The sequence below is a fragment of the Carassius carassius genome, chromosome 48 (genome assembly GCF_963082965.1).
Source record: "Carassius carassius chromosome 48, fCarCar2.1, whole genome shotgun sequence".
NCBI classification, from domain to species: domain Eukaryota; kingdom Metazoa; phylum Chordata; class Actinopteri; order Cypriniformes; family Cyprinidae; genus Carassius; species Carassius carassius.
This window is the reverse complement of record NC_081802.1, coordinates 6379427-6523605: the sequence shown is the minus strand read 5'-3', so window position 1 is coordinate 6523605 and position 144179 is coordinate 6379427. Positions and strand designations below refer to the sequence as shown.

The 144179-nt window shown below is 38.5% G+C and overlaps 1 protein-coding gene across 1 annotated transcript; it reads left to right on the top strand.

Annotated features, from left to right (window-relative positions):
- The first annotated feature begins 29321 nt into the window (after window positions 1–29321).
- On the top strand, window positions 29322–110158 carry LOC132131508 (contactin-associated protein-like 5). Its single transcript, XM_059543551.1, has 24 exons — window positions 29322–29844; window positions 51406–51516; window positions 53547–53740; window positions 55573–55720; window positions 60864–61067; window positions 62535–62719; window positions 65194–65337; window positions 70625–70889; window positions 75678–75821; window positions 76438–76609; window positions 94917–95023; window positions 95300–95419; window positions 97939–98139; window positions 99893–100049; window positions 100216–100343; window positions 101539–101709; window positions 103060–103278; window positions 104524–104763; window positions 105729–105953; window positions 106809–106942; window positions 108153–108240; window positions 108450–108653; window positions 108734–108805; window positions 109357–110158. Exons 1-24 carry the CDS (start codon window positions 29760–29762, stop codon window positions 109557–109559), a joined length of 3921 nt encoding a protein of 1306 aa, XP_059399534.1. The 5' UTR covers window positions 29322–29759; the 3' UTR covers window positions 109560–110158.
- Window positions 110159–144179: the final 34021 nt, after the last annotated feature.

Sequence of the window (144179 nt, the reverse complement as noted above, 5' to 3'; positions counted from 1 at the left end):
ATACATATTTGAGTATAAAAAAATTATATTTTATATATAGTATTTTATCATTTCTGTTATATTTGTATATTTAAATACAGTGTAGGCAGGATAAAGGAATATGGTTCCTCCTATTATGACGTTGAAATGTCTGCAGATTTATGTCTGACTTAATTTATGACTTAATACTCTTATGAATTTATTATTCTTATGACTTAAGACTGTTATGATTGATTATAACCTTGGCCGCTTATCTTTATTTTTTACTTGATCTATTATGCCTTATTTTCGACTAACTATATGATTTATTATAATTCATTCAATTAACTATTTCAACTTATAAATTTAAATGTAAATTTAAAAAAATATACATTTTAAATTAAATTTAAATTAAAAAATGTAAATTAAATTCAAATGTATGCATTTAACAGACTCTTTTACCCAAAGTGACTTACAGTGCATTCAGGCTATCAATTTTTACCTATCATGTGTTCCCGGGGAATCGCACCCCCAACATTGCGCTTGATAAGCAATGCTCTACCAATTGACTTGTTATTTTTGTTTGACTTTGACTTATGGCTTATTTAATTATTGATAATAGTTATTTATTTATTTTTATTTATGAGTTAATTATTTATGACTGACATTATACACGTAGAATGACTATTACATTATGATAGTTTACATTTGATTTACTATGACTGACTTTGACAACTTTTTAAGACTTGTTTAAAATTTAATTATGATTGATTATAAATTATTTGTTTTACATTTGAGTTATGTACTACTTTACAGCATATTTACAGCATATATATGTGTGCCATCTATTATTTTATGTTTTAATTCATAAAGTAATCTCCACTAGTTGTCTTGTTTTCAGCGCATGCACATTTGCATGAACAGAGTGGACAATTAGTGATGGTTAAGGATCTTGGCTGCGATGTAAAGGTTGTAGTTTCAGTTCCACACAGCAAGGGACCCTGAAACCCAAGAGTCAGTGGGTTTTGCTCCATCACCACTGGGCTCTTGAGTGAGGCACTTAACCCAAGATTGCTCCTGTGGGACTGATTCTCCTAGCAATTAGTGTACCGCTAATTGCTTCAGATGAAAAGCTTCTGCTAAATGGTGAGCAAATGAACATTGGCACTCCAGTATCCAAGATCTGTGTTGAGACCTTAATAATGTTCCATTAGCTTGTGAAGTTTCTTAGAATACTTTACCTAAAAGTGTTTTATGAAGCTTGAAAGTTCCACTCTCCATACATTGTAACTGCTTGGAAAAAAGCTACCAACACATTCCTCAAAATGCTTATTTTGTGTCCCAGAGAAGAAAGCCATACGGGTTTGGATCGACCTGAGGGTGAGTAAATGATGACAGGATTTTTGACAGCATGAATTCTTTAAGATCCCTTGGGTTCAGCGAACACAGAGTGGCTCTAATACAAAACTGAATGCTGAAAGGTCAGATGCGATAAAAGTAAATCAACTTATAGTAAGTCACCTTTATTCACATCTTTCAGATGATGCCCTTGACTTTGAGAAGAGGTGTGTGTAATTATGCAAGAGTTTGAGAGTGAACGAGAAGAAAAACACTCTTCCCACACACACTGGCCAGTGTTCATTTGTACAGTTTTTGCATTGGTCGTAGTTCTTGTATTTTGTATCTCATGAAGTGTGTTAGCGAAACTCAGAATTAGTCTGGCCTATTGATCCTGAGGTCAGAAATCCTGATTTCCATTTCTTTTACCATTTTCCCACCAAATTATATATATATATTAGTGCTGTCAAAGTTAACGCGTTAACGCATGCGATTAATTTTTGTCTGGTTTAACGTGTCAAAATATTTAACGCAATTAACGCAGCATCGGTATTTTCTGCCATCCGTTGGCTAGCTTTACATTATATGATCACGCTCTTATTCATTTAAATGCTTTTAAACATTTCAAGCGTGGCAAGACAAAAGAGAATGCGCTGTCTGTGAATGCCCTTATGTGACACATACACACGTACACACACAATGCATAGACAGGGCGCCAGAATCCAGTTCTCTTAAGCGCTTGAACTAACAATAAACATCCCAAAGTGCCAGTTTTGTCGATTATCCTCATAAGAGCAATCTTAAATGATTTATATAAAGTCTAAAATGAACAAAAAGAGTTGTGATAGAATGAGGCGAGATCCATAGACAGTATATAAACGGTGAGATCCGCGTGTCTGTCTGCTCTTAAAGGGACAGCAGCTTTCTTTAAGCTTCCTGTCAGTAAAGTTAAAGAACAAAGGGAACAGAGAAAATGACTCGCTGCTCTTGACTAAATAACTTTTGTAGCTTTAATAAGGATTAACTATTTAATTTATAGTTTATGCAGTGCAGACTGCATATAACTTTGATAACTTTATTAAATTTCTGTATATTTCCTAACTGTTAAGACAGAAAGGGCAGGAGTAAACATGACATTTATTATGTTAGCATTGTTTTAAGTTTACTTAAATTAAAAACTGTTATATTTTTGAAGCCTAATAATAAATGTAAAAAATAAAAACAAATCAGTAGCTGTATTAATATCAGTAATACTGGCCTTCATTCATAAAAAGATGCCATTTAAACAAGTATTTAAAATATACTGTCTGTTGTTTCTACATTAATTTGATTAACTGTGAAACTATTACATTAAAAAAATATATTAAAAACTTACAAAAACATTTCTTTTTTTTATTGCGATTAATTGCGATTAATCACAGAAAACATTTGTGATTAATCTAGTTAAAGTTTTTAATCGATTGACAGCACTAATATATATATATTTGTTGTTGTTGGCATCCTTCTGTCGTCGAGAGACAATGGTTTAGAATCTGCACCCAGGTCAGTCTGTGGTTTGGTGGCAGACTCTGCTATGACTGTAGAGTCCGATACGGGAGTGACAGCACCGCTGGCACTTGCTGCAAGTGTAAGCAGTGGGTTGTCAGTGGGGGCAGGCTGAACACTTTGCTGCCGGTGGGTCCTCTTCTCCTCCCACTGCATTGCTCTTTTTTCTTCGGCTTGGAGGACACCAAATCTTAAGGATGGATCGCCGATTTTCAGGAGTCATGAGGCAGTGCATATGAAAGGCATTCAGTCTTTGCTCTTGCGGTTAAGGATGACACTTGCAAAGAATTTCCCCGCAACACTGAGGAGGGAGATCCCACGATAGTTATTGCAGTCACTGCGATCGCCCTTGTTCTTATAGAGCGTGAGGATCTTAGCATCTTGTCTTGGGGTATGATGCCCCCTTCCCAGCATTTGACCAGGAGGTTATGGAGGTGGCCGAGAAGAGAGCTCACTTTTCCTGCCTTGATTATCTCTGGTGGAATTCCATCACTGCCTGGTGCTTTCCCACAGGCTAGTGAATCGATGGCCTTCCCAAGTTCCTCGATGGTGGGTGGTGAGTCAAGCTCCTTCATGATGGGCAAAGGCATGGTATTTCGGATGGCTGTGTCAGTAACGATGTTCTCTCTTGAGTACAGTTCCTTGTAGTGCTCAGCCCATCTCTCCAACTGCTTTCTGCAATCTGTGATAATCTCGCCGGAAGTAGATTTTAGGTGAGCAGTCTTGATGGCGTTGGGACCAAATGCTTTCTTCATGCCCTCATACATGGCTCGGATATTACCACAGTCTGCCGCAGTCTTAATATCGCTACACAACTTCAGCCAGTAGTCATTCGCACACTTTCGGGCAATCCTCTTGGTGTTATTACGTGCCTCCCTGAAGGCAGCCAATGTCCTAGCAGAAGGCTGTCTCTTGTGCTCAAGGAGAGTGGTACGTTTTGCAGTGATGGCAGGCTCCAGTACTTCGATCCCTGCCACAAACCAATCTTCACTCTTTTTCACCTTCTTCCCGAAGGTGTCTGAGGCGACCTTGTACACGGTGTCACGGATATACTCCCATCGCATCATAACACTGTCTACAGGCCAGTCCTCCAGGGCCTCATCAATGGCCCTGGCGAAGCGTTCCCGCAGCTCTGGCACTGATGTTCTTGCCGTGTTGATGCGAGGGCGGACCTTTTTGCTTGCTCCAACCTAGACGAGCAATGGGTTCGTCTAGGTTGGAGGCGCACCTTGCTGCTGACCAGGGAATATTCCTTGTCGCAGTCAGCACTGTGCTTGAGCATGGGTCTCCGAGTAACAATAAGGTCAAGCTGGTGCCAGTGTTTGGATCTGGGGTGTCTCCAAGACACTCTGTGGTGGGGAAGAAGGTGTTGGTAATGCACAAGTTGTGGTAAGAGCATAGCTCAAGTAGTCGCTGTCCGTTCTCATTTAGCTTGCCAATGCCAAAATGTCCAATGCAGTGTGGCCAGGAGATGTAATCAGCGCCCACCTGGGCATTGAAGTCTCCGAGCATGAGCAGGTTGTCTTTCGGTGGAATCTCTGCAATTTTGGCCTCAAGTTCGTAATACAAAGCATCTTTATCCTCAGCTGTGGAGCATAGTGTGGGGGCGTAGACGCTAAAGATGTGCAAGGGTCCCTAGGAGGTTGTGAGACGGAGGGAGAGGATACACTCAATCCCCTGAGAAGGAGGTTCTACTGATGGTAAGAGAAAATTTCGCACTGCAATGCCGACCCCATAAAATCGGCGCTTGTCTTGCTCCAGTCCTTGCCAGAAGAAAGTGTAATCTCTCTCCTTCAGACTTCCACTGGATGGAAGACGTGTCTCTAGAAGGGCAGCAACGTCGATGTTGAGCCTTAACAGCTCGTGATTGATGATAGCGGTTTTTCTAGCATCGTCAACTTGCTGAAGATCGTCACAGAGGCCAGGGCACAATGTTCTGACATTCCAGGTTGCCAGCCGCAGGGTTGGTGACTTTGTGGTCTTTTGATTATTTCTTTTATTTCCTGGTGCTGGGTTTTACAACCTGCCTGTCGATTTTGTCTAAGCTCCATGCACCGATGAAGCAAGCAGGTTGTGGCGGGGTAGTACCTAACTGCCCGGGGGCTGCCCGGGTTAAGGCGGGCGGTAACGACCCAATGCAGCACGATGCATGCAACCCCTAGCGCCCGGCTCGACGCCAAATGAGCCACGACTTAACACTGGTAGACTGCTGCTCCCCATGTTGTTTCTGCACTGAGACAGTGCAGCTGGAGTGACCTCTCCAGGTGCAGGCCTGGGCTAATAATATGGAGATCCTGGGTTGCCCAGACGTCAGGACCCCCCTCTCGGCTTTGCTGGCAGGGTCTGACAGAAAGGCGATCCAATTCGGTCAGTGTCAGCGCAGCTGCAGGAGTTTCCAGATGGTGACATGTTCCTTTCGCCATCCGCCTGAGGGGCTCCACTCCTGATTTTCCGTTGGGGTTTACTCCCTTAGCCTTTGCTTTCCCTGGAGCTAACCACAAGGCAGTGGCTCACGAGGGTTTCTGTACAGAGTTTTCCTCCTCTGTTGAGGTATGATGGTATATCCCTTAGGTCGCTCTTTGTCTGGAACCTCCCCCTCGACCTTACCGCCATGGGTGGCCCTACCAGGAGCTTAAGCTCCAGACGGCATCGCTTTCAGGTTCATCGGAACACGCAAGGCTCTCCACCACGACAAGGTGACAACCAAAAGGAGAGCAATATATATATATATATATATATATATATATATATATATATATATATATATATATATATATATATATATATATTTATTTATTTATTTATATATATATATATACTGTATGTGCATATATATATATATATATATATATATATATATATATATATATATATATCTCACCTTAAGTTTTTCCTTTAATTTGCATGATTTTTATAGTCTAGTGACACACATGATAAAACATAAAGCATGTTTTAAGCATAAAATACAGTTATTTATTTGTTTTTCTATCTATCACAATTTTTATTCCCAACAGACAATTGTATTTAATTTTCATTTAGTTTAACTTGATGTACTAAAATAATTAAAAATGAAAAAGACACACATTTTAACTAAGAGTAAATGAAAACTAATTCAAAATATTAATAAAAACTATAATAGTATCTCAGTGATACTAAATTAACACTGTTGTGTATATACTTATTTATGCATCCATCATTATAATGATGACTGTAGTTACTAGTTAGTATTATTAATTTATGATTTTATATTGACTATATCTAAAAATAGATTTTAACCTTCAAATACCATAACATTTCAGTCAATAATTTTAGTCATCAGTATCAGCAAAGCAACCTTTTTCTTTTTTTTCAATGTACTTTTTCTTTTATTAATAATTTGAATTACAAATTTCATGCACGCCAAACATTTGGATATCTAGAAAGAAGCAGATTCTGCACGCTGTCTCACTTCAATTATCACAATATGGAGAACACTATTTTATCTGTTTGACATGCAGGACTTTCTCTCTCAGATGAACGAGTGATTAAAACCGTGTCGGCAGAAGCCAAACAGGGATCCATAGACAAGACAAATGTATACACAGCTGATCCCTCGACGCTGGGGAAAAACGCAGAACCCCTCTGCATTATGGTAAATAATTGAGCGCTGCATGATTAATTATGCATTATGAAATACACTGTCAAAGCAGAAAGTTTTATTTTGTACCCAAATACACAGAGCCATTTTTTGGATCTGAGTCAAAATGTTTAACAAACGCAGCGTGCGCCACGTCGCCCTGGGTCTGACTGGTGGTCGGCATGTCAATCGGTGACTAATTGTTGCGAACGAATCCGATTTCCCAGGAGCATGGAGCACTTTGAACTCCATTTCTCTGGATTTCTTTATGCCAGGTGCCTCAAGTTTGTTAATTTATTGAAAAGACTCTAATTAACTGGTTCTAGAGGGGGAAGAAACGTTGCAGGAAGATTTATAGGTTGTGCAATACAGCTGGAAGGCGACCCGTCAGAGTCACTCCACATAAAACCGCTCTCGCTCTTTGTTCGTCGCATGTTCACGTCTGCTAAATACGTGGGCAATTACATTATTCTGAGGTAATTACCGTAAATTCAACTGCCTAAGGAAATGTCGCATTTTTAGCACAGGCCTGTAGGAGTATATGAGCTGCTTTCAACTGCGCAAAATAGGTTGCAGATCGTTTACTAATGAAATACCAGTTGAGACTAATTGGTTTCAAAGTACCAAGCCACGAAATTGAAGATTTGAAGAGCTGAGGATCACGAAAACTGTCAACACGTGTGACTCAAAACCATCTTAGCGTGTTTTGGGAGCTTGTTTCCCCACCGTCTCTATTTTAAGCTTGGTTTTAGATCATTACGCAGACTCCACTGAAGTGTCCTCTTTGGGGTAGACATCATTCACGGTGGACCCCGTAGACAGGCTCCAGTTGTACACCCTGCTCGGGGCTACCAGCTTGAAGGATGATGTCATTACAAAAACTGTGTCATCTTCCTTGCATTTTGTAAACAAGCAGCACTATGAACTTGGCGGGCAAGTGTTGCAATCCTCAGATGTTATCTGGGTCTCATTCCTCATGTACACCACATCAAACATCCTGGAATAACCTAAAACGTAACGGCATCAATGGACATGGACATCTGTGACATGTTAAGGTTAGTATAGTTTTGCATTTTTACAAGCAATTTGTATGTTTTCTTTTCAGACATCTTTATTATTGTTTTCTTGGCTTAGAAGTGTCTTGAAATCAAAAATGGTAAAAATTCCAAAATTGATGCTGACGTAAATCCCACATGTTACTCAGGTAAGCATGAATACACATCTGCAGGACTTTTGGTGGTGTTACAATATACTTGACACTGGACGGCCCTCGGCGGACGGCACGACACTCCTCCCCCGCCCGGTGGACGGCGACAGCTCCTCCGATTTTGGGCAGCCGGCAGGAGTCCCCCGTTCCCTGCCCCTCCGGATGCCTTAACGGAGGCAGCAGGCTCCGGCCCCCTGGCGAACTGCGCCGACTCCTCCGCTCCCTCACGGACGGCAGCTGCCCCTCCACATCACGGGCGGCCGGCAGCGAGCTCGCCCGTCTCCGGCAACTCACTCCAGCCCACCGCCTCGAGCGTCCATGGTGGCACATTTCCTCGCCAGCTCGATGGCACCACGGATTCACCACAGCGGCGAGGGATCTTCAGCAGCGTGTCCCTCCTTCTCCCGGGCTTCGGCACCACTGGCGAACAATTAAAACTCCATAATCATCGGGAAGAAGGAAGCAGGAACCGGCGGACAATCAAATAAGGTTTTAATAATCAAAATAAAGACAAAACAGCGCGTCAGCCCCTCACGGACGACTGACGCGCACAAATCAAAACCAAACACAAACTAAAACACAGGCCTGGTCCTCTCTCATCCGTCACTGTCGTCGCTCCGGTTTTATATCCCTCTATCTCCTCCGTGGGACTCGAGACCGGTGGGTCGAGCAGGTGTCGCTCATTTCCAATCACTCCACCGGCTTCGCTCTGTTCCCACGTCTCTCGGCCCCGCCCCACTCGTCACAGTATTATTTTTACATTATGTTTTTTTGTTCAAGTTAACAAAAATGTTTTTGTTGTTGTTTTAGTATATGATAAATCCAAATGGAGCATCTAAAAATGCTTTTCTTTTTTCTTGTTGTACTTGCCAGAAAGGACCACACTGAGATGATCAGGATGGCTTTTGTGGCGCTAAATCGAGAGGAAAAGTGGAACGGCTGGCAACCAAAAAAAAAAAAAGCCTGGTCTGGATTTGTTTGATATTTTGGACTGATATGTATTTTCTCAGCATGAGTATACTCGGGCTCTCATTGTCAGAGGCAGAGCAATCAGAAAAAGACGACAGACCCACTGAGAACCACAGGTAAGCAGGACGCAATAACCCTCAAAATAAAGCTCGATACCCACACGTCTTCTTTGAATATAGAACAGCAACTAGTTCAACTCTGTGGAAATGAAAATGTAACTACAGGAATAAAGACCTTCCCCGTCAGAATGCCCAACAAATTGCGGTATGTCACGTGTCCACCAATCGCCATTCGCTCAGGTAAGGTGTGGAAAACAGAGCTGTCGTTTTCCTTCAAAGAACCCACTGCCGCAGTTACCGCTGCAATTTAGAGAATGAATGGTGACTTCATAAGCAGTGAGGGGCTTTTAAAAGGAGAAAATTATATACTCAGAGCTCATAAGCTATAAATGCATTAAAAATTACTTTCCCATAAATTACTTGTCATCATTACAAATGGTTTAATTCCCAGTCGTAACAATGGAGGCAGTTTAAACTGGAATGCTTTAGCTCCAGACAAGATTCTTGAAAATCTGCTGCGTGGAGTGAAGATTAATAACAGATTCATTAAAGGAAAGGACAATCATTGTCTAATTGTTTAAAAGAAAATGCAGACTGATGTGACTCCATGGGTGCTGGGATTTTGGGGTGCATTGATCAGACACTATAAATAAAACTAAAAACTGTTTGTTTTTAGCATCACAGTGGTGCAAAAACACAAAATAAGCTTCATGCACTTAGCAGGAGGTATATCGGAGGCCATCTGCACCACTCAGCAAGGCGAATAAAGGAAAAAAAATGGACAAAAATTCAAATTCATCCTTTAAACCTGCAGAACGAAGCTGGGGATGCTGTCACGGTGCAGTTCATGCAGTACAAATGAATAACATGGGAATAATTGGGGCAGTTATTCTATGCTTACATGGCTTAAGCTGATAAACTCTTGTGTGCTCAGCATTTTGAAACCCCTGTTAGACATGTCGGTCCACAGATCTGTATTCACTAAAGATAAACTCCCAGACGTGATCCGAAATGCAACCCCCCTTTTTTTAGAGCGGCATTCCAAGAGCTGCTTGTTTTTGTGAAAGGTGTCTGATCGCCCCGGTATGGTGCAGACCTCCTGACAGCTGGCTGTAGAGCAATTTTCAAGTTATTTGAGACTCAAGATTGCTGTAATAAAACTAAATCTAACACTCAACACAAGCACAGAAATCCCATAGACTTACATTGACGAAGAAATATAATCTGTGTCTAGAGACCTGAATATCATAGAGAATTGAAGGTGGCCTTTTATTACAACCACCCAGAGCACCCTAGCAACCACATAGCAACAAGTGCAGAGTTGGAATTTGAAGGAAATTCGTCATGAGTCTCGAAGTTGAAACAGAATTTCAAGACTTTGTTAAGACAATATACAACATTTATCTTGACAAATTAAGCTTGTATAGTTAATCTATATATCCAAAGTATCTTTCCAAGATTTCCAAAGACGAACAATCTTTTACGGTTTTGGAACAACATGGGGGTTAAAGAAAAATATTCATTTTGGGGCGGAGTATCCCTTTAATGGTTGTGACGTCATACAACTTGTGGTTTAGTTCATTTATAGCCTATGTTTACCTTTTTTGATTATACTGATTGTATTTCAGCTTTAGAATTTAGTTCAAGCTTTGTTCATTTATCAAGATTATCATGATGAAAAAAACTTGTAAGTATCAAATATTTGTTGGACACCGCTCGTTTTCTGCCATCCAAAAGCCAATGCTTGGGTTTTTGTCAAGGAAACTATGGTGATTCGAACATACAGTTTGGCCTAAAAATGTGGTATGTCATCACTGCAGCACTCTGTTGAAATGAAATGTAAAAGCCATTCTCAATTCAGTTCTGAACAGCAACACAATACAATAAAAAAGCACCACATCACCAACTGGCAGCCAGCCAATCGTGATGGTGCTTTCTGAACAGCCTAATATCACTCACATTTTCTTCAGGAAAAGTGATTATCATTATTGCATTATTACATAATATGTTTATCAAGTGTACATGTATAATTCTTCTGATTAAGTGTGCAGCCCTTATGAATTTTAGTATTTCTATAGGTTGGGAACTTCAAAGTGAAAAAATATGAGAATTGTGTGTGTGTGTGTGTGTGTGTGCGTGTGTGAGAGAGAGAGGATTGAGAGAGAGAGACAGAGAGAGAGAGAGCGTATTGCATTATAGCATTTTCTACTTTAAAAAAACCTCTGAAAGAGATTTATGCCCTCCTCAAACAGCACAAGGCCCAAACAAACCATACAGTTTGTTATTCTGTATTCAGGCTAGTTCTGCTCTACAATATAAGATCATTTTCTGTCTTCACACACATACACATTTTTATTATTTCTAAGGGTCTATAAGGTTTAGATTTGATTCAAGCTAAAGCCAGATTTGCACGTTGCAGCGGTTACCACTAAACAACGTTTTTAAATGTGCAAAACATTTAGAAGGCATTTACACAATACCGTTTTCAATTAAAAACACAAAACATTTAATGGATTCTGCCTGTTAATTTATACGGTTTTCAGGGCCTGAAAACACCAACTTTTGAAAATGGGTTTCAAGGTACAAGTTTTTAATACAATACTATTATATCATTTTGGTGTGAACTACAAAACTTTCTAAATTTATTTTGCACATGCGTATTACGTGTTCCGTCTATATGGATGTGTGCTGGCCCATAGTGTTTATTTACAAAGAGACATCGCCAACTACACACCTCATTTTCACAGATCCAAATTCAAACACACATTCAAAGCCAGATTGAAATTCAGATTTTCTATATGAGCACTGCAGTTTATTCTGCCATGTGTGCTAAGAATTTTTACACCATTTCCAGTGTATTTTTGGTCTCGAGTTTCAGACTAGTTTATCACAGCAGACGTAATCATAATGTCAATTATTTATTAGACTAATTGCTGGCCTATTGGATGTTCATCTTCAGGTTCTGTGCAGCAGGGTATTGTAATATAATTCAGATGAGGGCTGAGAATGGAAATGTTCCTCGGCCATTATTCCTGGATATCTTCATGCACCGCCCAGAGACATGCAGAAATGTCTCAGAACAAATATTGGCTCTACCGCAGAGGAGGATGCTGCCGAGGTTTCATTTATGAAGCACAAACTCTGTGAAATGCACTGAGATTTCGAGTGAGATGTTGCAGGATAATGTAGACAAACAACAGATATATGGAGGAAAAACAAATATTTCACAAGTGCTGCTTGACGCTACATTCACTTTTGTGATAATGGGATTCTCCTTCTTTGTTTGGTTCTGTGCTGCTTTCGAATGACTCTAAGGAACCTGCATGAGTCTGAAAACAGCCATAGTTCTCTCATACAGAAAACAAATCCTGTGGAGTTCAGACATAGATTGAGGTGATACTGTCCCATATTTCCTTTTCTCTACATTTCGTAAACACCACAACCGAGGAAGCTATCATTTATTTATTTATTTCTTCCAACATTGGTAGCTTGTTTGTTTGTGCTCATATCATGGAAAAAAAATCTTTTTTTTTTTCTTGCTCATTTGAAATATACCAGGATGAACCTTGCTAATGAGATAAGTCAATAATAAGAGGTCATTTTCTTAAAGGTACTGTAGAGTAAACCAAAAAATGAAAGTTACCCTGTGATTTACTTACCCTCAAGATATCCTAAGTGTATATGACTTTCTTCTTTCAGATTAAATACAAACGGAGAACACCACTCTCATTTAATTTGTATGCCCTAAACAAAATTTATGCAATAGTGCCCGAACAAGCATTTTTAGCTACTTTGGTTAAACTGATGGTATGTTTATACCAAATAGTGCATGTTAAACAAAATATTATTTTGTTAATACAATTTGATTTTTACAACGGTAATAAACTTTACGCAAAGGTGTTAATACAATCTTTTAGCTACATAGTGTAAGCTTGATCTCACTTTTTTTTTCAGCTGATAAACGATCAAAACATTGACAGCCAATCAGAATCAACCCTGCTATAAATAGCTTGAGAATATAAAGCGGCTGACGAGCGTGCACTTGGAATAAACTGACAATATCGTCCGCTGGTGTGGCCGCTAATATGTTATCTTTATAGTTATTGTTCTTGGTGTGAAAGGACCTTAATAGTGCATGTTAAGCATGTATAATTGCACACTTTCAGAGCATCAGCCAAAAATTTGCATATTTGCACATGCATTTGCTTACTTAGAGTTCAGTATGAAATATAGCTTGTCTCCCTTCATGAATGCAGCCATGTGTTTCTGTGCTCTTTGGTTGTCTTGCAGTATCTCAATTTTATGGGGCGGCACTCTTGTGGTTTGATTATCAACCACCATCACTGTATGTGTGGATCTTTCCATGCCTATTTCAGATCGATGCAGATGCAACCTAAGCATTCTGGGCTAGTTTTGTCTAGGCACGTCAGCCGTGGCTCTGCCCTGACCGGGACCTTCGATAATGAATCGGCACTGGTGAAATTCAATCCAAGGTGAAGATGAATGTAAGTGGCCAATTCCAGAACACTTCATTCAGAGCGATGCGAGTACGATTGTACATCAGGAAACAGAATTCAAGAAGAGAGTAGACAAGTTAATCATATGACACCTGAAAAACGGTGGTCTGTCTCATTCTTTGTACCAATTTCCTTTCTCATTTTCTGTCTGAGAATAATAGACCAGTGCTTGGCACCTGAAGAGTCCTCTGCGGGGTACTGAGGGTCTTCATTTTCATTAAACACAATAGCCCAGGGACAGCATATCCAGCCGGCCTTATCTATAAAGAGAAACATTTTGGCTGGCAAGGTCAGTTCCATTTCTTATAACAGACAAACAAATAAATAATCTAATGAAACTTCATTAGATTCCTTCACAGGTGGGGGCATTTAAGGATGGTCTGGTTTGAGTCACAAATAAAAATGGAGCAAGGGGAAGGTGCCTTTTGCTTCGGACTGAATGGTAAATTTAATTTAAATTGTATAAATAATATTCTGTTAAATACTTAAGTAAGAAAAATGGTAAGAAAATAAATGTGATTATATTAAATTAATATTTAATTATTTTATAAAACATATAAGTCCTTTTTTTTATTATTGAATTGAAGCCTACATTACAACCAGTACAATAATTTGAAGGCCGTACTGATGTTCGTATCAATGTTATTAACCTCCAGTGGAGTTTCTATGTAAGACATAGTTTTGCAGTACAAGATCTTTCTTTTTTAACCTTTTTAAACATCCCCATAAGCAAGAGTGTGCACCTATTAAGATAAGATTTTCAAACTTTAACTTTCTTTATTTCACGCAGTCTTCCTCAGTTGTGCTTGTTTTCTTAGAGCTTCTACATGGCTGCAGCAATAGGAACGGCAGCACTGAGAATAATTTAAAATACCACACTTGTCACATGCAACAGTTCCCACCTGTGGATTCCTGTGAAAATACATCAAAACCAGCAGTGGGAAAGTAGAACAGTTATTTTTGTTTCGTTCCAGGTGTCTTTACAACTCCACTAATACGTATCTCTCTTTAGCCAGATTGCCCCAGCTGGAAGACTTACTCAAGTATAACCAGATGGGAGGTTTTGAGATCTCTCATATCCGTGCTTTATTTGTTCAGGATTGTCTAAAGAACCAGTCTAATGCAACTCTAACCCTCAGTATTTTGGCATATGGCATCCAAGAGATGTAGAATTCGTTTGGATGGAGGTCATCAGATGAGATGAAGCCCCCCATGAGAATGGAGAAACAAAAGCTCAAGGGTTTGTGTGTTGATGAAGGGAACATTTGGAAGATTTCTAAGTAAAGTTTGAAAGCAAATTCACAAAACAAGTGCATTCAAGTAGGATTTCCTTTGGATATGTATCCCATAATGCCTTGCAGGGTGCACTACTCTAACTTAAAACAGGTCATGTTCATGAAATTTTAACTGACTGGGTCTAAATAAACCCATATATGATGCGATAAAAGATTTCTTCAACATTTAAATCTGTATTTTGACCCATTTTTAATAGGAACGTATGCATTCTTTCCCTCAAATTGTGAATTACTCCTCAACAGTGGTTTGAAACCATTGACTTGGACTTCAAATACACCCACTAGCCCTGTTTAAAATTTATGCGTAGTAGCAAAGTGTTTATCCTAAAATTATAGTCATACCAGGGAAGGAACTGCCATCATCAGCACAAACAATCTAAAGTGCCAAACACAGCAATTACCCATAAACACCTGCTGTGTGGGCCGTTGTGAGGGGGAAGCAGCAGTGTAGTTGATTTGGTGGATTCTGCGTATGGGAGGAATAGACACAGTGTTGACCCTGTTTAGCTAATGAATGACACCGTCCTCCCTTCACAACTGTACTAGCTCTGTGCAGCCCAGAAGGCCAAAGAAAAGTACGATTTGTCTTTAATACTGGACTGTGCAAATGGAATAGTTTTTGCTGTGTAATGGATGTTTTCAAAGCTGTTGAAAGCCATTCCTGTGGTACTAGTAGTGACAAACCGAAATGTGACCCTGAACCACAAACCCAGTCTTATGTCGCTGGGGTATATTGTTAGCAATAGCCAAAAAAAAGGTGATTTTCTCAGTATTTAGATTTTGCACCCTCAGATTCCAGATATTCAAATACAAATCAGATTCCAAAAAAGTTGGGACACTGTACAAATTATAAAAAAGGAATGGAATAATTAACAAATCTCATAAACTTTTATATTTTATTCACAATAGAATATAGATAACATGTCAAATGTTTAAAGTGAGAAATTTTGAAATTTCATGACAAATATTGGCTCATTTTGGATTTCATGAGACCTACACATTCCAAAAAAGTTGGGACAGGTAGCAATAAGAGGCCAGAAAAGTTAAATGTACATATAAGGAACAGCTGGAGGACCGATTTGAAACTTATTAGGTCAACTGACAACATGATTGGGTATAAAAAGAGCCTCTCAGAGTGGCAGTGTCTCTCAGAAATTATTATGGGCAGAGGATCACCAATTCCCCCAATGCTGCCGCGAAAAATAGTGGAGCAATATCAGAAAGGAGTTTCTCAGAGAAAAATTGCAAAGAGTTTGAAGTTATCATCATCTACAGTGCATAATACCATCTAAAGATTCAGAGAATCTGGAACAATCTCTGTGCGTAAGGGTCAAGGCCGGAAAACCATACTGGATGCCTGTGATCTTCAGCCCTTAGACAGCACTGCATCACATACAGGAATGCTACTGTAATGGAAATCACAACATGGGCTCAGGAATACTTCCAGAAAACATTGTCGGTGAACACAATCCACCGTGCCATTCGCCGTTACCGGCTAAAACTCTATAGGTCAAAAAAGAAGCCATATCTAAACATGATCTAATGTATAAATCTACTGAAAAATTTACATTTAGGACTGATTTTGTAGTCCAGGGTCACAAATGGTCTTCCATTATTTGGTCAAACAGATAGTACTGGTCCAAAGTAGTGCAATTGTCAAAGTCATCTCCAAGATTTCTGATTAGCTAAGAAAAATAGTCAAATTTAAAAGGATTCTGTAACCCTGTTGAAAAAAAACTACATATGCTGGTTAGGTCCTGTATGTTTTGAAACATGACCGCTGGTTTAAGCTGGTCATGTGTTGCTACCAAGCTGGTCCTAAGGAGCTAGCTCATGCTCTGAACCAGCTTAAACCGACATATGACCTACGAAGGACCAGCTCAAACCAGCAGCCATGCTTCAAGACATACCTAACCAGCATATGCTGTTTTATTTTTCAACAGGGAAAACCAATCTCAAATCTCTGAACTGATTGATTAGTTTTATCATTTTATATAAGCACAGTATGTTTTCCACGTTACGTTAGTTTGTTCAATTGTTATTAAATTGTCACATCGCAACATTAGCAGTAGCAAGCTAATATGCACAATACATTGTGATGAAAGGCATTAGCATAATTGCTAACTACCAGATAAATTGGCAGTGACATTAAAAGCCAAATTCCTTATGACATGTTTCAACATAATTCCCTTTTTTTCAACATAATTCACATTTGTTTATTGGATTGCTGTTTTATTTCAAATGTAGCCTGTTAACATTTAGAATAATGCAAACATTTGCTGTAAGCAAGCTAACACCATACATGTGATCAGAGCTGTAAAAGGCAAAAAGGTTTCAAAGACATCCAATAATACCACGGCTTTAAGAAAATATCTAAAACAAGCTTAAAAATGGCCATATATTTATAGATGTTATGGCAGTCCACAGGAAAACCGTTAACACTTGCAAGTCGCCATACCTTAAATTAGGCTTTTCTGGAGGGATATCTCTCCTTTTGCTATCATAATAAGAGAAATATCACACCGCTACAAGGTTTAATTCTTGTAGGGAAGTGTGGCATTCTCTTGTGAACTTCTCAATACCCAGACAGTAGATGAGAAAGCCATGGGCCCTTGTTATATTCCTTGACAGGTCGCATAATGGGCCTATTGACAAACTGCCTGAGCGTCCCCTGGGCAGACGACACATGAGTGGTGGTGAGTCTGAAACTCTTTTAGGAAAAGAAGTGACTGATAAACAGTGCTTCGACCTATTGAAGTCCAACATAGACATAAAGGCCATGGTGACAACTGCAGAGAAGGAAGGGGGTGGGGGGGACTCTTTCAATTTAACAAGAAAGGAAATTAAAATGAAGTAGAGTGTGAACATATTAGAGGAAGCTGGTATAAACAACCGTACCTTCTCCGCCCCATTTTGACAGACAGCTACATCGCCAGAGGAAAGTAACTGACACCTGTAGTCCGGTGTGGAATGGTAATATGGACCAGTGGGCATTGCAAAGAATAGCATGCTGAAAAATATGATGTTCCTATTGAAATTCTTAAATTAAGTCTTAAATTGGCACTGTTTGAGATATGAGGCATGTTGATCTCTTTAAAAACTAGATAAGGTTATTGGGAGCATTTGTTAGCTAGAAGAAATTATGAATTGCTAACAACTGAGATATTTAAGAGACTTGGTTTGCTTTAGGGGTGCACTACTGACACCAAATGGGTAAAATTACTGAAAAGGTTGTTCTTTAATAACTCACAACACATAATATTCACAAAATATGGCACCTCAGTGATACTGTTAAACTCATGAATTCGGATGGTGATTTATTCACAGTGGAGAAGCAAGTTCGGTGAACCTACAAACCCGGAAACGCGCTGCTCATGTGGTCAGTCGCATAATTGAGAATAAATTCATGTTTAAAAATATCCTATTTATTATTTGATTATTCTCTTTCTTCTTTTTGTACTTAACAGCTCCCACTTGTTGTGGTGGAGCAGTTATGAAATATTGTTCTTGTACATACTTAACAGAATTTTTTTTTTCAGTAAAAAAAATACAGCAAATTACAACAGTTACGGAACAGTGTGTTCATTTTTTTTTTTTTATCAATTTCTTCTTATAACCTCAGATATGTGGATTCATTTGGCAATTAAATGACAATACAACCTTGGTTTTGTCAAAAAAAAATGTGGATGGTGATTTTTATGTGGGTGGTGGTAGAAAACCACCAGCATTCTGGATTTAGACAGCAATAAAATCAGACAAATCCCTGTAAATGTTGAAAATCGCTTGGGTCCCCATGAGAAACAATTACCATCTGAATCTGGCTTTACACAGTTGTTGAGTTCATTTTGAGAGCTGCCTTTTCATGTTGAGATCTCTGCAAAAACTATGTGAAGTTACTGGGGCTTTTTATTCTTCAAATGTCTCATTTGATCTCCATTTTATTTCATTGCTGTAAAGGAGAAACAACTGAGACATTAAAGAGATCTCTTTTATTTGTTGGTGTGGACAACTGACAGTTCATCCCATAGGACATTTATCCAAAGTTTGTTCTTTTATAACAAATAACACATAACATTCTAAGTTATGTTGCATTTGAGTATCAACTTTGTCTCTGATGTTTCTGAGAACTTTGATATCTTGGTAAATCTAGCACAGTTGCTGAAACTAGCAAAATCGTGTGATTCTCAGAAGTGCAAGCTTTCTTTAAGGAGAAACAACTGAGATGGTAATCATTGTATATTTTCCTTTCCTAAGGTTGCGGTCAAATGTAGAAGTTGAGTTCATACTGAAATATCTGACTTTACTTTAAAAATATTGTGAGCACAGTATGAGACATTATTGAGCTTGCTACTAAAATTCCAGAAAAGGTACAAATCCAGAATCTGTTCAGGTGAGCAACCTAAGTAGCAGTACACTTAACCAGAAAGCTTCCATTTGCCACCAAAGCCACTTGCCATTTTGCTTTTATCATTATTTTGTTTTTCTGTAGAACACACTGTGATTAAACAGAAATTGACCATTCGATTTTATAAATTGCAAAAATTTTATAGACTATGAAGAAGCCAGTTGCAGGCCTGCTCACCTTCTGCAGACACTTATAAATGAAGCCTCACAGCTACTCAATATGAATGAACCGTTAGGTAGTTCCTCCATTATGTCACCAATCTCAGGCATTTACTGAAGCGCTTCATAATGGCTTTATAATGGAAATTATCGTGATAATCGTTGGTAGTAAAAGTGAAAAAATTACAGCATATGCTCAGGGTTAGCTAATGTATGAGGTTAATAGTGTTTCTTTTGGGAATGGGTGGAGCGTTTCCGTAAATTTACCCCACAAAGCCACGATACTGTAAGGTTAGGCTGTCGCACCATAACCAGATCCAGATAATGAGTGTTGATTTCTCGGAAACACAAGCCAGAGGTCTTCGAGCTGAGGAGAATCTCCATTAAGGCTGAAGTGTTTTGTCAGCCGAACTGTATTGCATCTTGCTTAATGAGATTAAGTGAATTTAGATCTATGGGAAGCACATCCAGCTCTTCTTTCTGGGGAAATAAAATCTGTGAAATATTAGTAATACCTTGAGCAATCAAAGGAGCCACACCAAGTTCTCTAGAGTCACAGCCTGTTAGATGTGTAATTCACTTTCACAGTCTGAATTCAGACATCAGAAGCGTAATTAGTCGCTTCTCTGAATGCTTTTTCTCTCTGTAGACACCTTTTACAACACATCTTCCCCTTCCCTTTTTATCTCCCTTTCTTTCCATCTGGCTTCCCGGCGAGGTGGGACAGAATCCATTGAAAACAGATGTTCCCTCACCTAGCCAGCTATTTTCCAGCACAGGCGCGACGGAGTGATTCTTCCACACGACCTGAAGTGCCCTTTCAAAACACTTGCACACCAATGGAGGCAAGCGACGACAATGCTGTGGTGAATTAATTTAAGCATCCGCACGTTTCTGTACATGCCTTATAAGTGTTTATATGATGGGCTGCCATAAAGCCTATTGGGTAGGTTGTCTCTATTAGTGTACTGATGATTCGAAGCCCCCACACGGAGCTTTCCGTGGAAGCCAATGATCCATGACGGCTAGGACGGTTCCTCCGCTATGGTTCCTTGCCATTTTCATCAGCACAGCCCTGATTTCCCTACAGTAAACTCGAGACTTTGGGTCTCATAGGACTAGATCTGTACAGGCTGAAATATCAAAGAGATTGTATTTTGCTTTGGTCTAAATTGAACAAATGCTTGGATATAGAAAATAGATATAATGCTATAATATGCCTAAAATGAGTTACATTCAGTTCCTGTTCTCCTGCCCCATTTAGTTCTGATCAGCTCCTCATTAGTTTCCTTGGTTACCTATTAATCTCAGGTGTTTCTGTTTCATTAGCCTCATTATTTATAATCCATGCTTTGTTCAGTTCCTTTGCTGGTCATTTGTTTTGCTTTAAAGTTGTGTTCTGTTGTGCCTGCTCTTGGGATTTCTAGCATTTTGGGGGGGATTCAAATAAGTAATATGAAAGAGATTCAAATTATGCCACCATCTTTCCAAGAATGGGATACAGATTACTTGGAGAAAAAAAAAAGGATGTTTACGAGATAAGGTGGTGTAAAAAATGGCATTTCTTGAGGGTTCTGAGTAAAGTCCTTGTGGTAAGACAGTGTAAGAATGTAAATAAGCTTTAAGTCGTATTTTGTTATTTTTGTTGTTGTTGTTCTTTACAACAAAGTTTATTTCATTAATTGGGGTTTTTCGGATCCATGATAGCAATCTAAATTATAATTATACCTGACACGTTGTTTGGGTGGGTTAGGTAGGAGGGGTTTACAAAACATTATAACGTTAACATATTGTTTGCCCTTGGAAGAAAATAAGTGTTGTCGTACATTGGCTCTTTCAACTGTGACTATACCACTAATCAAAAGCAAACAGAAGCAATAATAAGTCCAATACTCTTTCTCACTGACGTAAAGAACCCACATGGCCAGAGCCATACAGATAGACAGAAATCTCCAGGAGAGTGAACACACACTGCTCTTTCTGACTGGATGTCATCCAGTTGTTGATACCCAACTGCTGCTGGACTATACAGATGAATTAGAAGTCTATCAGGTTTCTGAGTTAAGGAGCACTTCCAGCTCCTACTTTAAACTGAGATGAATTTGGCTGGCACGGGTTATGTTGCATCCCTGACGACAGCAATTATTGGCATTCATAAGCTAAAATAATAATAAAAAAATGCCTACATTAAATTTAGCAGATGCTCTAATCTAAAGCAACATCACTATCTAAAGCAATTTATCATGTAAGACAACAGTGTCTCTAATTATGGGGTTTAACTAGCAGAACTAAACCTAAAGCTATAGTGAAATGTAGAAAATTGGAGCTACAGAAAAGATTGTGTTATTAATATGGAGTGGAAGTACCTTTATGGTAGTGGTTCAGTTAACACATGTCTTCAGCTGGTTCTTGAAGGTTGTTTCACTATAGAAGAACAGAAAAGGTTCTGGACTTTTTACCTTGTTGTGAAGAAAACTCCTTAAATGACCATCATTTTGATGTTATTAATTTAAACAACATGCATAATTTGTATGTGCAGTGTACTAACATGTATTTTAGTTGTTATGACAACCATATACTCTTAAAAACTAAAGTATCTAAAGGGGATTTTCACAGTGATGCCACAAAACAACCTTTTTTTTCTTAGTTTGAAGACCATTATAAAATCTAAAGAACATTTTTCCAATCTTTAGTGGAATGGAATGGTTTCATTGATATTAAAGTGAAGCAATAGTTTGAAGCTTTTACACTTAATTGATGGACTGGAGTGGTGTGGATAACTTGTGGATTATTGTGATGTTTTTATCAGCTGTTTGGACTCTCATTTTGACGGCACCCATTCACTGCAGAGGATCCACTGGTTAGCGAGTGATGGAATGCTGAATTTCTCCCAATCTGTTCTAATGAAGAAACAAACTCATCTACATCTTGGATGGCCTTGAGAGTGAGTGCATTTTCTATTTTTTGGTTCGAATATTTATTTAATCACCAGACGAAGAAAAAAACACAACAATGACAAATGTTCAATCCTCTGATCCAGGATGCAATGTTCAATTCTCAGCTGATTTCCACATGTATAGATAATTAATTTGATTTCTAATACTGATTTCCACGAAGCTTTTGACATTGGCATTATAAGCCTAGGAACATACATTTTTTAAAAAGTACAGTACATACTATATATTGTTTGACTTTCTGAGAGTAGTAGCTTTTAAAGATACTGCAGAGCAGCCGGGTTCATTTTCTGGGCATGCCAGAGATAAGAATGAGTCAGGAAGACAAGACCTTTATCAGATATAAAATAAGTGTTTCTGAGTCTCTGATGACTTCAAGTGACTATTTAAGTACTCTCTTTTAGATACAGGAGTCAAACAAGCTTGTGTATTAAAATCGATGCATGAACCTTCATCAAGTTCTTGATACTGAAAAGCTGGACATATGTATTGAACCTCTTAATTTTTAATGACGGAGGAAAACCAAGAACACAGTTTAAAACCACACACAAAAAGAAAGAAAGGCTGAGAGAGGTAAAAAAAAAATAAAGAACATAAAAAGAGGAAACATCATCCATATTATGTAATTAATAAATAATGTTGTTATTTATTAATGGTTGTTCTTGCTATACTCTTTTGTCTGCGTGTGGCTTCACCTGTTCTGGAACTGTAGGTGCTTTTTTTACCCCGTCTCTTTTGTGTTTCTCTCATTTCTTTCTCTTCCTATCTTCTTTTTTTTCTCGCCCACCCTTTCTTCCCAAAGCTTTACTCATGGTGATGAACATGGTGTCCTTTTCACAGAAAACTCACTTTCTCTCCTTCTTAGCATGTGTCTCATCCAGCGTTGAGGAGTTAGCAGCACATTTTTCAGTAGCACAGCAATAGATCAGCGGGTTTCAAAATAGTTTTTCAAGAAATAAGATTAATTTTACAAGCACAACCAAATAATATCATATTTCCGTACAGCTCAATGTAACGTATAGCATATGATTTTACAACATGGAAGCGCAAAAATGATTTAATATCATCAGAAAGTCTGGGATATTTTCACTTTTAATTGAAGCTTTGGAAAGTCAGATTTGTTAGCCGATCCTGTCATATGTACCATTTAAACATTTAATTCAATTTAGTAATTCATTGCATCCTAAACGCTTCATTCCCTGCTTTATTTGCTTTATTCTAGTGTATTGATTCAAAATCATTTGAACAGACATGTGAATGAGGAATGTATGATTCATTTTAGTGAACCACTTCATCAAAAAAGCTACATTCTCTGCTTTAATTGCTTTATTCTTGTAAATCACTTATTTCTTATGCCTCATTTAGTGAATTTGCACGTCTTAAACATCCTGTTCATGTGTCCGTTCAAATGTCTGATTCATTTTAGCGAATATCTTTACTCTTAATGCTTCATTCTGTTTTTAATCTCTATTTTATTTTTATTTTTTTTTAGATAAATACCGCTGCTCATTTGTTTTCAATTATATGAATTGAACTGTATTCTTCCTTTTCTTCTTCTCGATTATCTTGAAATCATAAGTAGCTCATATCATAGCAAGCCAGATCTTTGAAATGGCTTTCCCGACCCTCATCTCATCTCACCTTCATGCAACTGGATGACAACCATCCAGTCAGGAATCCAAACGCTCCCAACCGTAGGTGGAAGGCGAGAACTTTGACTGCGGACGGAAGATGTTAGACGTGAGGAGCCAGCGGGAAGGGAGAGCGGGGAGAGTAAATTAAAAGCTGCTAATCTGTAAGTCTAACAGCACGATCAGAGCACAGCATGCTTGGACTTGAAAAAATTAATTAGACAGGAAATGGATCTCCAGCGAGAGAAAACCAGGATGAATTCCCAATGAGGCGACTGAGGAGTAGAATTCCAGAAGGTTAGTTGTCAAATTCTAGATGCACTTTGAAATTATGCGACACAACGTTTTATCATTCTAATATGCATTATATTAATCCATCAAATGTTATTATTTGACATAAAATAGCTGCTATATATATATATATATATATATATATATATATATATATATATATATATATATAAATATATATATATATATATATATATATATATACATCTATATACATGTGTGTGTGTGTTCAGTTGGAGTTTTTGGAAACATAAATGGGGAAAATTTATGACAAGTGAATGACAAAGTTCAAATTAAAATTAAAATTCCTTATGTGAATTTATACATTTATAGATTTAAAACTCAGTCTAAATGAAGTTAATCAATTACCTTTGTACTTTTTAACACTTGCAAATATATTAATGCACTGTGTGTGTGTGTGTGTGTGTGTGATATATATATATATATATATATATATATATACCGTACAGACCAAAAGTTTGGACACAACATGCCTTCAGTGTGAATCTACAATTTTCATAGTCATGAAAATAAAGAAAACTCTTTGAATGAGAAGGTGTGTCCAAACTTTTGGTCTGTACTGTATATATATATATATATATACACACACAAAGTGTGTATATATATATATAATATATATATATATATATATATATATATATATATATATATATATATATATGTGTGTGTGTGTGTGTGTGTGTGTGTGTGTGTGTGTGTGTGTGTGTGTGTGTGTGTGTATGCAATTCCATTGTGGCAACATTCACAGTTTCTGTAGAACAATCTTGGAAGTTAATATATGAACAAAAAAACATATTCATCTTCTCAAAGATGCAGCAGAAAGATACAGATAAACACTGGCTGCATGGCTGACCACTATATAATTGTGCAGACTGTATCAAAGAGGGTCTTTGCTCTTTGAACAGAGGACGGGGTCATTCTCTGCCCTCTGGGATTAATGCTCTAAAACCCTGTAGTCTGGATTCCTATAATCCAGTCTCAAACACATGCCATTGTGCCCTATGACCAGCCCAGAGATTACCACTGCATCTGTAAAATGCATTAACACTAATGTGTGTATATATTTAGTGTTCTTAGCTACGTGGGGTTCAAAGAACAGTCACATTATGATCTCCTCAACTTGTTTTTTCTGCATATTTTCATGATGGATCACCAAGCATTCGTCTTTGTGTTTCAGATGATACAGATAATAATTACCTCGCTTAACCAACTTTAATTCTTCGATTTCAAAGGAAATGCATCACTTCAGCATTCAGGAGAAAATGGATGGTATAGCGATGTTAATCTCAGCGAGTTTGCAGACAACATTTTTCAGGTAGAAATCCTTGGTTTTGTTATTACTTTAATTTAGTAGATAAACCATATCTTTACTTGAGTTTTTGAGTTTCGAATGGTTTTCAGTCTGCAGTGTATTTGGTTACTGAACTTGCCCTTGAAAGGACAAGGAGTAAAAAGAGAGCAAATGGTGACCCTACTGAAGTCTCCTATTGGAAACAACCACTAAACTCACAGTAAACCTTCGTCTTAAACCAGGATATTGAAAGTCAAATATAAACACAAGTCTCAATTTGAAATTTGAAGTTATTCTCATTAAAGACTAAAATATATGCACCATTCTTTCTTAAAGGGGGGGGGGTACAATGGTGTTTCGTGTATTCAGAGTGGTTCACAGTGTTAAAGAGATGGATTCTCATGCTAAACATGGCCAAAGTTGTAAAAAATATTTTAGAAGAATGACTGAGAATTTCTGTGACGAAAATCTTACTTCCGAGTTGTTACAAGTTTCGGCTGTTTTTTTTGACGTAGAAGGGAGCGGAACTCCTTATGCCACACTAAAGGGGGAAACTAACTTGAGTTTGATTCAGTTGAACCAAACAAGACAGGCGTGAATACACCCTACGAGTGGGCGTGGCCATTTATAACTTGAATATGTGAGGCTTCCGGTGTCACTCAGTTCCAGTTATTTTACCCAACAGTCCATTAGCCTGATACTGCAAATCAGTATTTGCTATCATACTATTTTAACCCTCTGGAGTCTACGGGGTATTTTTGGGGCCTGGAGAAGTTTTGTCATGCCCTGACATTTGTGCTTTTTTCAGTTTCTTATAAATATCTAAATGGGTAAAGTCTAATCTCACTGTAATCAGCACAAACAGGGCTGTAATAATATGTGAAATGCATGTATGTACATGATTGTATTTTTGAGAAAAAAAATGTTATGCGTGGTTAGTGAAAAACTAAAAATGTTAAATCACTTGAATAAGGCCATAAAACACATAAAGAACAATGGTTCCCGGGATTTTTGAGAACTGGAGCTTGTAGCCTAGAATTTTTCTTTCTAAATTATGTGAAAATCATCTTGTTTACTCACTCACAGAAAACAATATATTGATTTAAATTTTCTAAGACACTTTTTGTTGGTAAAATTCATATGCGAGTAGGCGTCAACTATCATGAATATCATTGGGATTTACACCTGAGAAGACAAAGGCCTGCATAATGAGCTGCATAATGAGCCGCATAATGAGCTGCATAATGAGCCGCATAATGAGCTGCATAATGAGCTGCATAATGAGCTGCATAATGAGCCTTTCAGTCAGCTGTGCCACTGTGAGTGAGGAGTTACAAGAAAGAATGTGAGAACAAAATAAATCTATATAATTTTATGTTTGTTGTTTATTTAGAATATATTTAATTATCCCACAACATACTTTAATATCCACTTGGGGGAGCAGTTAAACAGTTTATCAGGAACAATCAAAGCTGACTTTCAAACAAATTTTTTGCATCATTACTCCAGTCACACAATCCTTCAGAAATCCTTTTAACAATCTTATTTTCTACAAAAATATGTATTGTTGTTATTATTATCATTGTTATTATTATTATTATTAATGTTGAAAAGAGCTGAGAATATTTTTTAGGGGGAATAAATTGAAAGAACAGCATTGTTTTTACATTTGTTTGTCTACAGTTATTTATTTGTTACATTTATATTATTTACATCAAGCTTTTGAATGGTATAGTATTGTATATAGTTATTGAAACTTCATAATGTTTCACTTGATTATATATTTAGTCAGGAATTATAGTTTGGAAAAAGTCTAACTAGTGGTTTTCTCAGAGCCTATTACTGCATTTGCATTCCCAGCTATGACGGTATATTCAGCATTCAATCCTTGATGGAGCTGAGAAATATCACGTGATTTCCTCATCATTTCCCGCAGTTAGGTCGGTAAAACTGTTTTCGAGTACAAAAAGTAAAAATTATTGAAGCGGTAATTTTTTTAAATTAGTTGTGTTGTTTTTTTGTTTCATGTGTCACAGTAATGAACAATCTATAGGTTATTTAGTGCTTTAACACATCCTAAAGTTTGCATTATCAAAGTTTTTTAGTATAAAATAAATCAGGTTTAAACGTCAGGAGTTCCTGTCGGGACAAAAGTAACTTTTGTCCCGCTACAGTGACAATAAGTATTTATTTTGTTCTGGTACATGCTATTCTGTGAATTTCTGTCTCTTGCATCATTTATTAAAATGTTTATGTCATATTATACCAAAAGAATATGTCTGAGTGAGGGTCAGAAAGACAAACAGTGGTCTGGTTTTATCCAGATGTTTATGAGAGAGCGTTTCTGGACATAGAGGCACATCTGGGCAGCTCCTATACCTTGCATTTACCTTAGTTATATTTAGGTTTTAGCCATACCTTAGCTTTTACACCTCCAGTTATGAATTTGCAGAGTTTCCAGATGTTTTAATGCACATTTTGAATTGATGCATAAAAACAACTGGATGGAAACATGAATAAGCCTACTGTTACATTATGTTTAGAATTTATATTATGCCAATGTAATTTAATTATTATATTGTTCATTCTGTTGAAAAAATGTTTTATAAAAATACACTGAAATAAAAAAATAAAAAAATAAAGTTTGTACAGTCGGGTTTTGAGACATTTGATGAAACTTAAATTTAAAATAAAAATATAAATATAAATATGTAATTTAATAATATTTTTTACAAAAATAAAAGACAGAATATGTTTGCAGTTACATATTTACAAGGTCATAGTCAGGTATACTTAATAAAAATAAGAGTAACAGAAAATAAATCTAGCTTATATTGTTGTGTTACTTTTAGCCCACCTGTGTGTTACTTTCGTCCCAACCGATGGGGTCAAAAGTAACAATGTGCAACTTATGTTCAAATTGAAATTATACTGAAGCCTTTCTACATTTCTACAAAATACCACCTGGTATTGATAGACCACACTTATGAGTTACTGACCACAGCGGAAATATATCTCTGTCTACAACATTATCTTTTAAAATGATGTTTTTCTGAAAAATTGTACTTTTGCTCCTGCTCTCCCCTACTCATGTTTATGATCTCTGTTGAATAAAGTGCTTCATTCTTTTTTTTTTTTGAGGAAATCCATTTATCAAATCCTCAACCACATGACATCTTTTTGGGGTGAATTATGTCTTATTCCTCTCATCTCGAAGCAAACAGTAAAATAAAAACTTGAAGAACAGTCTCGCTGCTTTTTCTTCTGTGTGGGCGTATTCAAGCCGCGCGCTTCAGTTTGAATCTGAATAGTGCGTTCAGCGCGGGGGCATGGTCACATATAATGAAGGGAGACATGAAAAACAGACATCGCGTTGTTTTCATATGGATTACTTTATCACAGAATATCTGTTTTTGGCGGCACTTGTTTAGTTTAAAAGTAGACATGTCAAGCTTTCTATAGATGTCTCTCTCATGTCTCTTGTTGAGTATTCACGGAGTTACAGTTAATTTAAATGACGTGTTTGTAAATGAAGATCAGCGCAGACAAAGGCTGCAGACAGCACACCTTGTTTGTTATCTTTATTTTATAAGTGCACAAAGTTTTGTTGTTATTATGTCTGTATCCAAAAAAGAAGACCCTTTACAGATTCGATTGATGTATTGCTCTTATCTGTACGATTAAAACTGAAAGTGTAATTTAAGTTCTTTTCGGGGTTATCAGGAGAAAATGACTCAAAACGCGTATCCGCGTTAATCGACTCCAGAGGCGTGTTATCATGATCATAAACACACTTGTTTGCCAAATTTAAAGCAAATATTTTTAGTTGCACTTCGAACAGGCAGTCTCGCACATTCAAGTGAAATTTAGAAGGAACATGGCCACCGTCTACTTAATTTACACAGTATTAGATGTCTATTTTCATGTGTATCAGACATATATGTGTGTGTTACAGTAGGCTACGTTTAAACCTAGGTATAGCTATGTGCTTCAGTGCGTCGTGTGTACAACTGGAGCGCGTCAGTGAACGCTGTCCACATATGTGCTGCTGAAATCGTCTCTCTCTCTCTCTCTCTCTCTCTCTCTCTCTCTCTCTCTCTTAAAACTCAACTGCTTTCCACAGATCGTATCATTCGCCTTACGGCGCACCACCTCTCACGCTGTGTCTGTTGGCTCGCGCGCATCAGAACGCACCAAGTCTCGTTCTGACCTGAGTATCTTCTCGACCTCAGCTGGATCTGTACACTTCGGAATATTAAGCAGAACTGAGGACATCCAAGCAAACCCCCGCCAAAAAAACTTAGTATACGTAGAGTCTCGTGGGAAAAGCCTTACGTATGTCCTTAAGGGGAACTATGGGGAGAGTGTTTCATTCGGTTCAGCACTGGACAGACTAGCCGAAGAGCCGCTGGAGCCGAGCCCGAACTGGCTTTTTGGAGCTATTTTACGCTGGCTGGGAATATAGTGCAACTTGGATAAGCGCTGTTGTGCATTTGGAGATCTGATGAAGGTGGTGCTGATGGACGCGCTGATTTTCCACGCGTTCGCGCTCCTGTGCGCGTTACGCACCACACTGGCAGCAAATAACTGTGAGTATATTTGCAAGCATTATCTAAAAAAAAAAAAAAAAAATACAATAATAATAAATTATATAGGCTATTCTAGAATTATTGTCAAATATTCCAAATAGTATATATATATATATATATATATATATATATATATATATATATATATATATATATATATATATATGTATATGTGTGTGTGTGTGTGTGTGTGTGGGTAATATTTATATTTTTACATTTTATGTTTTAGAAAATGTAATTTGATAATTTGAATAAAATATCAGAAACAACGACAACAATATATATATATATATTTTTAGATGCTCAATAGTATATTTTATGTGTATATGTGTTCCTGTGGCTCAGTGATTGCGTTAGCAGCGCAAGGTTGTGGGTTCGATCCCAAGGAACACATGTTGTGTAAAAAAAATGTTAGCCTGAATGCTCTGTAAGTCGCTTTGGATAAAAACGTCTGCTAAATGCAAAACAATTATTTACATTTATTGTTGTTTTCAGGATCTGATGCGTGCGTTCCAGTACTAGCTACTTATTAGTAGGAATACTAAATAATAGCTTTTGAGAGAGGATTTTTCGAGTCACATACTAGCTAAAGCTTCACGTTCCTGGGACAAAATTCATCCGGTTCTAATTTTGGAAGGTTTTTTTTTAATTATTTTTATTATTGTCAGAATGATGGTAATATACATGCACTGTTTTTTATGCTTTCCTACACTGTGAATTTGTTATTCGTGCATCTTTGTAGGCAATGCGTTTAATTAAATGCATATTTAAGATACTGCCATCGAATTAATGAGACGAAAAACAGCAACAGTCACAGGTCTCTTTTTTCTTTACTTTGTGAAGTCCAGGAAGCAAAAACATGACACATGTTTCCGATAATTAAAGACTTGGGAGCTATAAATAAGTTATTCAATAATCAATTTCTATATTGATCAGTAAAAAAAAAAAAGAAAGACTTCTGTAGTCCACTTCAGAGTGGTTTTCTGACCGCTAGGAGGCGCTGTTTCCCCGTCTAGATCAAGCTAATGCCATTGACATATAATTGAGTCAGCGCGTATTCAAGGGCCTTACACACACCATCAGTGGCACTTAGGAGGATTTATGTAATTCGTAGGAGGACATTACTTGAAAGAAAATTTAGCAGTGGGACTCAATGGCATGGGAATAATTGTAATCAGGATTTAAAAGCCTATAATACCACAAATTTGCACTCTTGTGGTAAATCACAGGTTAGTCAAGACCCACATTCTCTTTTTGATTGATTCATACTTCATGGGTTGATTTCAAATGGCTTGATTTAAGAAAATCTGGCAACCAACCATTCAAAGAAATAAACACAGAGCAGGTAGAGTGACACTTGGCAAAGCTTATTTCCACACTTGTAATTATGACTCATATATCTGTTGAATTGTGATTTACGTTACTCTCTGAGGAAGATTTGTAGCCTCAGAATCTGTGTAGGCACTAGAGGTTGTCCAACATGAATATGCAAATCCCTTATGGTTAATTTGCATATGCACCATCTAAACATAACAAAAAATATTTTATACTTTGATAGACAAATACATAGATGGAAAGATCTCAAATAATTTAACTCTTTTTTTACTTGTATAATTTATAAAAAGGTTAGATAATTTTTTTTTTATTTGATAAAATGTTTTATAGATAAACATAATTTCATTTCATTTCATTTATATATATATATATATATACGATACATGGATAATCAGTGGATAATGTTTCATAGATAGATTGGTAAATAGAAGATGGATTGATAGATATATATATATTTTTTTTTTTAACTTAAAGTGTAACTTTATATTTGTAACATATAGATAGGCCTAAATAGGTAACCATTTTTATTGAGTTATTTGAGTGTGTCTGTGTATACACACACATACCTACTGTATTGAATGCACCCCCCCCCCCACACACACACACACACTGCACACACACACTGCATATGAGTTGTATGATTTGAGAATTGCATTTCACAATACAAAGCCTGAATCGGCCAATCAAATAGCTATTTATTGTTTATTATAAGATTTGATTGGCCTGTCGCGTTCTGTCTGATCCATATCAATGATGTAAACACAAAAGCACCTCATCCATGACTGGAAATGGCTTCATGTTTGCGGCATAATTAGTAGTGCCTTTCTGGCCAAATAAATATTAGTGTTAGATAATAATTATAGATTAGAGATATAACAGAAGGCTGCAGGACGTTGCAGGCACGAAACCATCTGTGGATAAGCGCGAACAGTTTGCTGATATTAATAACCACACTAACCTTGCCGTTCTCATAACCCATTAGGTTGCACAAATTATAATTAACAAACTCTTCATATGACAGATTTTAAAGAGATAGAAGTGAGTCTAGTAATGAGATGCAGAACTGGAGTTAAGCCTAGAAACAGTGCTGAATATAACAATGCCTCCATATACTTTATTTAGTGTTGTTTGTGAGCGATTTGGAGATATGTATTCTTGTGAGGTGGAAACATTGCAGTCTATTAAATCTAATGAGGGGAGCGTGTCTTTGAGAGAGTATGTAGATGGTGGCCTAGATTTCCCCTCTGTTTTTGATCGAACATGCCTGACAGCATTTAGTCAAAAAAGTCAATTACTGCTTTTAATTACCTGATCTGGAAAGTCCAGATGAAAAATCTGCCGGGACCTGAACATTTTTACTCGTTTAACCCTTCAAACCCTTCATTGGTCGTGAGATAGCGTTGGATTGGTTCTTCAGAACTCAAATAGAAACTGAAATCAAATGCTTATGCTTCAGAATAAAAAATGTGCATTAACTATTTTTACTCTTATTTTAACACTGTGAACCCAAGCACTGCGAGCTGTTGATGAATATGTATAAAAAATCATATAAATTTTTTGATTCACAATATATGAAAGCTTTTAGCCAATTCTTAAATAGTTAAAATAAAGATTGTATATTGTAGAATAAAGATCGTAAAATAAAGGTCATAGAGCCATGGTTGGTGCTTCAGGACACAAATGCTACATTTGTCAAATAGTGACAGTTGAAATCAAATATTCACCTTTTTGAAAGAAAAAAAAAAAAAATATTTTTGCTTTTATTTAACCCTTCAAACTAGATCAGTCCTTAAAGGGATAGTTCACTTTCAAATAAAATTTTGGTATGTTTTAGCTTACCTCCAGGGCATCCAAGATGTAGGTGTCTTTGTTTCCGCAGTATTTCCCATTTTGATATTTTTAGGTCAAACCGTTCTCGTCTGTGACTCATACAATGGAGGTCTATGGTCACCACCTCAAAGAGCATGCACAGAGAAGTCCAAATTAAACAATTCCCCATCGCAAGTACACATTGATGGTCTAAGACGAAACGAGCTGTTTGTGTGAGGAAACGAACAGTATTTATATCGTTTTTACCTCTTATTCACAACCACTTCCAAGTGATCTGAGGGCGCGTGCTTCCTGTTGTCGTGTGACGTTTGCGCGTGCACTGGCTTAGTCTGCGCAAGTGCGGAAAGCACCAGAAGTGATCTCTCAAGTGTGTACGTCATAAATGATAAAAATTGCGTTTTTGATTTGCATTATTTGACATCGCTCATCAAAACAGTTAATTTCTAAGAACCAAATGTTGAATTCATATAGAATTGGACGAAAAAAAAAAACAAAAACAAAAAAAAACATTGTGCATACACTGTTTTACTCTTCTTTAGCCCTTCAAACCCAGTCAGTCCTTGATGAATTTGTGTGAAAATCATATTCAGTTTTTGTTTCGCAATATTTGATGTCAATAACAATACATGGTACAAGTCTTATCTTTTATTCTTTACAATGCAACATATTTTTTGGTTAGTGACCCCCCAGTTAAGAACAGCTTTGATTCAGTTATGCTGTTTATTCTCTTTAGATGGTTTAAAGTATGACAGAGAACATAATCTAGCTTGTTTACGAACAGTTAGGGCGTCTCGTCTGGCCTTGTAACTCTTAAACGTCTCTCTCTCTCCTTGTCTAGGAAAGAAAAAGTGCAGTGTTTGCATTGTACAGTAGATCATTGTCTAACTCAATAATTGCCTCTATCTTGTCAGCACTTGTGTCAGCTGTAATTTTGGCCCTAAACAATAGGCAGATCCATAGTCGCTGTAAAAGCGTGACCTTAGAATGTAAAGACAAACACACACCCCCACCCCCACCCCACCCAACCCAACTACAAACTCCAGTCCTGTTCGTGAATGGCCTTAAGTCCACATACCTCCATGTAATTTTCACTGTCGATGAGTGTTTTATCACGACAGCGCCATTGGTTATTTTAAGACATTTTATAAATGCCAGAAAAACTATTCTGAAAGATGTGTGGGTTGGGTGAAAAAAAAAAAAACATAGAAGATGATGATGAAAAAAGCCAAAGATTCATAGTTGTTCTGAGAGATCCGAGGAACATCTCGGTTTTAGGAAATTCTGAACCAGTAATCAAAAGATAAGTAATCAAGTTTGAATATCTCTTCAGGGCCCCCCGAAGGTTTGGCGCAGTACATGAAGGCTGCTGGTTCTAGTGAAATAGCATATACAGTATATTAACAAGTTCTGTTTAATATCCTGGTGGTATAGACTTAAAATTAACAAACAGCTGCTATAAAATGTAAGCTGCTTTATTTAAAATTGTGTAAATTGTTTACATATAATCAGACTGTTTAGGCGTTAATGATCTAAGGTGTGTAGAACACACTGAAACAAAAACAAGAGAAATTGCTAGTAAATTTCACAAATAATTACGAGTAATTTCAAGTAACACATTCAATTAAAGGTGAAATTTTGAAGTTGTATTTTCTTGTAAAATATATTGAATGAATCGTTTTTCTCTCACTTTGTGTTATGTTCATGTGACATCCTTCTCAAGAACCACCTACCATCATATTGCAAACAAAAATGCAAATTTTGCCTGAAATTGCTGAAATGTGAAATTGCAATCAGATGTTTTTGGCGTGGCGTGTGCAAAATTTTGATCACAGTGAATTATAATTATGGAGCCCCGCACATGACATGCAGGAAAAAATTGTAGGCTAAATTGTGTGCATGATTTACTAATTCGTTCCCTCACTGTTCTAAAATGTGCACACAATTACTATTGCATTCCCTCGATTTACTATTTCGTTCACTTGATTTATAAATTGTGCGCACGATTTGCTAATTCAAACGCAATAGTAAATCGAGGGAATGCAATAGTAATCGTGTGCACGTTTTAGTAAAGTGAGGGAACGAATTAGCAAATTGTGCGCATAATTTATTTATTTTTTTCTTGCATGTCATGTGCAGGGCTCCGTAGTTAATCGTCCATTTGCACAAATTTTTGCTCAATTGTGCATGAGTTTTGATGTGAAGTAGATGCGATTTTGAACATAAACCGACTGAAAATTTTGAGAAAATTTGAAGTGGATATTTAGCATGAGAACATTTTCTCTCCAAATAAATTCATGACTTAATGTAATGCATTAATTAGTTCATGAATATCAAAGTTTCTATGTTTTTCTGTATATTGTTGCATTTTTCTTTATAATCGTTCATAAAGTCTGCGCAAATATTTGAATGAACATCTTCCATGCCAAAATATTTATGTGGTACAATCAACACTTGTATCAAGTGTGATTATTCGGGAATTAGTCGTAAGATTTACTAACAATTTCTGAGTGACAATTGTTTCAAAATAAATCAGTGTACTTTGGAAAATCGAGTTCAGATAAGCTAGAGGGTGCCTACAAACAAAATGAACTGTGATTAGTCACTTTACATTTCAATCTCACTGTATTTCGTAACTAAGTGGGCGGTTCTTAAGCTGCGGGGAGGACTAAACTTTATGCCATTCGTGAAATGTTGTCATCTTGGAATATACATAAACACAATAACCTTTTGAATGAGTAGACAGACATACAGTATACAAACTCCAAAAACTCACATTCAAAGAAAATCTCCCGAGTTTATCATAGATATTTAACATATTCTCACGAAATGCACATCACAACCAGGACCCTCCAGCCGTCACCCCTCAGAGAACCGTGAGAAAATGATCGACAGATCTAATCCATCAAAGTAAAAGCCTGTGATGATAAAGCTAACCCCGGCTGATGTTCACTACCGACAGTACTTTGAAAAACAGACTCCTTTAATGCATTTTCCTTTAATGAGATGGTGTTCAGTCTGTGTTAGTGGGCGCTTAGTCTGCCAAGCATATGCTCTGCAGCCTCGTCATTCAAAATATCATCCAAAGCACAACAAGCCACTAATGGCGTTTCACGAAGATACCCAAGTTTCTGCTGGCTTCCCACACTCGTCACTGAACAGCGCCTGAGATGTTCCCGACCTGATCAGTGGAAAGAAAGGTTGTGTAAACACATCTCCATATCTTTGATGGTATCCCGGTTGTGTGGTGTTGTTTATTTAAGCCAATGACCATTCAGAGGCCTTGATAAGTTTGTTTTTCCAGGACTGCTGTGTAAACCAAAAGGGAAGAAAAGCAAAAGTGAAAAACACTGAGCTATATCCGGCCACATATGTACTAAGCAGCTTCAGCTGTTACATTATTAATGCTTAAGCCTTGTCATTCTTCCAGATTCTTGTGTAAACTAGTCAATGAAGTTCTTCTTATATCTAGGGCATTAAATCTTTCTAAAAAAAGGAAAACAATATATACAATGATATAAAAACTTGTTATACTACTTTGTTTTTTAAGAGAAAGAAATATAAATTTTAAACTGAATACTGCATAACTGTCATTGTATAACTTTATTTTTTGTATTTTTTTTTTTTTGAATATGTGTTTTGGTTATTATTATTATTTTGATTATTGTTATTATTATTCAAAATTAATTTTAGCTTTTTTTTTAATTATTTTAGATAATATTGGGGGGAGTATTGTATTAATTTTGTTTATAGATTGCAATTTATTTTAGTTTATTTTAGTTATTTTTATGTATACAACTTCTATTATTATTTGTATTATTACAAATAAATAAAATAATAAATTTTACAGTTAATATGAAAATATAAATTACATTATATTTTAATTTATAACTGTTGATTTTTTCCATTTGAACGCGTTTTGTGTGGGTGTCTTGTATTAATTTTGTGTGCATATATAGATTTATAGATATGTGTATTTTATATAATTTGTGTTGCTTATGTGTGTTTTATTATTATTTATTTATTTTATTGCTCAGATAACACGATTTCTTGATAAAATATGATATGATCAAATATGACCAAGACCCCGAACCAAAGATATTTTTTTGAATTTCAACTACATTGTCAACTAATCTCAATGAAAAATATTCAGATTCACTAAGTCATATTTAAAAAAATAAATAAATCAATAAAAAAAAATATTAATGTGGAAACAAATTTGATCATTCCCACAGTGCAGATCATCTACCTATCCGACACACTGCAGGATGGTGAAATAGAGAACAGAGAGAGTAGATTATATCTTTCTATCTGTGTTTTACTAGTTACTGACATGGGGCTGCTGCAGGGAACGTGGTGTTAGTGTTGTTGTGACTCCAAATAATTGTTATTGAGCTCTATGTGAAGAAATAGTTCAAATGGGTCTAAAACATTGTTTTCCAATGAAACAAAAAAGAGCTCTTTAGCTAAATGTTCAGGCTGCTCTACCACAAAAGAGACATAAAGCTGCAAAAAGCAACATAAAAGCACCCTCTATGACTCATGCACACATTTCCTGAGATCACAAAACAGGTTTGCATGATATAAACATCAAACGTAAATTGTTATTCAAAGAAAGTACTGCTTTTTCTTCCACTGAATCCCAAAAGTGTCAATCGATACATATACATGCTCTCAGCATGAACTGCATTCAAACGCCTCTGAACTGACTCCAAATCAATCAAGATCTGATTGAGTTTCTCAACATAAAGTCTTCAAAACAGTGTATGTGTGATGAGTGAAGAGGTTCTTTGTGCATTAGGGTTGTTTTACGAGAAGAAAGTTGCTATAAACGGTGCAATTCTGTCATTGTCTACTCTGAAATGACATACAGTATAGATTTGCATAGAAGTTTAGAACAACTAGAGGATATCTACATAATGACAGAATTTGTTTTTGTTCCTTTGAAGCAGGGGTGTCAAACTCAATTCCTGGTGGGCCGGAGCACCACTGAGTTTCGTTCCAACCCTGCTCCACACATACCATGTAGATTTCAAATAAGCCTGAAGGACTTGATTAGTTGGATCAGGTGTGTTTAATTAGGGTTGAATCTAAACTCTGCAGGGCTCCGGCCCTCCAGGAATTGAATTTGAAACCTCTGCTTTAAACCAAACAAAAATGTCAATCATCACGGCTGAATTGACTTTTATGTTTACATCTCCTAATATTCCATGATGTAATGGCCTAATCTTGCTATAGAATCCTCAGTTAAATAGGAGACTGTAAATTACCCGGGCTTTGTTAGGCTCTTCTGGCTGTGCTCTACCTGCTGAGGAGAGCGTAGTGTGTCACAATGGAAGTGAAGAGTCTCTCTGTGTCGCTGTCAGGCTTAAGTAATAGCCTCTCCTTCATTTTCCTCTATTACATCAGCCCTCGCTGCCATAGGCAACCGCTAGTAAAATCAGGTCCGCGCTAAATGCCAAGCTTGAAGAGGGGAGCAGAAACGTGGCCAGAGTCATTTTAATTATCCAAAATGCTGTGAGATAGGGCGCAGGGGTCTGAGGTGTTACTGTAAATGGGACGTGACTGAATATGAAGTGCTGTTGTGGGGGGGTAAAAGATGCTCTCGTTTTACTTTATTTACATTTATTTTGTTTTATTGTTGCATAAGGTACTATGTTTTATTTAAAATGAGTATATCATTTAAATAATAATATATTAAAAATTGTAAATTATATACTTTTACAATATTATTATTGTAATGGATTAAAGTCATTATGAAGGAGTGTTTTTATTTTTATATTTAAATATGTATTTCAAAAATGCGAAGTTGTTGTTGTTATTAAAAAAACGCTAATGCTATAGGGGTAACCGATAAATATCGGCCGAGAATTAATGCACTGATTAGAGAACCAGCTTTACTGATGAGATGCGCATTAATTATCGGCCGATATTTATCGTGCACCCCTAAAGCTAAACTATTTAGACATTTTCAAATAATGTCGTTTTAGTATTATTACTAACAATTAATCGATTATATATTTCCTGGTTTCTTTGGAGCCATTAAAATGGCACAAACAAGGCAGAATCCTCTCACTGTTTAATCTACACAGATGTTGGTCTTGGCTTTCTGTTCACATGCAAGATTAAACCCCTCTCACAAGGCTCAGGAAAGATCCACAATTGTGAAACTACTGAAACGTGTTGAGAATGATAATTCAAGATCAGATAGCAAGAAGAGGGGTATTAAAATGATAATTTTAGAGACATTTTTATCACTGGATGTGGATTTTGTGTTGGTTATATGGTGCTTTGGAGATAAATTAAACTATTGTTGTAGATGCTTCTCAAATTGTGGCTTTTTCGGGTTTCTTGAGGTTATGCAGTTTCTCAGTGTATGAATTGGTGACATTGAATTTTGCTATATTAAGGTTTACGTACTTAAAATTTTTATATTTATCTATTTATTTATTAATATTTAATATAAGTATATACTGTAGCTGATTGGAAAGGGTGATATTCTGTTTGCATATACTATAGAGCTGTATTTATTTATTTATTTATTTTTGTATTTGTGCATTGTTTATTTAGTTATTAGTTTTAATTTAGTTTTAATCTAATTACAAAGAGTATAGCTAATTTAAAAGGGGAATATTTTACATGAATATGGAATTTGATTAACTGTTTATTTTATTTTTAAGTAACCTTTATTAGTTTTCTTTTTGTTGTAATAAAATTTTAACAAAAGTATAGATAATTTGATAAGAATTCTACTTGAATATCGAGTTAAATTAAATGTCTTTGTGGTTTAATTATTTTATTTATTTATTAGTTCAGCAACATTTTTTCAGAACTCATTTGCTGTCTGACACCTGGCCTAGACCACAAGCCCTTATTGTTCAGGTTGTACTTCTAAAATATCAGATGCCATTGTTTGAAAACATAAAATTCACCTCACTTTGCACAGTTGTCGTCTTTTGAATGTTGAAGACTTCGTCTTACTAACTAGTGTCTGAATACAAGATTTGGTGTTTGGAATAGAAAGCTTTAATCCACAGAGGACGGATTGTGTTTGGTGTACAAAGAGACCTGGGATACTTCGGGACCGTGCAAACTCTGCAACAGGATTTAAATGAGTGTTTCACAGTTTCTACAGGATGTAGGTGTCCATTCACAGATGTCTAGGCATTCTGCATTTTCTGGTTCCATCTAACCACCCCATCCGCCTCTCTTTCTTTATGCCTCCTTTGGAAAAGTTTGTTGGAGGCACCGGACTCAATTCAATGTGGGAAAAGCTTCTTTAAAACTGCATTAGAAATCACATGTTCTGTCACAGCGCAGATGCACTGGAACATCCAGGGATTCCATTAAAGGTGCGGACTCTTAAAAGCACAGCTGGGGGCAGGAAAAATGGACTGTCGTGCCGGGTTTGCACCAGGCTGCTTTTACGTCTAATAAAGCATAAGAATAATGCTCAGGAGGAGGGAAAAAAAACATTGGCTCAGAAATGCTATTTCTTGCATCCTTGTGTCCGCTAATAGCCTCATACATGTTTTTTCAAACCACATTTGCTTAAAAGCTTTGAGTCTTAAACACTCCAAGGAGTAGCGAACAGTAGAGAATTGAGTTAGTAATGTCAAAAGGATGTTTTATATGATCCTGAGAGCTTGCTTCTGTAAACGTTTCTAAATAACAACCAACTCTTTGTTACAATGTTAACATTTAACGCCGTCCGACTGTCTAGCAAGCAAAACGGCGAATTAGGCGACCTATCCTCAAGCTAATACCAGTGCTGCTGAGTTGTTTTCCTCCCATAAACATTCATTTCGCAGCATGCATTTGTCAGTAGATCTGGGAGGGCTGACTAGGCGAATTTCCAAGGTAAACATAAAAATTTAATCTCCCCCACCCTTCCAACCCATCTTCGCATTCGTGCCGAGCATCCATCTGATCCCGGTAGAAACAATTATGCGTGGTGTTTCAAATAGAGGGAAAACTTTTTTTTTTTTTTTTAATGTTCAACAGACAGCACCGTGTGTACACTAACTTCCCATGGCTTTTGCTCATGATTTAGTTTTATTCTTTTTATTAAGTGAGCACTGTTCTTGATTCATTAAACAGTGTTATTAATTACATGCATACATGAGTACACTTCATTTCCACTAATTAATAGGCTAAGCTGGGTTTACTATTAGCATGATTAACCAATTATGTATGCAGCAATCAGGTCATTGTATTTGATTAGAATAAATTATTTTTGGCATTCTGGTGACTGGCAGAAGTTAAAACATTACATTCTTGACTTAACTGTTTGAGCCTGATAGAAAAGGAAAAAACTCTCTTAGTTAACTTCTCAATTGTTTCTCCTGAACAGAAACTAAATTAAATGAAGAGACTTTTAAATCTCCCCCCAGATTTGCTCTCAAGAAAAATAATTAATCAGTGTCTCAAACTATGCTAAGGTTTGTCTTGATAAATCCAAGCTTAGTTTAAGCAACCAAAATTTGGGGATCTCAATATGACCTCAAGCATTTCAAATTTTGGAAGGTCTGTTTGCAATGTTTCCCCCCTCTGGGGAACTTCAGAAGCATAAAAAAGTAGGTGATATGAAACTACTCATTATATGGACTTTAAAAGTATTCTGTGAAAACTTGGGGCCATGGCCTAGTGGTTAGCATACATGCAAAAACATTGAATGGTGTTCATATGAGAGATCTTGGTTCCTGTCTTTCCATTGTAGTGTGTCTTATGTAGTCATGGATATATTGTAGGAAAATTCTGCATTTCCAACCCAAGATAGATAGATAGATTAGATAGATTCAACTTTATTGTCACTGCACATGTAAGTTACAAGGCAACGAAATGCAGTTAGCATCTAACCAGAAGTGCAATAAGCAGTAAGTACAGAATATACAAGGTCTATAATATGTACATTAACTATACAGATAAGTATTATGGACATAATTTACAGATTTTAAATACTATAAGCATGATATACAGGTAGGTGTACTATGAACATACTATACAGATGGATTATGTAAAAGTGTATGTACACTATAGGCAGAACTATGAACATATGAACATAATTTACACTAGTGCAATGGACAGTACAGTGCATAGAAAATATTTCAGTGTGCAAATGGATTACTCAGTGTTTCTGGATGAACAGACAGTAGTGCAAGTAATAACAAGTTTACTGTTTTTTTCTTGTTGTAAATAAATCAGTCAGATGCAGTGGTGAAGAGGGGGAGGAGTCTGTGTGTGTGGTGAGGGGTGGTGTCAGAGGGCCGAGTTCAGCAAGGAGACAGCTGTAGGGAAAAGCTGTTCCTGAATCTTGTGGTCCTTGTCCGGAGGCTCCTGAAGTGCCTCCCGGAGGACAGGAGGTTAAACAGTCTATGGTCAGGGTGAAACGAGTCCTTAAAGCAGTTCAGTCAGTGTACTGTTTGAGTGCATGCATTACTCCGGGATATTGGTTTGTTTGAACTCAAAGGGAGTGTCAGCCACATTAAAAAAGTTAACAGCTTAAGTCATTTGTGGATAAATGCGTATTAGAGATGCGAACCTTTTAAAACGATTCAGTTCGATTTGGTGAACTGAATGATTCGTTCGCGAACCGGATATCCAGACTGCTTTGTTTTGAACTCTCTCACACAACAGACACGGAAGAGAATGCTGAATAAAGTCGTCGTTTTTGCTATTTTTGGACCAAAATGTATTTTCGATGCTTTAAAAAATTCTAACTGACCCTCTGATGTCACATGGACTACTTTGATTATGTTTTTCTTACCTTTCTGGACATGGACAGTATACCGTACACACAGCTTCAATGGAGGGACTGAGAGCTGTCGGACTAAATCTAAAATATCTTAAACTGTGTTCCAAAGATAAACGGAGGTCTTACGGGTTTGAAACAACATGAGGGTAAGCTATTAATTGCATAATTTTGCTATCTGGGTGAACTAACCCTTTAAGAATGCTGCGAGCTCGACGTAGACAGTGTTTCCTCTGGATGTCCTCAATAGCAGGAAGTGGTGTCCCTGTGATGCGCTGGGCAGTTTTCACCACCCTCTGCAGTGCTTTGCAGTCAGCCACTGAGCAGTTTCCATACCAGACTGTGATGCAACTGGTCAGGATGCTCTCGATCGCACACCGGTAGAAGTTCACCAGGATGGCTGAAGACAGCTGGTTCTTCTTCAGTGTCCTGAGGAAGAAGAGACGCTGGTGAGCCTTCTTGACCAGCCTGGAGGTGTGTGTAGTCCAGGACAGTTCCTCCGATATGGTGGTTCCCAGGAACGTGAAACTGAACATTCAACAACCATACCGTTAATGTGGATGGGGTCATGCGTGCCTCCTTTTTTCTTCCTGAATTCCACAATGAACTCCTTTGTCTTAGTGGTGTTAAGGAGCAGGTTACTGTCAGCGCACCATGTGGCCAGGTGCTGTACCTCTTCCCTGTAGGCAGTTTCATCGTTGTTACTGATGAGGCCAATCACCGTGGTGTCGTCTGCAAACTTAATGATGGAGTTGGATCCGTGCACAGGCTTGCAGTCATGGGTGTAGAGGGAGTAAAGGAATGGGCTCAGCACACAGCCCTGTGGTACGCCGGTGTTGAGTGTGATGGTAGTGGAGTGGTTGTGGCCTGACCTAACATGCTGAGGTCTGTTGGTCAGAAAGTCCATAATCCAGTTGCAGAGGGAGGTGTTAATGTCTAGGTCTCCAAGTTTTGTTGTCAGCTTGGAGGGAATGACGGTGTTAAATGCTGAACTGAAGTCAACAAACAACATCCGTACATATGTGTTGTTATTGTCCAAGTGTGTGAGCGCAGAGTCCAGCACTGTGCATACTGCATCCTCTGTTCTCCTATTTTTACGGTAGGCAAATTGGTGTGGGTCCAGTGTGGGTGGGAGGCAGTCTTTGAGGTCCAGGACCAGCCACTCAAAGCACTTCATGATGATGGGTGTGAGTGCTACGGGGCGATAGTCATTCAGGCACATTGGGGAGGAGTTTTTTGGTACTGGCACAATGGATGTGGACTTAAAACATGTTGGTGTAGCGGGAATTTTTGTATTGACCCTTGAGGTACAACAACAAAAGACAAAGGCGTATAGGCTCAATTTTTTTTTTTTTCAGTTATTCAATACATAAAACACATACTATATAGATGTATACACACTAAAAAGGAAGATTAATAACGTCTACATACGTGTTCCATGACCACGCTAGAGATCACAGATGAAGTACAAATAAACATTAAACAAGTAGCACTACTGCTATAAAACCAGTGGTAAAAATATGGCGCCCTCTAGGAGAAAGTAAAGTCTCAATTTCACAGTTATCTCAACGTTGGTAGACACACCCTTAATAAATCTACACTCGTGTACAAATCACATCACACACATAATCACTTTCGTGAAAACAAGAGTTAAATAACCATAATGTGACAAAAAAATACACATCTCACAACAAACTACTACCACGTAAAAAAACACTGTTTACCCAAGAAATACCCTTTCACCATATTCACGGTTCAGGAAAGTATAGCGAGCAGCCAGACCTTACAACCTAACCATTAATTGTCTGCCTATTAAAACCCCCCGTTTCTATGCAAGAATGGATTAACAGCCCCGCAACCACTCACGGCCGGTCCACAGTTCAAAATCACAGTATGAGGGAATCGCCGCCGTCTCAGTCTCTTCGTTCCTTATGACGATGCAGGGTTTCTCGCGCCTCCCGTCGACAGCGTTCCTCCGCGGATGGTAACCATGGAGACTCCACCTGGAACTGCGAGGAGGGGAAAGTGGATCAATCAACTCTTCACAACAATATCGCGGGGTAAAGCCCACTCATTCGTAAGACAGTCGCAAAACCACTTCCCTTTAATATGAGGAATAGAGTGCGTTGGGAGGATTCTTTCGCCATCTTCACTGCATCCAAACAAGTAGTGGTCAGCTCGCGGCTATCTGGGGAATCAGAGGCGGAGTAATACCAGTCTTTCCGCTCTCGTGAGTTGCGGTGCGTGAAGTTGTGTTCGGGCTCCGGCTCCCCACCCAGGTTATCAGAATCCATCAGCTTTTATCCTCTCCAGCCACTAATCATGAAGGCTGCTGATCGTTCCCCATTACCAGCCGCACCTGTGCATAATCGGCTCACATACAGACATGTGCACAACCCCGCTACATTTTTACCCCCCCCCCCTTTAATAGGGCTCGTCCCGAGCACTAAAAGGTCAGTCATAGGGCATAATGTCCCATAGTTCAGTTTATGGTCCAGTCTGTTGCGACCTTCAAGGTCGGTAGCGCACAGGAAGGCTCCCCCGGTTATCACGGACTGGGTATCGACTAGGAGCACATGGCTCCAAATTTTGGTAATGTTCTGGGGCTGTGCAGGGGTCTATCATTGGCCGTGGTGGGACTATTGTGTCCTGAGCCGTCCCTACCAGTCGCAACTCTGGGCCAGGGGCTTCATGAGAGGGAGCAACTGAGGCAGAAGAACGAGGTGGAGTCACTATAGGGTTGGGTGGTACGTCGGCTGGCTCTGGCAATGAGGTCAAAACAGGGTTGAGCCGATATGGTGGAGCTGGCTGAATTAATACCACAGGAGCAGGAGGCCAAAAGGGTTCTGGGCGATTGGCTATCCCGTATTCGTATACCCCATTCTGCTGACTTTCCGCGGTGTCATTATTGATCGGAGGGTCGCCAGGGCATGGCCGCAAATTGTTACAAAGGAGGGTCCGATTGTAATGCCTCTGGTTCCAGTGGTTGCGACGCTCCGCATTGTTACGGACAGAAGCATAGGCTTGCAGAAGAGTCTGGTGGTGGCTTTGGACCCAACCCTCTAAACTATCTCTACACTGGGGTGGTGCAACCTCGTACAACATATCTACGGGTAGCCTAGCGTGGCGGCAAAAAACAACGTAATGTGGAGTCATCCCGGTGCTTGCGTGCGTGGTGTTATTATAGGCCTGTAAAAGTGCAGGTAGCCGGCTAGGCCACTGGGCCTGGGACTGGGTTTCGATAGTACACAACAGAGCTAGGAGAGTCCGATTAAACCTTTCGCATGCACCGTTCCCCTGTGGATGGTAAGGAGTGGTACGCATCTTCCTACAGCCATACATCATGCATAGTTGCTGCACCAGAGTTGACTCAAACGCTGCTCCCTGGTCTGTGAGAATCCGCTCTGGGCAGCCAAAAGGGAGGATAAGTGCCGTCCACAGGGCCTTTACTGTGGTAAGAGCAGTCTGATCCTTGGTAGGTACAGCCAGTGCGTATCTAGAGAACAGATCCGTAATAATCAGGATGTACTGGTACGTGTCAGAAGGTCTCCTAAGGGACAGATAGTCTAAGGCTACGGTCTCAAAGGGGTAACTAGAGACAATTGGGGACAGGGGGGCTTTTGTCTGAGCTCCTGATTTCCCAACTACACAAGTGGTACACTCCGTTGCCCATTTCCGGGCATTTGCACTCATCCCTACCCAGTAGAACCTCCTTCTCAACAATGAGACCATTTTGTCCCCACTCGCATGGGCTACTGCCTTATGATATTCTTCCCAAAGTGGTCGGGCCTGCGCTACTGGGATGATAATTTGCTTCACCGATGCGCCTGTATCTGGTTCTGCAACGCACCTCACCAGTGTCCCATCACACAGCTCCAAATGTCGCCACTCTCGTAGCAAGCAGCAAAGCTGGGGAGACAGGATCGCCAGGTTATGGACTACCGGGGGCTCGTTGCTCCCCTTCCAAACATGTAGGAGTTGCAAATCAGGATCATCCCTCTGCCGCTCCCCCCATTGTTTTTGCAGGGTAGGTGGTTCTAATGATGAAATGCCTGCCGCGCCATACACCGTGTGCTCCGCTGCCTCTCCTGGCAGCCGTGATAGGACATCAGCATTTCGATTGACAGCCCCTGGTCGGTAACGTAGATTATATGAATAGTTTGCAAGTTGGGCCACCCATCTTTGCTCCGTTGCACCCAGTTTCGCCGTTTCAAGATGGACCAGAGGATTATTATCGGTAAAAACGGTAACCTCAGCTCCCCACAGATAATCCTTGAATTTTTCTGTAATGGCCCACTTTAAAGCCAGTAGCTCCAGTTTAAAGGAGCTATAATTTTGGTCATTATGCTCGGTGGAATGGAGGCTGCGGCTGGCATATGCAATGACCCTCTCTCTTCCGCCTTGGACCTGAGCTAACACAGCCCCGAGACCATCCAGGCTAGCGTCAGTGTACAATCTGAATGGAAGCTGGAAGTCTGCATAGGCCAAGATGGGGGCACTAAGGAGGGCCTGTTTCAGATTATCAAAGGCCACTTGGCAACCGGGTGTCCACTGGATAGGGGCAGAGGGTCTATTGGCTTGTCCTTGTAGGAGTTGGTGAAGGGGGGCTGCTACCTTAGAGAAAGCTGGGATGAAGCGCCGATAGTAGCCGGCAAAGCCCAAAAATGATCTCAGTTGCTTCACCGTCGTAGGCATGGCCCAATCACGGACAACCGCCACCTTGTCTGGAGCCGTCGCTACCCCTTGGCTACTGACGATATGTCCCAGATATGTCACTTTCCTTTGAAACAGACGACACTTCCGTGGCTGTAACTTCAGGCCATGTTCTTGCAGACGGGCAAAAACCTTCTCTAGGTGCTGCAAATGGGCTGTAAAGTTAGGTGAATAGACAATGACATCATCAAGATAGATAAGGAGATGATCATACACCTGTGCTCCCAGACAGCGTTGCATCAGCCTCTGGAAGGTGGCTGGAGCATTGCAGAGGCCAAAGGGCATACGTTCAAAGTGATACAGGCCAAAAGGGGTGGTGAAAGCGGTCTTCTCTTGGTCTTCCGGCGCAACCTCCACTTACCAGTACCCGCTTGCGAGATCTAGGGTGGAATACCACTCACACTTGGTTAGGCTAGTGAGGGATTCCTCAATGCGAGGTAGAGGGAAGGAGTCTTTGTGGGTTACTGCATTCAGTTTGCGGTAATCAACGCAAAATCTCCATGAGCCATCCTTTTTCTTGGCAAGAACCACTGGGGCAGCCCATGGGCTCGAGCTCTCCTTCACCACCCCGCTGTCCAGCATGCCCTGTAACAAAGTCCTCAGTTCTGGATAGCGGTTTGGGGGAACCGGGCGGTAGCGCTCCCGGATTGGGGGTGCCGTGCCAGTGGGGATTTGATGGGTGACAACGGCTGTTCTGCCAAAATCCTCTTCATGGGCTGCAAACACATGAGACCACTTCTTTAAGAGGGCCTTCAATTGGGCCTGTTGGTCATTGGCAAGTCCTTCACCATACAGAGCTAGGTTTGGGTGATCATCACTTAGGGTCTGTCCCACTTGTGTACATCCACCTCGATGACTTGGGGGCCAGTATTCCGTAACACTAGTCTCGTCCGTCCCCACACGTCCTTTTGGTCGATTTGGGTGACTATGGCCAGGGGGCATCGCTGAGGCAGCTCCATGGGAAATGGGTTTGGATTACAGATACGCAGGGGAACCTTACCTCCCCTGGTCCAGCTCAACGATCGAGCCACTCGCCATTCGTACCCTGATTTTCCATATCTTCAATCAGGACCGGGCAATCAGGCAGGCCAGCGGATTGCGGTACATGGGCCCAGACAATCATTTCCGTGGAGGGAGGCAATACCACGGGGGGCTGTCGTTGGAGTCTAGCCACACCTTGAAGCTCCACTCGAGTCACAGAAGCTTCAGCCCTCCGGCAGGCAGCAAAGGCTGTATCCCATATCCTTTCTGCAGAAGGGGGGAACACAGATTTAAATGCAGCAACTCCAGGATGGCCACCTTTAAAAACCCCGGTCCAGCAATCTGCCACAACATTCATCCCCAAGAGTCCATACTCAGTGTTAATGCAGTTATCGCGGACAATAACTACCCCCTTCCCCTTTACCTCTACTCCCCCAATGCAAAAGTCTAAGACGGCATAGCCTACATAGGGAATATAGAGGCCATTAGCTGCTTTTAAAGCTAGCCATGATATATGGCTAGGGTCTTGTATACATTCATCACCGAAGTGGCACTGGAATAGTGTTTGGCTAAACATGGTGACTTGAGAGCCAGTGTCTAGTATAATTATAATTATAATTAATAATTCATTACATTTATATAGCGCTTTTCTAGGCACTCAAAGCGGTTACATTTGGCAGGGGGTATCTCCTCATCCACCACCAGTGTGCAGCATCCACCTGGATGATGCGACGGCAGCCATAGTGCGCCAGAACGCCCACCACACACCAGCTTACTGGTGGAGAGGAGACAGAGTGATGAAGCCAATCATTGGATATGGGGATTGTTAGGAGGCCATGATGGTCCGAGGCCAATGGGCGAATTTAGCCAGGATGCCGAGGTCACACCTCTACTCTTTTCGAAAGACATCCTGGGATTTTTACTGACCACAGAGAGTCAGGACCTCGGTTTAACGTCTCATCCGAAGGACGGTGCTTGTTGACAGTATAGTGTCCCCATCACTACACTGGGGCACTAGGACCCACACAGACCACAGGGTGAGCACCCCCTGCTGGCCTCACTAGCACCTCTTCCAGCAGCAACCTAGTTTTCTCAGGAGGTCTCCCATCCAGGTACTGACCATGCTCAACCCTGCTTAGCTTCAGTGGGAAACCGGTCTTGGGCTCCAGGGTGATATGGCTGCTGACTAGTATGCATGGAATTCGTTGCCCCTGAACAATTACCTCGATTTCAGGGCATCTACCAACCATGGAGGGCCTTTGTTGGGGGAAGCTCTTTCAAGCTTTAAAATTTGCAGTGAATGGTGGTCGAGATTTTCAAAAAACGCGAGTACGACAGTTATTGTAGCGGATGCTAGAGATTCAATTTTAAATGTGGATATTTTTCTTGCACAAACGCATAGATTCATTACAGAAGGCCTTTATTAAAATTGCTGTAGGGTACTTTTTATGATGGATGGATGGATGCAATTTATTGGACTTCAAATTCAAATTCAAATTCACCTCAACAGTCATTTACTGCCATTATAAAGCTTGGAAGAGCCAGGAAATTTTTTAATATAGCTCTGATTGTATATGTCTGAAAAAAAAGTCATATACACCTAGGATGGCTTGAGGGTGATTAACTAATGGGGTAATTAAAATTTTGGGTGAACTATGCCTTTAACAATCAAATTTGTAGTTTCATAAAAGCAATTAAAAGGGGATGGTATATCACAAGGTTGTACAAGGAAAAACTTTTTTTAAATGACAATCTAGCATCCGACAGAAAGTTAAGAACATACCTTAGTTTGCTGCAACATTGACCAGAGTAGGATCCTGTAGTGTTTTCAGAAATCCTGTGTGATTTCAAATGTTCACGGCTTTTTCCACCCCCTCAAAAGAGTTGTACACATTCCTGTTCATTAAACACTCCATCAGAGTTTTTCCTCAAATGCAAGTGCCCTCAAGAAATTAAGCTGCTGGTTTATTGTCGTGCTGTATCGATTCCCATCTCTTGTGCCATCAGAGCACCAGGTGCTTTGCAGCCACAAGGTCATTTTCACATCCATTCTGCTCAAGGAAAAATTTAATCTGGTCCCTTTCCACTGTTGGACGCAATGCTGCTGATTACCTCCACACGACCGTCACCGCGAGCAGAAGCGGAAGCCCATGTCAGTCATTCCCATCATTCATATTTATGAGTTTCAGAAACATCACTTACTCAATTTGCCCACTTTACACGCTTGCAGAGGAAAAGATAGAGAGATAGTCAGCGAGAGAGACTCCCTGTTGAAAAATGCATCATGGGGCGGGTTTTTAAATGGCTTCATCTGGAGGTTGCCTGTTTATTAGGGATTTTTCCCAGAGTAAATATACCCTTGAACCAGCAGAGGAGATTTCATTTAGGCTCAGGTATCCATGATGTCTCTGAAAGCCTTTGTAAGAGAGATGTGGCCACATCTAGCTGCCGGCCTCTATCCTTCCTACAACCTTACCCATCTCTTTGTCTCTCCTTTTCTCCCCATCATCTTCGTCTCACCTTTTTGCCTGGTGTGGAATAAATTTGCAATTCTGTGAGTGAAGCTATTTGTTGTCATGCTCATTTAGAAAGTGTTTGAAAGGTTAATTAGATGAGAAATCAGTGCGGATTTCTCAAACATTGAAATGAGAGCTGTTGTCAGCTGTCTCTCTCTCCTTTCTGCTCATTTCCTTTCTCTGGTTTAGCACGTTAACTTGAGGAGTGCATGACGAATGTCTCACAGTAACTAATTTTGCGACATTTACTGTACAAGCCATTTTATGTCTGTAGGGGTAAAGGGGAAAATGGGAAAAGTACAAGGGAGAGGATTTGATCCATCATCCATTGGGAGCTGAATGGTTTATGAATAGTGGCCATTCTAAACCAGATTGGGGTCATTCACTAAACTTGAATGTCAAATCTGATTGGCTAATCTGTTTTTCCTGCTGTTCTAGATCACTGCAATGGGCCACTGGTTTCTCCTCTTCCTCCCACATCATTCCAGAGCTCCTCATCTTCCTCTGACAGTCAGTCGCCATATTTTGCCAAGCTCAACAGAAGAGATGGTGAGTAATCCCAGTATAAAATGTTGAAAATACTTTATCAACATTAATTGAATTACTTTCATTAGTATAGATGTTACGATTCACTCAACACATGATGCGATATGATTCACAATACTGATTTCACGATACGATTTTCTCATAAAATGTTTAACCAAATGAGATTTAAGTTAATTTTGTAATCAATTTTTTTATTTATCTATTTTAAATCAAACTGTGTTCTTTTATTATTTCTCAAGCAAAATGCTGCACATTTCTTTGTGAAATTGAATATTAACAACACTTTTAATTTTCGATTTTAAAACAAATCCCAAGTCAAAGAAATAAATAATACAAATAAAATAAATACCTTGATGTAAACATACTAAGGTATAATTTATAATTTATATAATTCTATAATTTCTATAATTATCTGACTTTAGCTTTGTAAGATTATACTACATAAAACATCTGAACGAAACAAAAACAGCAGATGGATTGCCTACTTTCATATGCAAAATACTGAGGCAAGATGAAAAGTTCCTCTCAGAGATACATTCACATAAACCATCACCCCCAGCTGAATCGTGATTCGTTTAACATCTCATCCAACTTGAATCGTCACATATTTTTACTGATTTTCAACCGACTCGTTGTGAATCATTACATCCCTATTCATTAGCTAAACTGTACAGTGATGGTATTTGATGCTAATATTTTGGTAATTTTGATGTAACTTATGGCACTGATATATAACATGGTATTTAAGGAATTGGACACTATATCCAAAAACATGACAAGACCATGAAAATACATTTTACTAGCTCATGCTGGAGTCGGTTCAGTAATCCAGTGCATTAAAAAATACAATTCTGTCATTTGATATGGCACAGCATGGATAAATACCCAGTTTTACTTGTGATAGAATATCAGCAAACATTGCTGAAATTTAATTGACTTACAGGTCAAAAGCAGACCAATCAGTGAATTACTGCCTGACAGCTACAGTACAGGGGCACCAATCTGAAATTCACCTCTTTGGCTCAGTCTGATTTTGTTTGTAGAGCAGATCCTTGTGCTACGACTAGCACTGGGTTTGCTGTCTATTTGCTCAGCTTTTTAATAGATACAGTGCCAATGTAAGTCTGAGCATATTAGTGTTAACAGACAGGCTTAAAAGAAGCTCACTTGGCAGGCTCTGAAGATAAGGCTTTGCTGGCTGCTAAGTGTTTCAAATACCTTTTCTGCCTTTAATTAAAAGTTTATCTTTTGTTAATGAAGGAATGTTTCTTAATCAACTACAGTGTTGTGCAGAAGCTAGCCAAAAGTAACAATGCTAACAATATAGCATTTTTCACTAGCATAACTGTCTGTTTCCAAAATAGTTGTTTTATCATTAGCATGCTAGATTTTCTTATAAATAGCATTATACAGTAGCTTGATAGAATGTTACATTGCTTTGTTGCAGTGAGCTGGTGCAAGAATAAAATATTTTAGGTTTCTTTTTCTCAAGATACTTTGGTAATTCAGAGACATTTTGGCAAATTATCTAATTAGAATATAGGGAATCATTGTTGAATCATTGGGAATCAGTTATCACATAATTTCCTCTTCCTGTGTTCATGGTGTGGTCTGAAAGAATTCCCGCACAAGTCTGCTGTAAAGTGAACCAATTCAAATATATTATATATATCATATATAAATTATGTTCAAAAGCCATTGTGTATCATTTTACTTTTTTTGTGTAGTAAAATAAATATTTAGTTAAAAGTGCGGTCACAATTACCATTGTACAGTTAATTTTTGTGAGCAATATCCCGAATTTTCGATCAAAACATGTTCAAATTTGTCTGTATTTTTCACATTAAGCATGCAAAGTTAACTGATTTGAAAGTGACTTCTTTGTGAGCGGTGCTTCTTTTTTTTGCTAATGTGACAAAACCTAATTTGCTTGTTGCCTGGCAAACTCAACACAGGATGATAGCTTAAATTATTGATGTTGTATCTCTTTGTATCTTGTACCTGGACTTCACCCTTTTCTGTTCTTGTGTTAGGAGGTGGCGGCTGGGCTCCAGAACGAACAGACAGGCTACGATGGCTTCAGGTGGATCTGCGTGAACGGGTCGAGGTCACAGCTGTGGCGACCCAGGGTCGTTTTGGGAGCCCTGATTGGGTTACGAGTTACATGTTGATTTGCAGTGATACAGGAAGAGATTGGAAGCAGTTCAGACAAGAGGACAGCATAGGGGTAAGTTTTCCAAGTACTCTTATAAATAATCCATCCTTTATTATATTTATAATGCATTAGTGCTTTGCAATAAGTACTGTAAAAGCTTTCCGGATAGTGTGTATCGGGGGGCTTTTATGACTGGAATAAAATGCATGCACACCCATAATCATTAAGCGTCTGTGGCTTTAACTAAAACATAATAATTTACTAGAATAAATTAATGCATCCTCCCATAAACTATCGGCACACACTTACCATCGAAAACCAGCCACCCACAAAATGTTCACACTTTAATTACCAACTTGAATTTCACTTAATCGCCTAAAATAAGATTAAATACACCCTCTATCTTGAGTGACGTGGCTTTATATCCCTGCTAAAACTTATTTCATGGTCTCCTGACCTCATTGGTCACTGGCAGTGCAACTGAAATCCTTGTCTACCCAACTTGAATTAAGTTTTCTTTTTTTTGATGGTTGTATTTTGACAACTTTGGAATCGATTGGCACGGCCCTTGCGCCACAAGAGACAGCAGTTACATTGCCTCCACACTTACAGGCAAACAAATGGGCTTCACCCCCCTCTTCTGAATCAATACTAGTCATTTCAAAGCACCATCATTCCCCGGCGTTCTTATTTATCCCGGCTCGAAGAGATCTTGTGCGAAATATTACAGAGATCTTACTTGCCATCTCCGTCGTCACTCATTATGAAAGCTTGGATTCCTGCTAATGTAATCATCGAAGCTAAACAAACATAGAGAGCCATTAGAGGAGGTGGAGGTGGTGTATACATATACGCTAATTCATCTAATTACAACTTTATTTTTATTAATTATTTTTTTATTTGATGATGGTTTAATGTTTGGTTCTTTTATCTTCCAACCAGTAGGAGGATAAAAAGGTGCTGATTAGTTTGAGAACAGAGTTTAATGGAAGTCTTTGAAGGTATGAAGCATTTTAATGAGTAGAAGATTAAAAGACGTGGAACATTTTTGAAGAGCAGTATGTGCCTCCTGGTCATGCCATTTTTCTGGTAGGCTCTACAGCTGGAGGTAAGACCCCCAGCTATTCTAAAACTGGAGGTTTAGATTAGCAGCAACGCTTTGAGTGCAGCTTAAAGAAACTAACGTTGCCAGCAGCGCCCCGCTAACGTTTTGTGTTTGTTTTTTTAAATCTTTGGTAAATGCAGCTTTGCAAAAGTTCAGCTCTATGTATAGATAATAAACTCTCTGACTTTGGAAGAGTTTCTTTGAGATAAACCTATATGCTAATTCGGACTATGTAGGCTAAAGTACCTGCAGAAAGCTAACCGTTAACATTCCCTGTAACTTTAATGTCAGTTTTTCGACTTCTGTAAGTGACCTTCATTAGCAGCCAATGAAGAAACAAAATGATGAAGTAATTGTCTGCAAGTACATGCTATCAAGACAGAATTTAACACAGGAGTGCTAACAATGTACAGAGCTAACACCTGTACCTTAGACACTAAATAAACCTGGAAATATCGCAAAGTTCATAAAAACCTCACTGACAAGAAGTTAATAGATGCGAGAGAGCTTTTAGACCCATTCGGATGTGGTCACATTAGCAAAAATTTGGGGTGATTGACTTTAACCCCTCATGCGAAATCCCCCATCTCATAAATTCCCTTTTGAAATGAGTATTTTTTTGTCCATGAAAATTCGCCAAATAGCAGGAAATGTGGCTGCATCTCTACAAAGGCCTTCCATCCAGCAGAAAAAAACTTGTTTGACAATATATTGACTCGTTAACACATGAAGTGCACATACTAAGGTCAGATCTTGGAAAGTTACTGTTGTGCAAGCTAACATTTAATTTCTCCTGTAGACTTTCAGTGGAAATACAAATTCAGATGGTATTGTTCACCACAAGCTCTCACACTCCATAAGAACACGATTTCTGCGGTTCTTGCCAGTGGACTGGAGTCCCGGGGGATGGATGGGGCTCAGAGTGGAGGTCTACGGCTGTGCATACAGTGAGTACTGAATGTACATTTGTTGTGTAATTGGTACTTTATGCATTCACAATGAAAGCTGTATTGAAATGGATATTTGACCTATCTATTTTCTAAATCCATCGTATTGATTTTATTGTGAATAGAATGATGTAACTGCGTCTATCAGCACATGCTAACTAACAAACCTGCCAACAAAAAAATCTAAATATATCAGTGTTTACAAACTGCAAGCTCATATTCAGTTATGTAGCACTTTGGAAAACCAGGGTATTTCTGCTTTCATTTTATTGTACAAGCCAACCAGCTAACCAGAGTGCGGCAATATATTTCCAGTGCAGGACATGCAGATTATCTTCAAATCTTTAGGAGTTGGAAGTTGTTGTTTCAGAAGTTCAGCTAGTTCGTTTGTAGCTGTAGCTAGTTCACTGTCATGTTGTTTTACTGCAGTCTGGTTGAGTTGGTTTAAACCTGCCTTTCCTGGGTATCAAAGTGTAGAGTAACAATCAATCGGTTACTTCAAGGGTTGCCAGAGCCACATGCTTTGCGCTTGAAATATTTATAACGTAACCTTGCAAATGTCTCTCTTTTTTTGCTTCCCCTACTCTCTCATTGTTCCTTTCTCTCCGTCTCTCCTCAGGTGCTTTGTATTTGTAGTCTGCGCACTAGCAGCGCCGATTGTCAATTCAAAGCTTGACTCGGCGACCTATCACCGCCATGTTTATTTTCTAAGCGTTAATTTCGTGAGATAGGGCGGAATGTGACACCGCTGGGGGCAACTCGGTTTACTGTGTTGATCAAACATGATAAGTGAGTGCTGACCACACAGTATTTCAGTAATAGGGTTTGATAACGGAGACACTAGTGCTTTGTCAAAGTCAGACCACTGGCAGGTTAGCATTAGCATTGGTGCAGATTGCATTCCAAAGAAGCCGTGAATGAATCAGGCAGTGAATTAGTGCTTGGTAATTACATTTATAATTAGCCTTGCACTAGTATGCGCTGAACATACAATGGCTTCACAGTGCGGTGTTCAATGTTAGCACAAAGGGCATATGAAAATGTCTGCTAACCTGAATTACAGAGGACAAATATGAAAGGAAAAAAAAAACAGAAAATGTTGCATCAAATGAAGGTAAAATGAATTCAGACCTTTCTGAGATTTAATAAATAGAGAGACAGGAAGTAAATGCACATGTACAGGATAGTGCATGGTTTCCCTACATTCATATTTGTCTTCTGTGGGATAAACTGGATATCCTGTGTTTTGGCCTTATTCATGCACTGCTCAAATGCTCCTCATGTCAATTAGTTTTAAATCTGTCAAGCGTTTCTGCTACTAACTGTAATTTAAGGCCGTGATCTCGTGGTGTAAACTGTTTGTGTCTGAAATGTGAAGTGTGTAGCAAGAGCATAAGTGTGTGTGTGTGTGTGTGTTAGGGCTGTCAAAATTGCTCAAAAATGACGTTCGAATATTCCCTCAAAAAATACACGAATATTCAAACTATTCGAACATCTGGTTGCGCATGTTGTCAATGACGCACATTACGTCCATAACAGGCAAAAATAATACAAAGAGACATAACTACTTGTATAGATAGTCTATTTAAGTTTAAACATATATGACAACGTATTACCTACACAAAAACAAGGAAATCAACAAATGGCCAAGACTGCAGACCTCACGCTCTCTCACCCTCACGTTCTCTGTGCATAATGGTTTAAATGAACAAACAAATTTTTACAAACTGCAATTTAAGGTCGCGACTGTTGTCCCAAATATAGCAGGCTTCATTCAGTGATTGAAACAAATATTATTAATATTAATTGAAGTTTTACAGCATATAGAACTGACATTGAATGCTCCGAGCGAGCTGTGCTGTGCTAAACATGGAACTTTTCCTTGACATGAAACGATAAATAATCAAACCTCGGATCCATTGCTTGACAGAACTCCCCGAAGCGTGCCCCATCCGCGATACTGATCGGTCTCATGTCCTTAAAAATGAACGAAATTATTTTATCCGTTATGGCTTCTTGTCATGTTGCAGACAAAGTGCTTGCGGCGGGCGATGCAAAGTAACGTTAAGTGTCAAGACGTGACTGTTTAGCTGGAGTTCCACACATTATGCCATGCTCATTTGGGTGCACATTTTTGAGATGTGACCTCATGTTGCTAGTGGTCAAATGGTATGCTAACTGTATCTTAAATAGCTTGCATACAACAATCTCGCGGGTCAACAATTTTACCTCATTTTCTCTGCTGCGGTCGAGTTGGGCTCTCTTCCATGAAGACGCGTCAACTTTCAGCAGTGATGCTGTGCCAGACAGTGCGACTCCTGTGAGGCTGTGACCTGTCCCTGAACCCTCAGGCGCGCTAGCACGCCCACTCGCAAAGCAGACAACCACGCCTCTACTACCGCGGGCCTTTTTTTCCACATTTTTTTTTATTCAAATATTAATTTTCACATTCGAAATTCGTTTTTTTTAAAACTATTCGAATACATATTCGAATTTAGAATATTCGTTGACAGCCCTAGTGTGTGTGTGTGTGTGTGTGTGAAGTGAAGTGACATTCAGCCAAGTATGGTGACCCATACTCAGAATTTGTGCTCTGCATTTAACCCATCCGAAATGCACACACACAGAGCAGTGAACACACACACACTGTGAGCGCACACACCCGGAGCAGTGGGCAGCCATTTATGCTGCGGCGCCCGGGGAGCAGTTGGGGGTTCGATGCCTTGCTCAAGGGCACCTAAGTCATGGTATTGAAGGTGGAGAGAGAACTGTACATGCACTCCCCCCACCCACAATTCCTGCCGGCCCGGGACTCGAACTCACAACCTTTCGATTGGGAGTCCGACTCTCTAACCATTAGGCCACGACTTCCCCTAAAGGTGTGTGTGTGTGTGTTTGTGTGTGTGTGTGTGTGTGTGTACAGTCATTAATTCACATTGGAGCACTGCTTTGTTGATGCCACCAAGAGACCCACAGATAAACTGAGGTCTAAATCTGAGCTTGTGGGCAACTTTGTGTATGTCTTAAGCAATTGGGAAAATTCACAGAATTTTGTAAAAAAAAAAAAAATTTAATTATATATATATATATATATACATATATATATATATATATATATACATATATATATATATATATATATATATATATATATATATATATATATATATATATATATAATTTTTAATCTGATAACATCATTTTATTATTATTATTATTGTGTGTTCCTATTTTTATTTTATTTTATTAATTGCGATGTATATAATTTTAACCTTTTAACATTAACAATAAATAAACAGCAATAAGTTGTCAACAAAATACAAACCATTTTTCTAATATATTTGGGGTCAGTATGAAGTGGGGATCTCAGACCAGTTTTTTTTAAGTGAAATAAGATATAGTGGGGAAAATATATATTCATCTTATATTTATATTTTATTTCAGCATTATTTCAGTTCACAAATTGTTTTAATGAACGTGATTAGATCATAAAACCCATTATCAAAATATAAAATAATTTGGATTCAGAAAAATGGTGCCAGCGTTGAATGACTTTGCAGACAATTTAGTCTTTATTCTCATCTCTGTTGGCCCAGATTTCATGCGGGTACTAAGATATACAGAGACAATATATGTTTATTTTACCATCTACAATCCTAAATAATAAATTATTCAATCGGGATGTGAATCCACCGTGTGTTGTGTTTAGCGAGCCGTCTGGCTGAGTTTAGATGCAGTCACGAGTTTGAACTTCATTGTTTTTGTTCTTTCCCCTCAGGAAGGATACAATATGCATTAGTTTAAACCTGGCAGTATTTTCAAATTCTCTTCTTTCTATCCTTTCAGTTCTCAAGGTCTCCATTTATGCAACTTCTATGTTTTTTGGTGATTGTTGTTGTGCCTCTTACATTGAAAGACTTTGAGATAAAGATACATTTATTTATCATTAAATCTTGACATGCATTGCACTTCCATCAAGACAGCAACAAAATATGAAAACCAAACACATTCTCGTCTGATCTCCCCACTTTTATCTAACTCAGTCTCATTGCGCTTGCTGATGTTCCTGGACCCTCTGTGTTAGTTCTTTATTCAGCAGACGGCTCAGAGCTCTTTGCTAGGCTTTGCTTGTCAAGGCTAGTTAGCTTCAGTCTCTCTCACTCCAGCATCCAGCGAGGAGAGAGATGGAGAAAGAGAGCAAAAATGTAATGTCTGAACTCTAAACCTGGGTCAAAATCCACATTTCTCCCTTTTACTGCCTAGGGTAGAATTAGTTCTGAAGGGTTGCTTCGAAACAGGCTTCATATTTCTTGAAATTCTGGCCAAAGATAAAATAATCTGAGCCTAACTGTTAAGACGGGTATTTCTTTATCATTGCAGTTCTTCTTTTGTCTCGTTGTAAATGGTCTTGCACCTAACAAATGAGCTTATAATCCATCTTCCTTAGGTGACATTTAGGAAACTTTAAAACGACAAGCACATTTAGTTTCTGTGATTTGGCATACAGTAGTTCTTGGTAAAATAAAATATTCAGTTAGAAAAATACTATGTTTTCTTAATGAAAGATGTTAGTAATAATAATAATGTTAACAATTTAGTATTTCAATATTGCTTTACCAGAGCTGTAGAACTTTATTTTATTTTATTTTATTTTTTATTGGGTTGTTATGTTTTTTATGATTTGCATTTTGCTGTATTATATCGTTGTACTTTATTTTGATTTTCTTTTCTTTTCTTAGTTTTTTTTTTTTTTTTTTGTTGGTTTTTGTTTTTCTTTGCTTTTGTGTTGTTGTTTTTTGTGGCTGTTTTGTTTCTTGTTTAGTTGTGGGGGTTTTGTTTTTGCTTTGTTTTATTTTTGCTTTTTGTTGTGCTTTGTGGGTTTTTGTCATTGTTTGGATTCTTTTTGTCATGTTATGTTATGTTTTGCTTTTCTCTTTTTTGTTGTGTCGTGTTTTGTTTGGCTTTGTTTTTGCTTTTTTTTGTATGTTATAAAAGATCGTGAAAACAAACACTTTTTATTTTAGAAATACATTTACTGGAAAATTGTACAAGATATGAAAGTTTTTAAGAATAAGTAGATATGTTTTTTCTTGTTTAATATTTATGACCACCGTGGATTCTTTTTTTCCCTTCCACTTTGTAGAGTCAGATGTTGCAGATTTCAACGGCAGGAGCTCTTTGCTGTACCGGTTTAATCAGAAGTCCACCAGCACTGTGAAAGACGTCATCTCTCTACGGTTTAAGAGCCAGCGCGGGGATGGGGTCCTTGTGCATGGAGAGGGACAAAGAGGTGATTACATCACCCTAGAGCTGCATAAGGGCAGACTGGCCCTGCATATCAACCTGGGTGAGTATAGACTTTTAAACTCAAATCCAAAGGCCGGAAACGTACTCCATGGCCACATATGCTTTGAAATATCTTGATTTGATGCATTTGCATGTTCAGAATCATGGCAGATATTTGTAACCCAGTGTACTATTGCATTCTTAGTGTTTCCACAGCAGGGTGCTAATGCTGGCATTTGCATTTTTTATGTTTTACTTTGAATTATTTTATTTTAATTACTTTATTGCTCTGTATGATGACATGATCTTTAGTAATGCATCTCACTTTTGCAAAAATAACTCACTGTTTAGGTTATTCCACATCTTTTGGTTTTGTAGAGCTCTTCTATCACTGCAGCAAGAGGAAGTATTCATAGACATTATCGTGGCATCTTACTGTAATCGCATGAGAGGCAGTTGTGAAACAAAGATTTGATTAAGAGGCCAAATCTGCGCCGTAATCACATTTAAGTGTATCGAGCTGTCACAAAGAATGGTCTAATGTAGGGTTCCAGCACTTTCCGAGGCTCGTGTTCAATTAGCACCAGCAGTCAAATGGAGTAAGTTGTGCGTTAAACCAAGAGTGACAACGAGCTCTGATTGCTAAGTATACCGAGCCAAGATTGTGTTGATGCTGTTTATCAGGACAGTGTTTTCATTTACATTTGCCTTCGCCTTCTATCTGAAAGCCTCCAAAAGCTCTCAAAGCTAATTTCAGATGCTGTATGTTGTCTCCTTCTTGGGGAAAATCTCGCTATAATGTGTCTGCTTTACATTTCTCTCCAAAACTGGAAAAGGATTATATTACTTAAAGAAAATTAGGCATATTTTTGATACATTAATTCACCGTCACTTTTGGTGAAATATTTGGTTAATTGTTATGCAAGTAATGCAACAAATATTAACGGTGCTAAAAATAAACGTACTTTTCTTTATGCAAAATAGATTTTCTTACATCTTTCTTTTGATTTTGTGGTGAAATATGAGCTGAACATGTTCCTGACAGGCTTCTCTCACTTTGTCAAGATACGCTCTTCTTTCTGTTCTTTCATCATCAATACAGCAGGTTTCTTTCCAGGAAGTTAAGAAGGATCAAACAGAGGAGACGGCACATTGCATACCTTTCCTAAGCTATTTATGGCTTGTTTTGAGAATATGCACAGAAAACGAGAGCGTTTGATAATCTTCTTTCTAAGGTTGCCCATTATAAAGATGCAATAAAATTAGCAACTGATAAAAAGTTTGCTTCCGACAACATTTACATTTTTGTTTAATTTGCCAGCATAATATAAATGGGATTTGATTTTTATTCACATTTGTACATTTTGTTTAACTTAAACAGGTGCAAATTAAAACTTAAAACCAAAAAATGTGAAATAAATAGTGAGTTGAAGTGCTGAAATTACTAAAAATGAAACTCAATTAAAAAATAAATGAAAGCTAAGTAGTATCTAAATGTGTATATTTCTTTCTCTCTTTTTCTCTCAAGACGATGTCAAGATGCATCCTAGCAGTGGCCATCTCTCTGTGTTTCTGGGTAGTCTTCTGGATGACCAGCACTGGCACTCCGTCCTGATCGAGCGATTCAACAAACAGATCAACTTCACTGTGGACAGACTAACCAAACACGTGAGGACTGGTGGGCTGGATGATTCACTGGAAGTTGATTATGAGGTGAGAATGTTTTTGGTTACTTAAATTTTGTACAGTCTATTAGCAGATCCATATAGAGATCTTTAACAGTAGTTTTTATTAAAGAGCCCAAATTTCACGGCTTGTTACATTTGAGCACAACTCACATTCAGCAGATATTTGCATCTTTAAATTTACAGTCTTTTCCGGAAAAATAAATAAATAAATCAAAATAAAATAGTCTGATGAAACATCCTAGACTACAGATTTTTATCCAATGAAATATTACCTTGAATCAATTTATAATAAATAGGATATATTTAATGTATTACTTTAGATTTATTTAATATTTAGTACTTTAAGGGATCTTGAATACATGTAATATTTATTATTAATTCAAATGAAATTATTTGAGACTATTAACAGTTCAATCAGTTGTGTTCTTCTTTTGCTCTTTTTTAACTTAATTGTATTTACATTGTCTATTTATGTTGCTTATATTATTTCTGTGTTGTGTTTTGAAGTGCATTTTATGAAATATGCAAGTAAAATAAATGTTAAATATAATAATAATTTATTAATGAAGTACACAAACATTGTTTAAGCTAAACTTTGAAGTGCATTGAAGCGAATTACTATTTGTATTAATAATATAATTTTATATTTAAATGAAGTGCAAATTGTTGGTTCAGAGGATATTTTGAAGCTGGTCATGTCTAATAATCTATCTACGTGCCTTCTTGATCCTATGCCTATTGAGGTATTGAAACATGTGCATGTGCAACATTCCTAGGTCCCTCTATTACTGCAATAATTAACAACTCTCTATCTACTGGAAAGGTTTCTTCAGTCCTCAAGCTAGCTGCCAGTACATCAGTTTTTTAAAATACTGGTTCTAATTTGAAGGATTTGTCAAGCTACAGGCCTATTGCCCATCTTCCATTTTTGGCTAAGTTTCTTGAACGAGTTGTTGCCGTCCAGTTACAACAATACCTGTCCATTAACAATATCTAAGAACTCTTTCAATCCGGATTTAGATCAGGTCATAGCACTGTGACTGCTCTAGTCCAGGTTATGAACAATATTCTCATTTCTGCTGACATTGGGGCTTGTAGTATTTTACTCCTGTTAGATATTCATTACTCACGCTGTCTTTCTTGAAAGATTGCATAGATGTTCCGGCGTCTCTGGTATTGCACTTGAATGGTTTAAATCTTATTTTACAAATCACTTTCAGTTTATTGGTTTGGGTAACTGTCAATCTGAACCAACATTAGTACAGCAGGATGTTCCGCAGGGGTCTGTACCTGGGCCTATCCTATTTGGTATTTATATGTTGCCTCTGGGTCAGATAATTTGTAAGTTTTGGTTAGAGTTTCATTTTTTGCCGATAACACTCAGATCTATCTCAGTACGCACCCTAATCCTACTCTTGCACATTAATTTTCTCGAGCTCAATGAGACAAAAACAGAACTTTTATGTATTGGTGTGCCAGCGGCTTTACATAAATTAAATAGTTTAATGTGATTACTGATTGTGGCTTCACTACTCCATCCACCCAAGTACGAAATCTTGGCATTATTTTTGACCCTCAACAATAGTTGATGCCTATATCAAAATGGTTTAAAAAAACTGCATTTTTCCACTCTGTCCTTCTCTATCATTGTCTGATGCAGAAAGGCTAACCCATGCCTTTATCAAGTCGAGGCTTGATTACTGCAATGCACTTTATGTTGGTCTCCCTAAAAAGACTATTAAGAAATTACAATATATTCAGAACGTATACAACTGCCTGTCAACATATTACTCTTGATACTGCATAACTTGCATTGGCTTCCTCATCAAGCACGTGTTTATTTTAAAATTCTGATCTTAATTTATAAAGCTATTCTTTGGACTGCCACTGCCTATATATCCAGTTTAGTTGCTCCTTATACTCCCATTCGCTCTTTGCACTCAGCTGAGTTGTGTATCCTCCAGCAGCATGCATATAAATTAAAAACTATGGGTTGTAGAGCATTCCACAATCGTGGAGCTGAGACAGAGAATGCTCTACCACAACCCATAGTTTTTAATTTATATGCATGCTGCTGGAGGATACACAACTCAGCCGAGTTCCCACCAGCCGGAATTAGAGATTCTCCAGCTTTGAATTGCTTTAAGAAATCTTTAAAGACTTTTTGTATGTTGCTTACTGTATGTTGAGTATGTTTATACTATTTTTTTTTATTATCGTGTGTTTATCACTGTTATTTTATTATCCTTGTTGTTGCGCTATGGGTTAAAAAACCCATGCTTGTTGTTGTTACCCATGCTCACAGTTGTAGCGATTTGGGTTAAGAAAAGCGAATGATAAATAAAATGCATTATTATTTTTATTATTATTACTATTAATTTTGATTAGTTAAGAGCATAAAACCTGAAGCGCCAAATCACTTGGCCAATGATTGGACATATTTCTCGCTATGTTGTAAAACCTCTCCATTGCTGTTGTTTTCCCATTCATTTCACAAAGCTCAGCTTTGGAGGAATCCCTCTTCCCGGAAAACCAGGCACATTCCTGCGGAAAAACTTCCATGGATGTATGGAGAACCTCTACTACAATGGGGTTAACATCATTGACTTAGCCAAACGACGCAAACCTCAGATCTACAGTGTGGTGAGGATGTTTATCTTGTACATTTATTATTGATCATCTCATACATTTGTTATTGTTGTTGTCAGAGCCATGAAAAAGCTATCAAATAAGAAAAATCACGACAGGTCTTGATGAATTATCAATCCCATCAGATCCTATCCATAATGGATGGTTCTTGACCTGAGAATTCAGTGATTTTTCCCTAATAGCACCAACATGGAAAGGTGCCAGAACTTTCTGCAGCCAAGTTTGTGGATTGTGATGAATTTTGGTAGTTGGAGCACAAACAGTGTTTGCAGAGAGATTGATTTAAATTTTCATTCACATTAGTTTTCACCTGAATCTTTCCAGAAATGCATTGTAACGCTGGTGTAGTTCTCTGTGGAACTGGTCAGCAGGGAGCGAAATCGAGCCATTCTGATTTTTTTGAGTCGTCGCCAGTATACTATGGCACCACAAGGGAGCTTTTTAAGAGAATGAATTGTGGTTTTGTCCACATTATTCCCACAGCGCTGAGAGCCGTGTCATTAAAATATCTTTTACAAGGTGCGCAATCACTCTACAAGAGCTGTTCGGGCCTTAGATTACGCCCCATAAATGATCCGCTGATGAATACCTCATAACCTCTTTCTTTTACTGTGCAGCAGGTGCATGGAGCTCTTAAAGCGTTAGATCACAGAAAACCTCCAGGACCAGATTTAATAGAGCCTTACTTTTTGAAAAAGGCGGCTGATTTTGTTGCAGAGCCCCTTACAATTCTTTTTAATCTGTCAATTCAAAACAATGAAATACCTTCAGTTTGGAAATCAGCTTTTGTTACTCCCTTGTTTAAAGGAGGTGATCCAGCAGTTTGAACTAACTATCGGCCTATATCTAATTTGTGTGTTTTGTCAAAAATTTTAGAATCCCTTGTTTCAGACCAAATAAAATAGTTTTTATACTCAAATGAACTCCTGTCTAAACTGCAGTCAGGTTTCAGGAAAAAGCACAGTACCATCACTGCTGTTACAAAGGTAATTAATGACATACTTGTCGCTCTTGATAGAAAGCAATTCTGTGCATCACTTTTTCTTGATCTGTCGAAAGCTTTTGACACAGTGGACCATGCTGTTTTAAAGCAAAGGCTTCTTTGTCTGGGATTGTCTGATTGTGTAGTTTCCTGGATCATGAATTATCTGAGTGACAGGACTCAGTGCATTAAATGTGATGGTATATGTTCTGCATTAGTGAAGGTCCACAAGGGGGTGCCACAAGGCTCAATATTAGGTCCTCTCTTGTTTATTATGTATATAAATGAACTAGGCCACAATGTGTCGGATGCTAATATGCATTTTTATGCTGATGACACGATTATTTATTGTTTTGGATCGTCCCCAGCTAAAGCGGTTGAGTCTTTGCAGAAAGCTTTTGATGTGGTTCAACGTACACTTATGCAGCTTAAACTGGTTCTAAATGCTGATAAGACCAAACTGATGCTGTTTAGTAATACTAAGAAGGTTTCTCAAGCTCCTCCTCCTGTGTTCACTTTGACTGGAAGTGTCATAGAGGTGGTTCATTCTTATAAGTACCTTGGTATCTGGCTTGATGATGCTCTCACTTTTAAGCCTCATATAGACAACCTTGTGAAGAAACTCAAACTTAAACTGTCCTTTTTCTTTAGAAATAAATTTTGTTTTTCTTTAAACAGGAGATCAGGGCACTGGCATACTTTTATCTACAAGGCCAGGCTTGGTCTTTTGCCATCCTACATCTGTAGTTTAATCACATGGAGAAGTGTTGGTTCTTATTCATTGCGATCAAATGATCACTTGCTGCTCTTTGTTCCATTTGCCCGTACAGAACTGGGAAAAAGGGCTTTTGTCTACTCCCCTCCTTCTTCATGGAACTTTTTGCAAAAAGACTTGAAATTATCTGAACTTATTCCTTAAAGTCCAGATTGAGAGAACCTGAAATGACCTGTTTAAATTGTAAATGTTTTTAATTATTTGTATTGTATAACTTTTATAAATGTGATTGTGTTTTTGCTGCCTCTTGGCCAGGACTCCCTTGAAAACGAGGTTTTTAACCTCAATGGGTCTTTCCTGGTTAAATAAAGGTTAACTAAAAATAAAATCCAACTCGCCAAAGGTCTGGACTGCATTACAGTCATTTTAAAATGAAGGAAGGGTTTTAATAAGAGGGATGGCTTTGTGTAATGAGACGTTTCTGCTTATCTGACTGCTCCATACATGTAATTTTCACATGCCTGATTTATTTCATATTGTTTTGGTTTTATTGAGATATTATCCATAAATATAAAACATGCCTCTTATTACAATTATTTAATTGCTTTGATCTTCAATTATAAACTGTATAGTTAAGTTATTTGAAATCTGAATGTTAATGGCCTTGTAGACTGAGAGATAATGGATGGATAGATACATATATGGACATGTATGAATGGATTGATGGATGGATGGAGAACTAGATGGGTATGGAATAAGGGATGGATGGATAGATAGATGGATAAAACATTATAGATATAGAACTATAGAACTTTCTGCATATAAATGACTATATATATATATATATAGAATATATATGGAATAGGTTACAAAACCATCTCTTAAGAGTTTGGACTACACAAATCTACAGTCAGACAAAATGGAGGAAATTCAAGACCACTGTTACCCTACACAGGCAACTAAAGGCCTTCTCACATTGGCTGATGTTAATGTTCATGAGTCCACCATCAGGATAACACTGAACCACAATAATGTGCATTAGAGATTTGCAAGGAGAAAGCCACTGCTCTCCAAAGTGAACATTGCTGCCCATCTGCAGTTAGATGAAGATCATGTGGACAAAACAGAGGACTGTTGGAGAAAGGTATAATCGATAGATGAGACCAAAATGGAAATTTTTTGTTTAAATGAGAAGTGTCATGTTTGGGCAAAGAAAAACACTGCGTTCCAGCATAAGAACCCTTTCCCATCTGTGAAACAGGACGACTTGCCATCATATTGTTTGAACAATGAATTCTGAATTATACCAGAAGATTTTAGAGGAAAATTTCAATACATCTGTCTGATAACTGACTCTCAGTAGAATGTGGTTCATGTAGCAAGACAATGACCCCAAGCACACAAGTCGTTCTACCAAAGAATGGTTAAAGAAGAACAAAGTTAATGTTTTGGAATGGCTGAGTCAAAGTTTGGACTTTAATCCAATTGGAATGTTGTGGAAGGACCTGAAGCAAGCAGTTCATAGGAGGAAACCCACCAACATCACAGAGTTGAAGTGGTTCTGTACTGAGGAATGGGTTTCAATTCCTACAAGTAATTGTGCAGGACTGATCAGCAGTTACAACAAACATTTAGCTGCAGTTATTGCTGCAAAAGCAGGTCAAACTACAGTAGATACTGAAAGCAAAGATTCACATGCTTTTGCCACTCAAAGATATACAACACTGGATATATTTTTCTCAATTAGTAAATGACAAAGTATGTATTTTTGTGTCCTTTGTTTGATTGGATTATCTTTGTCTACTTTCAATCTGATGATGTTTTGGGTTATATTTAGTAGGAATATTTGGGCGTAATTCCCTGATAATGATACAAAATGCATGATACAAGATGGAAAATACATCCACAGTCTTACTTTATTGTTCTACATTTTCCCAGTTCCGAGGTTCAAGGAATCTCAGTCCTCTGAATCAAGCAACTTTTGCCAGTTTCCATTCTCATAGTCTCATATTGTTAGCACCAGTTTCCCCACTGTGATTATGTGGAATGGCTTGTCATCGGCTGTTATATCGTGTCACATCAGTGCAGTGGACTATACCAGAGCACAACTAATCACTGCAGCCATTAATCTGGCCCACATGCTGGATATTGCATCCTTTAATGGACAGGGAGGGAGTTCAGTGGGACTCTGGTACTAATGACAGAGAGGACCGAATCCCACTTAGTCCATGCCACCCTATGAGATTTTCACAGCAGACACCTTCACCCGCTCTCAATTAAGTTTTCAGCAAGGCAAATATACAGGCTCCTAAAGGGCCTTTGGAGCCCAATAAGAGCCAGGCAATGAGGTATGAGCGACTACGAGCGACTAGCGTGTCGTAGTGTGACTTTAAAGCGTATGTGGGATACACTGTGCCTGGGATTAATAGGGTCAAAAGGTCTAGGACTTTTTTTGATGTCTGTAATATTGCATTTGAATGTATCCTAACCGGTTTGATTCGGGGCAGAGTTGACAATGCAAAAAAAATAAAAAAAAATAAGATCAATCAGGAATAAACAAGACTTTATTATGGTTTCTGCTTTAAAACAAGAAGAAAAGAGTTATTTTAAAATGTCTGAAAACTGTTATTTATTTATTTATTTATTTATTTTTGGAAGTAAAATAAGAATGCAAATGCTCTTTGCTGCTGACTTTAATTTAAAATATATGATCTATTATAAAATGATAATATAATATGTATTTACTTATTTATTTGAGTATTGCTTTTACTTAGAAATGCTTCATTCTGAAACTAAAATTATTGTGAAGGTGATGTGTGTTGATTTTAAATAGACATATTATAAAGCAAATATTTATTTATTTATTTATTTGAAATGCGAATGTTGTTTCCTGTTGGCTTTACTAAAAAAATTTATTATTATTATATTTATTTTAAATACATTTCAGAGTAGTGTTTTTACTCAGAAACACTTCATTACGGAAGTAAATTGGTAATGCGAATGTTGTTTCCTGTTGGGTTTAATTAGTTGTATTCTCTTCTAGATGAAGTAAAGTGCGTCTTCACAGGCTTCAGGTATTTCTGTGGTGTTTGGGGTTTTAATGGATTGTGTTTAGCTAGCGCTTCGTCAACTCCTTACTTAAAGAATCCAGACACATTCTTTTTCCTCTAGCGGTTCACCTTGCGATAGGCCCAGGGTCTGGAGCCGATCCTGTTTTGGCTCGCTGTCTGAGACCACACAGAAAGACGGATCAATAGACTGTCCACTATATAGTCCAGTGCCATTGGACTGTTTGTCTAAAAACAGACCGCTATTATGTTTCCGTGGAGACCTGCAGTCTCCTATGTCTTGACATTTGACTTACTGTTTATTCCCCTGTCACTCAGTCTGCCCGCCTCCAGGCAAAACCTGTCAAAGAAGGAAACGAACATATTTCTGCATGGATTTGTGTTTAGATTCAGGGGAAATTGTTTGTTATTGTGCAAACACTGAAATATTTACTACACCAAAAATACATTTACACACATATATCCTGATATTTTTTTTGTAGTTTATTTTAACCCTCTCATAACATGTCATTTCAGGGGAATGTGACTTTTACCTGCTCAGAGCCTCAACTGGTATCTGCCACCTTCTTGAGCTCCAGCAGCAGTTTCCTGTCACTTCCATTGGATGCTGTCACGGAAACGCTGTCAGTGACGTTCCAGTTCCGGACATGGAACCAGGAAGGGACGCTACTTTCAGTCTGGCTGAGGAGGGAGTCAGAGAGACTGCTTTTGCTTCTCGTTCATGGGCAGCTTAGGCTCACACACCACAGATCAGCATTGCAAAGCTCTGATATAGTCATCGGTGAGTCGTCTACTTGTCTACGTGTGTGTCTTTCTGGAGCTCACCTTTTGGGGTTTGAACATATAACATTAACACAAAATAATGCAATTTGTATCATAATATTTCAAAAACAAAAATAACAAAAACAATAATAATAATAATAGCTGTCAGCCAAAATCTTTATCCAATGTTTCAAAAAACAAAATAATGTAATTTGAATCATATTGATAATAGTAATAACAATAGCTAATAACACCATATAACCACATTTGTTTATTATTTTTATTATTACATGATAATAATAATAATAATAATTATTATTATTATTATTATTATTATTATAATATGATATTAACAATGATATATTTTTGTTATAATTATGACAACAGCTATTAACGTCAACATCTAAAATTTGTTTTATTATTATAATTACAACAGCTGCTATTATAAACATTCTTTAAAAAATATATTTTATTAATGTATTTATATATTCTTATTCTTAATTCAATTCAAGTTTATTTTTTATAGCACTTTTGTATAGGATCCAGACTGGATAATAATAATATTAATAATATAATTTTGTTATCAACAACGATTTATAATAATAATTATTATTATTCTATTATTATTATTATTATTATTATTATTATTATTATTATTATTATTATTATATAACAATAACAATTCTAACAATAGCTAATAACACTATCTGTTATTATTATTATTTGTTATTTTGTTGTTAATATTATAATTTCAACAACATCTATTATAAAAATTATTTTAAAATGTCTCAGTTACTTATGTAATCCTCATTCCCAGAAGGAAGGAACTGAGATGTTACATCGATACTGACATATGGGGTTTCCCTTGGGAGCCCCAATAACCTCTGAGTAGTAGAAAAAAGGGCAATCAGCGTTGGCAAGTAGAATTTGCATGCCCAGCCACTACCCCATTCACACAGGTATATAATAGGAAAGCTTGCATCCACCATGTTTGTGCTGAGGAACAAGCCATTCAGTGATGTAGCCCAAGGGGGTGTAACATTTCCGTTCCCTCCTTTAAGGAACGAGGATTACATAAGTAGCCAAGACGTTCCCCTTCAGTCAGCCACTTTCAGCGTTATGTCGATACTGACGAATGGGTTACCTATGGAAAGTGCCACAACCACAGCCACTGAACTATGTCATGAGTTTTGGTGATGTAGATGCTGGCAGGCTCAAGCGTGACAAGTAACAACTTGCACCCCACATCGTAACCTACCCAGCACCTCGTTGCTAGCCAGAAGTCTTTTATACCATATAGGGACAGAAAGAGCAGTGATCACAGTAAGGAGGGTCGCAGGTTGTTCCTTAACCTTGCGTTCATTGTTGTACAAAAGAAAAGAGTGCTTTGTGGTCTTTCTTATTTGACAATAGTACAGCAGCGACCAGTTTATTTACACTAGGGAAGCCTGCCTTAGTCCAAGTGGAGAAGGACGTTACGGAGACCACATTGGGTTATGTTGCGGGTTTACCAACAGGGAAACGATACTGTGAAAGAATACACACATGGGATCGACAGAACGGAATCACTACCTTTGGGGCACCAAGATCAGTACAGTGGCAGTGCAGACAATGCAAGTACTGATCCTGGTCTCAGGCTCCTCCGCCGAGCCTGACAGCTGGAGTGTGCTAGGAGGATGCACAATCCAGGGTTCGTCTGATGAGGAACACTCCTGGAGATGGTGGGAAAAATGCGGGAAAAAAACTGCTCAACCCAGAGGCTGTAAAACACTGGGAAGGTCTAAGGTGTTACCCAGCCTGTGGCTCTATAGATGTCTGCTAGAGAGGTGCCATGTGGCAGTGCCCAGGAGGAGGCCACACTCCGAACTGAGTGAGCCCTACTCCTAGGGGCACAACTTACCTTGTGTTTAGTATGCCAAGGTGATGGCATCTGCTAGCCAGTGGGACAACCTCTGTATGAAGACAGGCTTCCACTTCTGCTGCCCTCTGAAGCAGACAAAGATTCTAAAGATCACAGTGCGGTCCACGCAAACATGCAGTGCATGATCAGGACACAGCAGTGCAAGCGTTCTGGCAGGTGGCTCAACATTGCAGCTGAGGGGTCGTGACAGCCAGCACTGGTGCAGATATAGATGCCACAGGGGGATGCCCTCAACAACGAGCAGACTGGAGGCCAGTCCGTGGCAGTAGTATATCACGCCAGGGCAAGATGTGATAGATGACCTCAGTCTGCTTCTGGATTGGCGAGAACTGCTGGTCAAATATCTCGACAGCGTCTCCGAAGAGGCCAGCCTGTGGTATGGGGGCATCAAGAATGCGAGCCTTGTCGGCGTCCCTCATCTCAGCAAGGCTGAACCAGATATGTGACCACTAAGGTGGCCATTGTCTGGCCGAGGGCCTGCGCCTTGACCTTAGTCACTCATAGAGTGAAGTTGGTCACCTTGTGCAGTTCCTGCATTAACCCCCTGCTCAGAACTATCAACGTGCAACTGCTTTAGTGCTTTGGCCTGATGGACTTGCAGGATGGCCATCGCTTGCAAGACTGAGGCTGCCTGTCCAGCGTCACTGTTAAGGTGGTCGCACACCGAATGAGAAGAGCAGCATTGTGCCACATCCAGAACAATTCGTACATAGAACAGTGTGCATACAGTCATAAAATACTATCCCCCGGTTTCACAGACAAGGCTCAAGCCTAGTCCTAGACTAAATGCAAATCTGAGTTGTTTCAACTGAAAGAAACTTGCACTAACTGATCTTAAACAGGTCAGTGCCTTTGCTTTGTCTTAAGATGAACACTAGTAATGCTTATTTCTAAGGCATGTTTATAAAAATTGCTTAAATGTCCTAATTGAACTATGGCTTAATCCTAGGCTTAGGCTAAGCCCTGTCTATGAAACCGGGCCTAGGTGTCAGAATTTTAAAGACGGGCCCACCATCGCTGGTAGTGAGGGAGGGGGAGGCAGCAAAGCAGCTTCAGGCAGAGAAAGGTGACTTTGTGACTTCATGACCACCTCATGCACTTCCAGGAAAAATAGCACTGAGGTGGGTTGCAGCGGCGAGTCACGTCCCGGGCCTTGGAACCAGTCATCCAGCTAAGAATGCACTGGGTTGGGTGAAGGCTTCCATTTAAGCCCAATGTTCTCGAATGTCCAGGAAAGCATAGCAGGCAGTTCAGAGTCAAACTCTGACTTTGCAGTCCTCCCAGAATGAGGAAGCTCAGGAGAGTCCTCATCCTCTGAAGCGCCTGATGCTTCCAATGCCGTGATCGATATATATTCTTCGTCTGGAGTCCCCGACGAAACTGTCGGACAGCTGCAAGATGGCCCAGCAATCTTCTTCGGAAGCTCAACGGCACGTAATGTCGTGAAGGAGTGTGAGGTCCGTGTGGACTGGCCCGGTGGAAGAGCTCCCACTGTAACCCTTTAGATCTCCCTGAGTGCTAACCAGCGAGGACATCTGCTTCCAAGAAGTCCCAGGCCGGGGAGCAGCTGAGGGGACTTCAACCCTCACGAGAAGGCAGAGTCGCCATGGACATGTGTTCACAACGAGGACATAAACCATCCTCAAACTAAGTCTCAGAATGCTTATGGCCCAGACACGTGAGACATGGCCGAGGCCGTCAGAGTGTGTCAGGAAATAACCACATCCAGAAAAGCACAGACGAAGAGACATTTTTAAAAAGATGCTCTCGTCTGTGTAGCTCTTTAAGAGAAACTGCTCAGGGGTTATCACAGCACTTAACCATGCTATTACTGGCAAAACACAGCTGAATTTGCCATAAACAGAAGTGTCAAGTGAAGAGAATTTCTCGCACGTGATTGTAGAAAATGAGAAGCACATATTGCAGCAACCTCTTGGCTCTGAAGCAAAAAACTGAATGAACGGATACATGTCACCCTCTTATATACCTGTGTGTGCAGGGGAGTGGCTGGGCATGCAAATTCCACTTATCAATGTTTATTGGCCTGTTTTTTACTGCACAGAGATGATTGGGACTCCCAAAGGAAACCCCATACATCAGTTTCAATGTAACTTTGAAAGTGACTCACTGAAGGGAAATATATTTTATTAATTTATTTATACGTTCTTCTTGTTCTTAATAATAAAAATAATAATATGTTGTTACTTACAATGAGATTTTATTATTGTATTTATAACAACAGCTATTAAAAATATAACATTTGGTTTTATTAATTCATATTTTTTTTTTAAATAGTTTTATTAACAATAATATAATTATTGCTACAAATATTATAATAATAACAACAGCTATTATTATGATTTAATCTCAAATATGCCAACTCTTAATAAACTGGTTGTTTTGTTGCTGCAAACCTCTGTTGATATGAACGCTCCTTTAGTCTAATTATAATTAGCTTAAATTAAGAACAACAGATGTGAAAAGGAAGATGCTCCAAGGGATAAATATACAAGGTTATGCTCTTGTCTTCACATTTTACTTCTCTGCCACACAACAACATGAACATAGTCCAATCCCACATGCACATGTTCACCCTAAAAGCGTTTACCAAGAATTCAAACAGGATTTTTAGTTGTAAAGTCTTTGGCAGGCACACCTGTATGTCGACTGAATTTTGGATATGGATGCCTGGAAGGCTGCCATCACCGACGGCAAACCGAATCTCTGCACGTCCCTCTCAAGGGGAATAGTGGATTCTCTGCCGGGCTGACATATGCAGATCAACTCGTTGAGCTCCAGCGCACAAACCCCAGATCTGTCAATCATTCACCCTGATTAATGCGCAGCATTTGAGGCGTAACATTGCTCCATGTTTTCCTGTGCCAGGTCAGGCTCTGAGTGACGGCCAGTGGCATACGGTGTCCATTAGTGTGGGAGGTTTCCAGGTTTCCCTCTCAGTGGATGATGAGCCACCGTCCACCATGCAGCTCAAGGACATAGCACAGCTTGAGAGGAGTGTGCTAATTGGAGGTAGGGTGCTAGTGGATTTAAACAAATTCCAATTAAATATGCAGAACAGAATCATGTGGGCTGTAATTACAAAATCTCCTTCTTTTGGTTCTGTAACATGCAAGCTTTATCATGGATTACTGGATGCTTAATTTGAAGAATATACACATTTCAAAATGTAAATGAAAGAAATGTGAAATGGTATGCAAAAACATTAAGGCTACGTCTATGGTGATTTAGGACCAGTAAGCTATTTTACACTGAGAGATCATTTTCAAGCAAATAAATAAATAAATAGATCGATCAAATTTAAAAAATCAGCGACAAATGACTCCTAAATAATAACATTAATTTACTGTATAACAATAAAGAGAATCAAACTTTTACAAAATAATTTTTTTTGATGGTTTTGGTTTGTGCCGCGTCATGTTTAGGGGCATGGAAATATCCCCACAATAACGGTAATAAAAAAAAAAAAACATAATTTCTGTCTTACATTTTACATATTTCAAATACTTTTGAAAGTGGTTGTCTGAAATATTGATAAAATATAATCATTGAAAAGTTTAGTTTAAATTATTGCTTTTAACAAACAAAAGAGTGCTTTTTCATTTATATGATTATATGATTTTAACAGGTTGCCCATCAGTGTTAACCAATCAGGGTTGTCGGAATCCGACACTGGCATATCAAGGCTGCATGCGCTCTGTTATAATTAACAACCAGCCAATCAACTTCTACCTGGTGCAGCAAGGCCTGCTGGGAAACTTCAGCAAGCTCCAGTTTGACATCTGTGGCATTCGTGACAGGTATATCTATTAATCATTCTGTTTGATATGCTAATGACGAGTATCTTTTAAAATAAATTATTGTGATTCACTCATTATAAAATAATGAGCGACACAAACAAGCACAGTTTGAAAACAACATAGCATAGTGGTAAAATCCATGCCAGTGATTTTGCAAGCTATCTGGGATTCATCTTTTTTGCCTGAAACTTCAAATGTTAAAATTAGTTTCACACCTCACCCAAGAGGACTGATGGTTAATGGGATGTTTATGTGAATAGAAATCTAACAGCTGAAGTTTGTTTAACATACTGTATTCAGCGTGAGTGCAAAAGCCGTGGGCAAAGTTTAAAACTGCATCATCAAAGACACAACCTTTTTAGCAAGTCCATCATTTAAAAAAGAGTGCATTAAATTAGAAGTAATTAGCAAGCTGGGAGACCCAAGATCAGAGTTTAAAAGGAAAACTACTTTGAAAAGTACTATTTGAAGATGTTTTGGGGCAATGCATCACTTCTCTTCATGCATGTGTTCTCATTGTGCAAATGACACCAAAGTGTCTACACTGTTGCTGGCACTGTGAACAATATAATGACAGATTTAAATGAATAGAGGAAATGAGCAGATGAGACAGTTCCTCCATTATCCCCCGTCCTTTAGAATCCTGGCCTGTTTTCCATGGTCTACTTTATGGCACACACAAGCAGGAGATAAACAGGGAGGAATAAAAATTAGGCAGAATGACAGAGAAAGAGAGAGAGAATGCAAGGCAGGTGAAGATAAGAGCGTTTGCATGGTGGGGGAAGCAATTCAGGTTTGGCTAAGAGCTTTAGACAAAGAGGAAGAAAGAGAGACCATTAGAAAGGCTAATGTACTGAAGGATGGAGGGATGAAACAAAGAAAGAAGAAAGAAAAAGATGTGGCAATGGATAATTTGATGAAGGAAGGATGAAATGATAGAAGAAAGAAAAATAACTGATTGATGGATTGTTTAAAAGGATTTCTTAAATAGAAGGAAATAAAGATTAATGTAATGTAAAGAAAGAAAGAAAAAGATAAACAACATATATAGAAAAGAACCAGTCAGACTAAAAATGGAGGGATAAAAAAAATAGGCAAGGAAAGATAAATGGATCAATTGATGGAAGGAAAAATATGGAGGAATGGAAGAAAGAAGGATTGATGGGTGTACAAATGGATGAAAAAGAGACAGATGGAGATAAAGAAAAAAGAAAGATACTTTAAATAGAAAGAATAGATGGTCGAACTAATTTAAAAGGATGACTACAAATTAGGGGTGTAACGGTACGTGTATTCGTACCGGACCGTTTCGGTACAGGGCTTTCGGTACGGTGCACGTGTGTACCGAATGACTGAATGCAATATTTTGTGCTCGCAACATAAGTACATTTTCGTGTTTACAAACGAACATATTAAGTGGCGGAAGTCTCCGCGTTCAGTGCAAATCCCGCCCTGCAGCTGATTCTAAGGTCGGTGACACACTGGATGCGTGGCGCAAGCGTCTCAGCTGCGTGGCATGTCCATTTTTAATTCGGCTCCCATGTTGACAGGTTAGAGCTTGCAGACTGCCTGCGTTATTAGACGCGCATCTGGAAAATGCGTGCATGCTAGAAATAGAACCGACGCCTATTTTTCACGCAACACGCAAGCGTGTTGGAAGCGTTTCCAGGCAAAATAGAATAGGAAAACATGGTTATGTCATTTTGTACACAAATACATATTAATTCATGACAATTTGATGTTTGAAAGTCTATAGGTTGACATAAATTCTGATGTAATTTAAAAAATAAATTAATAATTATCGATTTTCAAATATTGCACCTGTCAAATATAGTCTATTTTGCCGTCAATACTGTTGATGGTGTCCTTTATCAGTAGGCTTTATATTTATGCTCAACATGAAGTATAGATTTTGTTGTCATGAAGACAAGAGCCTGGTCTGTCGGCGGTCTCCCTGTCACCTACAGCAGCAGGCACGGCACGGTTCTGGTGAAGCAGGTCTACAAGCTTGGATTGGTAATGATGCACTGTAATCATAGTTATTTATTTATATTTTTCATTATATTTTATTACATGATATTGGTTTGAGACTGAGAGTATTTTATTTAGTGGAGAACTTTGCAGCAGTATTTTATTTCTTATTCTATTTTTATTTTATATATATTTTATTAAAAAGTATTTTTTTAAAAAGTGTATAGTAATAAACAACCTGCAGTTTGCATTTCTTTCCCTTACTGTACCGAAAATGAACCGAACCGGGACATTAAAACCGAGGTACGTACCGAACCGTGATTTTTGTGTACCGTTACATCCCTACTACAAATAGATTAACTGATGTAGAAGAAAGAAAGATAAATGGATGAAGGTCAAGGTAAACTTTATTATCCACAAGTAGGAAATTCATGTGGTCACCATTACACGCTCCATTGTTAAATAGCCTGCTACATAACAATAAAAACATAAATTCAAAACATTAAATACAAAAGCATTAAAAGCATTTAAACATTTAAAACCTAAGAAAAACAAATACACAACAGACAAAACAATAAACATTGAAAAGAAAACATTATAAGCATGTCTGGATAAATAAACTAGCTGAGTGCTAGCTGCTTGTTGTACAGTCTAATTGCTGTAGGCACAAAAGAATTGCTGTACCTTGTGGTCCTAATTTTCCTTTGCAGTAGTCTACCACTTGACCTATTGCTTCTTAAGAAATTCTGATGAAGAGGGTGGGTAGAATCAGAGATGTATAAAGTACTAGAGACCCAGACTTGAGTAAAAGTACAAGTGCTCTATCAAAAAAATGACTTGAGTAGAAGTTGAAGTGCTCTTTAAGCACCACACTTAAGTAGAAGTACTAAAGTATTCAACATTTTTTGTACTTAAGTATTGCAAGTAGTCTATTTGAAAATTTACTACTCAAGTACTGAAAGTAAAAGTACAAGTATTGTGTTATGTAGTTAGTGTTATGTAAAGAAAGTAGTCAAAAGTTTGAACATATTGTTTTTACTATTTCAAATGATTAACCTAAAGGACAATCACAATTCCTTTGACTGTAAGTTTTTGTAAACAAAAAACAGTTTAAAGGGTTAGTTCGCCCAATTTGCTAAATTATGTCATTAAAAACTTACCCTCATGTTGTTTCAAACCCGTGAGACCTCCGTTTATTTTTGGAACACGGTTTAAGATATTTTAGATTTAGTCCGAGAGCTCTCAGTCCCTCCATTGAAGCTGTGTGTACGGTAACGTTATACTGTCCATGTCCAGAAAGGTAAGAAAAACATTATCAAAGTAGTCCATGTGACATCAGAGGGTCAGTTAGAATATTTTGAAGCATCGAAAATACATTTTGGTCCAAAAATTGCAAAAACTACGACTTTATTCAGCATTGTCTTCTCTTCCGTGTCTGTTGTAAGACAATTCAAAACAAAGCAGTTTGTGATATCCGGTTCGCGAACTAATCATTCGCTGTAACCGGATCTTTTTGAAACAGTTCACCAAATCGAATTGAATCGTTTAAACAAACCAATATCCCGGAGTAATTAATTTACTCAAACAGTACACTGACTGAACTGATGTGAAGAGAGAACTGAAGATGAACACCGAGCCGAGCCAGATAACGAACAACAGACTGACTCGTTCACGAGTCAAGAACACTGATCTATATATATAACATATTATAGATCAGTGGTCAAGAACCGTTTCTGTCAGACGTGTCCGATTCGAGAACCGAGGAGCTGATGATACTGCGCATGTGTGATTCAGCGTGAAAGCAAACCGACACACAGAGCGTCTAAACCGAACTGATTCTTTTGGTGATTGATTCTGAACTGATTCTGTGCTAGTGTTATGAGCGTGGGTAAACCGAAGGTTTGCAGTCAACGCCAATGACGCCATTACGTCGAGCGCAAAAGAACCGGTGAACTGTTTTCTTCAACTGGTTTATTGAATCGAACTGTCAAAAAGAACTACTGGTGATTCGAAAACTGATGCAACCGGTTCTTGACTCGTGAACGAGTCATTATCTGGCTCGGCTCGGTGTTCATCTCTCTCTTCACAGCAGTTCAGTCAGCACGCGCAGTCTTCTTAATCGCTTTATTCGCTCAATGATGTGCCAGCTTCATCAAACCTGCCATCTACAGTTCTGTTTGTAATGGAATGATTCGTAACATTTTTATAATTGTAACGAGTAACGATGCAGCACATAAAAAAAATATCGGAGTAAAAGTATTAAACTCATCGAAAATATGTACTGAAGTAAAAGTGGAAGTAGGAGAAAAAAATAATACTCTAGTAAAGAACAGATACCGCCTTTTAGTACTTAAGTACAGTAGTGAAGTAGTTCTACTTCGTTACTATACATCTCTGGGTAGAATCATAATCTTTTTAAGACTAAGGTCATTGTACAATTGGGCTACAGTTAGCTGATCAACTCCAATGATCTTACTGGCTGTTTTGATTATTCATTGCAGTTTATTCTGGTCCTTAATATACATGTTACCAAAGGCACAAATAAGGCCAAATGATAAGACACTCTGCAAGAGAGCTTTGTAAAACATCTGAAGAATACAGCTGTCTCTTCCAAAATGGTTAAGTTTCCTTAGAAAAAACATCCTCTTCTGTAATGTTTTGGACTTATTTTGTGCACATTCATTAAAAGTCAATTTATTATTGTTACGGCCCTTTATCTAATTTGGCTCGTTAAAACACATGTAAGGCAAGGACCGTACATATTAAGAATCACAGACGATTGGGTGAGGTTTCAAGGTGTATCGTTTCTTTTAATGAAACAAATGAGAGAGCGCACCAACAATAAACAATAAATCAAACTAATAGTACAGGTAGGGCAGCAAAAGGAAAACAGAAAACCTGACTATCTAACTCTGTAGGCGAGATCTTATCTGCTCCCGAAGAAAACAACAAACAGAGTGAGTCTTCCGGGCCACTGCTTTCCTACGCTGTGTTAAATAAATAATAAAAGTGATCAAAGAAAATACCCACTACCTGACTTGAAAATAACAAATAACAACTCAGTCCATGATCTGGAACAGTCGAGGCGAAGATCGTGGACCACTCGCCATGAGGCAAGAAACCCCAGCTGTCACTGATCAAAAGGGTTGAGACAGCTAGAGCAGCGAGCGCCACGAGAGCAGAGAGAACCGAGAGAGACCTGCCTCAATTCCGGACCGGCTTAAATACGGGGTTTCCCATGATGTCATTCATGACTGCACCTGCGATCTCAGATAGAACAATTAACATTCAGTAATTTAAAGCACCACCAAATAACACCCTCACCCTTAAATAATTAATTGTAGGGTGAAAATATATATCTTACCTCAGAGACTGCAATTAATTTAGATGCGAGATAAAGCATCCGCAACCACGTTATCCTTACCCCGAATGTGACGAATGTCAAGCTCAAAAGGCTGTAGGAATAAACTCCAACACATCAAACGTTGATTGTTATTTTTCATCCGATCAATAAAAATCAAGGGATTGTGATCCGTGTAAACAGTCAAGGGGTACGAAACAGAACCAACGTAAACGTCAAAATGTTGAATAGCAAGAACAAGGGCGAGCGCCTCCTTCTCAATAGTCGAGTAACGTCGTTGATGTTTATTAAATTTATGTGAAAAATAGCAAACAGGATGCTCGACGCCAATGTGATCTGATTGAAGGAGAACAGCTCCAGCACCAGTGTTACTTGCATCAACAGCAAGAGAAAACGGAGTAGTAAAATCAGGAGCAGACAAAACAGGAGAATTAACTAAAAGGGCTTTAATTCTCTCAAAACTCAATTGACAAATCTCAGACCATTTAAATGGAACCTTAGGACTAAGAAGGTCGGTTAAGGGCGAAGCAACTACAGAAAAATTCTTACAAAAATTTCTGTAGTACCCAACCATACCCAAAAATCGACGAAGCTCACGACGTGTATTGGGCACGGGAAAATGAGTGATGGACTCTACCTTAGACTCAACGGGTCGAACCTGACCGCCACCAACAATCTTTCCCAAATAAGTGACCGTAGCTCGGCCGAATTCGCACTTCGCTAAATTAACCGTAAGGTTAGCTTGAGACAAACGACTGAAAAGCGCGTCGAGTTGCTCCACATGTTCTGACCAAGACGCGCTGTAAAGGACCAAGTCATCCAAATATGCTTCAACGTTATGCATGCCTTCGAGGACGCGATTGACCAGTCTCTGAAAGGTTGCCGGTGCGTTTCGTAAACCGAAAGCCATTACGGTATAATGGAGAAAATTATCTGGTGTTACGAATGCACTGATTTCTTTCGCACGATCTGACAACGGCACCTGCCAGTATCCTTTAAGCAGATCGATCTTCGTAACGAACACAGCATTACCTACATGATCCATGCAATCTTCCATACGAGGCAATGGATAACTATCTGGTTTGGTCACAGCATTAACGCGTCTAAAATCAGTACAAAAACGAAATGTACTGTCAGGTTTTTTTACGAGCAAACAGGGTGAGCTCCAAGGACTAAAACTTTGCTCTGCGATGTCATTCTCAAGCATGAAGGTCACCTCATTTTTCAACAACATTCTCTTTTCAGGACTTACCCGATATGCATGCTGTTTAATAGGCAACGAGTCACCAATATCGATGTCATGCTCTATTAATGAAGTACAAGATGGAATATCAGAGAACAAATTACTGTACGTCTGAATAATATTAGTCACATCAGCTCGTTCGGCAACGGTCAAATGAGAAAGGTGTGAGTCTAAGGTTCGAATGATCTCAGAATTTTTCAATCTTCCCACAACCAGTTCGGTAGAAGGAAACTCTACATCCTCCTCGAAAGAAGAATCATCACCGCTGTCCGATACAGCAGAACACAATGGGTGAATCGAAGATTCAGGACTGGACAGCGCCTCGGTGTCAGGTATATCAGCACTGGACAGCGCCTGTCCTCCGGCCACCGGAAAGTCTGTGGGTGAGACAGTTAACACAGCCCACTTTCTTCCAGACAAATCTGGCGATCTCTCAAAGTACGGCTTGAGCATGTTAATGTGACAGAGACGAGTTTTCTTTCTTCTGTCTGTCGTCGAGATAAAATAATCAAGCTCACTCACCTTTTCTTTCACTCTATAGGGACCATAATAACGAGCCTGCAAGGCAGACCCAGGCACTGGCATCAGCACAAGCACCTTGTCACCAGGAGTAAAACTACGAAGTTTAGCACGACGATCAAAATGCTTCTTCATTCGTTGCTGTGCAATCTCTAAATTCTCTTTGGCCAATTCGCATGCACGATGCAACTTAAAACGAAAACCTGAGACATAGTCAAGTATGTTATTTTGAGTTATATCACTAGTCCAATGATCCCGAATCAGCTTCAGTGGGCCACGAACAGTATGCCCGAACACTAACTCGGCCGGACTAAAACCTAACGACTCCTGCACTACTTCTCTCACTGCGAACATGACCATAGGCACTCCTTCGTCCCAATCTTTTTGAAACTCAAGGCAAAACGCACGCAGCATTGATTTTAAAGTCTGGTGGAACCTCTCAAGTACTCCCTGACTTTCTGGATGGTAACAACTTGAGGTGCAATGTTGGAAATGCAGCTGAGCTAAAGCTTGCCTGAACACACGGGACATAAAATTCGTGCCTTGGTCCGACTGAATAGTACGTGGAAGTCCAAACAGTGAAAAGAACTTTATAAGTGATTTTACAATCACTGGTGCAGTGATTTTACGCAGAGGAATAGCCTCTGGAAAACGCGTTGACGTGCACATTATAGTGAGCAGATATTGGTTTCCCGACTTCGTGTGAGGCAAAGGACCGACACAATCGATCATCACACGCTCAAATGGTTCACCGATAGCTGGAATAGGATACAACGGAGCAGGTGAAACATTCTGGTTCGGTTTTCCCGTCATTTGGCACACATGACAGCTTCTGCAATAACTTGCTACATCAGTTTTCAGGCCAGGCCAGAAAAAATTTCGGAGTATTCGATCGTACGTCTTATTTACTCCTAAGTGACCGGCAAACGGGCTATCATGCGCAAGACTCAAAATTTCAGAGCGGTACGAGGAGGGAACTATTATCTGTTTGACGATTTGCCACTCATCATCAGCAGATACAGTAGGTGGTCTCCACTTCCTCATCAACACTCCATCTTCTACAAAGTATCCTTGCGATACGTGTTCGAGTTGCTCAGCAGGAACAACGTTGCTGCAAGCTTCAAAAAGGGATGACAATTTCTCATCTTTCCTCTGTTCAACCATAAGCTGCTCGCGAGACAGAGACAATTTAGTAGGCCCCATAAAATGTTCATCTAATTTTTTAACGGCACTATCTGAACAGTCAATAAAATTTGAACATTTCCCTTCACAAAAATCAGAATTAGAAAAGAATGTATCACTCAAATCAAAATTACAGTCACTTTCTGATTCAATAAGGTTTTTATCTTTTAGTCTCTGAGTCATAGCGCGAGTAATAGCACATGAGGGAAAAACCTCAGGATATTCCTGAGCTAAGGCATCAGCAACAGTAAGATACAAAAAAGGATCATCAGTTACCTCAGGGCTAGCAAAAACTTTTCCTCCCGCTAAGTCATTCCCTAAGATAAACGTGACATCTCGAACGGGAAGACATGGTCGCACTCCAACAACAACGCGGCCAGACACAAGGGAAGATTCAATTTCGATCTCGTGCAAAGGTACCTTAACGAAGCCCATCTCAAATCCTTGTACTAAGACACTTGAACCAACAGAGCTCTCATCAGACAACGGCAATATTCCTTCCAGAATAAAACTCTGCGCAGCGCCTGTATCACGAAGTATCTTGACTGGTTTGCGCGAAGCACTACCTGACAAAGATACAAATCCGTCCATCAAAAACGGCACATATCCCTCATTTTCACACCTGTCAGCTTCCGAAGCCAACAACTCAAGTCCTTCCACTTGTGGCATGGACGTCATCAATAAACCTACCGGTTTAGGAACACGGTTTTTCTTTTTGAGCACACTGCACTCAGAAATAATGTGTCCGCTTTCTTACAATAGAAACAAACGGGTGAGAACACAGACTTATCAGAACTTAGCGCCGCTTTATCAACAGGCAGGGGGCGTTCAAAATTACGCTGAGAAGACCGAGTGCTGTTGGCTGAAGGAAACTTCGGTGCAACACTAAACACGTTCCTATGTGTGAGCACATATTCGTCAGCCAATGTCGCAGCAACAGAACATTTAGAAGCTTTTTGCTCATTAAGATAGATTACAACGCGTTCTGGTAAGCAGTTTTTAAATTCCTCTAAAATAATCAGTTCACGAAGCTCTTCAAAAGTAGTCACTTTCATGGAAGCACACCAACGATCAAACAGTGATTCTTTCTCCCGAACGAACTCAACATAAGCCTCATCAGTTTTCCGTAAATTACGAAATTTCTGACAATAAGCCTCGGGGACTAGCTCATACACTTTGAGAATGGATGTCTTCACTTGCTCATAATTAAGAGAGTCTTCGAATGATAAAGAGGAAAAAACTTCCTGGGCTTTACCCACAAAAACACACTGTAACAACATGGGCCAAAAAGTCTTCGGCCATTTCATATTGACAGCGACGCGTTCAAAAAGAGCAAAATATTTAGCAACTTCTTGTTCTCGAAAAGGAGGAACAATACGAATATTACGACTCACGTCAAAATCAGAAGTGTCAGATAAACCCCTCTCACGAGCGTTTAACTCAATCTCTTTTAGACGGCACGCTTGCTCCATTTCGAGCTTTTTCAGTTCAAGTTCATGTCTCTCACGATCTCTAGTTCTCTCTCTCTCCACTCCCACTCTTCTCTCTCTCTCAACAAAACTGTATCGTGCTCTTTAGCTTGTAACTGCAATTTTTTAACCTGCATCGCAAGATCTTCAGAACTACCTTCAAATTCAACATCAGGATAATCCGTCATCTTTTCCTCATCACCAAAAACGCCTTGTTCATGCAATGAATCAACAAGCAAAATCTGAAGCTCCTGTTTAGTTGAAGTCTTACGAAAATTGACCTTAAAATAAGCAGCAATCTTCGTAAGATCTACTCTATTAATTTGAAACAGCTCAGCTTGCGTCGGTTTCGCAATGAAGTTCGCTAATTCAAACATGATTAAAAATAACGTCTGGTTATTAGAAGGAAAAAATTTAACGAGCACTACACGAGAAAGTATACACACACCAATCGACTGTGATTCAACAAAGTTACTGAAGTTACTCAAGTAACAAATACAAAGTGTGAGCAGATCAAAAGATCAAACAAAGCCACACAAAATTCAATCCCGGACGAGTCCCCAAATATGTTACGGCCCTTTATCTAATTTGGCTCGTTAAAACACATGTAAGACAAGGACCGTACATATTAAGAATCACAGACGATTGGGTGAGGTTTCAAGGTGTATCGTTTCTTTTAATGAAACAAATGAGAGAGCGCACCAACAATAAACAATAAATCAAACTAATAGTACATGTAGGGCAGCAAAAGGAAAACAGAAAACCTGACTATCTAACTCTGTAGGCGAGATCTTATCTGCTCCCGAAGAAAACAACAAACAGAGTGAGTCTTCCGGGCCACTGCTTTCCTACGCTGTGACCTGCCTCAATTCCGGACCGGCTTAAATACGGGGTTTCCCATGATGTCATTCATGACTGCACCTGCGATCTCAGATAGAACAATTAACATTCAGTAATTTAAAGCACCACCACATAACAATTATCTATTTCAACACCCAAATATGTGTATGTTGTGACCTGCTCTACCACTACACCATTTATATTTGAGGATGGAACTATAATTCCCTTTTTATTAAAATCTACGGTCATCTCCTTTGTTTTCTTCACATTAACCACAAGGAAATTATCTGTACACCAATTAATAAAACCCTGCACCTCCCTCTCAAAGCTCTCTAAGGATGCAGTATTGGACCGTACAAAACCCACTAATGCTGTATCATCAGCATATTTAAAAAATGTGTGGTTTGAGATGGCTGCTTGGCAGCTGTTGGTGTATAAGGTGTACAGAATAGGGGACAGAACGCACCCTTGTGGTGCCCCTGTAATTATGGCTTTTAACGATGAGACACATGAGTTGAATTTGACTTGTTGACTACGGTTCGTCAAAAAGTCAAAAATCCACAAAACTAATCTTGGGTTAACCCCAAGGTGAACCAATTTTTTTACCATCAGGTGAGGTTGGATTGTGTTGAAGGCACTGCTGAAATCTATGAACACAATCTTGACAAGACTCTTTGGCTGTTCAAGGTGCTCATATATGTTATTTGTCAGAGTCAGCAGTGCATCTTCAACCCCTCTCCCCACACGATATGCAAATTGGTTTGGGTCTAAGGATGGTGTGACCTCACATAAAAGCTGTTTCAAAATATTTTTTTCAAAACATTTCATTGTCGTAAATGTTAGGGCAACAGGGCGCAGGTCATTAAGTTCCCTAGGTTTATTATGTTTGGGTAGGGGCACGATCAAAGATTTTTTTCCATAGAGAAGGAACTACACCAGTGTCTATTGACAGCTGGAACAGCCTTTGAAAGGGCTGTGCCAGCTGATCTGTGCACACCATTAAAGTCCTGCTGCTAATACCATCAGGCCCACTAGCTTTACGGGGATTCACATGTCTAAAATAAGACTTAACATCGTCTATAGAAATATCTATATCCACACACTTCATGCTACTAATTTCTTTATAAACAAGTTCCTGTTCAGCTGTAAAATCATGAATATCAAATCTGCAATAAAAATCATTCAAGTCATTTGCCATTTCAAGTTCATTTTCCACTGCCATGAGATGCCTCTTAGGCTTGTATCCTGTGATTGCCTGTACCCCCTGCCAAGCTCTCCTAGTATCATTTCTAAAAAAGTTCTCTAATTTACGTTCATATGCTACTTTACATTCCCTGATCATACCTTTTATGTTTTTTCTGCACAGTCCTTTTCTCTTCTCTATTTCCTCCCAATTTAAACAGTCGCTTTTTTTTTGGTTAAGAAGTTGTTTTAATTCCGGAGTTACCCAGGGCTTGTTGTTAGGAAACATCTTAACAGTCTTTTTGGGAATGATTGCATCCTCGCAGAATGTTATGTACCCCGAGATAGCAAGCGGCACGTCATTGACGTTTTCGGTCCATTCAATCCCTGCGCTCTAAGCAATCTTGCAGTGCCTTGGATGCGTCAGCGGTCCAGCTCTTAACCTCCACCTTTCTGACTTTCTCACGCCGCAGCCTAGACACATAGGCGGGAATCAGTTTAACCATGTTGTGATCGGAGTTCCCTAAGCCGGGAATGCTTTAGAGTAAAAGGCGTCCTGGATATTTCCATAGCATTGATCGAGGCAGGCTGTGTCGCGGGTGAGACAAGTGACATATTGCTGGTATGCAGGTAAGTGCTCCTTTAGGCTACATGAATTAAAATCTCCCATAACAAGAAGCAACAACTTGTGTATCGGCAGAGGGTGCGATATACACAACAAAAAGTCTGATTTGATGTATCTCTCTAGGCAAGTGATAGGGCCTTAAGCTGAGCGCTAGTAGTTCAATGTTCTTCATACAAACTTTGTGTATTATTGTAATATGAGCAGGGTAACAGTACTTACTATTAATATATACACATACACCTCCACCCTTGCTTTTTCCAGAATTTTGGTTGCGGTCCATCCTCACCAGCGTGAAACCCTCCAGGTCAGCTGCAGAATCAGGGTCCGCCCCCGTAAACCAACTCTCTGTCAGGCAGATAAGGCAAGAATGCCGGTAGTCCGAGAGGTACTGAGTGCAGGCCCGCAACTCATCCACTTTGTGCCGTAGGCTCTGGACATTACCAAGCATGACAGTTGGAAGAGATTGTCTATAGGGTTGCCTTTTAATCCGCTCTCGTATTCCTCCTTTCCTCCCGCGTTTCCTTGTTTTGGCGTTGTTGCCTCTGACACATTCGGGTGGTTACAGCCCCTTCATACATCCATCCTTCATAGACGATGTGTGAAGCAAAGACGGGTTGAAGGGAGTCCCATATTTAACAGAAAGTCCCGGGAGTAGGTGATACGAGCCGTCTGGCCAGTGTGTATCTTAATGTTGTGGCCGACAACATGTTGGATAAGGTCGGCCAACAAAGTGAGGATCAGAAGAAAAATGACTTGGTTCGGCTTCATAGTGTGAGCCAACACGTATTGGTCTAGGGCTTAATTAATTCGCAAAGTTATGGCGTCTAAAAACATACATTAAAACAAAACAAACAAATACAGGTATAGGAGACGTGCAGGGACCGTGTCGCCGCTCGCGCATGCGCCACACATCGTCTATGAAGGATGGATGTATGAAGGGGTAGAAAAGGATTGAAGGAAAGATGAACAAAAGATGCAAGAAAGACTGATAGGTGGATGGGTGGAATAAAGAAGTAAAGAAAAAATGAGCTAGTTAACTTAGGATAAGAGCACACAGTGACAGTCAAAAAAAAAAAAGATAGCCATCTAGCAAGTCAGGTTAGATTAAGCATTGGGCAAAGAGAAAGATAGTTGGGGGAGAAAAAAGAGATAGCCGGGTTTGGAAAAGAGTATTACTAAAAGGGAAAGCTAGCCAGGGAAAAGGAGAGGGGGTAAGATCGTAAATTCTCTGCTGTCAATCTCGTCTCTGCCGGTCTTTCTGGCAATGTACAGTATGTCACATTCTTCACCGAGCAAATGCTCAGACCTGGCACCTGGGCAAATAACTGTTGGCAGGGCCAGTGTGGGGACGAATTGTGATTTTAGCTCTGCCAACATGCTGTGAATGTTCCAGGGGGGGAAGGCAGTTCCAGGCATGCATCCACAACCCACTCAGACTGATGTGCCCTTGTCAAACAAAATTTGAAATGGTCTTTTGACCAACCATCACCTCAGAACTAAAACAGGCCAAAATTGTGTTGTGATGAGTTTAATTGCTCACAAGAAACCAACTTGGCCTTCATGGTAGAAGCTGTTGAATTCTAACATATGTTGTAAAACTTTAGATTTAAGGTTTCTTCCCTTTGGCTTCATTTAGTTAAGCAGTTGTACACAATCTTAGCTACTTTGGGACCTTGATTTAATACTAAATTTGGACCTTTTAAATGATGAAATCATTATTATACTGTTTGACAGAAAAGTGTGCTGCATGTTCAGAATTTAGCCTAGGCCTAGCTAGCTAATCCTAGTTGTTCTATATGCTGATATCTTTTTGACACGTAAAAGTGAAAAAGATTTTGACGGGTTGTTGAGAAGCGCCCAGAGTAAGGACACATTAGGGTAATGGTTAGTTCTGACGGGTTGATGACCGGCATTCAGAGTAGAGGCATGTTAGAAAGATGGTTATTTTTGATGAGGTGCATGTCAGAGTGAAGATTAATTGTAATTGGTTGGTAAGCAGCTCTTTGTGTAAGAGGCATGGTCATTTCTGGTTAAGTAATCAGCAGCATCCAAAGTATAGGCATCTCAGAGTAATGGAAAGTTCTGGTGAGCTGGTAAGCAGCAACCAAAGTAGGGGCATGTTAAAATGAAAGTCAGTTCTGATGGGTTAATGAGCAGCATCCAGAGGTAGGGATTCATCTTAGTGATGGTAATTTCAAAAGGGTTTCTGAAGATCCATGGATGATCCAGGGTGGTAGTTAATTATTATGGGTAGGTGAGCAGCATATACAGTTGAAATAGGTGTAATATAACACTTGTGATTTCTGACTGGTCAGTAAACAGAATCCAGAGTGGGGGCACGTCTTTAGAGCACTTCCCGCAGGAAAAAACTTGATGGTCAGCTCAGACTGGTTTAGAATCCTGAAAGGCAGAAAATAGGTAATTCTGACTGAATGAAAGTCATTGGAGGAGTTCCCTCAGTATGCTGAATATACTGCAGTAGAAAATTCTGATGGGTATGTGAGCAGAATCCAGAGTAGGTGCACGTCGTGGTGATTGGTATTTCTAAATGGTTGGAGAACATCCAGAGTAGGGGCATGTCAGTGTGGTAGTTAATTCTGATGGTTGGGTGAGCAGCATACACAATAGGTGCATATTGTATTGATGGTGATTTCTGCTCAGTCAGCCAAAAGCATCCAGTGTAGGAGCACATCATCCAAGCTTTTCCTGTTGGGGAAGCTTTCAAGATTAACTCAAAAAGGTGTAACGTGATAGATGAGGTAGTTCTGTTTGAATGAAAGTCACTGGAAAAGATGCTTCAACTACTGTAGTGTTGAAACAGCTCATCGTTTTGTAAATTTGCCTCGACAGTCATTTTTGTGAAAGTTATGTTTAGACCTTGGTACAGATAAAGGGTTGTTCTGTAAGAGAAATCACGTGAATATAGGAATCATGGGACTTCCCACTGATTTTTACAGTCTCCGCAAATGCTGGCTGACTGTAGCCACATTAGAGACCTTTTGTCAAAAATTACGTGGGCAAAAATGTAGTAGTATTAGTAGTAGTAGTAGAAGTAGCTTTCTGCTGGTCATCACGTGACCAATTTAAACTAGAATTCACTTGACCAACTTAAACATGAGGTAATGTTGGGAAATGTTTTATGCTCAGAGAAAATACCTAATTGTGCAGATCGCAATTGGATTTCTCCCATGAAAATTTGCCCAACAACACTACCACACATGACCACACCATAAAACTGATGTCATGTGTGCAAGTTATTATGACTCTTATTGACCGCTATTCTTTTTTCAATGATATAGTTTGCCATTTCCTCTTACGTCCTAGTGATGGATGTTGCTAATTCTTAAAGGTTAGACCCAAAGTATTATTGTCATAGTGTGGTTAATTTTGATTGGTTTGTAAGCAGCACCCAGAGTAGGGCACGTCATCTAGCAACGATCCTAAACTCTGTTGACTTATGACTGTCTAGCCAAGCCAAGGACAAAAACATAAAGAATAATTTGAGGGATAAATGAGCCTTCGAGATGCAACATCATTAAGAGCCACATGAAGCAGGCTGAGTACGAAGGCTGTAGAAGATGTGCCTGTTTTCGCTTCAATAAAGCCTATCAGCCAGAGTAAATGAAGATAAGCGAGGCCAGTTGTCGGTTTTGGCTGCCCTCTAGAATAAGTTTCGAAAAGGTGTACTCCTCTCTGACAGCCTTTGATCACCATCCTTAATCATTTGTATAGACCTAGACTAGTGTGCTTCAGACACTTTCCCCTGTCTCTAGCTGCATTCCTTTCACGCTCTGTATCTAGCTATTGCTTGTTTTTTCCACTACTTTCAATGTCTCTTTATCACTCCGTCTAACCTATGCCTAGGCCCGAAGTCTCTTTTCTCACCAGCTGACTGCAGTTTGATAGTCAAGACAGATCAATAGAGATTTGGACAGCAGTCACTGGGCCAAGACACCTCAGATTCTGCCAACAAACCCCAACCCATTTCTCTGAATAGCACCTATGGGGAGGAACTGGTTTGTGGGGGAATATATGTAGATATCCTTTGTGATGCTACCCACGTTTGCCCTGCTGTTCATGAGATGCATAGCAGAATTAAGCAGAGAATAAAATGAGAATGAGGGAGTAATGGTAATCTTTAATCACACTCGCTCTGGCTGAATGAAGAGTCGCACCACAGCACTTATCTGATATCCTTCAGTTACCATCCGTAACCCTTTAGATTTTGCTCCTTTAATTAACCTTTCTGTACCAAGCACTTTCCCCCCTTAAAAGATTGGCCATTATACTTTTGTGCTTAAGCTTGCAAAAAAGACACAATTAAGATGTATTCAAATGTATTTCAAGGTTTAACAGTCAGGTTTCATCCCATTTTGTTCGCCGGTTAGCGCTGAGATCAGCCGGCACCGGTGTAGATCGACCTCCACTGAGTTTCAGAAACGTCCGCAATCTTGCAGCCAGTGTGGCGAGATGGTTGTTATTCCTGTCCTCCCTTCCCTCATCACACTTATTGTGCACGGTTCATTGTTTAGTTTTTTTTACAAAATGGTTGTATGTCTTTGTAATGTTACACCTCTAAAACAATGTGTTTCAGGGATGATATTGTTTTGAGCTATTGTTAAATCCCGCTGATAGTTAACGCAGTAATATAATGGAGTTTAATGTTAATAAGGTTACTTCAATTATGAGTTAAAAATTCAGCTTTACCATTGGGATACGTCAAAATGTTCTCAAGGATGACTTGCAATGTTCACAACCCGAACTGCCAAAAGATACAGTTTAATATAAAAAATACCAGCCTATTTTGGGGTTCAACTTCAGTCCGGTTTCATACTCCACTGTTCATCTGTTAGTGCTGAGATCCGTTCACGCTGGTTTAGAATTGACCTCTTCTGAGTTTCAGACACGGCCGCAATCTTGTGGCCTATGAGGCGAGACAGTTGTCATTTCTCTCCTCCCTTCCCTCATCACACGCTACATGGATATGAGTTATTTCTGCCACAATGGAGTCTGACAGCTGCGTTTTCTTCTTCTTCTCATTATCCTAGTCTTTTGTGCCCTCTCTCTATTCTAAATTAATCAAAGTAGTAATCAAGCATTGGAAGATTCTTTAAAGTTATTTTTTCCACACCTCTGTTTTTGTATAGCATTTGATTAGTGGATTCAATTATTACATTTTCTTCTAGTGACATAAACTATTACAGCATTAAAATCGTTCAAATTCAACAGTTGACAAAGAGGCGCTTCAGAAGAGATTGTATTTTTAGAGCTAAATACATAACCAGATGGTTTTGTTGAATTATATTTTAACAAGGGAGTTCAGTCATGTCAGTTTTAATTAGCATTTTTACATGCAGGTATTTAGCAGATGCTTTGCATTAAATGGCTTGTGTATTATCATCTTTCAGAATTTAATTTCCTTTCTGAAATTATTCGTTTGTCATTTAGGATCCATTAAAGGATTTTTATGTGTAATGCATCGTATGAAAATAGATTGTTTATCTGCTGATGAGAGAGGGATAAAACAGTAGATAAACTGCATCTCATATGCAGTTACAATGCAGGATTTTGCATGTACTTTAAGATCTTGATCATTTCAAGAGTCGCTAATAGTTGATATATGGCTCACAATCTTTTATCACTTGTCCAGCATCCTTATCCCTGAGTGCGTGTTCAGTCTGTTGCAAAATTGATGCCTCCTTCATGAGCTTTCAGCCTCACTCATCTATTTCCTAATAGTCACTTGTGGTTATTGATTGATGTCACTTCCTGTAATCCATGATGCATCACCGTTCGGTATTGTACCATATGTCACAGTGTGTCGTTTGTATAATTTATGTAATTCTATAATGTATCTTCCACCCTGCTGTAAGTACCATCAAAGTTTGATCAGAAATCGTATTTTTTTCCTGAAGATGTCTTCCTAACTACTGCGAGCATGATGGGGAATGTTCTCAGTCCTGGAACACATTTTTCTGTGACTGTTCGGGAACTGGATACACGGGAGCAACCTGTCATAACTGTAGGTTGACAAGAACAATTACAAAAACATGACTGTTTGTTTGGTTTTTTTGATAAAGTAGCTACAAACTCTTTCAAAGCTTTCAAGTTTTGGCCTTGATTAATAATATGTTTAAACTTTGTTTTAAACTTTGTTTACTTTTTCAGTTCTTTTGAAGTTAGTAATACTGATTAATGCAAATGCAAAACAACAAAACATGTATTCTCTACAAAGCCAAATAAACAGGTTTCCTCCTTTGATGACACTTGTGGTTTTTGTTTCTGTTTTTCTGGTTAGCCATCTTTGAACTCTCCTGCGAGGCCCACCGGCTCACAGGAAGTGCCTCCGGCTTTTTCTCAATCGATCCTGATGGAAGCGGGCCGCTCAAATCCACCATCGTCTACTGCAACATAACCGGTGAGACCTCTGTGGGATGAAAAAACATAAGTGTTAACATGAATACTGCAAGTCTGGGATAAAAATAGACATGCTGCATACATACTGTACATGCAGTTTTCTCAAACTGCATGTGTTAAGAAAACATAAACCCAAAGTGAATGCAGTTTCACGTTAACAGCTTAGTTTGAGCCTGCCACCTTTTTTAACATCTAAGATTAGTATTTTTGTGTTTTTTGTTTGTTTTAAACTTATTTTAATATATTACAGTAAAATTCAATTTGCTAATGTTCGTTAATACTTTATTTATTATTAATCAACAATGAACACTATTGTAATTTTAAGGCATTTTACAATAGGTAAATGCTAATTTACAAATGTATTGTTGTTTACTGCTAAATTCATGTTTGTTTAGAATTCATTAATTCCTATTATGCTCTTTTACAAATTCTTGATTTTGTTTTGGGGGTGTACTAGAACAGGCTTTTGTACTAGGTTGTTTGAAAAACACATTATTTTTCACATATTTTACATTATTACATCACTTCTCTTCCCACTTTGGCATGAACAGCTCAAATAGTTCCTGTATCAAATGAAGACCCGCCTTCTGAAATATGAAATGTGCTTTGATTGGTTAGCTTTGGCTGTGTGTGTTGTGATTAGCATCACTCGGCGCCTGGTCAGGAAATGTCATGCCTCTTGTCAAGCCGCCTGCGAGCTTCAGTGTAAATATTGCAGCAAAAACCCGTATGATTTTGACCACTTTAAGTTTGTCCCCCTTGTGATAGCTAGCGTGTCCCCGATATAGTGATAACAGTCGTTGCCTTCTCTAGTGCAGCTTCACTAGGTCTCGTGACATTCGTCAGTATTTGTGATATCACAAATCCCGGAAAATATGTGTTGTAGTCCAAAAGAGTCATTCGTTGTGGTATTTGAAAAGTGATTTCTGTTAAATAAAATATCTCCTTTTGAAGTGGACTTTGAACTTTGTAACTTTGTAGATCTTTTTTATGCTCAAACAGCAACATTACAGACTAAATAAATTTGAAAACGTGAAAAAGCACTGGAACTGGTAAACATTTAAACAAAACTTTAATAAATAAATGAATGAACAACACAAAGCTAAAATAGCGCAACAGCCCCTCACGGGGAAGCACTTTGTTGGGAGCGTGCTCACGCTCTCGTTCTATTTGCTGTGTGCACGTGCTCTTCCAGGAGAAGTGCCCATACAAGCAATTCTGCTCGAAAAAAGCCATGCTCGAAAAAAAAAAACTTTCCACAACTTATTAGAACCCAGAAACAGTCTACTTGGCACAGGAATACTCAGTCAGTGAATCCAACTCTTTAACAGTGTAAATAATTCTGAATGCATGAAATAGCATTAGACCCCTCCTTTAATGTTAATTTATACAGCTTGAAATGTTAAAGTCTCTTATGTTCACCAAGACCAAGTTCACCATGTGTCCATATATAAAACTTGAAATGTTTAAAAAAGTAAAATTTTAAAGCACAAGTTGAAGTATTGTTGATTTCCATTTCATGTTAAATGTAGCATTAACTACATACAGAAACTTATTGTGGAGTTTTACCAAATTATTAATAATAATTAATAATAAGTTTGATTACATAATATGAAACTACAACTGACCAATATAGGCTACATAAAAAATAGCAAATAACTCTCAGGGGTGAATCTGACCTTCAGCGTCTGTGTTCTGGTGAAAAAGCTTGTCAGAATAATTTTTTCAGATTCACTTTTTTTTCTGGAGTTTTTCGAGATACAGAGCTGACGAATTGTTCAAGGCAGTTTTCGGCCAGGGGAAATCTGTTTGAATCCACACCAATACGAAGTCATTAATCAGGGCTTGAACTTGTCCGATCGCTGATGGATGTTGCACTGTCTGCCAGGGCTGTCGGGGTCTCAGGTTGCAGAACGATGGGTCTGTCCAGGGGGGAACCGTTTTGCTGGACTGTTATACACACTGCTTATTTTGTGAAATATTCCTCATCTCCTGCAGAATAGTGATAAAGCGTCACTCTCTTACACACTTATCCACTGGCTCGGGATCCACTAGGATAAAATGCCATTGACTTAGGCCAACCTCAATTAGAAATGCTGCATGAAATGTAAATTACTGTATGCTTGGCACACGCCGATTTAAGTGCCTGCTGGCTGAGAAAACACAATCATCCCCCCGTTGAGGTGTTTACTGGATAAATGAAAGCTGACGTCAGAGGTGTAGCAAAGATTGGACTTAAGTCTTGGTTGGAGGAGACTTGCAGCGCTGCTTTATTTTTAAATCTAATTGAAGTCACGCTCTTTTCTCGTTAAGGTTTGTGTACGTTATTATCTGGATTACAGCTTGCTTTTGTGATTGAATGACATTGAATGAACATTCAGTTTGTTAAAGGATTGACTTTGACAGCACAGAAAAGATGGGTGATGCTGTGTGTTGTATGCTACAGTGTGCTGACTGTAAAAATTGTATTTTCAGTTAGTGGTGAATACATATGTATTATTTAGTTTTTTTTTTTTTCAGATGATAAGGTTTGGACTGTAGTGAATCACAATAGCACAGACATGTTGAGGGTTCAAGGGTCTTCACTTCAGAAGCCCCACGTGATGAAGTTCAACTACAGCACGTCTCTGGAACAGCTGCGGACACTTGTGGGCAGGTCTGAACAGTGCCAGCAGGAAGTGGTTTATCTCTGCAGGAAGTCCCGCCTCTTCAACACATGGGGTTGGTATTGAAAAACATCTGCCATGTTAATTCTAGCATTCTATAATATATATTAATATATAAATAATATATTCATTTACATTTATTATATACATTTTATGTAATTATTTTATTTGGATATTTTAATTAAAGTATCAGATTTGTATCTATCTATCTATCTATCTATCTATCTATCTATCTATCTATCTATCTATCTATCTATTCTTGAGCTTTTGCTGTCTCTCCATTTAAATCACTATATAAAGTATATTGGGACTATTTTATTTTTACAGTATTTTTTGATATACAGTTATTTAATTTATATATACTGTTTATTAATATTTTGAATTGTTAATATTGTCCTTTTATATATTTTAATTTTGGTATTGTATGTGCTTTTGTCTTTATTTTGCTATTTAAATGTAATTTATTTTTTATTTTAGTTTTAATTCAGTTCTTTTTTTTCAGTTAGTAATTTTAGTGGTTAACCTATTTCCAATTTTCTAATTTTATACATAATTTTTACTCTTTAAGTTTCATTCATTTTAGTTTAGTTTTAGTTTACGTTTTTATTCCCAGTTAATAATTTTAGTGCTTCAACCTATTTAGGTTAGTTGCCAAAACAACATTTCTGATTTTCATTTAACATTCAAGTTTTTCATCTAGTATTTATATATAATTGTATTTATTTATTTCATACAGCAAATATGTGTTAGTTAACAACGATAACCCTGAGAATATATAACTGATCATTGGGTAATGTCATAATGTTTAATGACTTATTAATGCAAGGGTGGACGTTATAGTGTTATAGTGATACGTGTTGATCATTCTTACTTATTAAAAGCAGTCACTGATCAGCATTCACTCTCCGAACATCTCATCTGCCTTCTTTCCAAGTCCTTATTCTTGATTAAAACGTCTCAGCTCATTGGATCATTTACCCAAAGTGGAATTTGTTCAGATCTCTAATCTGACTTGACCCCCAATCTAATTACAATATTAATTGATGGGAAATGGTGACATTTATAAACTAGCCAGTCCTTGAAATTGTTCATCAGTTTGTGCCGGGCACAGAGATATTTACATAATGAGATCTACAGTTGGGTCCCGTTCTTTTGCTCCGGTGGCAGCAGAGCAAGGGAACAACGATTGGCCTGATTTTTCCTGGGGGGGGATATTGAGTAGAAAGGCTAAACGTGTGGAATAACGGTGGCTGGATCTTGTGGGAATATCTTCATGGACTGTACTCTTTTCAGATCTGTTAACTACAGAAATATAATGTATAATGGCAATTCTGACCACGTTTTACAGGCAGGTAGAGTTTTACAGTGACAAAAACATCCAGCTCTTATCTGCAATCGTCAACTGTATTTTTGAGATTATCATTATTGTTATTCAGGGCATTTTTTCTATTATTAAAATCCTTTTGTTTAAAAATGTAAATGTTTGTTTGTTTGTTTATTTTATTTTATTTATTTTGGTATTTAGTATACAGAATAAACACCTTTACGTATTTTTTCCCCTCAATTTAAAAAAAAGTAAATATATCATTTAAAATGGTATAATAGTTTAAACATGTAAACATTATATATGTCATGTAATATTTATTTTAATGTTTTCATGCCTGATTTAATCCGCCATACCGCAAAAATCGTAAACTACAGTACTGTCAGTATTAACCTTTTATATTGGCTTAAAGTCGTTTTTTGTTACACGTCACAGTCACTGGCAAAAATAAAGAAACGTTTTGGCTGAAATGTGTTTGCTCCAGATGGAACGCCCTTGTCCTGGTGGCTGGACCGGGCGGGAGAGAAGAGGACGTACTGGGGTGGATTTCTCCCCGGGGTGCAGCAGTGCGCCTGCAGTCTGGATGAGAACTGCATTGATATGAATCACTTCTGCAACTGTGACGCTGACCGCAGCTCATGGTACGAGCCATCGTTGTTTGCCTGCTTCTACACTGGTGCTCTTTCATATTAGATTTTGCATTGTTTTGCTTGTAATCTGTTGAATATCGTCTCATGTTTACAGTATCAATAGCTGCGGATAGTGAGAGCAGTCGTGTAAAAACAGCTATTGTTTGCTTGTGAACAGGGAGAATGACACAGGAGTGCTGTCCTACAAAGAGCACTTACCAGTGACCGAGATCTTGGTAGGAGACACAAACCGAAGTGGGTCTGAAGCTATTTACAGAGTGGGATCTCTGCACTGCTACGGCGACAGTACGTAAGCATGCATATCTCATTTTAGCATACTTTAGAAACTTTTTCAACTACAGATGTGAAACTGAATTGTAACACGATGGACTGGAATTTTTTTTGGGGGGGGGGGGGGTAAAACACTTAAAGTTATAACTAACTAAATATTTTCTGCTTTTCTAGACCTTTTGTAATTAACACATTTAGAAACTTTTGGGTACCCCCTTTTTTTTTTTGCATTAGAACCTGCTGTCAGTTTTTTTAAATAATACATTTTAATTATTTTTATTAAAATTTATTTTATGTTTTATATAATAATAATAATAAAAATAAGTAAAAAAAAATATATGCGAGAACTTGTTTAGACTTCAAACATGTGGTTTATTAATAAAAGTAATGTCTATTTCAAAATCTTCTTGGACGTTTTCGGAGATGTGAGCTCCAGGGCCAAGAGGAGCCTCACCTCGGCCAGATCTTCTGGAATTTACCGCTGGCTCTGATGTCTCTAAAATGGTTAAACATGAGATATAATTTGTTTTGGGTAAATCTTACGGGCAATCTTTGATCTTAATATACTTGTTCCAGAACAAATAGTTTTGTCTGAGAGTAAATTCTCATTTATGTAATAAAAATGTAACATGAAGAGCGCTGCCTTTGTACTTTTGACTGAATTGCCTAGCAACTTTTATGATGGATGCTGTTGTTGTTGTTTATTAAGTAAGGGATAAAGTATGGCTATCTGTGCATTTGAACAATTTTAATGCATGACGTGGATGCCAAGGACATTTACATTCATGCGTCTGATTGCATGGGAAGTTATGATTTTATCCATGCCTATCCTGGGAACCAAATTTGTGATCTTCTGGCTGTCAGCGCTGCCTTCTACTGTTTGAGGGACAGTTGTTGCTGTCAGTTTAATAAATTTATCAATCATGCTTTACTTTTTAAATCTTAAATTTTTGTAGTTAGTGCATTAACACATTAATTAATCCCATGTGTTAATGCATTCATTTGAACAACCTTAAAAATCGGTTATATCTAGAACTTGCAGTCAGATTTTGTCTTCACCTACACAGTCTATCACATCTTAGCTATAAAAGAGGGATATATACAGTAGTTTAGCAAAATTTCTGACAAGACCCCTTAAACTACAGGTTATAATTAAGTCTTAGCATAAGAATATTTTAATAAAACCATAATCGGTCTCCTCTTACCTCAGGGTTTTTGTGGAACGCCGCTTCCTTCTACCAGGAGTCGTCCTACCTGCACTTCCCAATGCTTCAGGCCGAGCTCAGCGTCGACATCTCACTCTATTTCAAAACCACGGCTCCCTCTGGAGTCTTCCTGGAAAATCTGGGTGCAAAAGACTTCATTAGAGTGGAACTCAGCGGTGAGTCCCTTATACTGAGAGCGAGGCTTTCAAAAAAAGAGAATTAATTAAATTTTCAAATGAAGATGGGTTAAGAAAACTTTTTTTGTTACTATTATGTTACTATTAACACAAATGGCAAAATAAAATGGTAAAAGCCACTCATATTAATGCCGTGTCATTAGTATTTGCAGCAAAGAGGAGAGGACACAGCCAGTTTGAGTGGAAAGAGTAGTTTTAGTGAACTATGCCGTTGAAACCATCAGCTGTGTAATTATTGTACACAGTTCACTGAGGCTGTTCATCTTCATCATACTGCCTGCCATCAACTTTTTTATATATATTTTCCCCCAAGTATTAGGACTTTTTTATTTTCACCCAAAATTGCCAGAGTATATTGCTGAGGTTGTTGCATTTATATAAATGTGAAAGTTAAGAGGTTGGCTTCCTGTTTCTGGGTGTTGTTCCATGTCACACTGCACCCTGACTTCCTTTAACGACGAGTCGATACGTACCGCACCCGTCTCAGTGCGTGCACTTAATCACTGTAGCTAGTGGCGCCACTATGTTAGCATTTAGCTTAGCACCATTCTTTCCTTAGGATCCAAACAGGGATGAATCTAGAAGCCACCAAACACTTCCATGTTTTCCCTATTTGAAGACGGTTACATGAATAGTTAAATGAGTAAGTATGGCGGCACAAAATAAAACATGGCAATTTTCTAAGCTGATAGAAAATAACTATAATGTATTGCGGAAAAGCACTTCGCAGCACTTCAACCTCAGCGCAGTAATATCATCACTCCTAAGAACTCCACCCAAACTACTACCAATACCAATATTACTGTGCTGTGGTCGAAGTGCTGCGAAGTCCTCTTCCGCCATACATTATAGTTATCATTTTTTATCCACTTAGAAAATCGCCAGATTTTATTTTGTGCCGCCATACTTGCTCATGTAACTACTCATGTAACCGTCTTTAAATAGGGAAAACATGGAAGTGTTTGGTTTTTTCATTTTTATATTATTTGCACATTTTTATTTTTCAGCCCTTTGGTGGTACTTCAATTTCTTGATATTTATGTATTATTGTTTTAGAACCATACTTATAACCAAACAGCTAAATAGATTATTTTAATATAAGAGCTAAAATGTTTTTACCTAAATACTTTTAATAAAGAATCTAAATAGTTCAGACAAGTCATTAAATTGGACAGTAGAACTGTTTAACAATAACTAAACTGTAGCGTAATTTCTGCTACTTAAGATTAAATATGAAATTTAAATATATCAAATCACCCAACCCTACAATTACAGCCACAAATTCCTGTTGCATATGAAGTGATTGGTGTTGTCTTCTCATTCCTGCAGGACCTTCTGTTGTGACCTTCACATTTGATGTGGGTAATGGCCCGGTGGTCCTGACGGTGAAGTCCCATGTGCCGCTGAATGACAAGCAGTGGCACTATCTCCGAGTTGAGAGGAATATGAAGGAGGCGTCGCTGCAGGTGGACCAGCTGCCCTTGCGCTTCCTGGAGGCCCCGTCTGAAGGCCACACCCACCTTCAGCTCAACAGCCAGCTGTTCATTGGTAATCCACCGCCTTGAGTGACAGCTTTGTGCCAGCGGGGCGTAAAAGAATAATATCCCTGTACCTCCACAGAGATGCTGCTAATAGAGTTTACATGCTTATTATTTCAATCTGAATTCCTAACGCTCCCCCAAACCGACCCTTTTAATTCTGCATTACTTTTTTCTATATTATTGTTTGTTGACAGGCCTTTCTATTTTTTGCACTTAAATTAGTTTTACTCACACTAACAAAGCTTTCTGCCTTATTTGCTTTTACTTTTGTTGTACCAGTGCTAACAAACCTCTGTGTTTTTTGCAATTAATTTTGTTGCACTAACTTTAACAAAACTAACAATTTGTGTGCTTAATTATGTTGTACTAGCTCAAACAAAGCTTTGTCTTAATTACTCTTAATTTTGCTGCATAGTGCTATTACGATTCTTTTTGTACTTAATTTTATTTTACTTATGCCTACAACTCTTTCTTATTTGCGCTTAATTTTGTTGTATTCGCACTAACAAAGCTTTGTCTTTTTGCTATTAATTTTGTTGCACTAGATCTAACAAAACTTTAAATGTTTTTGCACTTGATTTTGTTGTACTAGTGTTAATAAAGTTAGTTTTGATTACACTTAATTTTGTTGTACTAGGGTTAACAAAGCTGTCTTTTTTTGCGCTTAATTTTGTTTAAGTAGCTCTAACAAAACTACTTTTTTGCACTTGATTTTGTTGTACTAGTGTTAATAAAGCTTGTTTTGATTACACTTAATTTTCTTGTACTAGTGCTAACAAATTTTTGTGCTGAATTTTGTTGTAAAAGTGCTAACAAAGCTTGTTGATTACACTTAGTTTTGTTGTACTAGCGCTAACAACACTTTACAGTTTTTCTGCTTAATTTAGTTGTACCAGTGCTAACATATTTTTGTTTATTTTGTGCTTAATTTTGTTGTAAAAGTGCTAACAAAGCTTGTTTGTTAACACTTAGTTTTGTCGTACTAGCGCTAACAAAGCTTTGTCTTTTATGCACTTAATTTTGTTGTAGTAGCGCTAACAATGCTTGTTTTAATTACACTTCATTTTGTTGTGCTAGCACCAATAAAGCTTTTTTTACGCTTAATTTTGTTGTACTACCACTAATGAAGATTCTGTCATAAATACACTTAATTCTGTTGTACAAGAGCTAACAAAGCTTTCCATTTGGTGGTAAATTTTGATGTACTAACGCTAAGATAGCTTTTTAAAGTTACTGCTTTTTGTCTGTGCAGGAGGCACAGCATCGAGACAGAGAGGATATCTAGGGTGCATCAGGTCATTAAGCATCAACGGGATGACACTTGACCTTGAGGAGCGGGCTAAAATGACCCCTGGGGTTAGTTCGGGGTGCCCAGGTCACTGCAGCAGCCAAAACAGCTTGTGTCACAACAGGGGGAAATGTATCGAGAAGAGCAGTGGCTACGTTTGTGACTGCACACACTCAGCCTATGGAGGACCCAACTGCAAGAAAGGTACGTCATTATTGCTGATAAATCGCTAATATTGAGTTTGGTTGCACACTTGGTTTCTGCAAGTTACAATATCTTAAAAGCAGGTTGCCCAATGGTGAAACTCATACCAATATATACACAATAAAATGTGTAATTAGATCTTAAACAGTTGAGATATTCATAATTAAAGTAAGGTGCTAACTGGCCAAATGTTGACCAGCATATCTCTCTGTGGCTGTTTATAACACAGAATGTTTTAGATTTTTTTGCAGTTCAAGGGAGCAATTCATCATTAAAAAAACAGTTGGTTTCAACTTCGTTATCCTCCTTACTCAACTAAGGTATTTCAAAGAGCTTTCAAGAAGGAGGACACTTAAGAACTTGATAACCTTGATTTCTGAAGACGCTGTTGTGCCCGCAGATTGCACCTGATCAAAGCTGAGCAGGATAAAACATGAGATATTCAGTGCAGTTCTCCTATTCTCTGTCTGTCTCGATGTCTCAGAGTCCATGACCGTGAACCACAGTTGTTTGGATGGATTTTGCTCAAAGGGTTGTAACCTGACCAATCCCAGTGGAACCTCCCTGCCCATCACGCTCAATGCTAAACCGCTCTGTTGTCAATACAGCCTTTATCACATTTGATCATCTGATATGCCAGACAGCCAAGCCATTCAATGCTCTGTGAATGAGACTGCATTCTTGGCTTTGCGTTTTATTTATTGGACTCTAGAGGGCTTGTGTTTCTATTCAGATAATATTATGAGTAAATGAACACCATGAGATGACCAGGGGTCGTTTTCAGTCCAGGCATAATTTTGCATTCATTTAAAGTTTAAATGATTTCCTCTGCATCATGTCCTTGGTGTTCGACAGTGCATTAATATGCTGATAGGGAAACAAAAACACGACCAATCAGTGTCTATGATCTGCCCACAAGCGTTTGCACCAACATTTTCATGCTTTCGTGTTTTCTTCCTTTCTAGAAGTGTCTGTGTCCTTTGAAAGCGGGTCCTCTGTGACCTATACCTTCCAGGAACCATTTTCTGTGATGCGCAACCAAAGCCGTCAGTCCTCGGCTATCTTTGCCCAAGGCAGCAATTCACGAGAGAGCATCGCCTTCAGTTTCCTCACAACTCAAACTCCTGCCATGCTTCTGACAGTCAACACCTATCATCGACAGTACATGGCCATTATTCTGGCTCACAACGGTAATAACATCATTTTACTGTTTCTTTCTTGCTTTCTTTCTTGTTTTAATGTAATAAGGGTGAATCTCACAAAACATGTTAAGAACAGGTTCAGGACATACTGTATTTTTTCCCAAAATAATAATAATAATGATAAAAGCAAATAAAGCAATTTTTTACTACTCATTATTTTACGAAAAGTATTAAGTCTTGCATAATGGTAGTGTTTGTTATTACATTTAGGCTAACTGAAATGTTAATATTTAATATACAATAATAATATAAAACAATAATTTTCCTTACTGTACAACAAATGTATTAATGCAAAAAAACTCTCTCATTACTCTCATGCATGTTGTATAGTATAATGTTAATTATATAGTTTGCATGCATCATAGTAGTGTTTTTGTGCTGCTTTAAATATATTCTAATTAAAACTGAAATATAATATATTTAATATATATGAAAATAAGAACCACCTTGAGATTTAGAGGAGTATTATGGTAAGGATAATTTTTTTAATAGGTACTGGCTAAATTTAGTTCAAATAAAGTCTAGAAATGTATATTATCAGAGAATAACAATGTTCTATTTCCATTTCTTTTTTGTCCTGTAACAGCATGTGGCAAATCCTAGTGTTGTATTGGCCAATCAGAGCTGTTTTTTGATTACCTTCAAACTGTCAGTTGATGATTACTACAATGGAGGTGATGGTGATGATTGGAGAGGAGCATCCTTTTCTGTGTTTCTCATATTTCAAAACAGCGGTCAAGCTAGCAATTACCCTCATCAGTGGGGAAGGAAATGTTGACTTGATTCAGTCTCACTTGTGTCTCAAATTGCATGGCTTTCTCGCATCTTGTTGGTGTCCTGCAGGGAGTTTGCAGATTTGGTATCGGCTGAACAGAGACAAAGAGTCTGACATCTTTACACCAACATCTCTTAATTTGGCCAATGGAGAGCTCCACAGAGTCCAGATACATAGAGAGGGAAGGGACATGTACGTCCAGGTGAGTTTTGAAAAAGCGAAAAAAAATAAAAAAACAATTGGGGTAAGTTCTGTGGTAGCTATTAACCAGTTATGGCAGCTACTGCACAATTATATGTTAACAGCGTTATTATAAATCATTGTTCTTTATTCATGAAACGAGCAGAACAATCATTTATTGAACCTAACCAAGACAATCTACATTAAAATAGTTTTACAAAAAATTTTAAGGATTGAAGTTGCAGTCATGCAACAATTCATGCAACAATTTACGTACAAATTGTTTTATGAACAAATTACAATGAAATTCAATTCAACAATTCATCAACAAATGATGTTGGTCACATTCATGCAACAGTTTATTTATGAATTGTTTTACAAACAAATTAGACAGAAATTTAAGATGTGAGACACATTAACACAACAATTTACGTACAAATTGTTTTACGAACAAATTACAATGAAATTCCATTGAAGATGTTGGTCACATCCATGCAACAATTTATGTACAAATTGTTTTACGAACAAACATAATATTTTAGGCATAAAACGTATTGTATATTAAATACATTTAATAGATTAAAATTATTCTATGAACAATTTATTCATACATTTAATTGAAGGTGCAAGTCAAATTTTGCAACACTGCATAGTTTTTATTTAAGGTTTATATTGTCTAGGTTACATTTTTCTACAAATTATGTAAAATTGTTTATATGAATCATTTGCATTATTTGTGTTGCACATTACATAAGAATAGTATAAATAAAAACACATTCTTGTTTCAATTTACATATGAATGTTTTCCTAAAAATATATTACTCAAAAAAAAATGTTATGCTTCTGTTTTCATTAGAATGCTTTTACAAATAATTCACAAAGGAGTTGAGTTCCACTCATGTTTCATGAGTTAGTCCTGATGCTGCTGAGGGAAAGTTATAGCATCATTAATAGCATTCCTTTCAATTGATTAAGATCAGATTGGTTTTCAGTCGGAGTTAAATAAAGTAGCCTGATGTGCATGGCTGATGATACATTTCAGTTTTGTTCACCAGTAGCACAGACTTTATGAGCAGAGCTTAAACTCAAGGATGTCATCGGTATTCTACACACAGTCTTGCAGATTAACACGTGGTGGCTTTTGTCTCACACCAATAAAATATTTGTGGAATCTTGCAAATGTCACGCTAGATCTCTCTCTCTCTTTCTCTCTGTATCCTTCTCCTTCTTAGATTGATAAAGATACCAATCTGAAATACAGCCTGTCCACGGACAAAGAGTTGATCACGATAAGGTCTTTGACATTGGGGAAAGTCACAGGTAGGCGGTTTAATTAAACTTCAAGATTAAAGCTGTGGATGTATGAGCCTGTGCTTTACGGACTAATTCACCACACCATGCCACCTTGAGATGGTCTTATCGGGCAGAATCCTTCATTAAGCACTACATACACTAGTTTGGTTTAGTTTAGCACTAGTTGTTGGGACAAATAAGAACCTACTGAGGTACAGTATTCTTGCCTCTCTCAGGTCGAGCTGGTGTAGACGAGGAGGTTCTCCAGGCCGGCTCCAGAGGTTTCATCGGCTGTCTGTCTTCAGTTCAGTTTAACAATTTGGCTCCTCTCAAGGCGGCCATATTGAATCGAGGCAGCTCATTGGTTAATGTTCTTGGTAACCTGGTAGAGTCAAATTGCGGAGAGCTGGCGGATAAGTCTTCATCCAGATCTTTGTCAGGTTAGTAAAAGGACCAAGAAGTTTTTAAGAAATGGTGAAATGAATGGAATCACTGTACAAACAACAAACTTTATTGACAGATCATGCAGACACAGGAAGTAGAGGGAAGAAACTTACGAATGCTGCCCAAAGTGGATCTGCTGTAATTGGAGGTATGTGCTGCTTTCCTGCTCAATTTTTTAAGGCAAACGTGCTGTAAAATCAAACCTTTTATGAATATTCTGTCAATAATCTGTGAACTTTCGGTAAGGTATTTTGAAGGTGCAAAAGATGAAACGGCCAAAAAAAGTCCATCCTAAATTGTCAATAGGCAATAATGTAGCTATAAAGCATAACTCATGATTTACTTTCAAACCAAGCAGCTTTTGATCGGTCAACATGGCAAATCCTCGTGTCCAGCTTGAATTTGGTGCAAAATCTGGGTGAATCTCCTAATTGTGTGGATTCCTACTGAAATTACTGCATTTAGCCAGTGAAAATTTGTCAAACAGTGTTAAATATGACTGCACCTGTGACCATCGGACACAGAAAGTGGTGGTTTCAGAACCATTGGTCATAAGATGCTTTCAAACCAAACAGCTCTCTGCTGGTCAACGTTGGAAATCTTTGTGACCAACTTGAACCAGTTGCGAAAACTGCATGAGGAAACCTTACGCCCTTGTGCATTGGCACAAGTGCCACTCACTTATTCTGTCTCTCGTAGGTTTGATAGCAGCAGTGGTGCTCATTACCCTCTGTGCTGTGGCCGTGATGACCCGCTTCCTGTACCGCAATCGAAACGAGCGTATCCGGCAGATGGCCTCCGTCAAGGAGAAAGATCACCACCCCAGGCCAGAACACCGATACCGGGCCGAGTTGGACTTACACAGTGCCATGAGAGACAGCAGGAAAGAGTACTTCATCTGACCTGTGGTGTACAAACCTCATGATCCCCACTGAGTCGCTGCGACCCTATGTTCGATGCCAACTCAGTGGACAGGGATTAGGGACAGGAAGTGAGCTGAGCTTTGTGGACACAGCCAGTGACCTTCACCCTCCCAACCACTGTCCTTTAGCATCCAGGATTCAGGGAACAGAAAGTACACAACACAGATATGTTGAACTATAGTGGTATCCAGGCAGCATGGTGGATTTTAATATATCGGTGGTTCTTTGCTGCAGTTTTAGAAAAATGTTCCCAAGAGTTAGAAGATCAGGTGGCTTCAAAACTCAGAAGCTGTACCCAAACATGGTCTTCAGCCCTTCGCAGAGGATTGAGAATAAGACGTTTGAAGCTACTCTTTTGCTTTCAGGGCTAATTGTTTAACCAGACAACAAAGAGATTACAGAATCGTTCGTGTGTGCACATGCGAATCACTCTGGCAGACAAACAAACACTCGTCGGTCTCCAGTCTGTGGACCGTGACCAATCAAACGGCTCTGGTGCAGTACTAATCCAGCACGAATGGTCTTGTTCAGCCACAGGCGAGCACGATGTAGTGATGCAAATAAAGTGGTTGATGTTACCAGTGGGGCTCTTTCACTTCCTCCTTCCTTTGTTCTGTTTCTCCTTCATACATTAACTCTGTTTCCTTTACTATGGACTACTTGAAACAGCATTCGCAATGTGTTTAGCTTAACAGTTATGTGATGAATCGTAGGGTGAAAGAACAGGAAATAAGGACTTGATTATGTCCAAAATTGGGTCATGAAAAGCAGGCGTTGTGTTTCAGAACAGTGGCTTCCAGTTGGAGAATATTAAAAAAAAAAATCAGTAGCCATTTAATTATGGTTATGCCATATATTTTATGGTGAAAGTGAAATAATGGGTGGGGATTTTATGCAGTGTGATTTGATTGGACCCTTCAAAGTAGGATTGATATTGATCAGTATCATATCAGTGCCAACATGTTTTTGGTTAACGTCAGAAAAGCTGTGGATTAAGTTTTTTGAAAAACATTGATGTGTGCACAAGAAAACCTGTAACATTTATTAAGAAATTGGAAACTGGACATTTTGAGTATTTCCTGATGGTATTTCTTAAATAGCCGAAAGCCTTTACTGCATACTTTGCAGGTTAAATGATATTGCTAATCAGTTGTAGTTTGTATCCAGGGAAGGGAAATTCTCATTCTAGTGGATTTGGACACAAATCTGTGTAGCTCTCAAGGCAAGTATTCAGTTTTCTTAATCTGTTTTGTTAGAAGATCACGATTGTAAATTTGGAACGTGTAAACGTTTATTTAGCCAACTTTAAAAGTCATTTGTTCTACCATATAAATGGCCTCAAAGCTAATAGATGAGTTCTTACAACCCACTAAACTCATTTTTATTTCATAGGATCTTTAAGTAAAGTTATACGGTCAATTTTGATTTTATGTCATCTTTAAAGTCTAAAACTCACTCAGTGCATCTATTTCTGATGCACTCTATAAGGATTTTCCAGGCCCTCATGTGAACCCTAAAATATGAGGTCAGTGATTGGTTCCAAGAAATGTTGTTCTAGAACCAAAGAAATGATGTTGAAAGGATGTTCTACTTGCATAAATCACGGATAAGTGAGTCACAACAGGAAAACCACACATGGTTCTTATCTGCTGACAAAACAAAATAGTATTTTTTTTCTTGTTTTACATAAAAACAACAACATTAAAAAGATAGAATATATACCGTGTATATATATATATATATATACAAGTGAGAACAGACCTTTTCTTTCACTTTACCTTCATAAAGTCTCATATGCTGGTCAGAAGCGGCCATGATGTGTTTTCTGGGAACATGAAGTTCCCTGTAATTCACAGATTCGATGAAGGGGAGGTTTCATATTGAGTGCATCAAACCAGTCCACAATAAACTCTTAGACTGGGAATATGAGAATTCATTCTGTACTGGTGGGACCTGATTCTATTGCATTATATTCCAGAGGAACAGAGTAATGGAGTCAAAATATGATTCACATCCTTTTAAAGGTTGCCAGGTCTTTCCCGTATAAGCTTCAAAAATGGTCTTAGATCATATTATGATTGCTTCCTCACCGCGATGAGATATAATCAAAATATAATTGGTTCCCGGACTCAACATGATAAAAAAAACTCTTCTGAACAGAATAGCATAGGAAAGGGTCAAGATGTGCAGATTCCTCTGATAATACCCACAATTCACCAGAGCAAAGCTTCGAGGCGGTATCTAATCATCGCCCCACCCAACCCCCTCATTTGTCATTTTCAGTGGCGTAAGGACAAAGAATCAGTAATGCTAGATATTTATCTAGCCGTGATCTATGTAAATGTCAGTCCCGCGATGGAACAGAGATGATGGATCCTCTCTCAAACAGCCCTGGGCTCAGAACTGAGTCCGATTTACAGCGAAATCCATCTCAGCATGGATAAACACCAGCCAGAATGTTGAACCACGATTGGCTCATTCCTTTCATTAGATTTCATTTCGTCTCACGGAGGTAATGAATCCTCAATCTCAGATATTCATGCTACCGAAACTGAAATGAAGCGGGACGGCTTACCGAGCAATTTCTGCAACTCACAGGAAGTTTAAGATGTGATGTGGGCTTTTTAAATTAAGCTACAAATCACTAGAAAAATAAAAATGGGATTTTTTTTTATGGGTGCAATACTTTCACACTGAAATTTTTTTAATAATTTAATAATAATTTTCAAAAATTGCCATTAAGTTTTAGAAGTGATTACAAATAAACTGCAAGTAACACATTAAACTAAACATGAATTTTTTAAATAGAAAAACAAAATAGTAGTGCAGGTGTGCAGCAAACATTAAAAATGCAAATCATTTTGGGAAATTATTAAAAATGTTTAAAATTAAAATGTAATAAAAATGTAAACACACACAGACGTGTTTTTAATACTGCATATTGTTTTCTTTTTTATGCTATTAAATAGTATTTATTCATATTCAGAATTAACTTTTATTGTATTTTCAGTTTTCATTTTAGTTTAAGTTTTAGTAATTTTGTTATTTGCTTTTCTATTTATAAACATTTTTTAATATGTCTTTACAGCTTTTAATTTTATTTCAGTATTAGTATTACAACTTAAACTTGCTTAAAACTTAAAACTTGGCGGGGCAACTTATTTATTTATTTGTTTATTTGTTTTTATTCTGATATTTATATTTTATTTCAGCTTCATTTCATTTATCAAAAAATATATATATTTATAAGCATTTTAAATAACAATACTGACTGGACATTGACTAAATTAAGTCAATATATGCATATATACACATTTAAAAATGACATGCGAGCACTAATACTAGTCTAGCTAGCCCATTTGCCTATCTTTGAAAAAAAATCTGTTTGTACAGTTAGGTGAACATTAACATTAAATTGATATATATCATTATGGTTTATCAGTTTGTTCCTATACCCTGGGTACATCAATCTAAAAAAAGAAATGGTGTGGGCTGGTAGTATAGGTTAACCTTTGTGAATGTTCACCGTATTCAGGAATATGAAGTATTAGCTCCTATTTTGGAAGGACTTGAGTATTGTACTTGTAGAATTCGCCAAGCTGAGTTCGCAGAATTCACCAAGTTGCCGTCACGTAAGGCACATCATGCCACGGGTCTGCTTGGATTCTTATGTTTGCAAAAATATAAAATAAAACAATAAAAAATACTGTGGTCCGTTGCCTAAACACATTTTTTAAGTGCATTTAAATATTAAATTAACATGGCAAATCACTGACAATGTTATGGACTAGAATATACACACTAATGACTGATTTATTTTGAGCTAGAATTATAAAGTTGTAATGTAAATAAATGTATAATTAATGATAAAAAAACAGACATTTTTGGTAGCTTTATGTGCTACATTCCTGTGTCTTCTTTTTCCGAACTACTTATTAGAAACGATTTTGACATGCATTGAGAATTTGTCTTGGTTTGGACAAGAACAGACAATGAGTTTTGTTCTCGTAGGTTTGCGTTCATTAAGCAACTGTCAAGTGTTCGAAATGTCTGCTTTGGAACTACATAAAGACAAACGTGGGAAACACTGGCTTTATTTTTGCACCGAGTTATATTTTTGTCCTAACATTTATCCTGCTTTTTTTGTAGCTCAACAGCCACTGGAAAACTGTTTGCAGTGTGAATATTCTTATATCTTCCTTTGTGCTCCATGGGTGAAAGTAAGTCATGCAGGTTTGGAACCACATAAGGGTGTGTAAGTATTGACGCAATTTTCTGTCCTTGGTAAACAAGAAATGCTATAAGTGACCACAAAAGAAAAAAACATCACAGCCAATTAGAACATATTTGATGTTTAAAATACAGCTAGGAGCAGGCTTTTGGACCAATAGGATTTCACTGCGGGCGGGGCTATATGCATGACATGGCAGAAATAGAGACCAAACGACTGCTAGAATTTTGACAGTCACGTGGCTGGGACAAAAAAATCTAATTAAAATGTACAATAAATTAACGATTTCATCATACATGATTATGATACTGTTTATTTCTGCCTCAACATTTCATAAAATAATCCATTTTGAGCTTCATAACATCAAATTAAGAGTTAAAGAGAGATACAACTTGTGTCAAGTAGTCACATAATGTATTTTTTGTTGTTGTTTTTTTGTCACTGAAAGTGAAATATTGTACAATGTGAAAAAATCACTGCGACGCAATTATATTATACACAATAACATTATACGCAATAATATTGTAGGTCAATGAGATTTTACAGTGGGAGGGGCTTCATGAATGACATGGTAAAAATAGAATTAACGAGAGACACTATGGATGAAAGTAAGTCATGCATTGTGTGCAGGGCTGCCTAGTACAACCAAAATAGTAACTGTCAATATGTTTTAATGTGTGACGCGATTGACTAGTTCGAACAATAATAATGGCGTCATGTTAGCGTATGATTTAAGATGGCTAAATGGGACCCAAGTTTTGATGTTAAAGTCAACTCTCGTTTTAAGAGAAAGCTTTATGTATCAGTTTTCTCGAAATGGAAGAGCTGATCTAGAGTCTACTACTATCCCATTGAACATGATCTCTTGTAGTTGAACCTGGGGTGACAGTCATATTTGAGTTTCTTCATACCAATGCAACAAAGCTTCAGATGATCATGTTAAAAAAATAATAATAATTAAATCAAGATTGGATAAAAGTTTCTGGAGGAGAATTCCGCATCCTATGGAGCACTTTAGGGACTGGATCAGGTATCTAAGTGCCATATATATATAATTGGATAGTTTAGTGTCTTTACATGACAGGAAGATTGAGGGGAGGGGTTGAAAAATAAAAGGCCTTGATGATGTCATCAGAAATAAAACTTGGTTATCATAGGCGTCGATTTCGGGGGGGACGGGGGGGAGATTTCGTCATGAGTCATTTTGTACCCACCACTTTTTTTTTTTTTTTTTTAAAACCTCGAGTTCAATTTAGCCGTTCTGCTGCTGCGCTGGCTACACGCTTTTCTGTTCATTAAAACTGCAACAACTGTAACATTAATTTCTCTATATGACTATCGCGCTTCTTTTTTTTAAAGAATGTTTTTCAAATGAGTTGACAGTTTGGAATGGACAGTGAACGAGCGGGAACAGGGCTACCTAGTCTTTGCTGGGATTGGCCAGAATTTCTGGCGAATGTATCATAGACGAGCAAGTCATTTAGCCTTCATACAATATCACAAGGTTGCATCCTAGTGCCATGGACTATAACATATCAAAGTGATAACCTGTAGAACAAATGGATGTTGTTGTACACACAGCATGGGTGTGCAGACCATTGACACAAAGGTAAGACGCGATAACTTATGTTTATTAAGATTTGCTGGTATTATGGCTAGGTCTTGTGCATTTGCACACAAGGGATCGGCTGTTTTAATTCTTCTCTTGCAATTAATGTTACGTTAGACTTCCTTAGCCACCAACTTAATTAGCTAGTTACGGTTTGCGTTCATACAGCAAGTATTGGGGGAGATGATTGTTGAGTAGTCAGTATCTTGTTTAATTATTGCTTGAATCTATTGCTGAATTCTGGAATAGTTGTGATGATGATGATGATGATGAGGAATGGATCAAGTTTTAGTCAAAATGCCTGATGTAGATTGGATGGATGCATGTTGTTGTGAATTGAGAGCAGTCAGATCATGGTGTGATAGTCAATAGTGTTCATCTGTGCTACACGTATTTTTGCTTTTTCAATCTTGATAAAATTTGTAGTGCTTAAGTTGTGTTGTGTGTAGATATGGTAAATTGTACTGGGAATTAAATCAAATTATTACATGGCTTGGTTGAATTCTACTGTAGAATGAAGTCTGTTATTTCTTGATAATAACACCGTTGCCATGAAAAACAGAGCGTTGCAATGGACGCGGCAGGATTCTAATCGTAGAGACGGAACTATTTTCTTTAGCGGAAGCAATACAATCGTGTTTAAATCAATAAACTCTTTTTTAAATCAATATTTTGTGTCAAATTATTGATTTATTTGGTGGGTAGCCATGTAATAAGCGGGATAATGTAGAGCGAGGCCCGATTTTGGGTTAGATTTTTTCCCCGTTTTCAGCACTTCTGAAAATGCACTTCTGAATGCGTCTCTGTCCCCACCACATTTCAAACCAAACTGACGCCCATGGTGGTTATAATAATTTGATGGAAGATTAAAAATAAAATAAAAATAAAAAACAAAATATTAATAATGAGTGTAAATATTGTCTATTTTAATTTTTTTTTTTGTGATTTAAAACACAATCTTGTTGTATTGTCTTTATTGCTCTGATGTTCTCATTTTAGATACTATTAGATTTTAACTACAGGTTAATGACATATTATCAGGGGAGCCCACAATTAGCTGCCAAAAGAGTTTCAGTTAACAGATTCTCAATTTATTTCCTGTTTTTTTTTCTGACACCTATGAACACTCATTCAATGCAGTTATGTTCAATATAGGATTATTAAGTATAGGGCAAAATAACATTGATTAAATATTATGGTTTATTGATTTGGTAAACGATTAGTTCTAAGATCCAGTGTGGGACTTTTACCTGAAAACATGCCCTTTATTATTTTCTCCACTCCTGAAACATGAAAAAGGTTCCCAATTACCTGTATGTCATTTATGCAGAAACCGATGAGAGCTCAATACATTTGCTAGAAGGTGTTTATTTTATCATTAATGCCATGCTACTGTTAATAATATAGAGTAAGAGTTTTCAAATTATTTTAAAATGCCATTTGGTAAATTTTACTTATCATTATGTTACAAAAATAGGTATAAAAATAGTGGTGTTTGCAGTAAGGGACTGCTGGGTTATATAATCACAGTTTAGCATTACATATATACTAATGTGTTTCGGTTTGGAATGTGTTCATATGCAAAACTTGCCGTAATTTCAGCTAGATTCCGAAGCATGATTTTTGTTTGTCATTTTCAAGCTTTATTACATGTAGGGGCATGGCAGGTCTTGAGCCTGATAACCCAGGACAATAGCATCCACTATCCAGTGGGATAACCTCTGCTTGGAGACAGCCTTTCCCTTCTGCTGGCCTCCGTAACAGACAAAGAGCTGGTCTGAGGTCCTAAGGCAACGAGTTCTGTCCACGTAGGTGCGGAGCGCACGTACTGGACAGAGCAGCGCCAGGGCTGGGTCTGCCTCCTCCAGGGGCAGCGCTTGCAAGTTCACCACCTGATCCCTAAAAGGAGTGGTGGGAACTTTGGGCACGTACCCAGGCCGGGGTCTCAAGATAACGTGAGAGTTAGCCGGCCCGAATTCCACGCACGCTTCGTCAACTGAAAATGCCTGCAGGTCCCCGACCCTCTTCACCGAAGAGGGTGAAGAGGGTCGAAAGCCTCTTTGCCAAAGCCGTCAGGAGCGCAGTTTTCAAAGATAGAAATTTTAGCTCTACTGAGAGCAAGGGTTCGAAGGGAGCTCTCTGCAGTGCTGATAGAACCACTGCGAGGTCCCAAGAGGGGACTTGCTGAGGGCGAGGCGGATTGAGCCTCCTTGCTCCTCTCAGGAACCTGATGATCAGATCGTGCCTCCCAAGAGACTTACCTTCAACAGGGTCATGGTGAGCCGAAATGGCGGCCACATAGACCTTGAGGGTGGAAGGAGACAGCCTTCGTTCCAATCCCTCCTGAAGAAAGGAAAGCACTGACCCAATCGGACATTTCCAGGGGTCCTCATGCCGTGAAGAACACCAAGTGACGAAGAGGTTCCACTTCAAAGCACAGGCATATCTGGTGGACATGGCTCTAGCTGAAGTGATGGTAGCTACCACCTGAGGTGGCAAGGTACCTAAACCTTCCGTGACCCGTCCAGAACCCACACATGTAGGTTCCACAGATCGGGACGTGGGTGCCAGAGGGTGCCCCGTCTCTGAGAAAGAAGGTCCTTCCACAGAGGAATTGGCCAGGGAGGGGCTGTCGCGAGGAGTACAAGTTCGGGGAACCAGGTCCGGCCGGGCCAAAAAGGCGCAACCATGAGGACCTGCTCCTCGTCCTCCCTGATCTTGCACAATGTCTGTGCAAGAAGCCTCACTGGGGGAAACGCATACTTGCGCAGGCCCAGCGGCCAGCTGTGTGCCAGGGCGTCCGTGCTGATGGTGCCCTCGGTCAGGGAGTAAAACAACTGGCAGTGGGAATTTTCTGGAGAGGCAAACAGGTCTACCTGAGCGTCTCCGAAGTGTTCCCAAATCAGCTGAACCGACTGGGGGTGGAGTCTCCATTCCCCGGGGCGAGACTGCTGCCGTGAGAGCTCATCGGGCTGCACGATTGAGCCTGCCCGGAATGTGAATGGCACGAAGCGAACTCAGATGCTTGTGACTCAACAGGAGGAGATGGCGAGCGAGTTGCGACATGCGGCGGGAGCGTAGACCACCCTGACGGTTGATGTACGCTGCGGTCGCACTGTTGTCCGTACGGACCAGAACGTGCTTGTCCTTCAGCAGGGCCCTGAAGCGGTGCAGAGCAAGACGTACTGCTAGCAACTCGAGGCAATTGGCATGCCACTGAAGTCGGGGTCCTGTCCAGGAGCCTGACGCAGCATGCCCGTTGCACATGGCACCCCAGCCCGTGGCAGAGGCATCTGTTGATACAACAACATGTCTGAACACTGGTTCTAGGGGTATGCCGGCCCGTAGAAACGAGGGGTCCAACCACGGGGTGAAGTTTCGGCGGCAGGCCGGAGTGATGGTCACTCGGAGCGTGCCCTGTTGCCATGCCCATCTCGGGACTCGGTCGTGAAGCCAGTGCTGAAGCGGTCTCATATGGAGTAACCCAAGCGGTATGACCGCCGCTGCAGACGCCATATGCCCCAGGAGCCTCTGAAACAATTTCAGTGGAACCGCTCTCTTGCCCTCGAATTGTCTCAGGCAATTCAGCAGTGACTGCGCGCGCTCGTTCGTAAGCCGCGCGAACATGGCGACCGAGTCTATTTCCATACCGAGAAAAGAGATCCTCTGCACAGGGGAGAGCTTGCTCTTTTCCCAGTTGACCTGAAGACCCAGTCGGGCGAGGTGTCTGAGCACCAGATCCTTGTACTCGCACAACTGCTCTCGAGAGTGAGCTAGGATCAGCCAGTCGTCGAGGTAGTTGAGGAAATGAACACCTTGTTCCCTGAGAGGAGCCAGGGCTCCCTCCGCGACCTTCGTAAAGACGCGGGGAGACAGGGCCAGCCCGAATGGGAGAACCTTGTACTGATATGCCTGCCCCTCGAAAGCAAACCGAAGAAACGGTCTGTGTCGAGGAAGAATGGAGACATGAAAGTACGCGTCCTTCAGGTTGATCGCTGCAAACCAATCCATCGGACGAATGCATTCGAAAATGCGCTTGGGCGTTAGCATCTTGAGTCTGTGCAGAGCTCGGTTCAAGGCACGCAAGTCCAGGATTGGCCGTAACCCACCTATCTTCTTGGGTACTATGAAGTAAGGGCTGTAAAAGCCGGACTTCATGTCGACTGGAAGGACCGGTTGTATCGCGCCCTTTGCCAGCAGGGTCGCGACCTCCGCGCGCATGACAGGGGCATCTTTGCCCACCATCGTTGCGTGGCCCCCCCGAAACCTGGGGGGAGGCCGGGAGAACTGAATCGCGTAGCCAAGCCTGAGCGTCCGGATGAGCCAGCGGGAAGGCCTGGGGAGCTCTAGCCAGGCTCCCAGGAAACGAACCAGCGGAGTCAAGGGGACTACAGGCGTACCCACAGTGGGGCAGCGTGGTGAAGCAGACAGCCCCGGCATGGGAGGCATAGCGTTTCTTAGCGGGGGTGGAGTGCGGGCACTCATCTGACTCCAAGTAGCAAAGAGGGCATGAGAAGGCGGAGCGTTCTCGGGCCGGCTTTGCCTGGAAACTGGCAAGGGGAGAGGGGAACGAGAGCGGCGAGGAAGCACGTCGCCAACTGTCATTCGTGGCCTCTTGGGACCCGGAGGTAGAGGAAACAGCTCTTTTAGTGAAGGTTTGGGTACCACCGGCCGCAGGGCCAGTGGCGGAACAAAAAGAAAACGAGAACAAAGGATTCTCCCCCGGCCCTCCTCCGGGGGAAGGAGTGGTCCTGCTACCATCTCCTGACGAGCTGACGTCTCCAACTCCGTGTCGCCCGTCTCAGGAACGCCGCTTGGCCTGGCGTTTGGCAGGCTTAGGGGCAGAGACGGGTTGCGCCGCCCTTCTGCGGCCATCTCCTCGCTGCGGCCGGGGTGAAGGCTGCTGCTGTGGCCGAGCAGGAGTGGAGGAGGCCGCAGGGGGGCGCCCTCGGCAACGAGCAGGCTGAGGTGGCTGCGCCGGCAGCAGGGTGGAGGCAGCAGAGGGCAGGGTGTGCTTGATGGCCTCTGACTGCTTCTGGGCGGCAGAGAACTGCTGGGCAAAGCTCTCTACCGCGTCGCCGAAGAGGCCATCCTGGGAGACCGGGGAGTTGAGGAGCTGAGCCCGGTCAGGCTCCCTCATGTCTGCCAGGTTCAGCCATAGGTGGCGCTCCTGGACCACCAAAGCGCCTCCTGCAAAACCCCCGGGTCAGCACTGCCCTCGTGCAGCTGCTGAAGCAGCTTGGCCTGATAGACCTGAAGTGAGCTCGAGCGCTCAGGACAGGGTGGAGGGTTCCACTCAAGCCCGATGCTCTCCGCTGCCCGGGAAAGCACGGCCATCAGCTCGGGATCGGACTCGGACAACGCTGGCACTCCCGAAGGAGGCAACGCAGCCGAATCCTCATCTCCCGAGGACTCAAGCCCGCCTTGTGATGCGGCAATCGACATACGTCCTCTTCGCGAGCCCCGAATGAGATGTCAGGAGCCTGAAAGGGTCCAGCAAACTCATCCGGAAACTCGACCGGCTGCGGCGTATGTGAGGGGGGTGTGGCCCGAGGAGGTTCGCTCGTCGGGGAAGCCCACACAGTAACCCTCAGATCACCCTGGCCACCAGCCGAAGTAGCCCTCTTATGAGAAGAAGAGCTAGAACGGGGTGTGGCAGAGGGGACTCTATACCTTTTAAGGTAATCGAGTCTCGATCTCAACGCCGAGATGGTCATGTCCCCGCAATGAGAACATGAGCCATCCACGAACGCAGTCTCAGCGTGCTGGAAGCCCAAACATGTGACACAGCGATCGTGACCGTCACGAGGAGCGATATATCGACCGCACCCAGAAACACACGGGCGAAATGACATCTTTAAAAAGACGCAAATCGGCCCGTATCTCTTTTGTGAGAGAAATTGCTCTTTTAGCGGTGTTGAAGCGCTCAGGGGAACGCGGGAGCTGTCTCAGGAAACCCAGACGAACCGCTGAATCGCGCCGTCACACCAACACCAGTGGCTCTTGCAGCACTCCGGTGAAAGCAGCAAGCGATGTGCTCGGCTCCGAAGCGAAAGCTTGAATGCGAGTTACTCGCGTTGCTCCTTATATACCCGCTCTGCGGGGCGGAGCTCGCGATGCAGATTCCGCAGACCAAGGTACTTTGTGTACCATTGGCTCGTTTTGTACCACTCGAAGGTGATTGGGCGCTCGGGCGAGATCCCATTCGTAACGTCGAACGTGACCGACTGAAAGGGAACTGCAACTAGCCACAGTTCCAGTCAAAGAAACTAATGATAATCCATTTATTTGTCAGATAAAGAATTCACCTTACGAATTGCATCAAACATTTTCTTAAGATTAAAAATGAATGACTCCCGCTGTGTAATAGAACTTGAAAATGGCTATTAGCGTGATGCTATAAACTTAAAATGTATACGTACCCTATTTTCTTGTGCAACAAGTCAATCTGCTCAGGAAACAGTAAATGCTATAGCTTAGTTAGAGTCACTGCTAGCAGGGTCACGCAGCAATAAACCATGTGCAACTAGCCCGCAGTTCCAATCACAAAAACTCATGATAATCCATTTATTTGTCAGATAAAGAATTGAATTTGCCTGACGAATTTGCATTGAACGCTTGCTAAAATTAAAAAGTAGTGACTCCTGCTGTGTAATAGAGTTTGAAAAATGGATGGGGAAAAAAAATGGCCGTCTGAGAGGGCGAAGGTGAAGTGTTACAAAGCATCAAACTCCCACTCTCCACATATAGATGGGATTTAATCAGAGCAGAAGTGATGGCAGCCGTTGTGGCCACATATCAGCTTTTAATTTAAAGCTGCGCTTTCCACCAGTAATTTCATTAAAATGAGTCCAAGAGCAGAGTTGAACTTAGCCGTATCTATCTCACATCATCACTCAAACCTGCAGAAACTCTCTTTCCTCTGTGATGTACAACCTCTCTCGTCAGATCGATCATCTCTCTGGTTTTCTGTCTCTTGCCTAAAACCTCTGCCTCTCAGCTCAGATCAAATCCAACTAATGGCTTCACGCCGCCATCATTTATAAATGCACACCTCTGGCATTCCTTCCACCTTTTTTTCCCTTCTATGCTCCCTTCCTCCTCTTAAGGTGAAGGGCATATCATTCATGAATCACAGTGTCACACGTCGGTGACAGATGTGGATCAGGAAGGCTTGATTTATAGCTAAATTGCACAAGTGTTCAGGATTAGCTGAGTAAATGTTGACAAGACTGAATCATACGGCTCCAAAAGATGTGATGGATGTAGAGGATTATCGGTAAATGTATGACGTCCGTATCTAAATGCATTTTAAAAAGGAATACAGCAGTTCAACTAAAACGAAAATTGTCATTCTTGCTCAAGAAGAAGTCTGAAGGTTTGATTTGTAAGTATAATCTAGTTAGGTGTTGGTATTACATCACAAAAATAGTTGTATAATCCCCTTATTTGTTGTATTAGGCTTGTCAAGATTTATTTGGATTATACAACTATTTTAGGGATGCAACAATACAGTTAGCCCACGGTTCGATACAAACCTCGTTTTTTTTAAACCACAGTTTTCCGTTTGGTTCAGTTCGTTTTTGATGGCTTGGCACATAATAGTGTTTTTTGCGATTTGTGATTTTTAACACAAATGAACAACAAAAACTGTACACTTATGTACACTGGAGAGAAACATGGATTATCAAATGGCTACTTTGCACTTTTTCTACATTTTTCTACTTCAGACATTTCTTTATACTAGAGCTTTAGAAGTATCACCATTCACAAAATGTGCTCAGATTTGCATAGAAAAAAAATCTAAATTGTCTCTTGAGTTTCAGAAGAAATCTCAACATTGTCTCAAAATTTGCTCAGACTTGCCAAGAAACCAAAGAAACAAATGCCACAATAAACTCAAATTTGTTGATGTTTCTTGTGAAGCTCCAGTAGAGACTGTGTCTAAAAATGTTTTGAGGTTTGACACAAATTGGACCCAATAATCTCACATTAGTCTTAGAGCTCCAGAAGAAATCTCAACATAGTCTGAAAAATGTTCTCGGATTTGCCAAGAGACAAAAGTCTACAATGAAAATGTCCAATCTCAATTTGAACTCAGAGACAATTCTCATCAAAGATTTGCTATGTATATTCATTTGACCTCTTTATATTCTTACAGTACGTCAACAGTTGTCTCGTTTCTTCCTCATAAGGAACTTTACGAGCAATATCTGAGGCAAAGTTGAGAGGGTAATAATCACAATGCTCTTTTACAAGTTTTCAGTGCTGAGAAGTTGTTACATAGTTAACTTATGTGGCAAAAAGAATCGAAGCTATTTATCACAAAACACGAAAATGCAGTTTATGTAGTTGTTCTTATCAACGAAGGTGTTGATGGTCTTTCACCCTTTAAAACAGATTCTGTAGGTTCGGTGCCTCGACATATGCTGACTCGTTCAAACCGAGAGATGTTACAGCAGAGCAGGTGGAAGAGAGTTAGAACATATCCCAATGTTTCATTGAAAAAAGAGACAAACATCTGTCACAGTGCTATCTCAGCTCTAAAACGCCTTGCCATCTCTGCCTCTCACACACACATAAAACGGAGCAGCGATAGGGTGCACTAAACTACTTTATAAACACCTGAAAACAAACCTGTCAGGTTCCTCTCGGAAAGATGTACATCTAAAAAGAGACGAGTACGAAAGAGGAGATGGAGAAAAGTTCAAATTTTTGGGAAACGGGACAATGTGGGGGTGATGCAGTGTGTCACTTCCTTCTGAGAGCAATTCGTTATGTCATTTATGAAAAAATGATCTCAACTGAGGGTGAAAAAAATATTATTAGGCTTTTACATTTTCTGAAAACAACAAATTTCCTTAATTTATTTTCCTTGACTAATTACTTAATTACTTTTTGTAATTGTGACTTGTATCTCACAATTAGGACTTTATACCTCACAATTGGGCTTAATAGATCACAATATTAATTTATATCTTACAGATGGAGCTTTATATCTAATAATATGATTTTATATCTCACAGTTTGGATTTTATACCAAATATATAATTCTAGAATTAAGACTTTATATATCATAATATGACATTACATATCTCATTATTGACAATATCTCACAATCTAAATCACAGTATATAAAGTTTATCCCTCAATGATAGCTGACTGACTCCCTTATGAGAGTACACATATTAATATTGATATTAAATGTGACCCTATCTTAGTTTTACTTTATATCTTATGACTTTTCATCTTTTTGTGTGTGTTTGTTTACTCAGAGATGGAAGTCGACTTCCATAAGTCTATGATATTTTTCACCTAATTTATCATCTGCCAGGCAAAAAAATCTAAAGTCTGATCAATTAGAAAAGTAATATCACACTTCTCAGCACGTCACACAATTAGAGGTGTCATTCATGTCTGTAACACAAAAGGTGTGGGATGAATTACTCATTAAACTTTGATACTTAAGGATGAACAAATGCAATTAGCTAATGAATCATTCTCTTCATTTGGAAATTTCTTAGGGACTTGCCCTTTGGTCAACTTTTTAAATCAGCAGAAAGCTTGATGACAGTGCATGGGAGCAGGTACTAACTTTCTGTGGATTGAAATGAGAGATAATCTTCTTTATTTGATATGTCTGAATGTGAAGATGCAAGTACTGTAACCCAAAGATAATGCAAAATGGAAATATTAGTGGGAAATTAAATGTATCACTAATACTATTGGTATCATTAAAGAGTTCACCCAAAGATGAAAATTCTGGCATCATTTACTGCACCTTGTGCCTTCCCAAACCTGTATGAGAGTCTTTATTCTGTTGAGCACAAAAGAAGATAATTCGAAGAATGTTGGTAACTCAACAGTTTACGGTGGCCACTTACTTCCAAAAAATAATGTGAAGCAAATGGCTACCGTCAACTACTCAGTTTCACAAAATCTTTAAATTATCTTCAAGAGTTCAGAAGAAGAAAGAAACTAATATCAATTTGAAAAACTAATTTCATTTTTGGGTGAACTATCCCTTTAAGTTTATTTTACTAGCTATAACTAAGCATAATCATTAGAAATTGACACTTTATTTTTAATTAATTTAATATTTTTAACATTCAAAAATGATTATTATAATTATTATATAAATTGCTGTTGTTGTTATAATTTTGAAAGAAACCATTTAACGCATAATTGTGTTTGGGATTCATTTAATTATGGAACTTTCATTTAGAAGCTAAGGAAAACAGAGATTTGCATGATGTAACTTCACAAAGGGAAAACTTTTGTAAATCAAGGTAGTCTGTAACACTGGCTTGTCAAATCACAACCACCCTTGCGCAAAGGTGTCAACGAGTCGTGAAATAAAGACGCAAAACAGCTCATTGTAGGAATCGTTGTAGTATTCCCTGAGCTCAACGAGAAAAAATTAACACGTTTAAACAGACGTGTGGAAAAGATCAGCTGCTCATTCCTCTGTTTCCCTCATCACATCAGCATCGCTGCGGCCCAAAACACGCAAGTTTGTTCGCTAAAAGAGGGGTTTCTGACTTTATTTGGGTCGATACTTTAAGAGGAACCTGAAGACAATGTTGATTATGCTTAGTTTTATAGTCAACTTGACATTTATAGCAAAGGATATGTGGAAAGACCTCTCTGTTTTTCTTGTCGGGTTGATACATCAGTGTTCGGCGTTATGTGACTGAAAGGGTTTCAACGTCTTCCCAACCCTGTCCTGCTGGTTGCTCGGCAACCCCCTAGAGATTTTTGCATCTTGCTCCTTAAAAATGCTGCGGTGAAGCACCTGAGAGAAATCAACAGCCTGCTAACCTGGTCTCCTAGCCGCCAGCCACATGCAATCTCCATTATCTCTCTGTATCTCTCTCTCACCTAGTATTCACACTTATTTCCATGTGAAATATTATGTGTGTCCCTGAGGACATGTTTGGGCAAATGTAATTCTAGAAATCTGATATTGTTTTCCAACACTGTGACTTAAGTCTAGAGGACTAATAGCGGATTTATAAAAACACTCTTTAATTGGGTGGGAAAGTGTTTCATTTCGAAATTAAGTGTTGACGTTTCAATTCAGTCCAGTTTCTGTACTCAAGTTGTTTAATCAATAACACTAAAAATATATTTTTATATACTGTAAAGTAGGCCTTACACACTGCACTTAATTTGGTTGTAAGTTCACACAGTTCTGTAGTTTGTGAGAGTGACAACCACATTCTACGACCAAATTGACTCCCTAAATACGCAAGTATTGATCACCGCATTTGTACTGAACAACTAGTTGCTAATGACGTATTTAAACTCGATTCAGAGTTGAGTCTCTCTTTTGTGTGCATGCCGAATGAAATCATTGTACTGGGTACGTGTTGCCAGATCTTGCTATAATAAAAGCAATTAAGAACAAGCCCAATTTAAACGTATATCCAATTGCTTTATTTTGGAAATAAGCCAATTACCAAAATATTGTGACCTTCACCTGCTTACATTAACTTCACAAACTGGAATGCTTTTTGAGCCGAGCCGAGCCTGAACAACAAGGCAACATATGAGTAACAAGCATTGCTAATAATAGGTGGATATGGCAACACTTCAAGAGTGCGCAGAGCAACAAAAAAGAAAAAAAATATCTTTGGATCTGTCCACAAATCAAGTGGTTTAGTTAAAATCTTTTTATCTCTTAGAGTCTTTGGTCACTGTAATATTACTTAGGGCAAAAATAGCAAACGGCAAAATATTGATCTGGTTAACAATCTAAGTGGTTCTTAATTCCAGTCCACACATAGGCCTACCTCCACTCTGAATCTTTTGCATGTTTCTCTTATTTGAAACACCTTAATTCAGATAATCATCTCATTAGAAGTGAGCTCCATGCATGAACTGTGTTCTGATTGACATGGTCCCTACACAGCGTTCTTTGCTGCCTATTCCCTGAGCATGGGACTGGGATAGTCTGGGAGAATGTGATATCTATGCTGTTTTTAGAGCAAAAAAATAAATAAAATAAAATAAAATTTCTCCACAAAATCTGTGCTGAAAATAAATACATTTCATGAACAACTCATTTAGACTAGTTCTGTGAACTGATTCAGATCCATTAAAAATATCAGAGGAAAAGTTTAACTTTTTCTTCCTTTTTCCAGCTCTGATAATGGAGAGAAAAAGTTAGTTAGCATAGATGCCAGGGGAGTTCATTAGCTTCCTTTGAAAAGTAAATAAATTAACTGAAAATAGAAAAATCTATTTTTCATTATAAAGACAAAAACAATCTAACAATCTGCTCTCTATTTTTATAATAAGCTGCATCAGTTTAAAAGGTTCACTAAATGAATGCGAGATTTAAAAGCTGCTTTTCGTACTCCCGATAAGTAATCGTAAAACGCAATATGTACCACATTTGTCCGCCCGCTAAACTGCCAGCACTCTTGCCCAAATGGCATTAACTCCAGTGCAATAACAGATCATGAAAACAATATTTCCTGCGGCTCTTTCAAGGCTCCTTATTTATTTGGAGATTATCCTTATATGAAACATGAACCCATTTTTATGAATTTGCTTTTGAGGAATTTGTCACGAAAACTTGGACAGGATGTGAGTTGACAACAACTTTCACATGCATCGCTTGTGACAAGCTGCACAGTTGTGCTAATTTTGCCCTTAGGGAATCGTTTCACATGTCAGGGTGTGTCTGTGATTGTGTTTTCTGTATTTGTGCGGGAAATTGAGACCCTTTTGAGGAAGGACCGGTATTGATCGTATACAGTTCATCTACAGGAGAGGCATCTCTAATTGAAGCTTTTGAAGGGACATTTGCACTATATAACGTTTGATTTCTCTAGAGTGATAGTCAGCCTATTGTGCTCTTTGCCGGCAGTAAAATCAATTAAAAGCTTCAGCAGAGATGACCTGCCACTTTGGCAAAAAAAGGCCTGAAAAAGAAAAGAGTACATATAGATAGCATTGATTAAAGTGCAGAGAGATAACTTAGTCCACATGTTGCAGCTAGCTAATAAACTGCACAGGTCGTGTTTTCTTTAAAATGTCCTAGCATGTAGCACTTGACTTGATGCAAAAAGTGCTATGAAATAACTGTGTTTATCAGTGTAAAATAGCTGCTATGATTCTAGTGTGTTGTAAGTAATGTTTTTAGCACATTTCTTACCGACTTACAGTTATTAGTTTGTTCAAGTCTGCAAGTCTATTTAAAATGACAAGCAAATATGTACTTATTCACAAACAGTCTATTTAGCCATTTTAGTTGGTAATGATTCCTCTTGAAGTTTATGAGTTGGCAAAATGACATCTTAAAATAAACCACACCTGACGGATTCATTATTCACTTGTCACCTCTTTTCAAAACATCTTTCCCGAGGCTCCGTCCACACGGAGATACGTTTCGTTGTATAAATTGTGTATCGTATAGGCATTTCGTCCACACGGATCCAGCGTTTTGGCAGAGTGAAACCGATATTTTTTTAAACTGGGTCCCAGAGTGGATAAATCTGAAAATGCTGCCTTTGCGTTTTCACCTGGATGGCGAATCTGTATATTTTCTGAAATGAAGACGTCATCAGCCCACGCCTCGCCCCTAGACACCGCTACGTCACATAACAGAAACAAAAACATGAACAAACAATGACTGATTGTCTTTTTATTAACTAACATACACACAGATTAATAAATGTATTGGTACATGTTCATTTGTATACCGCACGCAAGGTTTATGCGCATAGCCCAAGTCTTCTTCTCCATTTTTTACTGTATCTCTGTGGCATAATTACAGCACCACGTACTGGTCTGGCATGTATACTACATCAGTTTGTGTCAGTTTTGTGGTTTCGTGTAAATGCAGATATTTCTTGTGACGAGAAAAAAAAAAGATTGGATATGGAAAGCTCTGGCTTCATGTGGACATAGCCTTGGGCTCAGCAAACTGGCCTGGAGAATTAAGATGGGGAACACTGCTTGTCAGCCAGTGCAGTTAACAATGCTAAAACCAATTAACTATAGCTGAGTGTCTAAATAAATGAAGTACATAGCACTGGTTAAAGTGCAGAGAGATAGCTTAGAAAATATAAAAAAATGCTGCAGCTAGCTAATAAGTATTGTTGGTCATGATTTCTTTAAAATGTCTTAACATTGGACATTTACCTTGCTGCAGAAAGTATTAAGAAATAACTAAATTGCTTAGTGTCTGCTTGTGCAAAATACCTGCTATATGATGCCAGTGTGTTGTGAGTAGTTGCCGGAATGTTTTAGAACTTTTGTTGTAGCTGTCAGCATGACACTATGTTTGTCCAAGCCTTTATTTTAAATTATGAGCAAATATTTACATTTCAAGTAGTGCTATCAGTCTATTTAGCCATTTTAGCTACATTCTTCAAGTTTATGAACAAGCAAAATAGTGCTGGTAAATTGTAAGTAGTGTTTTTAGCACTTTGGAGCTGCTAGCATGTCGCTAGGTTTTCTACTTGCGTTTAGTAGTTTAGGTCCCCAAGTCTATTTCAAATTATGAGCAAATATTTATTTTACAAGCCATGCTAACTGTGTAATTAGTTTTAGTTGGTAATGATTCCTGAATTCATTTTGAGTTAGCAAAATGACATCCTCAAATAAACAACACCTGACAGATTTATTATTCACTTTTCGATCTTTTCAAAACCTCTTTCCTTAGGCAGCACTCGCTTGGCAAACTAGCCTGGAGAATTGAGATGGAAAACAACGCTAGCTGGCTAATAAACAATGTAAGTTGTGACAACTTTAAGTGAAGTGAAGTGACATTCAGCCAAGTATGGTGACCCATACTCAGAATTTGTGCTCTGCATTTAACCCATCCGAAATGCACACACACAGAGCAGTGAACACACACACACACACACTGTGAGCACACACCCGGAGCAGTGGGCAGCCATTTATGCTGCGGCGCCCGGGGAGCAGTTGGGGGTTCGATGCCTTGCTCAAGGGCACCTAAGTCGTGGTATTAAGGGTGGAGAGAGAACTGTACATGCACTCCCCTCACCCACAATTCCTGAAACTCACAACCTTTCGATTGGGAGTCCAACTCTCTAACCATTAGGCCACGACTTCCCATGATGTTCTACCATTTGACATTTAACTTGATACAGAAAGTATTAAAAAATGACTATATGCTTGGTGTTTGCTTGTGAAAAATACCTGTTGTATAAATGATGCTAGTGTTTTGTTAGTAGTTGCCTGAGAGCACATTTTTTGTAGCTTCTAGCATGTTGCTAATGGGCTAGGTGCACAAGATGGCGCCGATGAGCTTCAGCAACGCGAGTGTATGCATACTTACTTCCGGTCTTGCGACACTCACATTTACTATAAGGGAAACTTACATACGAAACTTGGCTAGATGGATATAATTAATGTTTTTCAAATTTATCAGCGAATAGTGGGATATCAAAGACACGAGGAAACATCCTCCCTACATTTTTGCGTACCTCTGTGTGGAAATTCATCAAGATACAACGTGGAGATTGCTTTATTCTTCTGTTGATTATGCGGATCAGCGTCAGGTTAATCAGTCCACAGGGATTTCTTCATTCAAAAACAAACCACTCAAATATGCAATACTTTACATTTTCGGAGAGCTGATTTTGTTCTGACTGTTATCTATAAGATCATAAGGTTTCTGACTGTCAAACGAGACGGACAGATATTTCTGATAACGTAAGTATGTTTTATTAACTTTATTTGATAACAGTTTATAACTGTGTACAATTTAACGTAATGCTAATGCTAATGGTAGGTTTGCATTAAAAGAATGCAGTTTGCATTCATGTGTGTTTATCAATGTTTATCTGTTTTGTAAAATATGTGCAGCATAAATAATTTTGTCTATAAGAAAAGCATGTATTTTGTTACGAATTCTTCAGATAAAACAAATACAAAAATTAGTAATGTATTAGTTGTATTATTTTACAGCCTGTTTTTTTTTTTCATTTAAAAAGGTTTGATGCAAAGTTAACTATGTAAAATAATAAAATATGTTGTGAAAATGATGATGAAACAAACTAATGTATGTGCACAATTGAGAAATGTGAAGATAAATCACAGCCCACGTATCACAAGGTGAATATTTCATTAAACAAAAAAATAATAATCAATGTAATACAAACATTTTTGAAAAATAAGTAATTTTTACATTTACATAATTGGTAAGGTAAAAATAAATTATGTATCTGTGTGTACACACCATGAGTTCAATTTTCATTTCGTGAACAGTAGGGAACATTAGTGTATTTAATTCATTCACCGGACCCAGACATACGCAAGTTTCAGATGCACTGGCTCAGTTAACATTTATAGTAATAATAGCAGTGTAGATCTTATTTGCATTTGAAGTGATATTATAAATCCTGTAAACATATATAGAAGGTAATAATTGGATTTCTCCGGTTCTCTGCACTGACATTTAGCACAACCGGAAGTATCAAAGCATACATTTGCAAGACCGGAAATCCAAAATGGTGGAGATCTGCAGCTAGCCCATTCTACTGAGAGTCAGTAGTCGCCCATTCTGTATTTTAAATTAAGAGCAAATATTTGCTTCACAAGTAGTACTAGCAGTCTATTTAACTGTTTTTGCTATAAGATTTAGTTTAAACTTTATTAGTTGGCAAAATAATGATGGTCTTGTGAGTAGTTGCCTAGGTTTGTAGCTGCTAGCATGTTGCTAGGTTTTCTATACATACAGACGGTTGGTCTGGGCATGCCTCCGGGAACGCCCCATCACCTGATGTGAATTTACCACTTGGGGAAAACATTGCCATGGCGCCAATTGAAATATATGGGACAATCATGCCGAATAATTGCGGTGTCGTTTTCTGTACCTCCAACAAAACTAAAAAAAATTTATTAGAGTTCTACAGCCTTCCTAATAAACATACAGAACCGGAAAGGATGACAAAATGGCTACAAGCAATAAGTTGTGAGGATGATCAAGGGAAGTTGTGGAATCTCAAGACTAAGCATGTGTTTGTGTGCAGTCGGCATTTCATCACAGTAGGCTACGTTAACATTGTGTTAATTATTAACGTTATCAAAACTGTGTAAGGTTGTTTCAGAAAGTGGCATGCATATATAATTAGCCTTATCATTCTACCTGAAGCAAAACTATGTAACGTTAGCCTAGTGTCAAACATAAACTTGCATGAAAACGTGTCTGCTAAGAGCTGTAGTCTACGTGATATGCCATATTCCCACTATAAAAGGCCAAGGATTTCCATATACCCACTTAAAAAAGCGTGAGGTTATGTAACAACTTAGTTTTGTGTCTGAACCTTTACACTTTCATTCATAAATTCAACCCGTCTGTGTTTGCGAAGCGACACGGATAGAATCGCGTAATCCAGTCCCAAATGGAACTGGCTGTATAAAGCAGAACGTCACGGAATTTGCCTATTTTTTAATTAATAAATCTACAGTAGAGCTGTACAATGGATCTAATATCGATATGGACTAGTGTATGTGAATATTAAAGTTAAAACACACTACAATTGTTCTACGCGTCTCTGGGAATGAGCGCTCAAAATGTGCATTTTTGTCATTCAAATACAAACGATGTTCGCTGTGTTTTCCCCCACGCCGACTCCGCCCCCAACTATGCCCTTACGAAAGGAAAATATATTTACCGATATATTTCTTAAAATATATTGTGATATATTGTAATATATTATTTTCCCTTTTTATTTTCTAATATATTATATATTTGAATACATTTAATAATATATTGATGATACATATATTATATAATATATTGCAAAATATACAAATGATTGCCGTTTTCAATATAATATATTACATGATATTTTCCAATATACTGCAATATATTTTTGTTTCATAAGGGTGACTAGATGCCGACTGTATGTATCAGTAGTTTGTGCGAGTCACCAAGTCTGTATAAGTCTGTGAATACTTACTTCATAAACAGTGCTAGCAGTTTGTTTGGCCATTTTAACTGGTAACGATTCCTCTTGAAGTTTATGATTTAGTAAATTGACATCATAAAAAAAACAAAAACAATACCTGACAGATTCATAATACACTTGTCACTTCTTAAAAACCCTTTTCCTAAGGCAGCAACTGACCTGGAGAATTGAGATGGAAAACACAGCTAGTCATCTGACGCCAGTGACTGTTACCAACACTCACCCCAATTACTCGCAGTTTAGAGTTAAAAAGAAAAGGGGGGCAACTAAAATTCCCGACTGACTGCTCGAGGGATCGGATACTAATGAAAATCTTTCCTTTGCTAGCTAGTGCTGACAGGTAGAGAAATATAAGTGTAAGGCAAGACACTAAATTACCAGGCACCTTTATCTGCACACTCCCAGGATGGGTGTGATTGTACATTATGTGGGGTAATGATCATGACTGGAGGCAAGTCTTTATATGATAAGTGTCTCCGTCTTTTAGGCCCGGGCCTGAGTGACTTTGATCTGGCAATCACCTAGGTAGAGAAAAGGAAGATGAGCAAAATGACATTCTGAACAGTCTGCTTCAGTTGAGGGATGAAACTCAAGGTTTGGATGTTCTGTATGAATGTGAATTTTTTAATTGATAGATAGATAGATAGATAGATAGATAGATAGATAGATAGATAGATAGATAGATAGATAGATAGATAGATAGATGTTTTATATAAAAAGTAATATTATTATTTTTAAAATTTGTATTTAAAAGAAACATTTCTTTAATGCACATTAAATATATCCAAATACAGAACTATATATTCTGCGTTGTTTTTGTTACATTTTATTATTATTATTTTTTTAATGTATTAAATTAAATGTTTTATTTTTATCATATGATTATTTATTTATTATTATTATTATTGGTTTTAGATGCCAGAACACTTGTAGTGAGAAACCAGGTAAAATACAAACAAAAGTATTAAATCTCAAAAAAAAAAAAACCAACTGTAATAGTAATAATTTCTTGCTGCTTTTTTTTATGTCAGAGAAAACGTCAGATTTAATCAGATAGGTTGCATCACTTCTGTTAGCATGCAACAATAAACTGTTTACTTGAGAATTCATTGGGTGTGGACCAAAGTAATTTAAAAAGATTTTGCTTGTGTTTCGTGAGAGAATGTGATATGAAATGTCAACCGCAATTTGTCATCTCTCGGAGGAATTCATTCTATTCACCTTCTAACCCGGCTAACAAGGTTGAATGGACAAAAAAATAAATGCAAATGTCTCATTTCATTGAATAGTTGTCACTTCCCTGGCTCAGAAAATGGCTTTCGGTTTACAACAACAGATTTGTTAGTGCACACTATTTTAACTTTTTTTAAAAAATGTTGTATTTGTAAATACTTTTTTATTTAGCAAAAAAATGAAATTGACTGATAAATCACAAGACATTTATGCTTGCTTTTTTTTTCCAGAAAAAAAAAAAACTTATATTTTCATATAATTTACTTCATAAAATTTGCCTCTCTATTAAAATTTGCCTCTCTATAACCAATACCATCTCATGGCAATTCATAACTAAATTACATTTTGCCAAATTATTGGTGTGAATCTGTGCAATCTTGGAAGGGTTTTATTTTATTTATTTATTTATTTTTCTTTGTATATGCTACCATTGGGTTCTATTTTTAGGAAGCATGGTCTGTCATTTCACTGCTATGCAGATGACACTCAAATATATTTGCCCTTAAAAAAGAGTTCCAATGGCTTAGAAGCACTCATGACTTGTTTGACTGATGTAAAAGCCTGGCTGTCTTTAAATTTTCTTAATTTTAATGAGAGTAAAACTGAGATAATAGTATTCGGTCCTTCAGACTCTGTTAGTTCACCAAAAATAAATTTGGGTGAGTTATCTTCCTCTGTAAAACCTTGGGTTAAAAATTTAGGGGTTATTTTTGATGATAAGCTGAAATTTGACAAACACATCAATACTGTGGTTAGATCATGTTTCTTTCAGCTTAGACTACTAGCTAAAGTTAAACCCATTTTGACGAGTAAAAACTTTGAACAATTGATCCATGCTTTCATTACGACGAGACTGGATTACTGTAACTTTTGGGATTAGCCAGTCAGCTTTATCCCGGTTACAAATAGTTCAAAATGCAGCAGCTAGACTCTTAACCAGGACTAAAAAACGGGAGCATGTTACACCAGTTTTACGTTCTTTGCACTGGTTGCCCGTGCGTTATCGAGTACATTTCAAACTTATTCTTTTGGTGTTTAAATCATTAAATGGTCTGGCCCCTCCGTATCTTTCGGAACTACTTACTGAGTATCGTCCTGTTCTTTCTCTCCGGTCATCTAACCAGAAGCTGCTATGTATCCCAAAGTCAAAGCTGAGGTGCAGAGGCGACCAGGCTTTTTCAGTAGCTGCCCCCAGATTATGGAATGCTTTACCTCTGTGTATTCGCTCTGTATCATCCTTATCTGTTTTTAAAACTATGCTAAAAACGCATCTTTTTGAATTAGCATATTCTAAGTGAGGAAGTGGTATTGAAATGTTTGTTTTATTATGATGTTTTTATTGCTTATTTGTTTTGTGCAATTGTCTATTACAATATGTGCAGCACATTGGACAACCTCGGTTGGGATAAATGGTGCTATATAAATAAATTTGACATTGACATTGACATTATTTATTTTTAACTATGTGTTTATGCCCCAGTCATGTTTGTGCTTAGGGCTGGACCTTAACATTTTTTTATTTTTGTTTTGTTTTTATTATTTTTATTTTCCACACGTTTAGTATTTCTTTGTATTTTTATACAAAATTATTCTCTAGTCACATTTGTTTAGGGTTTATAAAATTTGTATGTTTTCATTAAATTCCCATTGTACACATTCATCCTAAATGAATGATTTTACTACAATTTTCATACAAAGTGAAATAAGTAGGAATGAAATTCATACGAATGAAATTCATAGAAAATACGTTTATATGAAATCCCTTCCCTACAACCAAAAAAACCTCACGCCAATTCTTAACTATTTTACGTTTTGGAGGCTAATTCATATGAAATCCAAAATTGCCATCTAGTAAAATAGTTTCCCCTTGAGATTACAGTAGCTTCATTCTGTTATATAACACACCCACTTTTCATCATCCAATCCATTCCCAATGGATAAAATCCCCCCCATATCTATCTTTACTAGTTTCTGTTGGTTTGAAGACAAAGATATGATGAAGCCCGATATATTTTTTTTAACTGAGGTCAGATGGTGCACTGAATTCTGTGCACTGTATCTCCGCTGTGACCTTTGCCCCCTCCCACTCGCCGTCTGTGTGGCTGATCTGCTGGACAGGCAGCGGTTCTCAGATACTGGGGTCAGATGAGTGTGTCTTTCCTGTTAGCAGAGGATGAGCTACTCGGGGAAAGTGTGCACCTCAGGGACTAGAAACACCACAGTTGCAAGTTCCAGACTGCAGTCTATATTCCTCTTCTGGGTCTGATGGCTGTGTATTTTTTTTCTGCTTTCCATCTGGTAGAGTATCAAATGATGTTTTCTACTATTCTTATGTCAAAAATTTGGGCCTTATAAAGCACACGTTGTTGTATGAGAATATAGAGGCTAGTTAGAATGGAAAGTGTAATGTTGGGGATTTCACCATCAATGGGAATCAATGTGCCATTCAAACAGATTGTCAATCTAGGTGCTAATTAGGGCTATAGTGTGTGCCTGCTAAAACTCCTGAAACCAGCGTTCATTGAGCTTTGCCTCATTTGATTGGATCATGATTCCCAAATCAATATTGATATATTCTAACCCCAAGAGTGCAAAATACTTACATGCTAGAAAAGACAGAGCTGAATTTTTTTTTATATACACAGCAAGGCTTTAAAATCTCTTTTTTTTCTTTTTCAGATATTCAAAGCCAACACCGGAGTGTATAGAATGACATTATTATCTAGCCATGTCTGCTTTTGAAATGTTTCACATTCTCTGCGAACAAAAGTGCAGACTGGAATCAGTTTTTGATATTCTTCTATATGGAAATGTTTAGCATGTAGAAAAAAATTGTTGGATGGATGGACTGATTGATTGATTGATTGATTGATTGATTGATTATGCATTACTAAAAAAACTGATGGATTGATTGATTGATTGATTATGCATTACAAAAAAAATGATTGATTGATTGATTATGCATTACTAAAAAAAAAAATGCCACCACAGGGTGCTGTTTAAAATGTATTTTATGCGTAGTGCATTATAGGTGTATTCGCATGAATGTACAATGTTCAAATACCAAGACTTGCCTCGGGTGTTCATACGTGACAACGTGCAATTAATAGACAATCAAGCTAATTTCTAAAGCCACCAACAATGAAACAAGGTTACCATAGTGACATTTGCACATTGTTTCTTTTTCATACAACTTGCATTGCACTCGTTTTGACCTCCAGGCAGCCAAAGTGATGGTGGCAGATGAGCGCGAGTGAGATTGTGCACTTAGATAGCGAGGACAGCAGATATACTTTGGCAGCAGACCAAGCATGCTGAGAGGAATGGATGACCTGCATCAAAACCTGCACTGGCAACCCTGACAGCTGTGAAGGAGGGTCGAATGGTCCTTTGCAACTCAAGAGCCCCACTCCACTGTTCCTAGCTCCAACAATAAATGGCTAAACATATGGACTCTGGCCTCGAAGAGAGCAAAGATTGCAGAAATTAATTCAATTATGCTTTTTCGCTTACCTTTAGACCCAATGGGATATGTGAGCAAACAGCACTGGGATGGCTAGCACATTAGTTAATGATACGCTCGCTACGTCTTACCCAAAGCTATGAATTTTCATGAGGATTCTGAAGCTTTATTATGGGAGATGTGCACTGGGTTTTGATTGATTCTGACTTGTTGGCATTCACAAATTTACTGTCCTTTGGCAATCGTTTTTTAATGGACTGCTAGTAAGAACATAATAAACCATTTAGTAGGATTACTGTACTCGAGGACTTTCTGACCTGCAAGGAGCTTAGTGATACACTGAAAGAGAAGGACAAAGAACGGTGAACAAATTAATGAGGTCAACTTCAATCGGTCTGATGGTTCTCATTGACCCTATGACCTTGTAAAATTAGGTCGTTATGGATTCTTGAGAGACATCAAATGACAGAAATAAAAACAGTAATGATCCCCATCATCTTTGTATTTCGTCTACTGAGTTATAGACCTTCCTGCATGTAATAGGTCACAATTTTCCTGAATCTTTTTTTTTTCTATTTTTTTTTTCCTAAGATGTGTAAAGTTTGCAGGTCCGGTGCTGTCCTGAAGACTTATTGAGGGACATTAAATGACAGATATGTCCTTAATAATGATCACACAAATCATTTTTTTATTTAACCTACTGCAGTGCAACTAGATAATATGCTTTAAGTTAACATGGAATCAAAATGGACCCTAGGAATTTAAACAGCCAACTATTCTTATTGTGCATGATTCTTCTGTTAGTTTTAGTACAAATTCTATTGTTTCACTCTAAGATAAAAAAACTTGCTATAACTTGCATACTCAACTTTTTGGCCGACAGCACAACCCTTCGTTTCTAAATGCCTGGCTGCAAGACAAGGTACCTGAACCTAGATGGAATTTAACATCAAGATCAAATCAAGTCCTGACCTACAGTACTTTTCTTTCTCTCTCGTTGAACATTGTTTTCCTCAAGAGCACAACAGATCACGAAAGTAAAATTAGTTGTGGAAAACATTTTGTGATTCTTCAGGATGTGAGGGTTTTAGGGCTTGAATAATGTGAGCTTACTGATCATGGTCATGATGCATGGTATCCAAAAATGCTGTCTTTAATTGTTCAAAGTTGGTCACCATCACAGCCTGTATTCCTTTAATAATAATCCGAAAGATTTATTGATGACTCTTCATTGATGACTCTGACTCTAGCTCTGGTTTCTAACCCTTCATAGCTTAATTATCCTCTTTCCAGCCCCCAATTCTCATCTCTCCTTCAGCCCTGAGCTAACAGGTTAAAGAAAGCTCTCAGTAACAGAATGACTATGACTTGGAGAGAACAGAGTGCCCCTGCTTTCATTTGAGACTACAGTAAGTCTATTTTCCTCTAAGAAATGGGGTTACGCCTTTGCCCAAGCTTTGCGAATTTCAGTGGTATATTCTGGGAACCAGACTTGGTCATTTTTCCGGTTACAACATTATGCTAGAGACCTTCTCCTGCACAATAGAGATATGCTTATTTCACCGAGACTCAAAAAAAGCCGTCTCTGGCCCCGGATGCACCTTTGTGTGGCTAAAAGATAACATGGAGAAAATTTATCACACGTTTACAACCACAGTCAGAGAACTTAAATGCAAGTTTAAGAGTCACACTTGATCAAGACAGGACTGGTACCGTTGGCTGGTGTGTGTGGTAGCAAGAAGAGGGACTTTAAGAAGATTTCCAATCACAGTTGTTATCACAAATGATTCACTTTGTGTAAGATGGCTTTTATTGAGGCTAAATTGCAGTGTTCAATAGAACGTGGCAATCCTCTCATTTAGATTTGACTTAGTCTCGGTCAGAGACAGCTTGATATGAAAAGAAAGAAGCACATTTAAAGTTTGAGAGCTCAAGGGATTCCATCATTTCCTTGTTTAAAAGGCAAAGCATTAGTGAGGAGAAAAATGTCAGAATGAGAAGCTAAAATACCCAGATAGGGCATACCAGCAGTTATTGTTAGCATGTGACATCCAATTGTACTACAATGGGTCTCTGACAATAGCAAACGTTTTTAAGCTAATAAAAAGCAACTTTTAAGTCACAAGTCTTCTTTAGGAAGAAAGGGGTGAGGAAATAAATGAGATCGTGACAGATTCCCAAGAGTTCAAAGAATATCTGTGCTGCTTTAACCTCTTGCTTAACTGAGCTAGTTTGCCCCTGCTGGTGGATGACGGAATAACAGCATTGTGAGGGCAGAATGCATGCTATTTAGGGAATAGCTGTGTTTTCTGACAAAAACAAATAAATAATTTGTACTCCACATATAAATGGAAGGTTTCAAACCACATACCTCAAGGAAAAAATGCTGTAGCTGAGCAGCAGCCATTAAGATATAAATGGGAATGCTAATGGTAAACTTTCTTTTGGTACCATAGAGATTTTTGGTCATAGTTTTTTAACGGTGGCTTCCCAACCCAAAATAAATCGCTAATTTTTTTTAGCTTTTAACTTTTTCCCACACAACCACAATTTTTGTTTGTAATTTGAGTTAAGTAGTAGATAATAGCCTAGTTGTCTCAAACTTTGCTTTTGACATTAATACCTAGTTGTATCAAGCCTCAGTCGTAGTTTTTGTTTGTAGCTTGAGTTTAATAGTAGATGATAATTATCTCAAGCTTTGGTTTGGACCACATTCGAAACTTTACATTAATATTTTGATTACTCGAGATGTGTACTGAATCCATTTCCAGACTACCTGTACAATGTTCACCATTGTGTGACCATTATCCAGTCTTCCAGACTATTGCATCCACACCTTGAACGAGACCCAAGAAACATGTCATCCAGCCAAGCGGGTTAAAAAAACAAACTATCTACAGCTTCAGATGCCCCTCCCTTCACTGTTGAGTTGCACCTGGGCTATCACTGCTGGATAAACCCGACTCAGCAATCCGGAGTAGCTGAGGTGAGCTGAGGCTTTACAAACACCATTAAAGTGATCAAAACATTGCCGTTTCCATGTGTACTGTGGCAGCATTATAGATGAAAATGAGCGTGCATCTTCTATCACACTTATATACATGTGCTGAAAGGCATAGAATAATGAGAAGCCTGGGTTTCTGATTAGCACTGGAACTCAACCAAGGACACTGCCGGCATAGTACCTGTCAAGCAGCTTAAGAATTAAAAAAACTGACAAAAGCTGTCACTGACTGTCAGCAAAGCTAATCTTCACACTCAAGGCGAAGAGTGTCGCCGAAAAACTGAGGCAGCTTTGGTTAAATTAGATGTGTTGAGGGTTAGGACTGAATGACATCTAATTTAATGAGGCGATGGTAATTGTCAGCGATGAAGCTATAATAACAGATATATAAAAAATCTTAACGTTTCTGCTTAGCTGCATGTCACTGCAGCCTGTGAAGCAATCTTGACTGTTAAATGTTATATAACATCTTACACCATCAGAATTTTATTTACCTCAGAGAGTAGCCAAGTACATCTACTTGTGCCTTTGTCATGGACCGTCTTTGATTTATGTTCCTTTAACGTATGTCTTGTTGAAACGCCATGCTAGGTGTGTTAGTATATGCCATCATTCTCTTCAGCTCAGAGAGCCCCAAAACCATTTGTCTGGCTGACAACTTACACAGCTTTCATCAGCAATGATACCCCAGCATTGGTCTAATAGCAGGCAGATGGTGCTATGCTAGACAAACCATTTGTCACCAGGGGAAAAACCTAGTCGAGATCTTGGATGTCATCTGTAACATAATTGTGCAATTGAGCTTAATTATGTTAAATGTGCACTTGTAGTGTACTTCAAATCTTAAAAGTATATTTTTAAAACACTATACTTGCAGATGCAATATTCATGAAATTAAATGTAAATTAATGCACTTATTTTGATGTGCTGACAAACATGAATACTTGATTATATTTTTACCTGTGCTATGTGCTGTTACATTTACGTTAATATATTTTAAATATACTTGATTGTGAATTCATTGCAACTGTGTCATTCTTAAAACATTCAGAAACTGTACATGACATACAGGTTTTAATAAAATTAAGTAATAAGCCCCAAGAAGCTGTGGTTTACGCATCACATCTTGCCTAACAACGCCCCTTAGCCGTTATAAATACACTGTAAACCACGGCTTCGTGGGGATTATTGCTTTTATTAAACAGTTGTTCCATATACGTAGTAAGGTTTCACAAAATAAAACAGAGCCAAAAAAAAGTGTAATGATATTATTAAAAACATTATTCTTCAGCCAAACAATGTAGTTCCTCAGAAAATGTTGTGGTTCCAATAAAGTGGTTGCCGAGCAACACAAATGTAAACAAAGGTGTAGAGTAATTTAAAACAGCTTAGAACTTGGCTCAACCAATCAGAATCAAGGACAAGAACGAACCATTTTATAAATAATACTAAAGTATATTTTAGTTTACCATGAATGCATGTCAGTTAATTCAGTAGTATATTTAGACATGTTTCAAAGACAATAGAAGTAATTATGAAATTACATTTATTTTCAATTCTAATTCCTTAGTACTGTAGGAAATTAACAGTTACATTCATTTGGTAGCTGGTTCTAACCAACAGGTGTAACCTAAAGTGCATTCACAGTATATATTTTATTTTATATGTATTCGTTGGGAATCAAGTCAGTAACTTGCATGCGTCCCAATTCGCATGCTATCTGTCCTAAATCGTATTTTAAAATAGAGTTAGTATATCCCAAAATCATAGTATGTTTTAAAAAGTATGCCAAAGATTCCCGGATGGTCTACTTCTTCCGATGCACACAAACTGCTAATGCCAGGTTTAGACTAGACAATATTTTTGTCGGTCACTATAGTCACTGTGTCAGATTATATGATTTTGACTCCAAAAATCTTGCTGTGTCGTGGACAAGACACATGTCAGACTTCACGTTGCTTCCCGACCATTCATAGTATGCCGTCTTTCATGACGCACATGATGTCATTGAGAAGGCAGTAGTGACTGACTTCTAAAAAAAAAAGAGTGTAAACATTGCTGAAGCACTTCCGCTATCGTTCGCCAGTGTTTTTCTTTTTTTGTTCCGTTGTGATAGTCCCCTAATGACACATCATACAGGCCACAGCTCCACGAACCTTTCCTCCATCTCATAATTCCACCTAGCAACACCATCAACTCTTTTTCGTTTCACTATGTTTGAAAACTGTGTATGAAAGCGCTTCTATGCTGCTATTGGTCAACATTACCAATGTGATGGAACTCGTCGTGGATGACTGGAAATTTTTTTTTAACATGCTAGACTTTCTGTTATGAAGCATTGCAGATGTAGAATCGGTTATCGTCCACTATGACACACTACACAAGATGAAACGATGTAATCTTGCGTCCATTGTCTTTTACGAATCCCCACGACTCCCTACGTCAAGCAAATTGTGGAAAAATCGTGCTCATATCATGTAGCCTGAACCTGGCCTAATATTGCACAGAACACAAATTGTGCGGTGGACGAGGATTCAATTAGAACTACAAATTAAACACATTAAAAGTGTTTGAAAAACTACAAACATGCAGGATATATGCGACCAACGGACAGGTAGATAAACGTATTTGAGTGATAAATAATCAATTTCTAACCTGATGAAAGAATATAAATTTAATTTTATCCACATTATATTTAATCTACAGCAACACTGTTACTTTTATAAATGATACGTTTGGTCATTAACTTTTAAATGCATCATTATACAAACATGCTGAGTTCTCGGCATGATAGACCTGCGACTAACAGATCAATGTATCTCTTAATTTCTCTCCAATATGGTAGGAAATCAAATTAAACTAAATGTGGATGATGTTAACTGTGATAAGATGATTGACAGGGCAGTTTAAACCATAAATGTATGGTTTAAACAGTGACAGAATGTTACCGTTATATATATAATTTCAGATTAAATGTCTACACTAGAGTTAAGTAAGCATAAACCTTAATTCAGATCATTGCAACATTCAAATCAACAACATCCTATTCTATGGACAGCAGTCCCCATGGGTTTAAGTTGAAACAAATCAGGCTTACATTTTGAT

Excerpts from the sequence above, each read along its gene's own strand:
- LOC132131508 (XM_059543551.1), top strand. The coding sequence starts at position 29,760 with ATGAAGGTGGTGCTGATGGACGCGCTGATTTTCCACGCGTTCGCGCTC. Across the intron at positions 55,721-60,863 it reads GGTCTACGGCTGTGCATACA|AGTCAGATGTTGCAGATTTC; the intron begins GTGAGTACTGAA and ends TCCACTTTGTAG. Across the intron at positions 62,720-65,193 it reads CACTGGAAGTTGATTATGAG|CTCAGCTTTGGAGGAATCCC; the intron begins GTGAGAATGTTT and ends CATTTCACAAAG.